This window comes from Neoarius graeffei, chromosome 15 (assembly GCF_027579695.1).
Source record: "Neoarius graeffei isolate fNeoGra1 chromosome 15, fNeoGra1.pri, whole genome shotgun sequence".
Classification (NCBI taxonomy): Eukaryota; Metazoa; Chordata; class Actinopteri; order Siluriformes; family Ariidae; genus Neoarius; species Neoarius graeffei.
The window spans coordinates 43,310,334-43,454,512 of NC_083583.1; the positions used below are offsets into that span (position 1 = coordinate 43,310,334).

A 144,179-nucleotide genomic window follows, 5' to 3' on the forward strand; every position below is an offset into this window, starting at 1 on the left:
TTAAAGCCCTAATAAATTAAAACATAGAGCTGAAGGAGTTGAAGGTATACTTTCCATGACTGTACACAACTTCAAATGAGAGATTAATAACCACACCATGGTCTTTGAATGTTGCACTTGAAGCAACTGAAAGGCCATGCAAGGAGTTACTATATAAATGTGTGTGCTTTGACAGAATTCTACCTCACAAGTACATTTTTACCTATGTTGAAATGTACTCAAAAAGACCTTAAAACCAAATAATTTCATTAACAAGATAATGCATAATGCCCAATGATGCATATGTGAGTGGGAATCATGCATATACGGTGAGAATGACTGCATGTCCTTCCCAGACAAGAGCAAATCTGAATATTCAGAGCATAGTGGGTATAGTGTTAGGTCTCTCATTCACAACCTGGCAGGCTAAACAGCTTGTGGGTTTTTAGAAGGATAGGCATGTTTGTAGTGATACCACACTGGAGATAACCCAACAGTCAGCTTTGTCAGGGCACAGAAAAGCAATCACTTGACACAAGAGAAGGAATGATCTGTTGAAAATCCATTTTCTTTGCCTGGATTTCGTAATCAAGACCAAATGTCTGAACTTATTTCAGGAGTGAAGAACTTGTATAAAATACATCTATTCCAATCTAGTACCATTTGAGGGATTTTTGGTAATGACACTTGAATACAATTTGGAGTCACTTCACTATTTGAAGGCTAATGCAATATATATATATATATATATATATATATATATATATATATATATATATATATATATACAGTGGGGCAAAAAAGTATTTAGTCAGCCACCATTTGTGCAAGTTCTCCCACTTAAAAAGATGAGAGAGGCCTGTAATTTTCATCATAGGTACACTTCAACTATGAGAGACAGAATGGGGGGAAAGAATCCAGGAAATCACATTGTAGGATTTTTAATGAATTAATTGGTAAATTCCTCAGTAAAATAAGCATTTGGTCACCTACAAACAAGCAAGATTTCTGGCTCTTACAGACCTGTAACTTCTTCTTTAAGAGGCTCCTCTGTCCTCCACTTGTTACCTGTATTAATGGCACCTGTTTGAACTCGTTATCAGTATAAAAGACACCTGTCACAACCTCAAACAGTCACACTCCAAACTCCACTATGGTCAAGACCAAAGAGCTGTCAAAGGACACCAGAAACAAAATTGTAGACCTGCACCAGGCTGGGAAGACTGAATCTGCAATAGGTAAGCAGCTTGGTGTGAAGAAATCAACTCTGGGAGCAATTATTAGAAAATGGAAGACATACAAGACCACTGATAATCTCCCTCGATCTGGGGCTCCACGCAAGATCTCACCCCGTGAGGTCAAAATGATCACAAGAACTGTGAGCAAAAATCCCAGAACCACACGGGGGGACCTAGTGAATGACCTGCAGAGAGCTGGGACCAAAGTAACAAAGGCTACCATCAGTAACACACTACGCCGCCAGGGACTCAAATCCTGCAGTGCCAGACGTGTCCCCCTGCTTAAGCCAGTACATGTCCAGGCCCATCTGAAGTTTGCTAGAGAGCATTTGGATGATCCAGAAGAGGATTGGGAGAATGTCATATGGTCAGATGAAACCAAAATAGAACTTTTTGGTAAAAACTCAACTTCTTGTGTTTGGAGGAGAAATAATGCTGAGTTGCATCCAAAGAACACCATACCTACTGTGAAGCATGGGGGTAGAAACATCATGCTTTGGGGCTGTTTTTCTGCAAAGGGACCAGGACAACTGATCTGTGTAAAGGAAAGAATGAATGGGGCCATGTATTGTGAGATTTTGAGTGAAAACCTTCTTCCATCAGCAAGGGCATTGCATGAAATGTGGCTGGGTCTTTCAGCATGACAATGATCCCAAACACACCACCCGGGCAATGAAGGAGTGGCTTCATAAAAAGCATTTCAAGGTCCTGGAGTGGCCTAGCCAGTCTCCAGATCTCAACCCCATATAAAATCTTTGGAGGGAGTTGAAAGTCCATGTTGCCCAGCGACAGCCCCAAAACATCACTGCTCTAGAGGAGATCTGCATGGAGGAATGGGCCAAAATACCAGCAACAGTGTATGAAAACCTTGTGAAGACTTACAGAAAATGCTTGACCTCTGTCATTGCCAACAAAGGGTATATAACAAAGTATTGAGATGAACTTTTGTTATTGACCAAATACTTATTTTCTACCATAATTTGCAAATAAATTCTTTAAAAATCAGACAATGTGATTTTCTGGATTTTTTTTTCTCATTTTGTCTCTCATAGTTGAGGTATACCTATGATGAAAATTACAGGCCTCTCTCATCTTTTTAAGTGGGAGAACTTGCACAATTGGTGACTGACTAAATACTTTTTTGCCCCACTGTGTGTGTGTATATATATATATATATATATATATATATATATATATATATATATATATATATATATATTAACCCGAGATTTTTTGTTTGGAGTACAATTTCACTCTGCAATCAGATTGCAAAACATCAAGAATACTCTCACAGCACAGACAGAAAGAAAATGACTCATTGAACTCATTGACTCATGACTCATTGAACTAAGAGGTGTTAGATGAATAATGAAGCATAATGAAGACAAAAGTGGAAATTACATTAAGATGGATAGTCATTAACAAAAAACAAAACAAAAAAAGTCTATCATGATGGATAGTTGTTGCTGAGAGGTGACCGAAAGCCAGAGGAAGATTTCTGCCTTGTTTTCACTAAAACCCTTCTCTTTACATAAACGTGCCTTGATATGTTAACTACCAAAGGCATGCAGAAATAAGTTCAAGACTATTATTTCAGCATTAATGATAATTGCTGGCTAAAAGCAGTCAAAGCCTGGAAACTAATCTATATAATATGTTGCATGTGATATTAGAAGGAACAACAGCCAAAATAAATCCAGACAAACTGCAATAGTACTGGAAGAAAGCAAACATTTAGTCTAATTTGATTTTTTTTTTGCAATAGTTCCATCTTGACTATAACCAATAAAGCACTTGCAATGTATCCTTATCTTATATATATATATATATATATATATATATATATATATATATATATATATATATATAGAGAGAGAGAGAGAGAGAGAGAGAGAGAGAGAGGCGGCTACAATTATCGACACCTTAACGATCTTTTGGCCATTGCAAAAGTAGAAAAGATTTTCAATATGTAAATTGTGCATGAATAATTACTCAAACTTCCACTGGAAAAAAAAGAGTTGATTCCTGATTACGTACCATATCAGATCACATGACACCATTCCACAATTATCAACACCTTTGTCCACAGTTATCGACACCGCTCCACAATTATCAACATCCAGATGATTATTTATTAAAAAAAAAATCAGTATGTGGCATTAAGTTAACAAAATATAGTTTTTATTTAAAATTTGTTTTACATAGACTTATATTTAGTACAAAATATATTTTATATAAATATGTCTATGTCGGTGATCACATAAATGAAGAAGTAATTCTAATGTTTGTGAACAAATGAACTGACAATGTTTAACCTGTGTCAGAAAATCTTTTTGTTCCACTTTCTAAGTATTTTTGTAGATCACATTCTGTTAATCATTTGTTGCTTTTGTAGTTTTGTAGTTTACCAATAAATGTCAACAGGCAACTGACATTGTAACCACATGAAAATCCAGGTCAAAGGTCGCATGTCATTCCTCGAACCAAAACATTATATTTTTACATCTAAAAATATAAAATGTCTATTGATATTGTAATATGTGGTAGATATTTACAACAAACTGCAAAAACATTTTCTGAATGGAATAGAAAAATCTGAATATTTCAAGCATGTAATTTTTTTATATGCTAGGAATTTAATTCTGCTCTAATTCTATTTATTTCAATAGGATTCCAAATACTCTATAAGCATTCCATTCTGTTATGAATCAGAAAAAAATTATTATAAATCACAGCGCTTTTATTTTTTTTAAAGTACTTCATCTGCTTCAACAATGTTACACAAAGATCGATACATAACAGTTGTAAATGTCACTTAATTCCACAGGGTGTCGATAATGGTGGACACCGGTGAAAGTGATCACTATTATCGACACCTCACGTGACTTCTCAAACGCACGTTTAGATACAAAATGGTGACTGTCAAATGAAAGAGTGAGGAACAAAGTAGGTTTTGACAAGGACATCATTAAATATTGGTGAATTTGATAAGTAAAAACATGTCCATGATCTTTCCACCATGCTTACCTGCGATGATAACGTCCAGGTTTTCCTTAACATGCTGATCGTGCTGAAAAAAATACCATCTCAGGTAACGAGCCGTCATCGGATGACAAGATCAAAGGGTGAGGGGGGTCTTCTGGTTGATTAATTAACTAATAATAACTGTTGTAACTGAAACTCACCTTTGTAAATTTGTTTTTTTATTGGTAAATCTGAAAAGGTGTCGTTAATTATGGACTGTCAATAATTGTAGCCGCCGCTCTCTCGCTATATATTTTTTCATTATAAATTCTCTGTTCACAGAGCAGAAAATTAAACATACTTTTGCTAGCTGGGTGTGTAGTTTTGTTCCTGACTAATCAAAAAGAATTTCCGAGATGAGAGATCACACGGTCTCAGGGGATTTATTTAGCTCTTTAATGGCAGGAAAATGGACACAGCCTTTGCACCTCAGCAGCTTGTGTTTGGTCTAAATTGTGTCTCTCTGAAGGAAAAGACAGTCTGCCATATCAAAAGCCACAGAGTTGGGCCCATCCATTAATTAGAGTCTTGTGCTTGAAGCATATCTCCTTTCTGTGCCTGACCCATTACCCAGAAAGCCATAGTTATCCCTGTCACAAAAAAAAAAGCTCAAATGCATGGCATTTATAGCCCTGACCCCAGCTTAATTTGCACACAGTACACCAAAGAAGCTGAGAGACTGATTTTTTTAAGAGGAGAGCTGAACCAAGGCTTTTTAGAGCAATATGTGGTGATGCAGCTATATCCACCCAACATGAGCATATGAACTACAAAGCATTCATGATACTTGCAAGAATTGGGATTTACATATGCCCATATTGTGCTCCATATAGAGATGATCCAAATCTTCTACAGTGAACATTTATTTCACAAAATAATTTTCAATGAGACAACCTGTTTTGTTAGTGGAAGTGTAAAACCTCTATTTCAAATCATTCTGGAGGTGCTATCTTGCACAGTCAGTCAATGATAGAACTGAAATTAGCAATGACGTATGTAAATAGATTGTGATTGCTTTCCATTTAGGAAAAGCAACAAATGTCTGTCAGTGCAGTGCAGTACTCATCTTTACAGTGAACATTATCGCAGAAAGACCTTTAATCTACTTGGTGGGAAAAGGTAGTTATAGCTGACTCACTGCAGCACACCAGGAGATTATGTGCTTTGATTTGTGTGTGTGTGTGTGTGTGTGTGGGGGGGGGGGGGGGGGGGGGGGGTGTCAACTCATCATAAAATGCATCATTAAACACTTTTTTATTTTCTGAAAAAAATAGTGAACCTACCATTCATATCTGTATTTTTTTAATCAATTTATCTGTTCAATCCAAATAATGTATTTGTATGTAGTTACATCTCTAATGTATTTATAAAACTCATCAAAAGTACAACAATGATCTTTAAAGTATAATTATGTTTCTTAAATGAAATTTAATGGTCCAGTCTTTTCCAGGTGAAAGATAGATAGGGTAGAAATGGCTGACACCTCCTTAGCATCAAGTAATGGTTCAATTTCATACTTTCCCCCCCCAAAGACTATGCAAAAACTGCCTTTAGACAGATGGTAAAGGAGTAAATGTGGAGGGGTAGTACCTTTCCTGGATGGCCTTCTAATGGTGTCCCAGATAGGTCCCCACACATCCAGCACCATGGAATGCGAAAACTATACCCTCTTTATGTTTCAAGTTTCAAGTTTTCAAGTTTATTGTAGCCATATCAACAGTATAAAAATACAGTTGCTAGGAATATACTTTGGTGTGCTCACAAATCCCAACAATACAATCAGACCAAACAAAAAACTAAGGGGGGACAAGACAGAAAGACAAGGGGGCACATAATAACAGGGAATGACAACATACAAAAAAAAAATTTGAAAAGTGCATTGGATATATAGAGTACAGCTGGTGGTACATAGTGCAAAATAAACAAGGGAGGTAGGTAGGCCAGGAAGTTATGTGTGAATGACCGTCCGTGCATGGTGAAGAACCACATCCTACACGAGGTTACCTTGTTAATACTGAACACAGTGGATCTAGGGGAGTAAACTCTGATATAAATTCCCTCTACTCCTCATGGATAGTTGTAGTTCCAGTGGTGTGCATTGAAGGACTGGTGTTGCAGTACTGAGGACAAGGTAGTTTCACGGAAGATCATTCATTTGACAATGGGAAAGTGCACAGCTCCAGTTAGTGGAGAACTGTGAGATAAGAGATGGTGCCTCGACCCAAAACACCAGGAGAAAACCCTCCAGTTACATGGAAAAATCACTTAAGCATATTTTTAATGATGTCAGCAATTGAACTACCATGTTGCATCGTCCGTCACATGGATCAACAAGGGACACATACCCTAGTAGTTTGTCAGGCTGGGTTAAAAAAATATGCTACTGGCTGTAATGGCTTGTTACCGTCCACCACGACATCTGGTTACACGAACCCATTAGTGACTAACCTGAGCAGTGACGATTACATCAGTCAAAAGAGGAATGGTAGAAATAGGAGTTGCATGAATAACATCCGTAATGCAACAATAAATATATGTACACTACAAGATGATATCAAACTAGCAACAGTAATAAAAGCTACCAGTGCCTTAGGTACAGACGTACTTTCCATACAGGAATCGAGAATGGAAAGTTGAATGGAACAGTGACCTTTGAAGATGAATCAATTAAAGGGTGGCAGCTACTTTGGAGTGGCCATAAACATAAGTACGAGCACGGTGTTGCAATACTCTTAGCACCACATGTAAAGCTAGAAGTTCACAAAGTAAACCTAGATGCCAGAATCAACTCAGCAATGATAACCGTAAAAGGTTTGAAACTAGCTATATTGAACGTCTACTCAGCTACAGATGCAACTAAATTATCTCATCTCATCTCATCTCATTACCTCTAGCCGCTTTATCCTGTTCTACAGGGTCGCAGGCAAGCTGGAGCCTGTTCTAGCTGACTACGGGCGAGAGGCGGGGTACACCCTGGACAAGTCGCCAGGTCATCACAGGGCTGACACATAGACACAGACAACCATTCACACTCACACCTATGGTCAATTTAGGGTCACCAGTTAATCTAACCTGCATGTCTTTGGACTGTGGGGGAAACCGGAGCACCCGGAGGAAACCCACGCAGACACGGGGAGAACATGCAAACTCCGCACAGAAAGGTCCTCGCTGGCCACGGGGCTCGAACCCGGACCTTCTTGCTGTGAGGCAACAGCGCTAACCACTACACCACCATGCCGCCCGCAACTAAATCAGAAGCAGCTAAATCTTTATTCTACACAGAATTGAGCAAGGCAAAAAAACAAAACAAAAAAACAACTGGACTTGCACCCTAAGGACAAAGTTATCACCATTGGTGTCTTTAATGCAACAATTTCATCTCACAGCAAAAATTCAGGAGCATGGGATGCAATCCTAGGAAGCAACAATCCAGACAGGATACAAACAAATGGCAATGGTGAAAGTAATGGTGTATGTATCCATATTTAGAACTAAGTGAGTTCACAGAGAAACATGGAGGCATGCCGGCACAGGTGATTAGAAGAGGATTGACTACATTTGCACTACACCATGGTTGGAGAAGTTTGTTTGATCCTGCCAAGTGTATACAAAAGCATCTCTCCCTTATGACACAGATAATCACTTACTAGTTATGAACATATCTTTCCCTTCAATGAAATGAAGTCTGAAACACCAACTGAGTAGATCAAAACCAAGTACACCGAAGCCAACCATCAGTTACCGAGCACTTATCAGAGATGTCCCAACTATCAGACAGCAGTTGACTGAGAAGGTCGAAAATGAGCTCTCCACCATAATTGAGGATGATATTAACCAACTGAATGAACAAATTGTAGAAGCTGTGAGAGGAAGCGTTGAATCTATATGTCCAAAGATTGATCCAGTGAGAAAAAAAATAACCTTGGGAAGATGATGTACTAAAAGAACAAATAAAAGACCTATGCAACTGTTCTGATCAGATACAGATGAGAAAACTACAGAAGAATATCAAAAAAAGAAGGTGCAAATTGAAGAATGAATATTTCAAATGCCGAGCTGACAACCTTAACACAGTTGCAAAGGCGAGAGATACAGAGAAAGAATTTGCCATGACAAAGAAATACACTGCACACAAAACCGGCTCTAAATGTTCCATTTCAAATGAGAAACTTAAAAGACACTTCGAACAACATTTTGCTACACGTGAATTACCAACTCCTCCAGAAATTGAGAATCCTCATCAATTTACATATATGATAGATGAGATCATTACAGTAGATGAAAGTATTCCCACTGCTGAGAAAATGAAAAAGGTTATCAACAACTTCAAGAACAACAAAAATGCAGGAACACATAAGTTAAAAACTGAAGGACTAAAGTATAATGATAGTAACAACTTGATAACTGCAATTCTGACCCATATGATGTTGATATGGACACTTGTCAAAGTTCCTAGCAGCTGGTTGCACTGTAGTATTACATGCCTTTTTAAGGAAGGTCTTATGAGTGTTGCTGCAAACTACCAAGGTATTTCCATTGGTGCCTACATGAGTCAAATCCTGGCAAAGCTTATTATGGACTGATTGAAGCATGCATATGAATTGCATATTGGGAAGGAACAATTCAGTTGCAGAGAGAACAGATCAACATCAGATGCGACTTTCATAATAAAGATGATAATTGAGAAATGCAAGGGAATGTTAATAGCTGTATACATAGACCTAACTGCAGCATATGATCATGTTCCGTGTGATTTCCTTTTCAAGATCCTAACCATGCGTACAGGAGCAAGCCATCTCATTAGCATACTGAAGAAAATGTATGAAGGAACAACAGCCTCAATAAGAGGGATGAATACCACCTTCGATATCCTGACTGGTTGTCGTCAGGGAGGACAGGAATCACCATGCATTTTCAATTACTACTTTGATTATGTTCTCAAAGTTGCTGCACACAAGATTGATAAAGCATTTCCTGAGGGTTGAGGAATTCCATTTCAGTACAATATTCCACACTACTGTACAAATAGAAACCAACGAAGGAATGGGAAAATGTCTGGAACTAAAATTATAATAGCGGGTGGCATGGTGGTGTAGTGGTTAGTGCTGTCGCCTCACAGCAAGAAGGTCCGGGTTCGAGCCCCGTGGCCGGCGAGGGCCTTTCTGTGCGGAGTTTGCATGTTCTCCCTGTGTCCACGTGGGTTTTCTCCGGGTGCTCCGGTTTCCCCCACAGTCCAAAGACATGCAGGTTAGGTTAACTGGTGACTCTAAATTGACCGTAGGTGTGAATGGTTGTGTGTGTCTATGTGTCAGCCCTGTGATGACCTGGCGACTTGTTCAGGGTGTACTCCGCCTTTCGCCCGTAGTCAGCTGGGATAGGCTCCAGCTTGCCTGCGACCCTGTAGAAGGATAAAGCGGCTAGAGATAATGAGATGAGATGTTGTTCTATTTTGAAAAGCAGTCCCAGATGCAGAAGATATGCTTAACATCCTAAATGATATGTGTAAAAGACTCAGACTGAAGTCTCCTTCAAGAAGACCAAGACACATCCATCCATCCATCCATCCATCCATTATCTATAGCCATTTATCCTGTTCTACAGGGTTGCAGGCAAGCTGGAGCCTATCCCAGCTGACTATGGGCGAGAGGCAGGGTACACCCTGGACAAGTCGCCAGGTCATCGCAAGGCTGATACAGAGACAAACAACCATTCACATTCACACCTACGGTCAATTTAGAGGGACCAATTAACCTAACCTGCATGTCTTTGGACTGTGGGAGAAACCGGAGCACCTGGAGAAAACCCACACAGACATGGGAAGAACATGCAAACTCCACACAGAAAGGCTCGCACCAGCCGCTGGGCTTGAACCCAGGACCTTCTGGCTGTGAGGCGAAAGTGCTAACCACTACACCATCGTGCCACCCCGACCAAGACACAAGTGTTCAATAATGAAGACCTGCCAAAGCAGGAGGCTCTGTTTAGCATTGAATCACAAGAAATAGTCAAGTCAAGTTTATTTTTATAGCGCTTTTAACAACAGACATTGTTGCAAAGCAACTTTACAGAATTTTAATGACTTTAAACATGAGCTTATTTTATCCCTAATTTATCCCCAATGAGCAAGCCTGTGGCGACGGTGGCAAGGAAAAACTCCCTCAGACAACATGAAGAAGAAACCTCGAGAGGAACCAGACTCAAAAGGGAACCCATTCTCATTTGGGTGATAACAGACAACATGATAACATTTTTAACAGTTTTAACATGAAGTCTGTTTTGTTGAAGTTATAAACTGTTCATTGATGGAGGTTTGAGGAGAAAACTGTTCATGACAACTGCAGTCCTAAAGTTAGCAAGTCAACTGTAGTCATCAGCCATAAAAGCATTACTGTAAGTGTCCAGAGCATCTTCCAAGTGTGACTTTCAACTGTCCATATGGGGCCGTCCTCCACAGGAGCGATGGGATGAGACTCCAGCCAGATGTAGGGCATCAGGATGGATCAGGCAAGTCCGAGGAGCAGAAGAAGTCAGCATCTTGATCCCAGGATTGACATGTAACTCAGAGGGACAGATGGGGGGAAGAGAGAAAACACAGATTGTTAGGTATGCCCAATGTCACCAGATAAGTAGGAACAGTATACATTTTGCACTGAGCACAAGCAGGGACTCCGGCAAAACTAACTATGACAGCATAACTAAAAGAGGAGAGCCAGAAGGTAACACAGACATGAGGGCACCCCAAGACATAAAGTAGCCGGCCACTACACCATCAACAAACACGAGTAAGCAAGTGAACAGGGGACTGACCGCATCCATACATCCCAGCTTTCCAAAACACTCTATGCCTGAGGACCCTCCAGATCTACTCCTTTACGTAATAAAATTAACAAAAGGCTTGACTAAACAGATATGTTTTCAGCCTATACTTAGCCTAGACTTAAATAGAGAATGTATGATCCTTCATGTATCTTGGACAAGTCATAGCTAATGATGTTAATGAATGCTTTACACAACATAGAATTGAGAGAGCTGTAGTGAAGTTTCATGAGCTTAAAGCTGTACTATGTGACACAAACGTCAATCTACATACAAGGTGCAAGATCTTAGAGGCTTGCATAAGATCCCGGCTAACTTATTGGAACAGATGCTTCACTTCCAAATGAACAAGAGCTTAAGAAGCTGGAAGCACGTTGGAGGCAATGTCTACGAAGTATGGTAAAAGATGGATGGAAATGAAGGCACATCACAGGAAGTGATGATAAAGATGAAGAGAGATTATGCCTTCATTTACACAAATGAGCAGATTGAGAACATTCTCAAAACACCCATACATGACGTTATTTATAGCCAATACCTTAAGTACATTAGCCATGTTTGTCATGCAGAAAACACAGCACTGACTAAAATATTACTGTTTGCGAGACTGGAAAGAAAGGTCTCCCATAACCCCTGGGTGAAGATATCCGAACTCTTTGGAGTTTCCAGTGATCAGGTGAAAAGAATGATCCAGTCACGAAATGGATTCACTGACTTGATAAGAAAACATTTCAAGTTGCCTCTGTAATGGCAGCGTCCGTTTTTGTGGAGGAATTTACAGAAAAGAAAAATAAAAATATTAAAATACTCATAACCTACTCGTTTCATAGTTTCTCTCATTGGTAATTTTGACATCTGAATGACAATTTTGAATGCATTGAGAGTTTAGACTAGAATTATTTTATACTTCTGAAGACATTTCATCACTCAGTCAAGAGGATCCATCATCTCTATAATATAAATCCAGTTGCCTTGACTGCCTACTAAAAGCAATCAAAATTATCTCAATAACCAAAAACCTTTACAGATATACCTTATAAAAGGGCTCGCATTAGTAAAACAATGCAAATAACCCTCTTCTATCATAAAAATGCTATGACGTTGCTTTAAAACTCGTATGTTGAACAGAAAAACAAGGGACTGTCCTCCAGAGATGTAAAGGCACCCTGAGGCAGAGACAGAGAGACTTCTAAAATTAATTACAAAGACAGAGAAAGAGAACAGCATGGCTTCTCTCTCATACACATAGAGAGAGGGAGTGAGCAAGCAAGAGAGAGAGAGAGAGAGAGAGAGAGAGAGAGATTATGAGGTGAACATGCTGATCACACTCTTCCCATCATATGCCAGTTCTCCAGGCAGTGACATTTCCACACCAATGATCCATCCAGTTTATTCCAAATGTCAGCAGCAGTTTAAATGGCTCGGTTAACACAGGGACATGGTCTCAATAGTACACGTTATTAAAGCTCACTCCAACCAATATTCACGCATGTCCTATATCAAGACAGATTTACAAATGGAGAGCAGGTTTACACAAAAGTGGGAGAGCATGCAAGGATGTGTATTTGCGATAAACCCATACATTAAAAAACAAAACAAAACAGGGCATGAGGAGTGGGGGGTGGGGTGGGGTGGGGTGGGGTGGGGGGATGGGAATAGGTACCGTGGCAGACAAACTGTAAAGCTTCTCCTTAAATGACAAGACCATTGCCATTTTAACCATGTGTCCTGATTGTCAGAGTTCAGAGACACAGGCTAATAGGACATGTCTCTGTAGCATGTCAGTACAGTAATAGAGAATGTTAAGCTTTGCATTGTTTGAGAACACACAGCTTTGCAAATGTACTCTGAGTAGCATAGAATGTTTGGATGCTTCATGCTTCATGTTTGGATGAGGAGGTGCTATGAGACCTTGCTAGTTCCCTTTATGTAAGGGTAAGTCAGGAAATTAGACTTAAAGTGAAACTCAGTTTGTATGGTAATTAAACGGTTTATTAGGTGGAATCAGCAGCTATATTAAGAGTGAAATCACTTATGGTGGATAATATTGAGGTTGAGATCAACTGAATGCATTGCAGCTATGATGATATCCATGTCCATGCCCACGCCACTCCACAAACCAACCAACGAACTACACACACACACACACACACACACACACACACACACACACACACACACACACACTTATATCTTTGTGGGGACACTCATTGACGTAATGCAATCCCTAGCCCCTTACCCTAACCTTAACCATCACAACTAAATGCCTAATCCCAACCCTTACCTTAACCCTAACATAACCTAATTCTAACCTGACCCCTAAAACTAATTCTTAACCCACAAACAGCCCTTTGAAGAAGTGAGGACCACCCTAAATGACCTCACTTCCCAAAAATGCCCTAACTCTGTTGGTAAAAAAAAAAAAAATGTATTCCAGCCGTCAATATGTAGCAAGTACCCCCCCCCCACACACACACACACATACATATACACATTACTAGGCTAAGCCCAATTATTGTGGTGTAGGGCTGTAACATCATGGTCTAACCTCTATTTCAGTATTACAAAATGCCCCCGGTGAGGTACACACCCAGAGCACAGCACAGACAGTACCCCTGCTGATGCAGTCAGTGTAAATGAATGCTAATGAGACTCAGGCCTCCTAATTAAGGCTGCTATTTTGTCATAATAGCTGTAAATGCAATTAACAGGGTTAAACTGAGACAGGTATGGAGACAGCTGAAGACTTGAAAATGTTCTAATCTGTCTAATTTATTCAGTAGCCAACCTTGGACAAATAACCTTCCTTTTACTCAGGGAATGAAAAGACAGCTATATAACTGGACAATGGGACAGAGGCCTGGATAGATGGCCGTGAAAACTAAAATGCAAAAAAAAAAAAAAATATATATATATATATATATATATATATATATATATATATATATATATATATATATACACACCGGTATATATATTCAGTATTCTGTGTGTTCAGTTAGGTTTTTAATTACCTCTTTTTGTGCCCACTTTGCAGTGCCAAATCAGGTCACAATCAGCTAGCAGCATTAGACATAAAGCATATCACTGTGTGTCATATCAGTACATTTCATTTCTAGCTAGAAAATTAAGTTACATGCTGTGGTGGTTATCATGGCGTTCAAAGACTTTATACATAGGTATATTGCAACTGACATTTAGATTCTGTACGATACAACCTACAGAGCCATTTGAACACTTTTGAGTGTTGCAATAACTAAGGAATAAAACACAATGGGTTGTGCTGTTACAGGAAAATAATCAACAATGTGGTTGTGTGATACAGGCCAATATGAAGTTGAGTCAGTTACCACCCCAAGTGTGTCCTAAAGTTTTATTCCACTTATACTGTATAACAACAAATTGCTAACATTTACAATTCCTTATCTATCTATCTATCTATCTATCTATCTATCTATCTATCTATCTATCTATCTATCTATCTATCTATCTATCTATCTATCTATCTACAACCCGATTCCAAAAAAGTTGGGACAAAGTACAAATTGTAAATAAAAACGGAATGCAATGATGTGGAAGTTTCAAAATTCCATATCAAATGTTTAAACTGAGAAAATGTATCATTTAAAGAGAAAAATTAGATGATTTTAAATTTCATGACAACAACACATCTCAAAAAAGTTGGGACAAGGCCATGTTTACCACTGTGAGACATCCCCTTTTCTCTTTACAACAGTCTGTAAATGTCTGGGGACTGAGGAGACAAGTTGCTCAAGTTTAGGGATAGGAATGTTAACCCATTCTTGTCTAATGTAGGATTCTAGTTGCTCAACTGTCTTAGGTCTTTTTTGTCGAATCTTTCGTTTTATGATGCGCCAAATATTTTCTATGGGTGAAAGATCTGGACTGCAGGCTGGCCAGTTCAGTACCCGGACCCTTCTTCTACGCAGCCATGATGCTGTAATTGATGCAGTATGTGGTTTGGCATTGTCATGTTGGAAAATGCAAGGTCTTCCCTGAAAGAGACGTTGTCTGGATGGGAGCATATGTTACTCTAGAACCTGAATATACCTTTCAGCACTGATGGTGTCTTTCCAGATGTGTAAGCTGCCCATGCCACACACACTAATGCAACCCCATACCATCAGAGATGCAGGCTTCTGAACTGAGCGCTGATAACAGCTTGGGTCTTCCTTCTCCTCTTTAGTCCGAATGACACGGCGTCCCTGATTTCCATAAAGAACTTCAAATTTTGATTCGTCTGACTGCAGAACAGTTTTCCACTTTGCCACAGTCCATTTTAAATGAGCCTTGGCCCAGAGAAGACGTCTGCGCTTCTGGATCATGTTTAGATACGGCTTCTTCTTTTAACTATAGAGTTTTAGCTGGCAACGGCGGATGGCACGGTGAATTGTGTTCACAGATAATGTTCTCTGAAAATATTCCTGAGCCCATTTTGTGATTTCCAATACAGAAGCATGCCTGTATGTGATGCAGTGCCGTCTAAGGGCCCGAAGATCACGGGCACCCAGTATGGTTTTCCGGCCTTGACCCTTACGCACAGAGATTCTTCCAGATTCTCTGAATCTTTTGATAATATTATGCACTGTAGATGATGATATGTTCAAATTCTTTGCAATTTTACACTGTTGAAGTCCTTTCTGATATTGCTCCACTATTTGTCGGCGCAGAATTAGGGGGGTTGGTGATCCTCTTCCCATCTTTACTTCTGAGGCTACGTTTACATTACGTCGAATCAGCGGATCATCAGATTAACGTTCTTAAAACGATTCGCGTTTACACTAAAACCGTTAGCCGTGCACACAGCAACACCAATACACGGATACGCTCGGCTCCGCAGGCATCCTGCGCTCCAAATCACTCCACCCTGAACAGCGAGTGCCCTCTGGAGGGTGCGCACTCCGGCCCTGCGCAGCTCACACAGCGCGCGAGTGAAGTGCACAAGCCACGATTCGGGACTAAGCCGCTGTGTGTGTGTGATCCCAGCGCACATCACTTACTACTTGCAAGTGGAAGGATGGCAAGCCTAAAGACAATCATAACTACACAATGGGCAGTATTTGCATCAGTATTTGCAGTATTTTCATACTTTTATACTCTTTAATGAAAGGTGATACAAGGCGGAAGTCCGCGCCGTTTTTCAGCAGTCGCGTCACATGACCAACGCCAGCGAATCAGGAAGGTGGATGTCACAGTGACATTGTCCAATGAGGACGCCAGCTAGAGCTCAGCACAGCGTATTCGCGTATCTCAATGTTTACACAGCACCGGACCAGATACGATCTAGATTGAATATGTGGACGCTGGCGGATTCCCGTTTCCCGGCTTTTCCAGGTGGTTTAATGTAAACGGACAGTGCATCCGCGAAGAAAACGAGATAGATACGGTCTAGTGTAAACGTAGCCTGAGAGCCACTGCCACTCCAAGATGCTCTTTTTATACCCAGTCATGTTAATGACCTATTGTCAATTGACCTAATGAGTTGCAATTTGGTCCTCCAGCTGTTCCTTTTTTGTACCTTTAACTTTTCCAGCCTCTTATTGCCCCTGTCCCAACTTTTTTGAGATGTGTTGCTGTCATGAAATTTCAAATGAGCCAATATTTGGCATGAAATTTCAAAATGTCTCATTTTCGACATTTGATATGTTGTCTATGTTCTATTGTGAATACAATATCAGTTTTTGAGATTTGTAAATTATTGCATTCTGTTTTTATTTACAATTTGTACTTTGTCCCAACTTTTTTGGAATCGGGGTTGTATCTATCTATCTATTGTTTATTCATGTATTGTTACATTTAATGTTGTCTGCAAAATAAGTTAGCTCCTGTTAATCCTTCTACTAGCAGCTCCAAACAGTTATTTGCTTACTTTATTTTGAAGTTTCCAAAACAGAAAATTGCAGCTTGTTACAAAGAAATCAATAAACACAAACTCCTATGTCCTTAAACTTTCCAGTAGTGGAAACCTTCACCTTTATAAGACACAGGGAAGAAAAGACAAAGTTACCCAAAAGGTCAAGGAGACAAAGAGGAATGGACAGATGGCCATGAAAACTAAAATACAAAAATACAAAACATAACCCTCCATTCAAGTGTTTTTCCCCCTTCAGTGTTCTGTGAGTTCAGGAATAGTTTTTCTTTATGCAAGATTTCTTAATTAGTCTACTTACCTGACCTATTCATGCAATCACAAGCATTTATTGAAATAATGAAATAAAAACAATAACTCCATTAAAATTAAATCTATGCTTATTTTACAGATACTGTATATGCAATTTTATAGCTGTATAGTTTTGAAGATCTCTGCAAACATCACCCCTTAGTCATATTAGAAATGTAAGTGCCAACAGAATACAAAATGTCTACAAATGTCCTCTCATATGCCAAGGGTTAAGTTTGTTGACATATATCTTCAGGCTTAGAAAGGATATTTTCTTCACTTAACAGATTTTAGTCCAAGCAGATCCTGACACAAGTTGCCTCTTTGGCAGTTTGTAAGTCACACTGGTGCACTTCTAAGTGGGCCCAGTCACACTTCATAAACCCTGCTGATGCATGTACCTTTTACTTTGTAGAACCAATAGCCAGAGGGGTCCATACTCCACAGCACATTCTGATGACAAAGATCCTGTGAAATGGAGACCCATCAACATGATTGAGATGCTCTTGGTCAGCTGTTTACCGTACTGCAGTCTCAACCCCTGAGGCTCATGTTTAAGATACTCCTGGAACAAAAACTGATGGGCTTCCAACATTCAGCAGCAATCATTGGCCTTATACAACCAATATATTAAAAAAAGACCCTCCTTCCAAAAAATATTTTGATAACTATACACCAGACAAGGTTAATGTCTAATTCCAAACAGCACATAATCAGTACCACTAGCAGAAAGACTAAAGGCACCCATGGTACCACTGGAGGCAATTACAGCACCATAGATATGCTTCATCTTCTTGTCAATCTTCTTTCCCCATCCATTGCTCTTGGTAGTAATTTAGTCCACAGGCTAACACATCCACTATTCCATTCAATATAGTAAACAACCTAATGGATGCCTACTCTGCAACCATAAGCTCAGGGAAAAAAAAGAGGCCTCAAATCTGTTTCTTGCTGTTCTAAATGAATAAATTACAACTGATTGTGTTCTGTAATGGAGGCAGCCAAGCATATTGTGCAAATGCTTTGCTTCTTAATGCCTTAATTAGAAAACTCATTCAAAACGAAGCTGAACTTTTCAGTGCCAAGGGCATGCATGACATGCCAGGTTGGTGTGCTTTTGTTAGACAGATCATGAAAACTCTCATCAAACAGCAAAGAACATTGTACACAACGTCAGATCTGCAACAGAATCAGAAAATGTAATAGCAAAAGAAATAGGAGTTCTGTATAAATTTAGCAAAGAAATAATGTAATAAAAGAAGCTATATTGTCCTAGATTATATTGCTGCTCTGCTTTACACAAGCCAGTGTCGTTTTCCAGCTTATCAGTGGTGATGGAAGCTGCTCTGTCAGCATGGTTTATAGGTTGTGCTGGCCAGACAGTTCAATCTTTCTGCACACCAAAACTGGTTAAACACTCACAGATCCAAAACACAAGTTGTCACCAGTAAACCATCTGATGTAGTTCTTTTTTGCTTCAACTTTTTCCACTTTTAAAGTCTTTGGGGAAGGGGGATCTAGAATTTCACTTTCACTTATAGAGTTCCAATATCACAGCTCATATTACATGCAAATAAGACAGCTGAGGCATTGTATTTTCATAATTTTGGAGCATTCAAACTAAATATAGTGTATTGCTTTAGTATTACTGCAGTAAGACAATTTGGCTCACTGGCTATTCCAAGAGGCGGCATGGTGGTGTAGTGGTTAGCACTGTCGCCTCACAGCAAGAAGGTCCTGGGTTTGAGCCCAGTGGCCGGCGAGGGCCTTTCTGTGTGGCGTTTGCATGTTCTCCACATGTCTGTGTGGGTTTCCTCTGGGTGCTCTGGTTTCCCCCAAAGACATGCAGGTTAGGTTAATTGGTGGCTTTAAATTGAATGTGAGTGTGAAAGGTTGTTTGTCTCTCTATCAGCCCTGCGATAACCTGGTGACTTGTCCAGGGTGTACCCTGCCTCTTGCCCATAGTCAGCTGGGATAGGCTCCAGCTTGCCTGCGACCCTTTAGAACAGAATAAGTGGCTACAGGCGATGGATGGGCTATTCCCAAACTACCATTGCACTAACGTGCGGTGTTACATCTTTCACAGACTCTACATTTTATAGGCTTTGATTCTTGTTCAACTGAAAGATGTCCATGTTTGAGTGAAATAGAGTTCAGAAAGTAGTGTTAAATCCACAGCAGTGTTCAAACCAACAGAAGCTCAACCACACATAGGACTCCTTGTTTCCTCCAATCAAGCTACTGCTGCACTCCAGAGCTGAGCTTCTCTAACACACACACACAGACACTCTAAACTTTTGAAAAGTTTGGTAATGAGCTGATAAGTTGAGTACATTGAGCATATTAAAGAAGTGAAGCACACTATAATGTGCAGTCTAGCATTACTTCAATAGCAGTTAGAAACTAATGCTTTGTAAGACTGCAGTCTGAGAGGGATCCAATATTGCAATTACATTTTCCTGCTCAAACAAATCTAAATCAACTAATAAGTTGGATAAAGGATGTTCGTGTAAGGAAGCCTGCTCCAGTGGACCTAACTATAAAATATTTACCTTGTACTGTTAGGGTTTTTAAAAAACACCACTTCACCTAGTCTTTTCAGTGAGACTGTGCCACCTTTAGCTCATTTACCTCAAGCTTTGGCATGTTGTGCCACCTGAGATGCTTCACTGTGGTGAGCAGAAAAGCATCGTTATTTACAGTTTTTCCTCAATCGCTTAAACACATTTAGCTGAATGTGCCCTCATTTTCTCAAAAGTTTAAAACACCATATCATAACATCTCACTCATTTGTTCAAATCCCAGACTTCCTGCCCAAAAGTAAACAGTCAACTCGAAGTCATTCAATAGGTTAATTAAAAGCAAACATTTCACTCAGAAGACACACAAGCAAGCAAAAACTGATCACACACAATGACCACAAGACACAACCCAGATCTATTCAAGACACTACTCCAAAAACTTAAGAGTGCCAAGACCTATATATTGCATACTTGTCAAGCTTTCAATTGATAGTGCTCAACATACAATAATGAAAATGTACAGGTACACCATACACAAGACCAAGTTTCAAACTTTTATTCCCAAATGCACTGCTACTCAAAATGATAATGCAAGAGTAAACTGGTGTGTATAAAAAAAGCAGTTCTGTACATGTTATAAAACTACAAAGTCATAGCAAAATAAAACAAAAGTTGATGACAAAAGAAAGCAACTGCAAGAAAATGAATAATCTGTGACTTTACAGTATTTGACAGAAATCCATTAGCTTCATGTCACACAAGACGTTTGGTCTCTGAAAGCAACGAGGGAAATGTGCCCAGCTGTGTCGGCTTGGATGGACTCAACAATACCCCAACAAGCTTCCTCCATAGCCCTCAGAACATTCCCTCCATTATAGGGATTCCTGTTGTACCTTCCACCAGCATGCCAAGAAGAATTCTTCTATGGGGCTGTGAAATGGGGAATATGCTGGCAAGAACAAATTTGAAAACCTGGGATGATCACTGAACCAATTACATATGACTGAAAACCAATCTGCGATATTACAGTAATAACAGGAAAAGAGGTTGTAATTATGAGAAGAGTCATAATTTTATGGATTGAATTAAAGCAAATGCTTATCTAGCTCACTGTTCAAGATTTACTGTTTAAGCAGTTGAGAAAAACTTTTAAGTTACCATAGACTTCTTGGCAGCTTGAGCCAATTTGGCCATTCTCCTCTGATCTCTCTCATCATCAAGGCATTTCCACCTGCAGAACTGTCATTCACTGGATGACTATGTTTCATCTTCATCAGTGTCAGTTCCTCACCACATGTCTGCTGGAGATTTCTGATTGGTGGACAGTTTCTCAGTGACAGTAAGATGTTTAAATTCCAACAACAATGTACACACTGAATGTGCTGAGAATGGTCCAGCACCTTATAGATATGTACAAACCAAACATTATGTACAACATCAAATACTGTGATTTCCCAGTGCTCCTAATGATAACTCTATGGATATATTCTATACTCCATTGACCAGTAACTGGGTGGCACAATTGGTGCTGTGGTTAGCACTATCACCTCACAGCAAGAAGGTTCTGGGTTCAAGCCCTGCGATGGATTGACAACCCATCCAGGGTGTACCCCACCTCTCACCTGATGTCAGCTGGGATTGGCTCCAGCTTCCACATGACCTGCAATGGATAAGTGGTATAGAAAATGAATGAATGATTATCAACTAATACATACAGTCTCACATCAAGACTGAATAGCACTACTTTGTATAAGATGAAAACAGTTTAGGAACAGGATTTGGGTTCATCCCTAATGGATACCATTCTTAGACAAGAGCACTCCTCCACCATGTCAGCTTGTCACTCTCCACTCCAATTTAAAGTAGCAACCTACAAATATACCCAGAAATAAGCACTAACTGTGACAAATACAAAGTCCATGAAGACTCAGTGATACATACAATATCTTTTTGACTATGTATCGGATTAGATCATTTTAGGAAATATGTATTTTAATAAACCCAAGCATAAAGCGTGGGCTGCACACTAACACCAGCCACACTAGTAGAATTATTTGGCATTTCTGAGAACTTGCTTCTTGCACTGCACGCAGTTTTGTTTAAAAGCAAACCTTCCCAAATATTTTGCAATCAATTCTATGACCAGATGAAACTTCAAAGATAAAAAAAAGAAATAGGGAACATTTTTTGTATACCTTTTAAAGGCTGGAAGTCATCACTATGGTATCAACTTTATGCCAAAAGTTGTAGATTGCTGTCCGTGTGGAGTTTTGCATGGATTCCCTCCAGGTTCTCTCATTTCTTTCTACCTCCTAGAAACATGTCAGTAGGTAGCTTGGCTACACTAAATTGCCTGGTGGTGTTACTGTGTGTGCATGGATATGTGTTCCCATCTCATCTCATTATCTGTAGCCGCTTTATCCTGTTCTACAGGGTCGCAGGCAAGCTGGAGCCTATCCCAGCTGACTATGGGCGAGAGGCGGGGTACACCCTGGACAAGTCGCCAGATCATTGCAGGGCTGACATAGAAACAAACAACCATTCATAGTCACATTCACACCTACGGTCAATTTAGAGCCACAAATTAACCTAACCTGCATGTCTTTGGGGGAAACCGGAGCACCCGGAGGAAACCCATGCAGACACGGGGAGAACATGCAAACTCCACACAGAAAGGCCCTCGCCGGCCGCTGGGCTCAAACCCAGGAACACAAGACCATCTTGATGTGAGGCGACGGTGCTAACCACTACACCACTGCCCTGGATATGTGTCCCATGTGGGGTAAATTTTATCCCAGTATATACATATTGTACATTATTTATACTTATTATTAATTTAATGCAGTGGCGGCTGGTGAAAAAAATTCTTGGTGGGGCTAGTGTGCCAATAGATTTCCCTGCCTAGCCCAGTATAAGCATTCAAATGAACAGTCAGAAAATGACAACAATTCCACAATAATAATTTAATTTCCTTCTCAAAATCAGCAGTTTCACAGATAAAGTAAATTAACAATTTACAGCTATATTAGGCTCCATTTATGCTTTGGAAAGGAACAGCATCAAATACAGTACTCAAATACCTCTTTATTGTGCTTTCTTACACCAATGCGGTGCCCATCGTCTAGCTGCGCCGCTATGTTAATCCTTCCGAGCACAGCTAGCTTTGCGCAGTTTTCCATATGAACTCTTGATCTTTCATGCTTCTTGATGCGTTCGGAGAGCTGCTTTAAGTCAGTTTGTCCAGACTGTGTACACGTCAAATCACACCTGTCACTTTTGAAAAGGATGCAGGAGAAACAAAAAAGTGCATTGGCTGTTCCACAGCCTGTCAGCCATGACTTACGCTGGAACCAACTCCTTCAAAAAGTCCTGTTGTAGGCTGTAACTTTCTCCTTGGTTGGCTGGGTGATGTTTATTTCGGGCATGTTGGGTCGCAGCTCCTTAACACTGATTTTTTCCACCATCGCCCTTCTTGCTAAAGGGTAGTTCAACAAAGATCTCACTGAATTTGGTGGAAGCTGCCCCTCAACTGTTGTCGTCGCCATCATCTCTCTGACTGACTGACCTGAGACCTCAACTTTATCACCATAGCAATCCAAAACTTCCCCACATTTTCTATAGCGGGGCGAAATTTCCAGCGCCCCAAAACCATTAAATTCAGCGATGCTGATTGGCCAAATATTTATTATTTTTTCCCCAGCAACCATACACAATTAGCTATTTCGCTGCACTTCTGGGACGCTTTGACGAGCGCCCAAGAAGAGAAATGATACGAGTTTGTCGGTGGAAATTCACTGTTGAATGACAGTCAGTTGGTGGAAATGTTGTTTAAATAATTCAGATTGCATGTAGGCACACACTATTAAGTAAAACTGACATCTCATCTCATCTCATCTCATCATCTCTAGCCGCTTTATCCTGTTCTACAGGGTCGCAGGCAAGCTGGAGCCTATCCCAGCTGACTACGGGCGAAAGACGGGGTACACCCTGGACAAGTCACCAGGTCATCAGAGGGCTGTAAAACTCATCTCATCTCATTATCTCTAGCCACTTTATCCTGTTCTGCGGGGTCGCAGGCAAGCTGGAGCCTATCCCAGCTGACTACGGGCGAAAGGCGGGGTACACCCTGGACAAGTCGCCAGGTCATCACAGGGCTGACACATAGACACAGACAACCATTCACACTCACATTCACACCTACGGTCAATTTAGAGTCACCAGTTAACCTAACCTGCATGTCTTTGGACTGTGGGGGAAACCGGAGCACCCGGAGGAAACCCACGCGGACACGGGGAGAACATGCAAACTCCGCACAGAAAGGCCCTCGCTGGCCACGGGGCTCGAACCCGGACCTTCTTGCTGTGAGGCGACAGTGCTAACCACTACACCACTGTGCTGCCCCTCCCAGATGTGGACGGGAAAAAATATAAAAAATATATATATATTTTTTTTTCCCCAATTTTATTATCAATGTCAGTTTTACAGCCCTGTGATGACCTGGCGACTTGTCCAGGGTGTACCCCGCCTTTCACCCGTAGTCAGCTGGGATAGGCTCCAGCTTGCCTGCGACCCTGTAGAACAGGATAAAGCGGCTACAGATAATGAGATGAGATGAGATAATGGATGGATCGTCCACTTTGATATTCAGTCGAATTTACGTAAACAAAGGTGCGATACTGCCATCTAGTGGATAGCCGTAAATGTCTTTAATGTCGTAAAAAATACCCACACTGGTTTTCGGCAGTTGGGAGTTGATGACATTATTTCAAAATGGCTGTATCTCTGATATGTAGTAACACACAGAGCAGGTAAAGATGTGTCTCATTCATTATCAAAGTTTCAGTAAGGTAATGTGTGTTTCGAGCACATCTGTGTGGAAGTTCTGTTTAAAATGCGGTGTATTTTGTTTGATAGGGTTAGCTCCGTTTTAAACAGAGATGTCAAGCAGTTTGGCAAAAAGTTCATGTTTGATTGTAGTGAAGAGACCTGCTGGAACTCTGACCAGGTAACGAAGGATTGCTCACAACACTTCATTAATATATTTGTGTTCCAAAATCACGTAAAAAAATAATTATTTCTAGTTTTCAGTAGCACGTCCTGTCGAAGCTTTATACAGTGGTGCTTGAAAGTTTGTGAACCCTTTAGAGTTTTCTATATTTCTGCATAAATATGACCTAAAACATCATCAGATTTTCACACAAGTCCTAAAAGTAGATAAAGAGAACCCAGTTAAACAAATGAGACAAAAAATATTATACTTGATCATTTATTTATTGAGGAAAATGAGCCAATATTACATGTGTGAGTGGCAAAAGTACGTGAACCTCTAGGATTAGCAGTTAATTTGAAGGTGAAATTAGAGTCAGGTGTTTTCAATCAGTGGGATGACAATCAGGTGTGAGTGGGCACCCTGTTTTATTTAAAGAACAGGGATCTATCAAAGTCTGATCTTCACAACACATGTTTGTGGAAGTGTATCATGGCACGAACAAAGGAGATTTCTGAGGACTTCAGAAAAAGCGTTGTTGATGCTCATCAGGCTGGAAAAGGTTACAAAACCATCTCTAAAGAGTTTGGACTCACCAATCCACAGTCAGACAGATTGTGTACAAATAGAGGAAATTCAAGACCATTGTTACCCTCCCCAGGAGTGGTTGACCAACAAAGATCACTCCAAGAGCAAGGCATGTAATAGTCGGCAAGGTCACAAAGGGCCCCAGGGTAACTTCTAAGCAACTGAAGGCCTCTCTCACATTGGCTAATGTTAATGTTTGAGTCCACCATCAGGAGAACACTGAACAACAATGGTGTGCATGGCAGGGTTGTAAGGAGAAAGCCACTGCTCTCCAAAAAGAACATTCCTGCTCGTCTGCAGTTTGCTAAAGATCACGTGGACAAGCCAGAAGGCTATTGGAAAAATGTTTTGTGGACAGATGAGACCAAAATGGAACTTTTGGTTTAAATGAGAAGCATTATATTTGGCGAAAGGAAAACACTGCATTCCAGCATAAGAACCTTATCCCATCTGTGAAACATGGTGGTGGTAGTATCATGGTTTGGGCCTGTCTTGCTGCATCTGGGCCAGGACGGCTTGCCATCATTGATGGAACAATGAAATCTGAATTATACCAGCAAATTCTAAAGGAAAATGTCAGGACATCTGTCCATGAACTGAATCTCAAGAGAAGGTGGGTCATGCAGCAAGACAATGACCCTAAGCACACAAGTCGTTCTACCAAAGAATGGTTAAAGAAGAATAAAGTTAATGTTTTGGAATGGCCAAGTCAAAGTCCTGACCTTAATCCAATCAAAATGTTGTGGAAGGACCTGAAGCGAGCAGTTCATGTGAGGAAACCCACCAACATCCCAGAGTTGAAGCTGTTCTGTACGGAGGAATGGGCTAAAATTCCTCCAAGCCGGTGTGCAGGACTGATCAACAGTTACCGGAAACGTTTAGTTGCAGTTATTGCTGCACAAGGGGGTCACACCAGATACTGAAAGCAAAGGTTCACATACTGTACTTTTGCCACTCACAGATATGGAATATTGGATCATTTTCCTCAATAAATAAATGACCAAGTATAATATTTTTGTCTCATTTGTTTAACTGGGTTCTCTTTATCTACTTTTAGGACTTGTGTGAAAATCTGATGTTTTAGGTCATATCTATGCAGAAATATAGAAAATTTGTGAACCCTTTAGAACTTTCAAGCACCACTGTAGCTTTTCCCCATTATCTACTATTAAGCATGAATTTAAAAATGTATTATTTGCATTGAATGAGCTGTACATTATTTTAGGTTTGTAGATACATTTTGTTTATTAATAATAAAAAAAACACCAAAGTTCACTGTGTCATGACACTTCAGAACTGTTAAATGAAAGCTCCACCCTGAAATGCATTAAATATGTTTATATTGAAACATTTATATGTTTAACAATTCTAATGTGAAGCTGATCTGTTTGAGCAGAGTTTACATATGAAGATGTGAGAGAGATTGACAAACTAAAGGACTATTGTATCGCAGCATCACTCTCTTTAGAGATGAATTTAGAGGTAGAGTTAAATGAATTACCATTGCACCATTATCAACACATAAATGAACAGCATTTTGGGTAATGTAGGGAACTGTGAACCAAAGCGAAAATGGACCAACCTGTTGATAAACCCAAAGTCTATTCATAATCTCATTATAATAAATCTAAAATGCTTCTGCAGATCACATGTTATAAAGATTAATGTGTTCAGTCATTCAGGGTGGATTTTTCCTTAGTCTCCAATCTTTCTATGGACTGGTATGGTTTATTTTCTGAGTGTTCTCTAAAATATTGAGCTGCACATTAGTGTTAAATGTAGTCAATGCTTAGTTACAGTAAGTGCCGTATGTTTTTGTCATGGTGTATAGAGTCGTAAGATGTTTGCTATGGAGCTTGAGACTGTTTCAAAAGGAACAAATAACTATTTCGAAATCTGCTGCTTTTTCTTCTCATTTCTGCTCAAAATAAAAGCACTGAATGAAGATTGTTACGTACAGGATCATTATTCACAACACGGGAAATACTTGCTGATCTTCAGAACACGTCAGCGAAGTGTTTTGATAAGTTGTTCTTCCGTTCCACAGGGAGCGTGTCAGTGGGTGCTCCTGGAGTTTCCTGTGCCTGTCAGAATGTCAGAACTTAAACTGCAGTTCCAAGGAGGATTTTCAGGAAAAACTTGCAAGTTAGAAGGTCTCTGTCAGAACCCCCTAAATTTATAACAAAACACTTAGTCTAAAGCAATCCTAAAGCTTCACAGTCCTCGGTGTTCCAACACACCAGATTTAACTTGTAATGACTTAGTCTCACACATTGTAGTACGATATTACAAGTATGTATTTCTGTATATAGGAGAAATGCTATGACCAAATTGGGCCTGACCACCACACAACCCAGCATCATGGTTTTTGGTACATAATGGTGTGTGTGCTTGTAGTGAAAGTTTTATTTTCCAATGGGACATTACAGTAAAGAATAAAGCATCAACAGGCAGCATGTCCTTAAGAGTCATACTCCTAGTTTGCCAATGAAAGCAGTTTATCTCTTAAAGAGGCAAAAAATGCAGGTTGTCGTGTTACAGAGCTAGCACAAAGTCCTACAAGACTACGCCATGTCAGCTTTACTACAGACTAAAGCACTGGTAACTCCTTTCAAAAATGCTAAAAAAAAAGTCTCCATATAGAAAACTTTTACAACACTCACAACTCGCCAACAAATCCATTTAAATGGTGCATCTGCCATACAAGTACATGTGAATGAGTTGTTGCTATAGAGCTGATAACACATTAGAATAAGTACTGCTATAGCACTGCTGTTATAGACAAAGCAACACCTTCTGACCTATCAGAATCCTGTGCTGCAGTTTAAAATTTATAACCTTCTCTGAAGCATGATCTTGTAACCTAAGGCCCTGTCCACACGGCAATGGATTCAGGTGAATCTGATAAAATTGTTTATCGTTTCGGCCTGGCGTCCACACGGCACCGGCATTTTGGGTGCCCCAAAACGAAATCTTTTGAGAACGGGTTCCAGAGTGGAAAAATCTGGCAACGGCGCCGTTGCGAAGTCGTCTGGATGAGTAGAATGGATTTGTTTACGATGACGTCACAACCACATGACTGTCAGTGCTTCACGCTGGGTAGAAGTGTAACGAACTCGATGCGAGTTGTCAACAAATCCTGTAACTTGGTTCATGAAACACGCTTACAAAATATTTTCACTGTGAATATTTATTGTGTAATGGTGCAAAGTGAGAGAGAGAGTGAGAGAATAGCCCTTAGGGCAGAGTCTTTAGTCTAAACACTGCGGAAGCAGTACCAAACCGTGCACCGCCCGTGCGCTTTCCAAAAACAAAAACAATCCCGCCAGCAAAAATAGGAAAAAAAAAAAAAAAGGAGCGATCTCACCTCTTCAGATGTTGGTTTAAGTCCGACAATACATTCCTCAAAAAGGGCGTAGAAGAACAAAGTCATCAACATGTAGCATTCAATTTATTCCGGACCATTAAAGAATTCTGGAGGATATCAGAATGTTGGCGTACCGGCTTCCATCTACCCCCATTCATTCCTCTTTCCGCGTCTTTTGTTTTACGCTACTGATTATTAATCAAAACTTTATGTGGCTAATGCTACAGAAGAAGGGGTTTATGCGCATGCGTCTACTTCTTCTATTGTTCTGGTGTCTCCGATGGGACCGTCTTACAGCGCACGTAGAGGTGTGGCATGTGTATTGCATCGTTTTCAGCAAGCGTTGCGTTGCCATATGTACCTGATATTTTACTGATCCGTTGCCCATGTGGACGCAATATTTAAAAAAAAAAAAATCTCGTTGCCGTTGTCGTGTGGATGTAGCCTAAGATACAGTTAATACTAACCATTTACTATCATCATCCCTGTACACCAACACAATGTTACGTCTGTATTTTGTGGTATTGTACATCCTAAATCAGGTGTGTATGAAAAGTTAAACTCTGCTGGATTCTATACATACAGATCCACAGCTGGGTTTTCCTGCCATATTCAATGTTGTGCTTTTTTTTTTCTTCTCTCCTCCACTGTCTGTCCAAGGATGTGTAAAAGATGGGAATCTGGAACATATTATGGACTTCTATCCAGAAGACAACAACTCTTTGCAAATATCCTTTTAAAAAAAGTTTTCATGGACACTGTCTTATATTTTTATATACAGACAAGTGCATCTCAAGCATTTAGAATATCGTGAAAAAGTTCAATATTTTCCATCAGTTATTTAAGAAAGTGAAAATTTAATATATTCTAGACTCATGACACATTAAAGTTTCAAGCATTTTTCTATTTTAATTTTGATAATTGTGGCCTACAGCACAAAAAAAAAACATCTCAAATTATTTGGATATTTCATTTTGAGTTTGAGTAAAACAGTATGAATACAGTGTATCTCTCAGTCTAGTTCAGTACATGCAAATACAATCATGGGGAAGACTACTGACTTGACTGTTGTCCAGAAGACGACCATTAACACCCTCCACAAGGAGGGTAAGCCACAGAAAGTCATTGCTGAAAAGGCTAGCTGGAAAAGGTGCACAGGCAACAGGGATGACTACAGCCTTCAGAGGATTGAAGGGAAAAAAAAAGAAAAGTCGATTCAAGAACTTGAGAGAGCTTTACAAGGAGAGGACTGAGACTGGTGTCAGTGCATCAGGAGCCACTAGGCACAGACCTCTTCAGGAAGGGGGCCACAACTGGCACATTCCTAATATCAAGAGACAACATCAGAAGTGTCTTATCTGGGTTAAGGAGAGAAAGAACTGGACTGCTGCTCAGTGATCCAAAGTCCTCTTTTCAGATGAAAGTAAATTTTGCACTTCATTTGGATATCAAGGTCCTAGAGTCTGGAGGAAGAGTGGAGAGGCACAGAATCCAAGGTGTTTGAAGTCCAGTGTGAAGTTTCTTCAGTCTGTGATGATTTGGGGTGCCATGTCATCTGCTGGTGTTGGTTCACTGTGTTTTATCAAGTCCAGAGTCAACGCAGCCATCTACCAGGAGATTTTAGAGCACTTCATGCTTCCATCTGCTGACAAGCTTTATGGAGATGCCGATTTCCTTTGCTAGCAGGACTTGGCATCTGCCCACAGTGCCAAAACTACTACCAAATGGTTTGCTGACCATGATATTACTGTGCTTGATTGGCCAGCCAACTCGCTTGACCTGAAACCCATTGAGAATCTATGGGGTACTGTCCAGAGGAAGCTGAGAAACGCCTGACCCAAAAAGACAGATACACTGAAAGCTGCTGTCAAAGCAACCTGGGCTTCAGTAACACTTCAGCAGTGCCACAGGCTGATCACCTCCATGCCATGCCGCATTGATGCAGTAATTTGTGGTGAAGAAGCCACAACCAAGGATTGAGTGTACAGTGGTGCTTGAAAGTTTGTGAACCCTTTGGAATTTTCTATATTTCTGCATAAATGTGACCTAAAACATCAGATTTTCACACAAGTCCTAAAAGTAGATAAAGAGAACCCAGCTAAACAAATGAGACAAAAATATTATAGCTGGTCATTTATTGAGGAAAATGATCCAATATTACATATGCGTGGCAAAAGTATGTGAACCTCTAGGATTAGCAGTTCATTTGAAGGTGAAATTAGTCAGGTGTTTTCAATCAGTGGGATGACAATCAGGTGTGAGTGGGCACCCTGTTTTATTTAAAGAACAGGGCTCTATCAAAGTCTGATCTTCACAACACATGTTTGTGGAAGTGCATCATGGCACAAACAAAGGAGATTTCTGAGGACCTCAGAAAAAGCATTGTTGATGCTCATCAGGTTGGAAAAAGGTTACAAAACCATCTCTAAAGAGTTTGGACTCCACCAATCCACAGACAGATTGTGTACAAATGGAGGAAATTCAAGACCATTGTTACCCTCCCCAGGAGTGGTCGACCAACAAAGATCACTCCAAGAGCAAGGCGTGTAATAGTCGGCGAGGTCACAAAGGACCCCAGGGTAACTTCTAAGCAACTGAAGGCCTCTCTCACATTGGTTAATGTTAATGTTCATGAGTCCACCATCAGGAGAACACTGAACAACAATGGTGTGCATGGCAGGGTTGCAAGGAGAAAGTCACTGCTCTCCAAAAATAACATTGCTGCTCATCTGCAGTTTGCTAAAGATCACGTGGACAAGCCAGAAGGCTATTGGAAAAATGTTTTATGGACGGATGAGACCAAAATAGAACTTTTTGGTTTAAATGAGAAGGGTTATGTTTGGAGAAAGGAAAATACTGCATTCCAGCATAAGAACCTTATCCCATCTGTGAAACATGGTCGTGATAGTATCATGGCTTGGGTCCGTTTTGCTACATCTGGGCCAGGACAACTTGCCATCATTGATGGAACAATGAATTCTGAATTATACCAGCCAATTCTAAAGGAACATGTCAGGGCATCTGTCCATGTTCTCTCAAGAGAAGGTGTGTCATGCAGCAAGACAACGACCCTAAGCACACAAGTCGTTCTACCAAAGAATGGTTAAAGAAGAATAAAGTTAATGTTTTGGAATGGCCAAGTCAAAGTCCTGACCTTAATCCAATCGAAATGTTGTGGAAGGACCTGAAGTGAGCAGTTCATGTGAGGAAACTCCCCAACATCCCAGAGTTGAAGCTGTTCTGTACGGAGGAATGGGCTAAAATTCCTCCAAGCCGGTGTGCAGGACTGATCAACAGTTACCAGAAACGTTTAGTTGCAGTTATTGCTGCACAAGGGGGTCACACCAGATACTGAAAGCAAAGGTTCACATACTTTTGCCACTCACGTGTAATATTGGATCATTTTCCTCAATAAATAAATGACCAAGGATAATATTTTTGTCTCATTTGTTTAACTGGGTTCTCTTTATCTACTTTTACGACTTGTGTGAGAATCTGATGTTTTAGGTCATATTTATGCAGAAATATAGAAAATTCTAAAGGGTTCACAAACTTTCAAGCACCACTGTATAAATGAACATAGTTTTTAGAAGTTTGACATTTTTGTAAGTCCCTTTTTTTTTTTATTTATCTTAGGAAATATTCTTAAGTAATAATTTGAAATATTGGATTTGATTTTCATGAGCTATAAGCCATAATCATCAAAATTAAAACAAAAAAGGCTTGAAATGTTTCACTTTGTGCCATGAATATAGAATATATGAAAGTTTATCTTTTTGAATTAAATTACGAAAAAGAAAATCAACTTTCATGATATTCTAATTGAGATGCACTAGTATGTACGTATGTACATACAGTACAAGTCAAAAGACACTCATTCATAGTAAGGTATGTAATATGTAACTTGGTCACTTATCACAATTTCAGTTTAGCAATGCTAATGATGAACTGGAAACATGAAGTAGAGATTTGCCCAGTTGCTGATGTTAGTTCAGTGCCAGAAAGTGCACATCTTTCACTTGTCCCATGCTGATATTAGCCTTGATTCCTCACCCACAGCTTTCCCATTCAAAATGCCCCACTGGTGCAGAAGCTTAAAATAGTATTTGAAAACAGTACAGACTTTTTTGGAAGAATAATAGTTTACTTGTTGGATGTCCTGGGAGAAAGTGCTTCTTGATGTTTGGAAAAGAGAACAAATGAGGCAACCAGAATGCAAAAAGGCAACAGCTTGCTGTGATGGACAGACTACCTGAATCTTGTACACACTTTCTTTGAGCACAGACTGATTCCTTCCCCCAACCCGGTATTAATTTTATATATTGGGGATTGAGTGTATTTATCTGCTCGCCAATGAGGAGGTGGTGTGTGTGTGTTTTTTTTTTTTTTTTAATAAATGGCTTTGACTAACCCAGGTTTATAGTGACATTTTATTAGAAAGGTACACAAAGAGAGGCTTTCAAAAAGAGAATTGTGACTTAAATATAGTCATGTGATCATCGAAGCAGGTGCAGTATGTGATCCTCAAGCAGCTTTTGCACTGAAAATGATTTTTCAAAAAGGTGCTGATCAGACAGTAATCAGACAAAAATAATTTAATAGGCAGCAACATTTGCTTTATGAATTATCCTATAGCAAACAGTATATAGATGAATTTCAGATATACCTGTAAAGGATACTTACTTTTTTTGTAGCCAAGCGCAATGGAAAGTGCCACTGGACTGTATCCAGAGTCTGCTTCGAATGTAATATCAGCTCCATGTCCTAAACACACACAGTTGTGCTTATTGTTTTTGTATGAATAAAATAAATGCAATAATTATTATACCTAATTCTTGCTTTTGGTTCATTATTCATCTAATTAGATTTTATATCACTCTAACCAACACTTCAATCTTATTTATATTTCAATACAATCAATACTGATGAAAATGGAAGCCCAAGAGCTCTTCTGTTTGCTGTCCTGATGGCAGATGTGTGTACACTCAGGTGGGAGTGTAAATAAAAGATGTCAGTTAGGCAGTTAAATAACTTTTTTTTTTCTGATTCACAAATACTCATCATTACTTTTTATTTCACATTGTTCTTGGCACAAAATGACATCAGCTCTGTAATATAAACATTATATAAAAATAAAGTGCATGGGTGACTTTGACCTTAACTCTTGTGCTTAGTTAATGTTTAGAAAAATAGAAAGCTGATAGTGTTGGATGAAAAAGTTTATAAAATGTATTCATTTTGTTTTAAAAATAAGCATAATTATAAACTTACTTAACAGAGCTTGCACACATTTTATATGATTGCCACGAACTGCATAAAGAAGAGGAGTACCTCCATTCTGTGTCAAAAATGAAGAAGTAATGTGGTTATACATGTGGAGATTCGATTATACACTTTGATGCCATTTTGTTTTATTTTGTACTCACCCAATCATAGGAATCGATGTCAAGGTCATGTTTTAAAAGCATCTCGACGATGTCTGCATATCCCCCAGCACTGGCTAAGGATAACGCGCACTCTCGCTCCCGTGCGAAGATTTTTGGATCGGCGCCCTGATTTATGGCACAACTAGATTTGTAACACATCCAACACAAGAGATGGTTGGTCTACTCATCGTGTAGCCTTTCCTACCTTCTCTAGTAGAAACTGGACCATTTCAATCTCTCCAAATGCTGCTGCCCACATAAGTGGTGTGAATCCCCGCTCATCCTGACTGTTCAGTAGGGCACGGTCTAAAAGAAGAAAAAAAAGAAAACAAACCAAAACAACTAAGCATGCTTTGTATAGATTACTGTTTGGCATTGTATAAAGCAATTCCACTAATACATAGTACTGCTTACCACTGGCAACATGTGTCTTCACTTTTGAGATTTCCCCATGAGCGGCCAGCTGATGAACGGACAAATCTAATAAATGAAGGAAGTCAAAATATGTAATTCATTTCATACAGTATAGCGAAACAACAACTGATAATGGAAGATGGTCATGGTGGGGTTTAAAATATGGGACCATATGGTGTTCAAATATGGCATTCAGGATGGTGATTTTCTTGCTGTAACACACCTTAAAAATCCTTGAATCACCAAGCTATGCTGCTGTCTGCATATTTCCCGGCACTAGCAGATGTCTCTTTTCAACTTGGTTTTAAAATCAATGACTATGTTCACATTACAAAAAAACTATGCCAGATCAAATATGCGAATCATGATGATCCACTGTGGCAAACCCTAACTGAAGCAGCCAAAAGAAGTAGTTGTTCACATTACAATACTTATTCCACTTTACTGTTCAGATCCTGGGCAGCATGCTGGTGTAATGGTTAGCACTGTTGCCTCATAGTAAGAAGGTCCTGGGTTTGACCCCAGTGGCTGGCTCTGCATGGAGTTTGCATGTTCTCCCCGTGTCTGTGTAGGTTTCCTCCGGGTGCTCCGGTTTCCCCCACAGTCCAAAGACATGCAGGTTAGGTTAACTGGTGACTCTAAATTGACCGTAGGTGTGAATGTGAGTGTGAATGGTTGTCTGTGTGTCAGCCCTGTGATGACCTGGCAACTTGTCCAGGGTGTACCCCGCCTCTCACCCGTAGTCAGCTGGGATAGGCTCCAGCTTGCCTGCAACCCTGTAGAACAGGATAAAGCGGCTAGAGATAATGGATGGATGTTCAGATCCTTCACATTTATATTCCTATGTGATCCTTATCTGTCATTAATGTGAACAGGCCTTTGATGAATCATCCAACCATCCAGTGTCTTTACTGCTTATCCATTGCAGGATAGACAATCACGGGTGAGCTGGACATGGGGCAAGAGGCAAGGTACACCCTGGACAGGTTGCCAGTCTATCACAGGGCTAACATGAAGAGACAGACCGCCGTTCACACTTGTTACTTTAGAGGAGCCAGTTGATCTAATCTGCATGACTGTGGGAGGAAACCCATACAGGCACAAGGAGAACATGCAAACTGCTCACAAAGGGCCCCCAATCGAAAGCAGGTTTGAACTTTGTGAGGTGATAGTGCTAACATTGATGAATCAGCCCTTATGGAAAAATCAAATATGTTCTCATGCAAGAGCATATGTCTTTCACATATGTATAAAAGTATATCAGTAATGTGATCACATGTGGAAAAGATGTGACTAGGCACACTAAATCCTGTGGAAAATAATCATTGATAAAAATAACGTGTAAAATTACTATATGTGTTACAGGTGAAACATTGTCTAAAACAAACGTGGGTGGCATGCTGGTGTAACGGGTAATGGCACTGATGCATTGCAGCTTCATCGCTCCACAGTCTGGTTTGATTCTGAACTCCAGTACTGTGCATATTCAGATTCTCCCCCTGGGTTTTCTGGTTTCCTCCAGCCTCCCCCCACTCAAAAAAAAAAAAAATTGTGGGCTGATAAAATTGCCTCTAGGTTTGTGTGTGGTGTCCTGCAATGGACTGGTGTCCCATCCAGGGTGTGCTGCAATGTACTGGCTTCCCATCCAAGGTGTGCCCATGCTTAGCGCCCAGTGTTCCTGACTGGCTCTGGATCCACTGCCGCCCTGACCAGGGTAAAATGCTTACTGAAGATGGATAAAGGAATGGTTGAATATTGTGAGGCGGTACGGTGGTGTAGTGGTTAGCGCTGTCGCCTCACAGTAAGAAGGTCCGGGTTCGAGCCCCGTGGCCAGCGAGGGCTTTTCTGTGCGGAGTTTGCATGTTCTCCCCGTGTCCGCGTGGGTTTCCTCCGGGTGCTCCGGTTTCCCCCACAGTCCAAAGACATGCAGGTTAGGTTAACTGGTGACTCTAAATTGACCGTAGGTGTGAATGTGTGTGACTGGTTGTCTGTGTCTATGTGTCAGCCCTGTGATGACCTGGCGACTTGTCCAGGGTGTACCCCGCCTTTCGCCCGTAGTCAGCTGGGATAGGCTCCAGCTTGCCTGCGACCCTGTAGAACAGGATAAAGCGGCTACAGATAATGAGATGAGATGAATATTGTGATTGTTCTCTAAGGGGTTTTGTATTGCATGTGGATTTGGGTTGTGAGCTGCTTACGGTCCAGAGTGGCGGGTCGGACTGTGAGCTCGTTCCCGCGCTGTTTGTTAGTGAGGGTGGTGGAGTGGTGAAGCGAGCTCTCCTCACTCATCTTCTCCATCACGGCTTTGTCATTACACCTGCTTCAAATAAAGTAGCCCAAATTAAACCCTGTCCATTTGTTACTCGACTAGTTACATTTTCAAAAACTTATTCAGACATGAATATAATAGAAATTACCGAGTAGTATTATCTTACCAGTATCAGCACTTCTTCAGACAATTCCTGTTTATTTCCTGTTTTACTGCCTCACAAAAGTGAAACTAAAACATACTTCAGTATTTCAAAGCGCGTCGATTTTCAGGGGTTAAAAAAAAAAGTCATACATCACACTTGTAACACGTTTTGTTTAAAAGTAAAAAACATAAACTCGTTTTTTTGTTTGTTTTTTAGATTTGTCGAAGTTTACACTGTTTTCTTTTCATCTTGATGTGAAACCGCTTCCCCCTCAACACCTAGGAACTATTTGTTTGGATTGATGTTGGAGCCCGAGCGAAATTTACGGTGCACACTGCGCAATCGCACATCCCATGACTGAGCTGTAGGGACAGAAGTAAACAATAGTGTTGGGTTTTTTTCCTTCTCTTCTTCTTCTTCTTCTTTTTTTTTTTAAACTGAAGAAAATTCTGCATTTTGTTTAAAAATGGACGACCAGGAAATGCAGTTGAAAGTAAAGCGAGGTAATGTGGCAAAAAATAAAAAAATAAAAGAAACCCCCTCCTATCTCCTGTTTGGCTGCGTGCCATATGATTTATACAGATGGATTTAGTTTGTTCCGGATTAATGAATGTAAACATTATTATGTACCGAACTAGGCAGTGCGAATACAGGTGGCTTATTTTGGTCCAACGTATCTGTTAGAGCTTTTAAAAAAACATCTGGCATGTCTGAAATATCTGAGTTTTGCAGCGTCGTGGGAGTTCTGTACAGAAAATAAAGTATTTGTTTTGTTTTCTCTGTGGCAGTGACGGATAAATTCGCAGAGAGCATGTATGTGTTGGCCAATGAACCGTCCATAGCGCTGTATCGCCTCCAGGAGCATGTGAGGAGGTCACTGCCTGAGCTGGTACAACATAAGGTAAGGGGCTTTTACTTCTGTTTTATTTCTAATTTAAACATCGATGTGAAGTGACTTATGAGCAGGAGGTAAGTAGGAGCATGGGTTAGCAGGTTAAACCTTCTCTGTCTTTTTGAGATAAATAAACATGAATATAGGGTGTCATTTTTGTCATCCACATCAGATTACAGATTACGTTCTGTTATCATATGTCATAAAGTGAGTTATTTTGGACTTTTCTTTTTTGAACCTGGATCCAGGGCGGCGCGGTGGTGTAGTGGTTAGCACTGTCGCCTCACAGCAAGAAGGTCCGGGTTCGAACCCCGTGGCCGGCGAGGGCCTTTCTGTGTGGAGTTTGCATGTTCTCCCCGTGTCCGCGTGGGTTTCCTCTGGGTGCTCCGGTTTCCCCCACAGTCCAAAGACATGCAGGTTAGGTTAACTGGTGACTCTAAATTGACCGTAGGTGTGAATGTGAGTGTGAATGGTTGTTTGTCTCTGTGTCAGCCCTGTGATGAGCTGGCGACTTGTCCAGGGTGTACCCCGCCTTTCGCCCGTAGTCAGCTGGGATAGGCTCCAGCTCGCCTGCGACCCTGTAGGACAGGATAAGCGGCTACAGATAATGGATGGATGGATTAACTGGATCCCTGTCCCTGTTTGTTCCCTCAGTAAAGTCTTCCTCACTTAAGTACACTGGTACCACTGCCTGGAATGAGTTAGCTAGTCACATTCAGTCTATCGAGTCTAAAGCTGCTTTCAAAAATAGGGTTAAAAGTTTTTTATTTGATCAACTTAATCAACAGTCACAAAATCCTTTTATGTCTTGGTCTCATTTGTTTTTTCTACTGTATAAATTAATTTTCTTGGTTTATGTTGTGCTTATATTTACCACGCAACTTTGTTTAGATTTATAATAATAATATTATTATTATTATTATTATTATTATTATTTTGGTATGCTATTGTTTACATAATATTATTATGTATTTACTAATTACCCCCATTTTGCCATTTGATTCTTGCCAGACCACAATGGAAATAAATGTTATACACTTTCTTGTGTTATCCGTGTATCTTAAAGTGCCTATCCTGGACCAATTTCGTTTTTTTTTTATATGAAAGTATGTCCCTTTACACACTCATCCAGAAGGGTAATTTTGCACAAGGCCATCTGTCTACAGCAGAAAAAAATAAAATAAAACATGTCTGGGAAAATCCCAAGGGAGTCTGGAGCCAGATTCGTGACGTCACCTGCAGAAGCGCCAGCAGGCTGCGTGAGCTTGCACGGTTTCAGTGCACAGCCTGTGTAGACCAAGTTTAGCAGCGAGCAATTTTGCATTGAAATATGGAATTGTCACCTGAGCGCAATGTTACTTCACCTTTGGATGAAGAATATAATGAGATGTCAGAATTGGGGCTTCATCTGTTTGGATTTGATGATGATTTCAAGTAGTGAAGACGATGGAGACAACACCGGGGATGTAAATAATACGGTCGTTTTCTCATAAACAAACCAGCGCTGACGTAGGATTCAGAAGGAGGAGTCCTGCACGTGATGTAACGAAAATCAATGTTTGCTGGGAAATCCAAATGCCAATTTTTTTCAGAGGCGGACGAAGTCGCTTTAAATGGCTTGATTTCAACTGATTTTTCTGGTATTGTGCAAGGTAAAAAAAAAAATGGCGCAAAATGTGACAGATATTTGGCCAAAGTTTAATATAAAATAGGAGAATTACATTGATCTTGCTCCTGAATTTACCCATGATATGCAGTTTAATGTACACTATATTTATGTATTTTGTGCATTATTTTACTAAATAAAATAAATCAATCAAAAATCACCTGTCCAATCAATAAAAATGCACAGAATCTTATACAGAAGTGGGACTGATTTATTTCTAGCCCAGACAATTGATTCAGTTGAACCATCCCCTTTTTAGAAATTCTAGGACACGATGTCTGTTTAAAAAAAAAAAAGGGCTGCATGGCTCCATGCCTTTATGTTCTATAGAAATGAAGCCAAAATTCCTCTCCCATGTCAAATTTGGAGCCAAATTTTATGTAGTAGGGACTTTCTGCTGCTATCTTGAGCCAGAGTCTGCGCAGTAGAGATGAGAGTTGAAGTCAGGTACACCTACACATTTGGTAGGCCTGCTCCTTTTCCCAATTCTTTGTTTGCAACCATGTGACCAAAACTGCTTGCATCATTGACCGCCACCATGTTGGAGGATATACAATCAAACAATATAACATCTGTAAACAGTGTTCCAAGCGATAACATAACTTATTCGACTTATTTTAACTCACTGGATGGCCCTTCCGGGAGAGTTACATTTAGAAGCTTGTAGTCATTTCTCAACTCTGTTTTTAAAATGGTCATTTTGACTGCTTCAAAAAATAGGTATCTAACACACTATATAACATATTTAGTTATAAAAGAGCACTCACTGGGCGAGGAGGCTGCAGTATTTGAGATAGTGGATTGACATTAATCTTGTTCGATTGACTCTGTGATCGATTGAGAAGATTCTTCAATAATTTTGCATTTCTTTCTGCACTCTGTAAGCCTAGTATTTCAAGCTACTGCTTTAGTACCATCTTTGATTTTGTTGTGGCCCATATTTTGTGTTGGAGCCCAGTCTGGATCCGTGAAATTGTAGAGATCAGCTAGATTCCCTAATGGAAAGAAAAAGTAAAATAAAAACAGCGTCATCAAAAATTATATACAGCTCTTTTTAAAACTAAATAATTGTAGAAGCCTTTGATTGTCGGCTCACACACTCGATGATCACGACTTTGTCACATTTGACAGCGGCGAGTTTCTGCACGAACAGGCTATTAAACGATCCAATATTTCTTATAGATTGCGATCTTTCATTAATAACTAGTTCGTAGCATTGATAAAATGGTCACTGCAGACTCGTGTGGTTTTTGCTTTCTCATCGCTTAGATCAGCCCAGTTTATGTTGGACAACCATTGGCGTCTACGCTCCGTGGACAACTCTCTTGTTTTTTCTTCTTGATTATTTATAATTGCTGGAATTCTAAAGAACTTATAAGTCCCCTTGTCTTGAATAGAGTCGTTCCCGCATCCAGTTACAGCACAAAGAGTCGGCATAGTGAAGAAACAGAAGGAATTCTTAAGCGTAACAACCTCTTGAGCATATCTTCTATAGTAAATGTGCACTGTGTGAGTTTGTGTATATCTGCCAACATAGCCCACTTTTGGTTCAAAGCCTCATGCATAATTAGCTATGATGTCACGTACAAACGAAGAATACCAAAGAGCATTGCCAAGGCTGTCACTCAATTCTTTCCAAAGTGTACCTACACTTTTTATGATAGAATTACATTTTTAAAACTAATTTCTGGGGAAAAATGTGCCGATATCTGCATAGGGAAAACTAACTGTTGCCATTAGACACTAGATGGAAAGACAGTTTAGATGAGAAAAATGACATGGAAAATAGGCTGTATACTGCAGCCAGCCAGCAGGGGCGCTAAACTTGTGGTGGCTTCACTTTTAGAGATGTTTTGCTGTCCATGTTGTTGACAGTCATTGTTAAGACCACTTTGGAGACTATTTGAGCAGAAGTAAGTGACTGCCCTGTACTTGATACGGCACGCCAACTCGCATCAGGACTGCTCACAATCACAGTATGAGAGCAGGATCAGTCAGTGTGTAAAACCTGACAGAGTTGCACTTACATGAGCCAGCAACCAGTTACTGATCATCACTGTTTCCATCAGTCAATCACTAAAAAACACCATTGTTTTCTGAATCTAAGGCTACATCCACACGACAACGGCAATGAGATTTTTTTTTTTTAATATCGCGTCCACATGGGCAACGGATCAGTAGAATATCAGGTACATATGGCAACGCAACGCTTGCTGAAAACGATGCAATACACATGCCACACCTCTACGTGCGCTGTAAGACGGTCCCATCGGAGACACCAGAACAATAGAAGTAGACGCATCCGCATAAACCCCTTCTTCTGTAGCATCAGCCACATAAAGTTTTGATTATTAATCAGTAGCGTAAAACGAAAGACGCAGAAAGAGGAATGAACGGGGGTAGATGGAAGCCGGTATGCCAACATTCTGATATCCACCAGAATTCTTTAATGGTTCGGAATAAATTGAATGCTACACGTTGATGGATTACTTTGTTGTTCTGCGCCCTTTTTAAGGAATGTATTGTCGGACTTAAACCAACATCTGAAGAGGTGAGATCGCTCCTTTTTTTTCCCCTATTTTTGCTGGCGGGATTGTTTTTGTTTTTGGAAAGCAGTGAAAATATTTTGTAAGCGCGTTTCATGAACCAAGTTATAGGATTTGTTGACAACTTGCATCGAGTTTGTTACACTTCTACCCGGCGTAAAGCACTGACAGTCATGTGGTTGTGACGTCATCGTAAACAAATCTGTTCTACTCATCCAGACGACTTCGCAATGGCGCTGTTGCCAGATTTTTCCACTCTGGAACCCATTCTCAAAAGATTTCGTTTTGGGGCACCCAAAACGCCGATGCCGTGTGGACACCAGGCCGAAACGATAAACAATTTTATCAGATTCACCTGAATCCGTTGCCGTGTGGACAGGGCCTCTATCTAATCACCAGGGAACTCCAGTAACCTGTGCTGTACTCCTGCCATACAAGACCATTACTTCTACACTCTTGGTTTTATGTTATTTAGCAGTTTGTGTCACTTAATTCTTTATAGACAGACATGCAGTGCTGGGAAGAACAGAGCCAAGGAGCAATATACACTGTGGAGTATGCCTGCAGGTAAGAGTTTAATCATCTAAAGATAATATAACTAGGTAAAAACAATGCATTTATGTGTAACATAATTTACCTGTTTTTATACAAGCGCCGTTAAAAGCATGGCCAACAGCAGCCTCTATTTTAAAAATATCGACGGACTGCTGAAGCAGGCAATTGCAACGAAGGAACAGATCAGCGGTGCTCAAGGACGCAGGTAGATTGTGGTTACTGTTGCTTTTTGAAATATCAGTTCACATAACATTTCACCATGACCCACCCCAGACTTAGGTTTCATAAGCATTTGCTTGCTTCTTTTCATCAAAAGTATGCAAGTTAGCTTTTTTTTAAATTAATTAATTTTATTATTATAATTTATTTATTTGTATTCTGTTGTGCCAATTATAGTGTGTGCTATGTTCAGTCCTTCTGTTACAGTATCATTTGATTTCACACTGCTTCTTATGTTTGTCTTTTTTTTTCTTTTTTTTGACAAATAATGAAGCCTTTAGGGTTGCATAATTTTCTTTTTTGATCAATGCATGCTGCTTTAGTAGTGTGAAACCTGTACCTAATCACAGTGACCCTCCACCACACGACTCTTCCACATCATCATGACGCATGGAAATCTATAAACAAGGTTAGTACTGCTGGCTCCTCAAAAATCACTTTAATTACATTAAATGAAAAGTAAGCCTACAGTGTGATCCTGAGTTAGACCAGTGGTGAATTAGTCCCGTTGTTTCTCTTTTGGAAATAAGAGTTTTATAAACGGTGTAGTCCCTTATATATATATATATATATATATATATATATATATATATATATATATATATGGCAATTTATTCATTTATTACCACAATCACAGAGTTTCTGAGCTAAAAGGAAGGGTGGGGTTTGCCACGTTTCTAAAGATAGAGAAGGGTTTCAAGGATTAGTTTTGTCAGTCACTACGTTTACATGCACATAGAGAGAATCGAATTTCTGCTGTTGCTCGACTGAAATCGAAGTTCAAAATGCCATGTATACACCTTAATTCGGCTGAAATTGAACCGAACTTGATTTCTTGGAATCGAGCTACACGACCTAGTTTATGCGATTTCTGCCGAGCTACTTTGTGCATGTATACCCTATCGAGCTAGTTGTCGAGCTACTTCCGGAAGTGACGAGGGACGAGACCACAAGCGGGAAACACAACAGCCTCGGTCGGCATGACAACGAATCATGACAACGGCATGAATCTTTTCTTTTTGTGGCATTGTTTGCACTGTTAAAATTTAGCTCACTTACTGTATCACCAAATACATCTGTACAGCTGTTGCATAGCTGTGAATTGTGTACATAAACAAGTCATTGTATTTGTGTGTGTGTATGTATATATCTCATCTCATCTCATTATCTCTAGCCGCTTTATCCTTCTACAGGGTCGCAGGCAAGCTGGAGCCTATCCCAGCTGACTACGGGCGAAAGGCGGGGTACACCCTGGACAAGTCGCCAGGTCATCACAGGGCTGACACATAGACACAGACAACCATTCACACTCACATTCACACCTACGGTCAATTTAGAGTCACCAGTTAACCTAACCTGCATGTCTTTGGACTGTGGGGGAAACCGGAGCACCCGGAGGAAACCCACGCGGACACGGGGAGAACATGCAAACTCCACACAGAAAGGCCCTCGCCAGCCCCGGGGCTCGAACCCAGGACCTTCTTGCTGTGAGGCGACAGCGCTAACCACTACACCACCGTGCCGCCGTGTGTATATATATATATATATATATATATATATATATATATATAATGTATGTGTGTATGTCCAACATCTGAAGAATGTCAATAAAAACAAAACAATTGAACTTTTTGTGTGTTTATTGACATAAGTTAAATTGTAAGCAAAAAAAAATATTTTTTTGTAAGCAAAAAATGGACTTTAGAAAAATATTATTGTGCAAAATAAGTTGTCTTACAAAACAGTGGTCTGCGCCGGACAGTTTGTAGCCATAGTCTGTTAGAGCAAGCCTAACAGCTTGAACACGGAACTGCTAGTGTTGCCAGATTGGGGGTTTTAAGTGCATTTTAGCGGATTTGAACATGTTTTGGTGTTGCCAACATGGTTTGGTTTTGGCACTATAGTGTTGCCAGATACTGCTGACGTATTCCAGCCCAAAACATGTTCAAATCCGCTAAAATGCACTTAAAACCCCCAATCTGGCAACACTAGCAGTTCCGTGTTCAAGCTGTTAGGCTTGCTCTAACAGACTATGGCTACAAACTGTCCGGCGCAGACCACTGTTTTGTAAGACAACTTATTTTGCACAAATATATTTTTTTTGCTTACAATTTAACTTATGTCTTAATAAACACACAAAAAGTTCAATTGTTTTGTTTTTATTGACATTCTTCAGATGTTGGACATATATACACACACACACACAAATACAATGACTTGTTTATGTACACAATTCACAGCTATGCAACAGCTGTACAGATGTATTTGGTGATACAGTAAGTGAGCTAAATTTTAACAGTGCAAACAATGCCACAAAAAGAAAAGATTCATGCCATTGTCATGATTCGTTGTCATGCCGACCGAGGCTGTTGTGTTTCCCGCTTGTGGTCTCGTCCCTCGTCACTTCCGGAAGTAGCTCGACAACTAGCTCGATAGGGTATACATGCACAAAGTAGCTCGGCAGAAATCGCATAAACTAGGTCGTGTAGCTCGATTCCGAGAAATCAAGTTCGGTTCAATTTCAGCCGAATTAAGGTGTATACATGGCATTTTGAACTTCGATTTCAGTCGAGCAACGGCAGAAATTCGATTCTCTCTATGTGCATGTAAACGTAGTGAGTGTTTGGATGATCCGTTTGGTTTCTGGATGGTAAACTCAAAAACGAACTCGCAACTTTAAGCAGACCTTCCAACATTTACACATTTTGTGTTCGAGATCCGCATTTTAACACTGGGGTACACTCTCCAGTTATTACTCAAAAATATGGCAAGAGCGTTTGCCTTTTTCCCTTCAATAAAATAAGGGTGACTCTGGAATGACTGACAGTTGTACAGGTGCTTTGACCTCTTCAATATTAACTGATGTCCTAGGAGCCCTGCCCCCTTCCTAATCTCATGTTACTAATCTTTTGGCCAGTCTTCTCATCGTAATTTGGTTTTCCCATTTGAAATCTGCACTGATCTAGCACGTTTGCTTTCTGTCACTGTAACTGGAGAATGTTTTGAGTTCATTAATGTGAAATAAAATCTATTAATGTATGTTTGACTTGGCTAACATTAGACAAGTATAAAGTAACAATTATTAGGAATACCACTGAATGTTTTAATCAGAGAATTGTCAAGAGAAAAAGGCTAAAGGGTTTGAATAAAAACATTAATTCGGCCTACAATGAAGTGTCAAATCTAGCACTTTATGAATAGTGTTCAGTGTGGGGAAATAAGGAATTTTAAGCAGACTGTCACAGGATAGACAAGTCTGAAATGTTGTCTGTCTGTCCAAATTTCAGCCTGTCCGAATGACGGGCCAAAGGCCCAGGATAACGCCAGGATAACGGGCCCTGGAAGCTGAAGGGCTTTAGATGCCTGGCTTCTCAGTTATTTCCAGGCACATTTTTGTGATCTTCAAAGGCCAAATTACGCAAGACATTAGTTGCTAATTACACTACAAATTGAATATAATTTACAAGAAAATATCAGAAGATTCAAGAAAAACATGCTTAAAGTTATACCCAAGAAAACATTAGCACACACAGGTCAGTTCCGTGTCTAGAAAAAAGTATGGGGGGCCAAGGATGTTCCAGTTGGTTACAACTGACTGGCACTCATACGTAGGTACTATAATAACACTCATGAAACATTGTCAGCAATGACTATTTTTTATACTGTTTATAATAAGTCTATAAGAAATTTAGTAATTAACAACGTAACTATTCTTACATAAGAGTTTAAATTTTCAGTGCGAGATTCCAAGTAACTTTGTAACAAAATGACTTTTAAAATGACTCAAAACTAGACATGGTAATATCATTTGGCATTCAGACTAAAATCTGCTGGACTAGAACTTAGAAACTAGCAGAAAAAAAATCTCATCTCATTATCTCTAGCCGCTTTATCCTGTTCTACAGGGTCACAGGCAAGCTGGAGCCTATCCCAGCTGACTACGGGCGAAAGGCGGGGTACACCCTGGACAAGTCGCCAGGTCATCACAGGGCTGACACAGACACAGACAACCATTCACACTCACACCTATGGTCAATTTAGAGTCACCAGTTAACCTAACCTGCATGTCTTTGGACTGTGGGGGAAACCGGAGCACCCGGAGGAAACCCACGCGGACACGGGGAGAACATGCAAACTCCACACAAAGGCCCTCGCCGGCCCTGGGGCTCGAACCCAGGACCTTCTTGCTGTGAGGCGACAGCGCTAACCACTACACCACCATGCCGCCCTCGCCGTTATATTTATGACTGCAAAAACAAAATAATTTCATTCAAATGGGTAGGAATTTATTCAGTTCTGATTCAGGATGCCACAATACAAGAATAAATCAATACTTTCTGAATTAAAAATTGTATAGTGTAAATGATTTCTCACTTTGTCCATTTGCTCCATTTAAAACATCATTTTCATTCATTATGAAAAGCACTGAAGGTAATGTATTTCTGTAGTGTTTATATTTCATCAGAAATGTTTGGTACTATTGGCACTTTTTATATAATAAAAAAAATTACAGGTTCTACAAAGCAACGTAAAAAGACCTATTACACTGTAGTCTTTCAAGAGAAAAGCCAAAGCATCTAACAATTATTTTTCCTAAAATAAAACAGTTTAAATCCAGTTACACTTCATCAACAGACTGTGTACGAACTGCTGAATTATTCATCATTTGTTGGTACAGAAAAGGACAGTCCAGAGAGTTAATATTAAAAAAAAAGTGAAAAAACCTACAAGCACAAACTTTATCCATTAACAATATTTACACAATTTTATAACTGTAGGATGAAGCTATACTGTTTTCATACATTAGGTCTCCTTTCTAAGTGCTTGAATAGAACTCGAATAGTGTACTTTCTAATGCATATGGTTCAATTCGCCATAACTGACAAGGATCTTATCATATCTAGTGTATCACGCCAGGCAGAAGCATGAGATCTTGTGGTGAAGCGTACAGTGACAAGTCTGTAGCAAAAATAGTAAAAGGAACAGTTCCATCTGAAAGCCTCTCACAGTAATGCTGCTCACACTAAAGTGGAGTCTTTGCCTGTGGCTTTGCGAGTCAGCATAGTTCTCATCTCGTGGTTAACGCTGTTCCAGGGCTGTATGTGTGTGTGGAGCAGGCTGGATTCAGTAGACAGGGTCCTGTGCATGCGTCCACTCCCACCATAAGCCTCTCTTTCACTGGAATGTTGTTGTTTGGGCTCTGTGTATGAGAACATATGGTTCATGCCGTCTTCACTGCGTTGTCTTGTGGTCTTTTCTCTGAGACTAAGCTCTGATGCTACTGTGCAGATGCCAGCGCTGCCCTCAGGGTCGTTCTGGTACATGGTATTGATGGGTTGGTTGTAAAAGTGTTTGGATGTGCATGCGGCCCGGATCAGCGTATGAGCCACTAAAACCAGCAGCACCAGTACACCAGACGAGAGCACACACAAGCTGGCTATTCCTGTCTCAATCTCAAAGACCAGCAGCATGTAAATGGACAAGGCTGTAAATTTACAGAGGAAATATGATTGACAGAAGAAACAAGGAAACATTTTAAAGATAATATATATTTATCTCCCTTTGACTGCTAATTTATTTGGTTTCTGCAGGAAAAGAACTGTGGATCCTGGGATAATGAGGGACACTTGTGAGAAGCAGAATTCTGGGATATGAAGTACAATTACAAGTCTATTGAATGGATTTCATTCCAAAGGTGAACCTCACTTCGTCTGAGAGGGACAGCCTCTTGAATTGCAGCTTTGGCAACTTGACAGAGCCCTGAGAGGAGTGAATGCGAATGTGAACGCTCTGCTAGGTTCTCCATTACAGTGCTTCATCAAGTGTGTGAAGGAAAGGATTATTCTCAGTCATATGTAAATATATTCAAGTAGCTTTATACTGTACTGTGCTATCGCATTATAATGGGCTACTTTTAAACTGATCTGAAAGGTTACCTAAATATTTTTGTTATTGATTTAACATTTCTTTGTAGGCTATACATGTAATTGTAGAATTAAAATTTGACCAAATGATTTTCAGTGAACGTGACTTGGAATATTATAGTTGCAGAGCTTTAGCTTGAGCACTGATGCCACTTACCACCCAGGTAAAAAGAAATCCCAATGCAAAACAAGCCGACAGCAACATGCCGAATGACCCTGCTGTCTGCCAGGAACCATTCAGCCCTGAGGGAGAAAAGAATAGAGGTTGTGTTCACAGAATACAGTGCAAAAGTTTTCACTCCAGTTGCTTCTCGGTGAAAATGGAAATTTATTACCTGTATTAAACAATTATGCTATTTTAAAAAAAAATCATGAAAGTTAAAAATAAAATGGCAGTCAAAAACATTAGGCGAAGTTAAAAAAAATAAAATCTGACAATGTTGAACCTCATCTAATCTAATCAACTAGTTGACCATTTTGTTGCTTGCAAGTGAAGAAACATTTGTGAACCTCAGTGAATTAAATATGGTTAAAATAAACTTCTCTGTTGTCTTTGAATGATCTATTCTCAGTTATAAAAATACCAAACTGTACTTTTGTTTTTGTCACTGGAGTCGTGCAGCCAAGGATGCATCTTTTGTGTCTTTAGTCTGTATCTTTTAGCTGGGAAGGTGGTGTATCTCTAAATAAAGTACTGCTTAAGGTCCAACTATCTACTGTAAATTACTTTTCAAGATCAGACCTAAAGATACAAAGATGTACGCTCAATGGTACAAATGAAGAGTACTGTTTGTTTTAAGCGTGTGTGTATATATATATATATATATATATATATATATATATATATATATTATATATATTATATATATATATATTTTTTTTTTTTGCTTTACTGTTTGTATTTTTTTTTTCCAGAAATTCATACAGTGGTGCTTGAAAGTTTGTGAACCCTTTAGAATTTTCTGTATTTCTGTATAAATTACCTAAAACATCATCAGATTTTCACACAAGTCCTCGGTAAAAGTGGATAAAGAGAACCTGATCAATCAAATGAGACAAAAAGTATTTTACTTGGTCGTTTTATTTATTGAGGGAAATGATCCAATGTTACAAATCAGTGAGTGTTAAAGGTATGTGAATCTCTAGGATTAGCAGGTCATTTGAAGGTGAAATTAGAGTCGGGTGTTTTCAGTCAGGTGTGAATGTGCACCCTGTTTGATAAAAAGAAAAGGGATCTATCAAAATCCGATCTTCACAACACATATTTATGGAAGCGTATCGTTGCGAGAACAAGAGATTTCTGAGGACCTCAGAAAGAGGACTTGTTGCTTATCAGGCTGGAAAAGGTTACAAAGCGTAACCTTACCAGCTAAATTCCTTATAAAACTGAACAATTGTACCCAAGACTGTGTTTGTTTTTTAAGCAAAAGGTCATCACACCAAATATTGACTTATTTCATTTATTACTGTTTAATATAGTGTAGCACTTTTAAATGTGGAAACAATAATATTCTCAGGTACAATTTGTGCCATAAGGAAGTGAGCTAGTTCGTTTTACTGAGCATCATACAAAACTACAGGTTTTTTTCTGGAGACTTTAACACTTCTTATTTTTTGCAGCAGCCTTAATTATGTGTTTTTTTATGCTGGGAAGCTGTTTGGACATCTAAAATATTTCTTGATAATGTACACTACTGTTCAAAAGTTTGGGGTCACCCAGACAATTTTGTGTTTTCCATGAAAAGTCACCCTTTTATTTACCACCATAAGTTGTAGAATGAATAGAAAATATAGTCAAGACATTTTTCTGGCCATTTTGAGCATTTAATCGACCCCACAAATGTGATGCTCCAGAAACCCAATCTGCTCAAAGGAAGGTCAGTTTTATAGCTTCTCTAAAGAGCTCAACTGTTTTCAGCTGTGCTAACATGATTGTACAAGGGTTTTCTAATCATCCATTAGCCTTCTGAGGCAATGAGCAAACACATTGTACCATTAGAACACTGGAGTGAGAGTTGCTGGAAATGGGCCTCTATACACCTATGGAGATATTGCGCCAAAAACCAGACATTTGCAGCTAGAATAGTCATTTAGCACATTAGCAATGTATAGAGTGGATTTCTGATTAGTTTAAAGTGATCTTCATTGAAAAGAACAGTGCTTTTCTTTCAAAAATAAGGACATTTCAAAGTGACCCCAAACTTTTGAACGGTAGTGTAGAAGTCTTAAAATAATCTATAACAAAGTTTGTACTACTACTACTACTACTACTAATAATAATAATAATAATAATGGGGTGCCTCAGATTTTTGCACAGTACTGCATATTTTTAAAGCTAGTAAATCAGTGGTCTTGTGTGTTTGGCCCCTAGGTGTGAATAGTTGGCTTGGAGGGTTTCCAGGGTGCAAAGTTTAATCCTGCAGTGGAATTTATCAGTGGCTCGTTAGCTTTGTGCTGCGAGAAATGATCTGAAATCAGTGTACTGCAGGCTAGAGTTTAAACATGAGAAAGCTGAGTGAAGGGCGCAGGACACGCGTGTACCTGTGTGTGCGTGTACCTGTGTGTGTGTGTACCTGTGTGTGTGTTCTCTCCACATCTCGGTGCTGAAGTGTGCGTGCAGCAGGCAGGTAATGGCCGAGCTGGAGTTGAGGGTGAGAGAGAGCGCAGAAAGCACGGCGGAGAGCAGCTTTAAGACGCTCCACATCTCCCCCGGCACGGCCGATCCAGACTCCTTCACCACGACATTCAGCTGGAAAATCAAACTCACCGACATCAGCGACATGATCGCGGACAAAACCCCCAACAGCGCCAGGACGAGGAGAGCACGAGCTGGGCTGGAGCTCATCACCCTGTGGTCTGGAACACAGTGGGATGGAAGTGAGCTGGTTATCAGTGCAACTTTTTCGCCCTGTGTTTTACCCTGTTCAGGAATAAACCCCCTTCTCTCTCTCCGAGTACTCACACCGAGTATGCGATGTCTCATAAATACCCGGATTTTAAAAAAAAATGCTGAAAGAATGAACTTTTCGGTCGCATCCCCCCCTCCCCCCAACAGCGCAACTAATCTTCGGCTCGAACAAAACGAACACACAAGTCCACACCACTACTAACCCCTTCACCACCTACTGGACCCAAACACTGTATCACACACGACACAAACTACTTTATTTCGGTTACTAAGTTTAGTTTCAGATGTAGCAGGAAACCAACATGGCACTCAGGCGGGATTATTACCCCAGCAGGTGCAGACTGAAGTAACCCCTAAACCCGAGCCAGGACAAGAACAAAAAGTCAATTCATGCTGTGTTTCAGTGGTGTAAAGTGCAAGATACCAGTTTTCCTTCTTGAAGATGCCACTCGAACACATCCCCTGCAGCCTTCCAGCCCGCGAGCTCCTGCATGGGTCCGAGTTCGGGTTTCGTCAGTGCACCGTGGGGTGTGTTCAAGAGGTTTGGGTTTAAAAAAAAAAAAAAGATGGCGTGAGAAAACTTTTTTTTTGTATCATCAAGGATAAAAAGTGTATTTTGCTTTACTGAAGAAAAAAAAATGTGCGGAGCCCCGAAAGTCCTGAGAAGTGATATATATTTTTCTCTCTTGTGCACACTTGAAATCAAACCCTACTGTTTGCTGTATGAGTTTACTCTGGAAAAGAAAGAGAACTCTGAAAGTCGGGCTCGTAGAAAAACTCGAGATTACGTCATTACGACATTGTGGTGACATTCCATCTCATCTCATTATCTCTCATTATCTGTAGCCGCTTTATCCTGTTCTACAGGGTCGCAGGCAAGCTGGAGCCTATCCCAGCTGACTACGGGCGAAAGGCGGGGTACACCCTGGACAAGTCGCCAGGTCATCACAGGGCTGACACATAGACACAGACAACCATTCACACTCACATTCACACCTACGGTCAATTTAGAGTCACCAGTTAACCTAACCTGCATGTCTTTGGACTGTGGGGGAAACCGGAGCACCCGGAGGAAACCCACGCGGACACGGGGAGAACATGCAAACTCCGCACAGAAAGGCCCTCGCCGGCTCGAACCCGGACCTTCTTGCTGTGAGGCGACGGCGCTAACCACTACATCACCGTAAAGGCGGCTTTACAAATGCGACATTTGTGTTTCTGGATGATACTACTTTATGAGTAGTGATGAAGTGTATATATTTCCTTTTCTTTCCTTTTCTGGCAGTGAAGTTTGGGGAATTTTTACACTATATGGCCAAAAGTTTGTGGACACCTGACCATCACACCAATAAAAGAAAAAGAAAGCACAACTTTATTCATCACACACTTGTGAAATTTCCTTTCTGCATTTAACTCATCTGAAGCAGTGAACACACACAAGCAATGAGTTCGGTGCCTCACTCAAGGGCACCTCAGCCCAAGACCGTCCCATATTAACCTAACCTGCATGTCTTTAGACTGTGGGGGAAACTGGAGCACCCGGAGGAAACCCACGCAGACATGGGGAGAACATGCAAACTCCACACAGAAAGGCCCTCGCCAGCCACTGGGTTCGAACCCAGAACCTTCTTGCTGTGAGGCGACCGTGCTAACCACTACACCACCGTGCCACCTGCTTGTACGTTTCTGAACATGCCATTCCAGATTTAGCGCCTTTGCCATTATACTAACCTCGACTCTTCTTGGAAGGCTTTCCACTACATTTTGGAGTGTAACTGACTGTGAAGCCATGGCCTAATGGTTAGAGAAGCAGTGTTGGGCCCAAAGGTCATTGGCTCAATTTCCTGGACCAGCAGGAATGGCTGAAGTACCCTTGAGCAAGGCATCTAACCTAACTGCTCCCCAGGCTGCTGTGGGTATGTTATACATTGCTCTGGATAACAGCATTTGCCAAATGCAATGTAATGTAAGGAAATGTCCATTCAGCCACAAGAGCATTATTGAGGTCAGGCACTGATGTTGAGTGAGGAGGCCTGGTGCACAGTCAGTTCAGGCCAGAGCTCTATAGAGCTCTAGAGCAGTCTCTATAGAGACCACACAGGTTCTTCCACACCAAACTTGGCAAACCATCTCTCCATAGAGTTTGCTTTGTGCACAGGGGCATTGTCATGCTTGTAACAGTTTGGGGAAAAAGTACATATACGGTAGGTGTGATGGTCGGGTGTCCACGTACTTTTGGCCATATGGCGAACTTTAAAAAAAAAAAACTCGTATCATAAGCATTTCTGAATAAGTATGTCAGAAGGTTTTTCTTTTTCTTCACTCATCCATTGTGTCCTGGGTTGGGTCCCTTTCCTAAGGTTTCTTGGCGAAATAAGTACAGCCGGCTAGCCACTCCTCTGCTGCACTATTTTTGGTCACTGACAATTTAGTGTAGCCAGTTAGCCTAACTACATGTCTTTGGACTGTGGGGGAAACCGGAGCACCCAGAGGAAACCCATGCAGACACAGGGAGAATTTGCAAACTCCACATAGAAAGGCCCTTGACGACCACTGGGCTCGAAGACAGAACCTTCAGAAGATTACAGTGTCGTGATATAGGTAAGATACATATATATTACATTTTATAACATGCTACCATATGCTTGAGCATCTGTATTATTATTACTATATGCTATATAATCTAATGAAAAGTCATGGTTACTTTAACAACAAACTATACAGAGAAAATGCATATGACATTGCAGTGCAAATTTTGCAAAGACTACACTGTATTTTTTAAATACAAGCGCATTCCAAAACCTAAAGTATATTTCTGGATATATGGTCTGCAGTTATGTATTTGATATACACATTACATACAGTATGCACTATGCAAAAGCCTTTTTTCCACAGCAAGTCAGCCAAGCCAAAAACTAAGTCTTCATTATTTCTGACAAACATAGCTTGCAGAATCAGTCAGACAGTGGGTTTTAATGCTTCACCTTGATGGTGGGAACTTGCAGACTACCTTTGCACTATTCGGAGAAAGACAGACCTGATACTAAAAAAAAGTATATACAATGAAGAATCGCTCGAACATATGCATACTGGCCAGAGAAGCTATTTCTGAATTCAACAGGCCTACCACATGCGCAAAAACTTCAAAGCCACTGATGTTGTCAAAAGCAGAAGTGAGAAGTTTCAGGAAAACAAAAAAAAGTGCATTTTCCAAAGGTTCCCTCACTCTGTGTGAGGCCTCATGCAACTGTAATTTCTTTATGTAGTGCCAAACAAACGGTTGCAAAGAGTCACTGCAGAAGTCTAATCCATCAGTAGGCCATCATGGAGGAGCAGTTACAGTTCATATACTAGTGCATCTCAAAAAATTAGAATACCATGAAAAAGTTCCTTTTTTCATAATTTAATTCAAAAAGGTAAACTTTCAAATATTCTATATTCATTACATGTAAAGTGAAATATTTAAAGCCTTTTTTGTTTTAATTTTGATGATTATGGCTTATAGCTCATGAAAATCAGAAATCTAGTATCTCAAATTATTAGAATATTCCCTAAGATCAATCAAAAAAAGGATTTACAATACAGAAATGTCCAACTTCTGAAAAGTATATTCATTTATACACTCAATACTTGGTTGGGGCTCCTTTACCATGAATTACTGTCTCAATGCGGTGTGGCATGGAGGTGATCAGTCTGTGGCACTGCTGAGGTGTTATTGAAGCCCAGGTTGCTTTGATAGCGGCCTTCAGCGCATCGGTATTTTTGAGTCGAGTGTTTCTCATCTTCCTCTTGACAATATCCCATAGATTCTCTATGGGGTTCAGGTCAGGCAAGTTGGCTGGCCAATCAAACACAGTAATATCATGGTCAGCAAACCATTTGGTAGTAGTTTTGGCACTGTGGGCAGGTGCTAAGTCCTGCTGGAAAAGGAAATCAGCATCTCCAAAAAGCTCGTCAGCAGATGGAAGCATGAAGTGCTCTAAAATCTCCTGGTAGATGGCTGTGTTGACTTTGGACTTGATAAAATACAGTAGACCAACACCAGCAGATGGCATGGCACCCCTAATCATCACAGACTGTGGAAACTTCACACTGGGCTTCAAACACCTTCGATTCTGTGCCTCTCCACTCTTCCTCCAGACTCTAGAACTGTGATTTCCAAATTAAATGCAAAATGTACTTTCATATGAAAAGAGGACTTTGGACCACTGAGCAACAGTCCATTTCTTTCTCTCCTTAGCCCAGATAAGACACTTCTGACATTGTCTCTGGCTCAGGAATAGCCTGATATTAGGAATGCGAAAGTTGTATCCCCTTTCTTGAAGATGTCTGTTCGTGATGGGTCTTGATACACTGACACCAGCCTCAGTCCACTCCTTGTGAAGCTCTCCCAAGTTCTTGAATCAACTTTTCTTGACAATCCTCTCAAGACTGCGGCCATCCCTGTTGCTTGTGCACCTTTTCCAGCCACCCTTTTCAGCAATGACCTTTTGTGGCTTACCCTCCTTGTGGAGGGCATCAGTGATCATCTTCTGGACAACAGTCAAGTCAGCAGTCTTCCTCATGATTGTGGTTGTGTGTACTGAACTAGACCGAGAAATACACTGTGTTCATACTGTTTTACTCAAACTCGAAATGAAATATTCTAATATTTTGAGATGTTTTTTTATATGTTTTTGTACTGTATGCCATACTGATTAAAATTAAAATAGAAAAATGCTTGAAACATTTTAGTTTATGTGTAATGAATCTGTAATATATAACATTTTCACTTTCTTAAATAACTGATGGAAAATATTGAACTTTTTCACAATATTCTAATTTTTTGAGATGCACTAGTAGTATATGACCTATTGGCTTTTATGGGCCCAGGGCATTTTGCTGACTTAAATGATTTCATAGTTGATGTGCTTTACACTTTCTAGGGCATGCAAAAAAAAATAAAAAAAATACTGAGTCAATCTTTGTGCAATGCTGTTTTGTCTTCTCTTCCAGCCACACAGCTTTTTCCCCCATGAAGCCATTTTCATGTAAGGATCCTCTAGTGTTGATTCAGTACTGGACTGAAGGGAATCCAGATGTGTGCAGTACGGGCCTGTTGCTCTGGGACTTTTAGCAGGAGGTTGCTTCTTCTTGCATCAGAAGACATGTAACCCCATTTCCCCAGAGAAAACTCTCAACACTACTATGTGCATGTACGAGTGAAAGAGTAGAGCTCAATGTACAATATCCTTGTCACCTTTTCAAATAAAATAATGAAATAGGGATGTCATTTATTTGCTATATTGTCTATATAACTGTCTATTTCAATTATACTGATTACATTGAAAATAAAAACTCATTCATATACATGGTCCAGCAACATTTCACTTTCAGCTTCTCCTCATCCATTTTAGTTGAGTTTATAGAATCAGGGCGAATTAATTCAGTAACCAACCATGGTTTTGGTCTTCTCAGACAAAAGAATGCATCAGAGGAAATGAAGTGGTGCATAAGTGAAGTTGCTTTCAACCAATAGTGTGGTCAGTGGGCGGAGCTATGCTAATTTCTCTTCAAAGCAGATGCTAGTGTATGAACAGCTGGAGGATGAAGTGTAGTAAAGCATTGGAAGACACAGAGCTGCTGATTGTCCTGTCTTGTTCAACATTTCATCATCAGGTGAGGTTTAAATCTTAATTACAGGGTTTTAAAAAAAATTACTGATTATGTGTTTGTAAAGTAGCAGCATAGTCAGCAAACGCTTGTGACTTTATAGCTCAGTCTTAATGTGGATACAGTTTATTCAAAATGGAATTATGCATAATAAATGTGTCTTATAGTATTCATGGCCAAACTACGTTTCATACTCAGAGTTCTGCCCATATGAATGGAGCTTGGTTTTTGTAATGTCTTAGTCTTGACATGCTTTAAAGCTACTTATTTTAGATCCATGATTGTGAAAGGAATGTTGCCACCTTCCAGACTGGAAAAAATCTTGATGCAGAGTTTCTCTTTTTTTTAGGCAGCATTCCTGTCCACCAGTTAGAAACTGGTATTCAGGCTGTTATGGTAATGGACATAGTATTGACCAATAGTTGAAATAAGTCACCAAGTATTAATATATTTGCTGGAAAAACATTCAGGATAGAAGAAGGCTGAGGACATGAAAGAAACCATATATATATATATATATATATATATATATATATATATATATATATATATATATGGTTTCTATAAAGCCTGAATCCATAGGCAATTATTTATTTAGATATTACAACAGTGCTCAAATTGATGGCCTTGGACTTTGCGACACTTGTGTATATGCTGAATACAAGAACGTTGAATGTTTCTTAATGTATCTGAACTGATGTTGTTCCATCAGATAAGTAATAAAAGCAAATTAATAATTGCCTGTGGATCTGGACTTTTGGGACACCTTGTATATATACTCTTGTGCTTTGTCTAATTTTTACTGCATTCACTATATATATTTTTAACTGGTGCATATTTGTCTCTGTTAATCTGTTGGTCATATGTAATTGTAGGAAAAGGGCATATGACAAATAATGTAATATTCTTGTTAATTATTTTAAGAGTTTCTCTTTCACTCGGTTTTATTTAAAATGGCTTTATTGTGCTTCACAAGGCTTTATAAAGTGCTGATGATGATGCAAAATGTCTCTTCATTCACATCATCTTCTCATGTAAAGTTGATGTAAATCATCTCAATAACTGCAGACCACAGCCACTTGTGTAAATTGTCTTACTTTGGTCTTTATTGTATAACTAAACATCATGAATACCAGTGCACTTTTTATTTGTTGATCATTTCTTCGACTGGGTGAGGTTCTCTCCAGCATTATATTGTTAATCTGAAGAAGATCTCAAAGAGAGTTGGGGAAATCACATTTAACCCCGAATTAAAACATATTTTTCAGTAACTACTTTGAGCTAAAATGAAACTAATAGAAAAGGTACAATATATGGCCAAAAGTATGTGGACACCTGACCATACTTGTACGTGCCCATCCCAAAACTCCATGGGCATTAACACAGAGTTGGTCCCCTTTGCTCCACTCCACTCTCCTGGGAAGGCTTTTCACTAGATTTTGGAACATGGCTGTAGGGATTTGCCCATTCATCCACAAGAGTATGAGTGAGGTCAGGTACTGATGTTGGGTGAGGAAGCCTGGGGTGCAGTCAAAGTTCCAGTTCATCCCAAAGTGGGGTTGAGGTCAGGATTCAGGCCACTCGAAAGCTTCCATGTTATCCCTGGCAAACGATATTTACATGGCGCTTGCTTTGTGCACAGGGGCTTTGTCATGCTGAAACAGGTTTGGGCCGCTTGGTTCCAGTAAAGGGAAATCTCAATTCTACAGCATTCAAAGACATTCTATATATTTAAGCGCTTGTATCTTTGTGGCAACTGGTTGGGAAAGACCCACAGGGGTGTGATGGTCAGGTGTCCACATACTTTTGGTCACATAGTGTTTATATTTGCAAAAGCGAGTAATGTTAATCTAGACACTGACAGCTTCTAGGTGTTTAAGGGATGATGTGTAGAAATAAGCATTATTTCTGTACCAAGAACATACAAATCATTAAAGAAACATGTACCAGTCAAAATTAAGACACCTTAGGGAACAGGTACCGTAAAGGCCCCGTTCTGTTTATTTCCTCTATCAGACCAAGCATTTATGTATGTTTGCCAAAAAACATAATGGTTTACTGCTCCATGGTTCTCATAAACATTATGAGGTACTTATCTCCTCTCTGTCTCAGTCATATTTCTGTACCAGCATTGTAGATGTATGTATTTCATATGCAAATGGAAGTCTAGGTTGCTATTTCTGGCCAAGTTTAGTTTCTCATCTCATCTGTGTCTCTAAGGAGCTGAACGTTTGATACCTGAAATTAATGTTCTGTCTGCTGATTTCAAATGACAGACATAAGTAATCTATAATTAATATTTTTATGCTATAAAATCAACATTTTTTTTTCAAAATTAGCCAAATTGATCCACTGATATCCAATTATTAATTCTGACATCATGCCTTTCAGGTCTTTCAAACTATACACAAGAACATACCAAAACAATCGCTAATATTATTCAGGATAAACCCTTCCACTATGTAGTCCATTAGATTATATTAATTTATTACTGATGAGTCACTATGGCCTGGCCAATACTTTTACTGTTTATGTAAAATGCTTTCACCACTAGTTTAGTTTATGCACTACAGGAGATGCAGGAGAGGCAATGATGAAACTGTTTTTTTTTTTTCTTTTTTTGGTGGTACTAAGGCAATGATATTCCTATGACAGTCCTAGTAATTAGCCTCCTCCTGCCCCACGGGAGAGAAACACTGTAGTGCTGAAGCGCCTGCATGTTTGCGCATCTCCTTTTCCACTCTGACCTTTGGGAAGTCTTCAGAAAAAGCAGTGCTGCTAAAGGCTATGAAATGGAGTTGAACAAAAAAAGTGCAAGGGTTAAATAACTGAGTGATAAAACCTCAAATATAGCTTGAGAGATGTAGGGAGATTGTTCAGATTACTGCATTGGTGCTACCAAGGCTTTCATTAAAACGAGTCATTAAAGAAGTTTATGCAACTTCTGTTAAAAAGGTTTCATTTTAATTCAAACTGAAGCTGTGCTTGTTGATATAGACTTTTGGAAAAAAAAACCTTACGTAAGGTGCTTGGGATATTTAAAGGTTCTTCGTTTTTGAAAGGGGTTTGACTTTCACCCATTTCTCATAGACAACACTGCTCTGTATAGCACCATGAATTATTTTTGCTGAGGAACAAGCTAAAGGACCTAAATAAGTGTACCTGTAGTATTACCAAATACTCATTTCAATATTATCATGTTGCAGTATACAAAAAAAAAGTAGGATTTTTAAATGAAATTTTCATTCAGTCAAACTATCATTTTTAAATTTTAATGCATTTATTTCCTTTCAAAATTACATGTTAAACTGTTTGAAAAGGAAAAAAACTATTTACCTTTGCTGAGACAGCACTATATTAAGATTTTAAAATATATTATAAGATTTTAAGCCGAGCCCAATGTATAACCTGTTTATGAATGTACTCTTTTGCTGATGCATTAGCAAATATGAGGAACTAAGATTTAAAGTGACAGATGTGGAGGTTTGTGATAGAGATCGCTTGTCAGAAAGACCACTTCCCTGAAGTTCTATTCATATCTGTATATTCTAACTGTTCCGTGTGAACATGCAGTCACCTGTGAAATAAATAGGCGCAAACATTTAGGCTCTACGCAGTGTAGGCCAGCATCTGCTTTATAAGGTAAGAGTGGTGCAAAATATGGATTCTTCTGGATTCCTCGAGCTCCTGGGTGCCAGGAGTGGGCGAGAGGGAAGCGGGCATTGCTGGGTCATGGGAACCGCAGCACTGTATCCGCTCACCATTGGGTTAGATTTACTAAAAATAGGCAAGGTCAAACATGTTTAATATGAGAGGCTGGAGGGAATCAGTGGTGGATGGCTCAGAGACTTTCTGCATCAGCAGATAAATTCTTTCAACGACATAATAGCCTCAGTGCAGAGAGGAACAAGTATAAATATAGGCATATACGTACATGCATGTGTGTGTGTGCGCACATATATATATATATATATATATATATATATATATATATATATATATATATATATATAAACACATACACCACATACACAACCAGTGAACCAGCATAATGGGTGTTGAAGGCTCATTGATTTACATGGCGCACAAAGGCTGGCCCAAATGGTTCAATCCCACAAAGTGCTGAAAAAGTTACTGCTGACACCTTTCTGTTTTAACCAGTATTAACTTTTTCAGCAGTTTGTGTTTCAGTAGCTTTTCTGTGGGATTGGACCATATGGGCTAGCCTTTGTGCCCCATGCGAATCAATGAGTTTTCGACACCCATGACCCTGTTGCCGGTTCACCGGTTGTCCTTCCTTGGAACACTTTTGGTAGGTACTAACCACTGCATACCGGGAACACCCCTCGAGATGTGTATTTTGGAGATGCTCAGACCCAGTCATGTAGCCATCACAATTTGGCCTCTGTCAAAGTCACTCAAATCCTTATGCTTACCCATTTTTCCTGCTTCCAACACATCAACTTCAAGAACTGACTGTTCTCTTGCTGGTTAATATATCCCACCCCTTGACAGGTGCCAGTGTAATGAGATTATCAAATGTCGTTTACTTCACCTGTTAGTGATCAGAATGTTATGGCTGATTCGTGTGTGTTAGATATGATGTTGCACGGTTCCGTGAAGATATGAAATTTATCTTCGAATGGTAAATGGATATATCACAAGTGAGTGAAGCAAACAAGTGAAAATATTTTCAACATGAGAAGTTAAACTTCATATCTTCATGCAACCATGTAATGTTCTTTATATTATATAGACACATCCACAAAAAAACCCTCAAGTTAAGCAAAATAATTTTAATTTTAAATCAGTTCGCCATTTTGGGCGGCACGGTGGTGTAGTGGTTAGCGCTGTCGCCTCACAGCAAGAAGGTCCGGGTTCGAGCCCCGTGGCCGGCGAGGGCCTTTCTGTGCGGAGTTTGCATGTTCTCCCCGTGTCCGCGTGGGTTTCCTCTGGGTGCTTTGGTTTCCCCCACAGTCCAAAGACATGCAGGTTAGGTTAACTGGTGACTCTAAATTGACCGTAGGTGTGAATGTGAGTGTGAATGGTTGTCTGCGTCTATGTGTCAGCCCTGTGATGACCTGGCGACTTGTCCAGGGTATTCCCTGCCTTTCGCCCGTAGTCAGCTGGGATAGGCTCCAGCTTGCCTGCGACCCTGTAACAGGATAAAGCGGCTAGAGATAATGAGATGAGATGAGACGTCAAGTCAGTGGGAAAACACTGGGAGTGACATCACTGGAGTGAAATATCGAAAATTATTATACATACAGGACACTTTTTAGATGGAATAAAAACATGTATTCAATTCCCTTCTAGCGGGTTTCATTCATTTGTTTTCATAGCATTCAATATTGTTAGCATATCGCTTATACTATGTGTATTACATCGCTCTACCCAATGGAGAATGAGCGTTGAATATGATTTATGATACTGCATGGTTGTCGAGACAACATGATGTCACACCTTGGAGACGTAAAACTTCCGCACTAGCGAGCGACTGACAATTTGTAAACAAACATGGCCGCCAGGTTTGCTTTGTGTTAAATACGGAAGATTTTGAGAGAATTTTGGAAGAGAAAGACGTGTTGAACACCCAAAAGGAATGTATAATAATAATAATAATAATAATGGCGGCACGGTGGTGTAGTGGTTAGCGCTGTCGCCTCACAGCAAGAAGGTCCGGGTTCGAGCCCCGTGGCTGGTGAGGGCCTTTCTGTGCGGAGTTTGCATGTTCTCCCCGTGTCCGTGTGGGTTTCCTCCGGGTGCTCCGGTTTCCCCCACAGTCCAAAGACATGCAGGTTAGGTTAACTGGTGACTCTAAATTGAGCGTAGGTGTGAATGTGAGTGTGAATGGTTGTCTGTGTCTATGTGTCAGCCCTGTGATGACCTGGCGACTTGTCCAGGGTGTACCCCGCCTTTCGCCCGTAGTCAGCTGGGATAGGCTCCAGCTAGCCTGCGACCCTGTAGAAGGATAAAGCGGCTAGAGATAATGAGATGAGATGAGATGAATAATATCGGCTGGCTTTTTTTCATGGTATATCAGATATACCACTCATCTTTGACTCGTTCAGTATCATGCTAGGTGAATGGAATATATCTGATATACCACTCAATGCTAGCCAACATTATTTAAATGTCACTCAGATCTGTGATGTATTTTGTATGAAAAATGCAAGTTTTTCAACATGAGAAGATAAACTTCATATCTTCAAGTCAACGTGTGATTTTTCTTTTTATCATATGGACAAATTCACAAAAAAAGTACCCAAATTTATCAAAACAATTAATCGATATCCTCACTAGTGACATATAGAGATTTATGTCACAGTTTTGGCTCATGTCCTGGATGTAGCTGGTACATATATACATATATAATGTGCACATGAATCCACTCATTTTCAATGGATGTCCACATAATAATTTAATTTTATGATGTTTGTACTCTGAACCCTTTCTGATGGACATGGTCCTATGTATTGTATGGTTCCACAGTACTGAAAAGCTTTAAAGGTTGTAAGGTTCTCAACTGAAGAATCCAGGTTTCAGATTTTAATGTGTTTTAGATTTAAGTACAGTACACTGAGAGATATTTAGTTCAGAAATATTAGATAATTGGGCAGCACGGTGCTGTAGTGGTTAGCGCTGTTGCCTCACAGCAAGAAGGTCTGGGTTCGAGCCCCATGACCGGCGAGGGCCTTTCTGTGCGGAGTTTGCATGTTCTCCCCATGTCCGCGTGGGTTTCCTCCGGGTGCTCCGGTTTCCCCCACAGTCCAAAGACATGCAGGTTAGGTTAACTGGTGACTCTAAATTGAGCGTAGGTGTGAATGTGAGTGTGAATGGTTGCCTGTGTCTATGTGTCAGCCCTGTGATGACCTGGCGACTTGTCCAGGGTGTACCCCGCCTTTCGCCCGTAGTCAGCTGGGATAGGCTCTAGCTTGCCTGCGACCCTGTAGAGCAGGATAAAGCGGCTACAGATAATGAGATGAGATGAGATGAGATGAGATGAGATATTAGATAATTCATCCATCTATCTCTCCCTCCCTTATACCACTTATCTGTCAGGGTCGTGAGGGAAGCTGGAGCCAATCCCAGCTGACTTCGGGTGATAGGCAGAGTACACTCTGGGCATGTTGTTAATCTATCGCAGGGCTAACACAGAGACAGACAGCCATTCACACTCACATTCACACCTACGGGCAATTTAGAGTGGTCAGTTAACCTAATGTGCATGTCTGAAGACTGTGCAAGGAAACCCATGCAGCCATGAGGAGGACATGCAAACTCCACACAGAAAGGCCCCAGTCGATCGGCAGGTTCGAACCCAGAACCTCCCTCCTGTGATGCGACAGTACTAACTGCATCACTGTGCCACCTTTATTAGGTCAACCATGAACTATAATTATGGATGTACTATTTTAGAAAAAAATGGGATGGTTAATGGTACTATCTTTCTAAAAGCATAACTTTTTTTCACTCTCTGACAGAGAAATTGTCTGCTGTAGGTTCTACATACAGCCCTTACACCCTTAAGGGATCGATATATGTATACTGTATGAATCACTGTGTATTTGTACAAATAGGTGCATAATAATTGCAAATAAACTATATAATTGCACTATTACAGTTCTTAACTAGGCTTCAAACATTAATTCAGTCATCTTCAGTCATGTGCTGTATTCCACACTGATGGTAACCTGAGCTCAGGATCAAACTGGGGACTCTAGACCTGTGTGGTAGCAGTCAGGGTGTGATTTGTCAAAAAAACAGAAGGGGGGATGGGTTTTTTTTTAATCATGAAACGTCACAAAATTAAGGTAACAATAGGCTAACAGCTTAATAACATCCGATGATATCAAATGAATAACACTAAATGAAAACGAACACTAAACCAGAGATAGTAAATTCATCTTCCTATCTCTCTGACTAAATACACAAACACTAACACAACAAAGTTCGCATTGCTTGTCGCGTTGCTGTGATGTTTCTCTCCCTCCGGATTAAATGGACAGTGACTCGAAAATCACTAAAATACATGAATACTAAATGAACAGTTTGCTCTGATGGCGCAGTTCACATTGTGCGCAGCTTTCCGATTTAAACTGTTTTTTTCTCATCCTTATACTTCCTGTTTCATGGACTGTAATGGATTTGCTTATTTAGTAATTTTAATACAGAATTTACTTTAAAATTATAATCAGACACTCCAACGCCCCCCCCCCCCCCCCAAAAAAAAAAAAAAAAAATCGGCCGTGAAAAAGGCGGCATCCGCCAAAAGGCGCGCTGTCACACACACTCACTTTCAAAATGACCCGAAGTGGCAGCTTTGATGTTCACGAATGTCCCCAGCAAATAGATACATTGTAGATAATAATAATATCTTTGCGTTCTGAGAATGCAAAGATATTGTTATTACAATGTATCTATTTGCTGGGGACGTTCGTGAACATCAAAGCTGCCACTTCGGGTCATTTTGAGTGCAATGTAGACCATAGAAAACTGTGTCACAACATGCCTGTCATGTCAACTTTTTTTTTGGTTTGTTTGTTTTATTGATGGGGTTGTCCCCGAGGATTTTTTTTCAGCAGAGATAAAAACCAGAGGGGGGGGGATGATCCCCCCCAGCAAATCGCACCCAGGTAGCAGTGATACCTGCTGCACCACCATGTCCCCTGAGGGTTCAAACACCAACTTATAAATTGCTGAAGTTAACTACAGTGGAGTTTCTATATTATTAAGCACTGAGTTTTACCACCCAACACTAATCCATCACTTAGTACCCTCTTAGAGAAAAAAGTTAATTCTGCAAGGGATTCTGTGTTTGTTCCTCTGAGGAAACCTTTAAAGATTTTATGTCGAACCCTATATTTGAGGGTTCCCTATCAGAGTGTGGGTTTCAAATGGAATTTGTTCTTAGAAAGCTAAGAATTGAAGCCTGTGTAGATTAACTGTGTGTGTATAATTTCTGCCTGATACAGTTTCCAAGAGACACATCTCTCTCTCTCTCGCGCTCTCTCTCTCTCTCTCTCTTTCTTTGCTGGCTGCAGTCTCTCAGTGTGCATACTTACTCTCGAACCCTTTCAGATCCATTGTTTATGTACAGTTTGCTCATGGGAGAACAGGGGGCGGACAGGAACTAAACCCAAACTGAGACATGCTGTTATTTTAATGGTGGCTGCAGCCCCGTCTGCTGAACTCCTTTAAATGGAGATCACATATATTTAACCTAAGCCCAGTGGAAATGTGAACACACACTTGGATAGCTCAGACTTTGGGGGTGTTAGTTTGCACTAACTTTAGTCCCCTTTGTCTCTCAGGGGGCTACATAAACACCCGCCTATCCTGGGCAGGGGGGCACTGGGACCAGTTGCATCATGACCAAACACCATTTCCCATCCAGTTAGTTACAAAACATACAAACAGTATAGTACTATGTGCCTGTGTGTCAAGATAAGACATATAGGACTGAGTAATATTGAATTTTCCATGTGTATTAAATAATATTTCTGTTATACTCAAGTAAAAGATTACTGGAAATGTTCAGGTTCAGTTTTTCCAAAAGCATCACAATATAGATGGAATGTGATGGTTGCGTTATCATTGAATAATGATTTTGGGAAACTCAGCCCAACTTTAATAACTTATTGAATTTACTCGACATCAAACAGGACACCAAAAAAAATCTGAGCTAAGCTGTGATATTTTTTTCAGAACCATTCTCTGGAAAAGAACATCATGGGGCGAAAGAAAATACAAATCTCACGGATTCTTGACCAACGTAACCGTCAGGTATGTCTGTATGTATTACTGATTCTCATGGTTGATGGCCCTTGTGCCATCTTTCCTTTCACTGAGATCTTACACACATAAATAGTCCAAGGCAAAAGTTTTCACCCTCGTAGTATACATATTTATTCTACTCTTAATATTTTGAACATACTGTACATATTTTGAACTGATGATAATGAAGGAACATTTGTGTAATCTGGTAAACACACAAAATGTCTTGGTATAAATTACGTTTCTTTGTCTTTATTTTGTTCTAAATGTATGTAAACATTTGCACTAGACTGAAGAGCCTCTTAAGTGTAATCTAGTTTCTATTTTGGCATGAATTCAAATGTAATTTAAGAGTTTGTACTGTAACTTCTAGGGAACTTTAGATTCCCTACATAACTCACTTAAAGTTGGAAGTTGAGCCCTGAGAGCTGTTAGAGATTCTCCTCAGCAGCAGTATTATGTGAGCCAGGCCTTCATAAAACCGAAAAGCTCTGTGACCCCCTGTCTGTGATTTCTTTAGGTGACATTCACCAAGCGAAAGTTTGGCCTGATGAAAAAGGCCTATGAGCTGAGTGTGCTGTGTGACTGTGAAATTGCTCTCATCATCTTCAACAGCACCAATCGTCTCTTCCAATATGCCAGCACTGACATGGACAAAGTGCTCCTCAAATACACTGAGTACAGCGAGCCTCATGAGAGCCGCACCAACACTGACATACTGGAGGTATACACACAGCCTGTCCTGAACATTTCCCTTTGCAAATATATGCAGTAGTGTATAAAAGTCTTAGGCACATGTAAAAAAAAAAAAATGCTGTAGACCAAAAATGGCTTAAAAATAATAAAATGAAATGTTTCAACATGAAAAAATACTATAAACAGCAGTAAGCCATAATCAATGAAACAATTTCAATATTTGGTGTGAGACGACCCTTTGCTTTAAAAAAAAAAATAGTATTCTCAGGTACAGTGAGTGCAGTTTTATAAGGAAATGAGCTGTAGGTTTTACTGAGCATCTTGCAGAACCAGCCACAGTTCTTCTGGACACTTTGTCACACTTGCTTCTTAATTTTGCAGTAAAACCCAACAGCCTTCATTATGTTTTCTTTTTAATCTGAAAAGTGCTCTCATGTAATATACTGCTCAGATCCAACCTTTTTTCTGTAACTTTTAATTTTGTGCTGGAAAGTGAACGTTTGGACTCTAAAATGTTTTTGTACTGATTCGATAATGTAGAAGTCATAAAATAGAAATCTATAACAAAGTTTGTATGAAAAAAAAGTGTGCCTAAGACTTTTGCATAGTACTCTGTGTGTGTGTGTGTGTGTGTGTGTGTGTGTGTGTGTGTGTGTGTGTGTGTGTGTGTGTGTGTAAACATAATATTACATCGACGCAAGTGTTTTATTGGGAAATACAACACTCATATTTTCGATACGAGCTACATCTGGGGCATGGAGATCCAAAACTGTGACATAAATCTCTATATGTCACTTGTGAGGAAATCGATGAATTGTTTTGATAAATTTGGGTACTTTTTGTTCGTGAATGTGTCTATATAATAAAAAGAAAATCACAAGTTGGCTTGAAGATATTATGTTTATCTTCTCATGTTGAAAAATTCATATTTTTCATACAAAATACATCGTAGATCTGAGTGACATATTTCCTAATATTTCACTTCAATGATGTCACTCCCAGTGTTCTGTTGATTTGGCGCGCATTGTCAAAATGGCAACCCAGTTCAAAATTAAAATTATTTTGATTAACTTGCATATTTTTTGTGGATGTGTCCATGTAATATAAAGAACTTTACACAGTGGTGCAAAGATATGAAGTTAATCTTCTCGTATTGAAAAATATTTCACTCAATCGCTTCGCTCACTTGTGATATATCGTCGGCTGTCCATTGCTAGCGATGATGACTGCTTCATAAGGATGCACAGAAATGCAGATCGGCCATGAGGCCCTCACCAGAGAGGCAGAGCCGTCTGCAGTGGTGGCATGAACAGCCTGGCCAAGCTGCCACGGAACATCTGGGCTTGTGAGCTCTCGCATACTATTCTCCTCTCCTAACAAAGCGCCTTGCACAGTAAGGTAAGACAAACGATGTCGTGCCCCCATGGTGTTGTCTCTCTGGACCTCCAGACCTGATGCCAAGTGGTGCACAAAAGTGCCACAGACCTGATGGGTATGGAAGTTGCCCCGCAGTGACAAGTGATTTGCCGATTGATGCCATCCATTGGCCATTTGAGTGGCTCTTCCACATGCCATCTGGTGGTGTGCTATTGACCCTGTTGGGTTCATCTACCACACTGCACCATAAAGAACCCTGCTGCCAGCACCTTATTGGTGATGTACTCTTTAACCCCATACAGTGCCTTGAAAAAGTATTCATACCCCTTGAACTTTTTCACATTTTTCCACCTTACAACCATGAACTTAAAAGTTTTTTATTGAGATTTTATGTGATAGACCAACACAGAGTAGCACATAATTGTGAAGTGAAATGAAAATGATAAATGGTCTTCAAAATTTTAAACAAATAAAAATCTGAAAAATGTGGTGTGCATTAGTATTCAGCCCCCCTGCGTCAATACTTTGTAGAGCCACCTTTTGCTGCAATTACAGCTGCAAGTCTTTTGTGGTATGTCTCTACCAGCTTTGCACATCTAGACACTGAAATTTTTGCCCATTCTTCTTTGCAAAATAGCTCAAGCTCAGCCAGATTGGATGGAGAGCGTCTGTGAACAGCAATTTTCAAGTCTTGCCACAGATGCTCAATGGGATTTTGGTTTGGACTTTGACTGGGCCATTCTAACACATGAATATTCTTTGATCTAAACCATTCCATTGTAGCTCTGGCTGTATGTTTAGGGTCATTGTCTTGCTGGAAGGTGAATCTCCTTCCCAGTCTCAAGTCTTTTGCAGCCTCCAACAGGTTTTCTTCCAGGATTGCCCTGTATTTGGCTCCATCCATCTTCCCATCAACTCTGACCAGCTTCCCTGTCCCTGCTGAAGAAAAGCATCCCCATAGCATGATGCTGCCGCCACCATGTTTCACAGTGGGGATGGTGTGTGCAGGGTGATGAGCAGTGTTAGTTTTCCGCCACACATAGCGCTTTGCATTTAGGCCAAAAAGTTCAACTTTGGTCTCATCTGACCAAAGCACCTTCTTCCACATGTTTGCTGTGTCCCCTACATGGCTTCTGGCAAACTGCAAATGGGACTTCTTATGCCTGTCTTTCAACAATGGCTTTCTTCTTGCCACTCTTCCAAAAAGGCCAGATTTGTGGAGTGTACGACTTATAGTTGTCCTATGCACAGATTCTCCCACCTGAGCTGTGGATTTCTGCAGCTCCTCCAGAGTGATCATGGGCCTCTTGGCTGCTTCTCTGACCAGTGCTCTCCTTGCTCGCTCTGTCAGTTTAGGTGGACGGCCATGTCTTGGTAGGTTTGCAGTTGTGCCATACTTTTTCCATTTTTGAATGATGGATTGAACAGTGCTTCTTGAGATGTTCAGAGCTTGGGATATTTTTTTATAACCTAACCCTGCTTTAAACTTCTCCAGAACTTTATCCCTGACCTGTCTGGTGAGTTCTTTGGTCTTCATGATGCTGTTTGTTCTTCAGTGTTCTCTAACAAACCACTGAGGCCTTCACAGAACAAGTGTATTTATGCTGAGAGTAAGTTACACACAGTAGGACTCTATTAACTAATTAGATGACTTCTGAAGGCAATTGATTGCACTGGATTGTATTTAGAGGTATCAGAGTACAGGGGGACAGCACGGTGGTGTAGTGGTTAGCACTGTCGCTTCACAGCAAGAAGGTCCGGGTTTGATCCCCGTGGCCGGCGAGGGCCTTTCTGTGCGGAGTTTGCATGTTCTCCCTGTGTCCGCGTGGGTTTCCTCCGGGTGCTCCGGTTTCCCCCACAGTCCAAAGACATGCAGGTTAGGTTAACTGCTGACTCTAAATTGACCGTAGGTGTGAATGTGAGTGTGAATGGTTGTCTGTGTCTATGTGTCAGCCCTGTGATGACCTGGCGACTTGTCCAGGGTGTACCCCGCCTTTCGCCCGTAGTCAGCTGGGATAGGCTCCAGCTTGCCTGCGATCCTGTAGAAGGATAAAGCGGCTAGAGATAATGAGATGAGATGAGAGTACAGGGGGCTGAACACTAATGCACACCACATTTTTCAGATTTTTATTTATTTAAAATTTTGAAGACCATTTATCATTTTCATTTCACTTCACAATTATGTGCTACTCTGTGTTGGTCTATCACATAAAATCTCAATAAAAAACTTTTAAGTTCATGGTTGTAAGGTGGAAAAATGTGAAAAAGTTCAAGGGGTATGAATACTTTTTCAAGGCACTGTAGCTGGAACCCAGGCAGGTGCTACCACTCTGGGTCAGAGCAGACCTGGGAGCAATGGTGATTAAGGGGTAGCTCCACTTTCCCCAATACTCAAGTCTTCCCAGACCTGAGACTCACCACCGGTTTCAGTTTAAAGTCATACCCAGGACTAACTCGTGATATATATTCACCACTCAAAGATAAACTTCATATCTTTGTGCCACCGTTTAATATATAAGGTGTGTTGTTATAGGAAAATAGTCAACTCCAAAGTTGATAAATTTCCTATACTAGCACATTCCAGAATGTTTCATTCCACTTACACCTCAGAAATTTGGATGTGTTAACAAGTACTAAAGTTCATTAAACAATGACGTACTTATTTTTATAGTTACATGTAATGCTGTGGAGTGTCTGTGAAACAAGTTAATTCCTATTATCACTTATGATACAATAGCTATAAACAATTGTTTTCTGACCTGACTCGTTTTTTTTCCTGTCGACAATTTTAGCCATTGAGATAAATATAATAATAGAACGAGTGCATTTATATAAGCCTTGCTGCCAGAACTACTGTCAGAGCTGTGATTATAGAAACAGATTAGTATCAAGAGTTCAACACCACTGTGGTATGACACATTCAAAAACTAAATGAGATCTAAAATGAAATCTAACCACTAATGAATTTGCTATATATCATGAAAATTACTATGAATCATGTCTTTTTAATATTTTATGTAACTTTCAAGACTAGATTCCAAGAGTGTGCCAGTTTCAATAGATATTTAGTCTGGATTTAAGGTATATAATTTATGATTATCACTATCACCCAGATTACATGCATTGGCTGCTATACATGACTCATGGTTGTACTCATAGTAGTAGGTGCATTTGTTATTAAATTATTCACAGTGAACAAAAAATCCAGTCACCTGGATGCACTACTACAGGATGTTTCACATGGCCTGGGAGACTGAAAACCTTCACAGATACACAGTACACATGAGCTTACACACATGACAGCTGTGTGTCTGTTATGGCAATTCATGAATGTTTTTTTTTAATTAAATGTTATTGGAGAACTTAAAATCACAATACAACACTGAGATACTTGTTGTTGTGTATGTGTAATCTGTAATTTAAACATTTTTTTTCCTTTTTTTTTTCCTGTCTTCGATTCACTGATGGCGGAAGACCTTACGTAGGAAAGGGTTGGGCCTGGAGGGAGCTGAACTTGACCAAGAGGACAGCATGCAGACCGGCCAGGAGAAATACCTGCTGAATGAGGGCATGGATCTCTCCATCTCCAGGCAACGTTTCTATGTCAGTATGGTCAAAAACAAAATTTTAATTCCGAAACCTGCTATATTTTTCATGCCTTGTTGTTGCTTATAAAACATCTCACTGATAAGTTTCTCTGTGGATGGAGAGCTTCAAAGAACATTTGTTCAACTTAAGATGATATTACAGTGGTGCTTGAAAGTTTGTGAACCCTTTAGAATTTTCTATATTTCTGCATAAATATGACCTAAAACATCATCAGATTTTCACACAAGTCCTAAAAGTAGATAAAGAGAACCCAGTTAAACAAATGAGACAAAAAAATATTATACTTTGTCATTTATTTACTGAGGAAAATGATCCAATATTACATATTATGTGAGTGGCAAAAGTATGTGAACTTTTGCTTTCAGTATCTGGTGTGACCCCCTTGTGCAGCAATAACTGCAAATCAACATTTCCGGTAACTGTTGATCAGTTCTGCACACCGGCTTGGAGGAACTTTAGCCCATTCCTGCGTACAGAACAGCTTCAAATCTGGAATGTTGGTGGCTTTCCTCACATGAACTGCTCACTTCAGGTTTTTCCACAACATTTCTATTGGATTAAGGTTAGGACATTGATTGGCCATTCCAAAACATTAACTTTATTCTTCATTAACCATTCTTTGGTAGAACGACTTGTGTGCTTAGGGTCGTTGTCTTGCTGCATGACCCACCTTCTCTTGAGATTCAGTTCATGGACAGATGTCCTGACATTTTCCTTTAGAATTCACTGGTAAAATTCAGAATTCATTGTTCCATCAATGATGGCAAGCCATCCTGGCCAAGATGCAGCAAAACAGGCCCAAATCATGACACTATCACCACCATGTTTCACAGATGGGATAAGGTTCTTATGCTGGAATGCAGTGTTTTCCTTTCTCCAAACATAACACTTCTCATTTAAACCAAAAAGTTCTATTTTGGTCTCATCCATCCACAAAACATTTTTCCAATAGCCTTCTGGCTTGTCCACATGATCTTGAGCAAACTGCAGACGTGCAGCAATGTTCTTTTTGGAGAGCAGTGGCTTTCTCCTTGCAACCCTGCCATGCACATCATTGTTGTTCAGTGTTCTCCTGATGGTGGACTCATGAACATTAACATTAGCCAATGTGAGAGAGACCTTCGGTTGCTTAGAAGTTACCCTGGGGTCCTTTGTGACCTTGCCGACTATTACACTCCTTGCTCTTGGAGTGATCTTTGCTGGTCGACCACTCCTGGGGAGGGTAACAATGGTCTTGAATTTCCTCCATTTGTACACAGTCTGTCTGACTGTGGATTGGTGGAGTCCAAACTCTTTAGAGATGGTTTTGTAACCTTTTCCAACCTGATGAGCATCAACAACGCTTTTTCTGAGGTCCTCAGAAATCTCCTTTTTTTGTGCCACGATACACTTCCACAAACATATGTTGTGAAGATCAGACTTTGATAGATCCCTGTTCTTTAAATAAAACAGGGTGTCCACTCACACCTGATTGTCATCCCACTGATTGAAAACACCTACTCTAATTTCACCTTCAAATTAACTGCTAATCCTAGAGGTTCACATACTTTTGCCACTCACAGATATGTAATATTGGATCATTTTCCTCAATAAATAAATGACAAAGTATAATATTTTTGTTTCATTTGTTTAACTGGGTTCTCTTTATCTACTTTTAGGACTTGTTTGAAAATCTGACGATGTTTTAGATCATATTTATGCAGAAATATAGAAAATTCTAAAGGGTTCACAAACTTTCAAGCACCACTGTATATCTTCAGTGAGTGTTAGACACGCTGTTCTCCCTTCACAGGCTCCCTCTATCCTTCCTTCAGAAGCTCAGATGCTAATGGGCATTGGCTGTGAGAATGGTTATCCATCAAACACAAATCTGGGCGCAAACCGACCTTCATCCTTCAAACCTCTGAGCTCTAGGCCTGGATCTGCTGGTCCTGCCGGAACTAACACACACTCCGCACTCATGGGCACACATGCAGGTGAAGAGAGAATGTTTATTAAATACCAACCTCTCACAAGTGCAATTTCATTTCCTGGAATTACAAGATTCAATACTAGAAATTAGCTGATAGCAAGTGTCTTTGACAAGCGGAGCTGGGAAAAAACCTCATACACCCTCATGCTGAGAAGCACTATTGTGATATTAGGTCACAAATAACTACTTACAGAACCTGTAAATGAATTTAAATGAATTTGTCAGATGATGCTCTGGGGCATCCCTGCTTTCTGTCCTTTACTTTACTGATGACTCTATTCATTGTCCCTCTTATAGTTTCATAATTTGTAAAATATCAACCCTAATATCATTTTTTGTCTCTATGTTCACCTGATAATTATAACTATCTGTGGAGCTCGTATGGATACTGGCATGCTTGCATCAACACTATGTACATAATAGTGAAGTATTAGGGTTTATAAACTCCAACACGTTTGCACTTTTCACACAGGAAGTATAGCTATGAAACAGCACCTCTTCACACTCACGCACACACACTCAAGAAATCACATGTGAAACAGTAGTTGAAGGCAGAGGTTGTGGTTTTGATGCAGACATTTGCACCTGCTGGACATCTTGAAGCAGCCTCCACATAACCCCCTCCACTGCTATTAGTAGTAAAGTACACTCATCCATGTGGTCATAGTTCACCTTTCAGTGCTGACTGAGGTGCTAAGTTTGGAAGATGGTTAGCTTGGACTTGAGTTTAACCTTTGAGATATTAAACCCATACACCGAGTTCTAAATGCAAGTTTAAATTCGTAAACATTGTTGTTGTTTTTTTATTCTGTAGTGCAAGTTGAATATGTCTAGGGTGCATTTGACACTTCTTGCTGGTACAACCATTTATACAGATGTGACTGAACAAGAAAGGTCAGCTGTTACAATGACTTCTCCTTTCGACAAGAGAGAGTGTGAGAGGTTTAGATGGTGGGTGGATAGGGGTGAGAAAGAAATTCACCCACATCTTGTTTTCACTTCCCATATGTTTGCGTGTGGGCGAAGGCTTTGGCTACTCGATGTTTTCCCATGGCAACCTGAGCCGAGCACTGGATATGAAGACCCCACCTCCGCTGAGTTTGAGTAACGATGGGCGGCGTGGGGAAGTCCACCCGGGAGTGGGTGTAACCCGTGGCAACCTGACCAATGCGGTAAGAGGTTGTGCTAAAGATGTTACACGCATAAAACATTCAGACATTTTATATATTTTTCCTGTGTGACTTTAGGGTTGCTGTCATGTAGCCATTTATTACTATTTATACCACAGTGCTTATTCGAATACATTATTGTTTCTATAGTAACAGCTCAGTCACATGGTGGACACACCACATAATCTAAGCCTAATAATAAACAGATTTGTAATTTAATAAAGATGTGATTATTAAGGGGCAGCACGGTGGTGTAGTGGTTAGCACTGTCGCCTCACAGCAAGAAGGTCCTGGGTTCGAGCCACGTGGCCAGCGAGGGCCTTTCTGTGTGGAGTTTGCATGTTCTCCCCGTGTCCGCGTGGGTTTCCTCCGGGTGCTCCGTTTTCCCCCCACAGTCCAAAGACATGCACGTTAGGCTAATTGGTAGCTCTAAATTGACCGTAGGTGTGAATGTGAGTATAAATGGTTGTCTGTGTCTATGTGTCAGCCCTGTGATGACCTGGCGACTTGTCCAGGGTGTACCCCGCCTCTCGCCCGTAGTCAGCTGGGATAGGCTCCAGCTTGCCTGCGACCCTGTAGAACAGGATAAAGCGGCTAGAGATAATGGATGTGATTATTAATATGGCAAAGTTTTCTGCAAAGAGATATTTATTAACATTTATGGAAGGAGATTCAGAGTCTTACAATGATAAGCTACAGTTGACTCTTCAAGACAGAGGGTCCTCCCTTATATGTTCCTATAAATCTATAAATGTAAGCCACATTTAGTTTCTTCACTTTGGTGCTTTAGTTTGCCCTATAGAGCTACAAGCCAAATTTTGCTAACAAGTTTGGAAACTCATCTCATCTCATTATCTCTAGCCGCTTTATCCTGTTCTACAGGGTCGCAGGCAAGCTGGAGCCTATCCCAGCCGACTACGGGCGAAAGGCGGGGTACACCCTGGACAAGTCGCCAGGTCATCACAGGGCTGACACATAGACACAGACAACCATTCACACTCACACCTACGGTCAATTTAGAGTCACCAGTTAACCTAACCTGCATGTCTTTGGACTGTGGGGGAAACCGGAGCACCCAGAGGAAACCCATGCGGACACGGGGAGAACATGCAAACTCCGCACAGAAAGGCCCTCGCCGGCCCCGGGGCTCGAACCTGGACCTTCTTGCTGTGAGGCGACAGCGCTAACCACTACACCACCGTGCCGCCAAGTTTGGAAACTTACAGCTGATAATTACATCTGATAAACTGTCTAAATCTGTGATGTGTCCTTTGCTCGTTGAGCCATGTCTATACATGAGAGCCATTTTTTTTTAATTGATGTAAGCAGTGGTATTACCTTTGCAGAGTAATTTACATTACATTACATTACATTACAATTTAATCAAAACACTTTCACTAAGACCTCTTTTTAACATTTGGAGTGGTGTGTGTATGATGAGTGAATTTGTCAAGTGAATTAATGGACTTGAGTAGTGCCTTACTGATTTTACATATATTTATATCATATATTTATATCATATATTTATAAAATGTTGCAAAGTAATGTTATTTTGTTAACTGCATAGTAGAGTAAGAGTTCATAAAACACCCATGGTTAGGTCAAAATATTGTGAACTGTCCAAAAAAAAAAAGTTGACTCCAGGGTTCTCATGGGTTATGGAATTTCTGGAATATCATGGAATCTTTTTTTTTTTTTTTTTTAAAGTCTATTTCAGACAGTCATAGGATTTGATGATTGTTTGGGCCAAGTCATGGAAGATCAGGGAATTTTGTTTATTGTATGTATAAATTTTAGCTGCCATTTATCAAAATGCAATATTTTCCATGCGCTATTTTTCTTTATTTCAGGTTATTTCACTATGTTTAAGCAGTGAAAACCTAAAGTTTTCTACTGAAAATGGCTGTGAACAACTAAAGCTTGCAGATTGATAGGGTTAAAATACTGGGGCTGGTTTTTGTCCGCTCAGCACAAAGGTGGCCTGTTTTTCTGTTCATTATAGGCCATGGAAATGAAGGCTGTGTCCGAAATCACTCACTCATTCACTACACCCTACTCACTATTTAGGGAATTCTATATAGAGGACTATATAGTGAGCTCATTGGTAAAATGGGGGGAAAAAAAACCCACTTTCGGACACTACTTCACCGTGCTGTTATTTATGTCATTACTGTCGCACAATTAAAACGTGCCAGATCAGTCGGCTGGTGGGTTTTCAAAATAACAAATACAGTACATGCATGTATTTTTGTGATAAATCCATATTATCCTGAGCGTATTTCCCACATTAATAAATACAAAGTACTTTGTGTCTGCTGCATCTTTCAGTTCTTTTAAATCAAGGCTGAATACTTTCTTCTTTGCCGCTGCCTTTTATTAAATCAAATTTGAGGCTTTTGATGAATTCTTCACTCTGCACTCTAACTTTTATTCTTGTATTTTATCTGTCTTATTCTATTTTAGCTTATTTTCTATTCACTTACTATTTTTAATTGTACTTGAATGTCCGTTTATAATGTGTTTCTTTCTCCGTCCATTCACGCCAACACACTTCTTTCAGTGTGACCGCAATGCATAATGGTATATATATTGCTTGGTTAGTGACCATCGGTTGTACACTACTTTTCACGATGCATTGTGAGATACTATGAGTCCACTAATAGGGTGTAATAATTCTCACTATACATTCGGACAGCACTACAAAATGGTGAACTCACTATATAGTCCACTATATAGTGAGTAGTGAGTGATTTCGGACACAGGGTAAGCTTTTTATTCAGTGAAAGTCAGGGAAAATCAGGGAATTTGACATTTGAGGGAATTGTACAGGATTGTACAAATATATTACTGACTAATACTGAGGCAAGAATTGCTTTCTGATTCTAGTGTGTAATAATTTAGACATGCAGACTGTATGATGCTACACTGCTTCCCTTACTTGTTAGCTGCATTAACCTCATATCTCCACTGCAAAACTAAAGTAGCTTTGGACCCTAAACGTCAGCTCTAGTAGATCGATCCTTTTAGTCCTTTAGGACATTAGCAGGCATTAAAAGATTGACACTCAAGCTTAGCCTTATTAGTGTTACTAAATACACTTGACATATCATTCTTCATCCCTAAAGTACTCTATTTGTTTTCTTTGTGTATCAGAGAGCGCTGTATCAGAGCATGCACTCTGGAGGCCACATGGTGGCCATGGGGAAGCCCTGGAATTATGGGACTTCAGGTAAACACTCAGCTCTCTTCAAATTAATCTTCACACCTTCTAAATTCTGCTCATCTTAACAGTAACGGTGTACTGTCTCTCTGTAAAGAGTTTTGCCACCCGGGATACGCAATGGGATTTCAGCGCGGCTCTGCAAACACCTGGCAGACTCTTACACAGCAGGAGCCTCAGCCATCTGCGATCCACACCGGGTGAGAGAGTGAGATTTTCACAGGAGTGCCGAGCAGAAAATACGTTGAATGTTTGAGTTAAGCCTGTGATAAGTGTTCATGTTGTATTTGTGTCTCCATGTACAGGATGTCTACAGGTGGAGGCTGTTCTTACTCTTCCCAAGGCTCCTCCCCCTCATCCCCACCTCTTTCCTCCCTCAACCTGAACATCAAATCAGAGCGCACCTCTCCTGAACACACAATCTCCCCGACCTCACCTTCTTCCCATCATTCACCAGTAGGTGGTCCTGACAGGATGAGCCGGCCGCCTCCAGGGCCGTACATGGCTGTGGACAGGCGGGAGAGTGAGTCAGATTTGAAGCACATGGAGGTTGGTGATGGCTGGCAGAGATAACGGCAAACGCATTGCTGTGTACACAGCAGGCCTTTTATTAGTTGGAATGTCAAACTGTGCAAAACTAGCTTTGATAAGAAAATACATGTCATAACAATCCCATTTCCAAAAGAAAAAAAGTTGGGACGCTGTATAAACTGTAAATAAAACCATAATTTGCAAAAAATAGAAACCCTATATTTTATTGAAAATAGTACAAAGACAACATATCAAATGTTGAAACTGAGAAATTTTATTGCTTTTTGAAGAATACATGCTCATTTTTATTTAATGCAAGCAACATGTTCCAAGGGGTAGTATGGTGGTGTAGTGGTTAGCACTGTCGCCTCACGGCAAGAAGGTTCTGGGTTCAAACCTCATAGTCGACGAGGGGCCTTTCTGTGTGGAGTTTGCATGTTCTCCCCGTGTCTGTGCGGGTTTCCTCCGGGTGCTCCGGTTTCCCCCACAGTCCAAAGACATGCAGGTAGGCTGCTAAATTGTCCCTTGATCAAGCTTGGAGAGGAATGGGCTCTGCCAAGTTTAAATGCCTTAGACAGACTTAGATAGACTGTTAAAATGTCATCAGTGGTGTCCCTACAGTCCTTGCTGGCTATGGGATGAAGAAGAGAACATTTTTCAAAAAAGTTGGGACGGGGCAACAAAAGACTGGAAAAGTTGTGTAATATTAAAAAAACAAACAACTAAATATGTTAATTGGCAACAGGTCAATGACATGATTGGGTATAAAAAGAGCATCCCAGAGAGGTGGAGTCTCTCAGAAATATAGATGAAAGAGACTGCATGGAGTTAGCGCTGTTGCCTCACAGCAAGAAGGTCCAGGTTCAAGCCCTGTGGCCGGCGAGGGTCTTTCTGTGCAGAGTTTGCATGTTCTCCCTGTGTCCACGTGGGTTTCCTCCGGGTGCTCCGGTTTCCCCCACAGTCCAAAGACATGCAGGTTAGGTTAACTGGTGACTCTAAATTGACCGTAGGTGTGAATGTGAGTGTGAATGGTTGTCTGTGCCTATGTATCAGCCCTGTGATGACCTGGCGACTTGTCCAGGGTGTACCCCACCTTTTGCCCGTAGTCAGCTGGGATAGGCTCCAGCTTGCCTGCGACCCTGTAGAACAGGATAAAGCGGCTAGAGATAATGAGATGAGATGAGATTCCTCAGTGTAAAATTGCAAAGAATGTGAGGATCACATCATTAAGGACAATGAGGACACTACATTAAAAACAGATATGATTTTGTAGTGGAAATGACTGCATGGGCTCAGGAACACTTCAGAAACCATTGTCTATGAACACAGTTCATCACTGCATCCACAAATGCTAAAACACTGCTGCCTTCTCTGGGCCTGAGCTCATTTACAATGGACCTGAGGCGAAGTGGAAAACTGTCCTGTGATCTGACAAATCCATTATCTGTAGCCACTTATCCTGTCTTATAGGGTCACAGGCAAGCTGGAGCCTATCCCAGCTGACTATGAGTGAGAGGCAGGCAACACCCTGGACAAGTCACCAGGTCATCACAGGGCTAACACAGACAACCATTCCCACCTACGGTCAATTTAGAGCCACCAATTAACCTAACCTGCATGTCTTTGGACTGTGGGGGAAAGTGGAGCACACCCGGGCGGACAGCATGCAAACTCCACACAGAAAGGCCTTCGTCGGCCGCTGGGCTTGAACCCAGGACCTTCTTGCTGTGAGGCAACAGTGCTAACCACTACACCATCGTGCCGCCGATCTAACAAATTGAAATTTTTAAATTCTTATTAAAAATCATGGACACCACGTCCTCCAGTCTAAAGAGGAGAGGGACCATCCAGTTTATCAGTGCACAGTCCAAAAGCCAGTATCTGTGATGGTATAAGGGTGCATTAGTGCACATGACATGGGTAGCTTGTACATCTGGGAAGGCATCATTAATGCTGAATGATATATACATGTCTCGGAGCAATATGCTGCCATCCAGACAAAATCTCTTTAAGGGAAGGCCTTCCTTCTTTCAGCAAAACAATGCCAAACTGCATGGCTCTGTAGTAAAAGAGTCCGGGTGCTAAACTGGCCTGCCTGCAGTCCAGACCTGTGTACAATTTAAAACATTTGGTGCATTATGAAGCGCAAAATATAAGAAAGGAGACCCCAAACTGCTGAGCAGCTGAAATCCTACATCAGGCAAGAATGGGACAACATTTCACTTTCAAAACTACAGCAATTGGTCTCGTCAGTTCCCAAACATTTACAGAGTGTTGTTAAAAGTAGAGGTGATGCAACACAGTAGTAAACATGCCCCTGTCCCAACTTTTTTGAAACATATTGCTGACATAAAATTCAAAATAAGCATATATTTTAAAAATAAATAAAATTTCTTAGTTTTAGGATTTGATATGTTGCCTTTTGTTCTATTTTCAATGAATATAGGGTTTCCATGGTTTGCAAATCATCACATTCTGTTGTTATTTACATTTTACAGTGTCCCAACTATTTTTTTTTAAAGAAATGAGGTTGTACAATGCTAATGTAACCGTGTTTCCAGTTCCCATTCAGAAAGGCAACTTGAATCTGATTGTTCTAAACATGTTTCCTTTTGATATGAAAAATTGTTCCAGACCAGTGGACCATTCACCAATTTTTTTTTCACTGATTTATAAGAAATCCCTCTAAAATGGTGAGAGTTGCTTCATAACAAAGCCCTAAAATATTACAGCATCTTATGGCAAATGCTCTTAGTAGCCATGCTGTTTTCCCCCCATCTATTTCTGATTGAGGTTGAATTATTTGAAAAGGATGTTCTAGACTTTCTAAAGCCGCTCTTGCCTGATGTACCAAAACCTTGCTGGGGCTCCTGTAAACATATTATCAATCTGTACTGCAGCTTATATACTGCAGCATGTTATATGATATTTAGTTGTTTTGGGTTGGATTTCTGTTTCTTTTAATGGATGGCCAAGAAAATAATATAATCAGTAGAAATATGACATCCATAACACACTGCTGTCTACACAGCTTTCTGATAAAATACAGAGCACAATGTTAACATGATTGTAGTCCAGAAATGTCTCTTAAATCTATTTTCATATAAGTTTTTTAAAAGCACTGTATATATATTTTGCAAAAATGAACATTAATTGACTGAAATTCAATATCCAGCTGTTTTATAACTGCATTGAGCAAGGCTATTTTATTTTAGCATGAGATTCTGTTTCTCCTGTTTTAAGAAGTTATACTTTGCATAATATTAGTAGTTATAATATTTTCCCCTTATGGCTGATTTTGTACCATTTATATGGATTTACAGTATATGGAATTGTTTCTGCCTATGAAATCTTAAGACTGTTCAGGCTGTTCACTGTATTTTCCACAAGAGGGCAGCACATATCAGCCACTGAGCACGTGGCTCAGTTTTGGGCTCGTGCTTGTATGGATTGTTTCCATTTTGTGGAAAAAATAAAAAGTACGTCTGATGTGTGATCAACTTCAGTATTTACACGAGTGTGGGCAGGATGTGTGTGTTCATTAGCATTAATAATGTTGTGAAATTCTGGATCCATTCATTTGATTCTGATAGACTATAACTAACATGTCTGAGGCACCTGGTTTAAAGCAGCCAAAAATGAAATGTGACACAATTTCCACATGTTTGCTGTCTGAAATTTGATTCTTCACTTTTGCTGTGGAGCTATGAAGCTAATGTAGTGGACATGAGGAACCTTTTTGGGATCATGCGTCAAACCTCATGCGTCAAACCACGTGGAGATACTCAGTATCTCAGATTCACTAAAGTGGTTTCTTGCATTCTGTGAGTGGTTTCACAAATTCTTATTTCTTGCTTTTATTTTTCAACATTAAACCTAGAAAATGTGCATTTTACCTTTCAAAAATCTTCACCATCTCAAGCAACAACCTCTAATTTTTGTTGCATTTTGCTCTTAAATGAGTAACGTTGAGTTTTTGGCACAGAATTAACAAATGCATAAACTATGTTCAACTAGAATTGAACTTAATGAAATGATATTAAGGACATTTTAATGATTTACATACTTTTTTTTTTTTTTTGCTTCACTAATTAATACGGTATAATTTCTGGGCGGCACAGTGGTGTAATGGTTAGCACTGTCGTCTCACAGCAAGAAGGTCCGGGTTCGAGCCCCGTGGCCGGCGAAGGCCTTTCTGTGCAGAGTTTGCATGTTCTCCCCGTGTCCGCGTGGGTTTCCTCCGGGTGCTCCGGTTTCCCCCACAGTCCAAAGACATGCAGGTTAGGTTAACTGGTGACTCTAAATTGACCGTAGGTGTGAATGAGAGTGTGAATGGTTGTCTGTGTCTATGTGTCAGCCCTGTGATGACCTGGTGACTTGTCCAGGGTGTACCCCGCCTTTCGCCCGTAGTCAGCTGGGATAGGCTCCAGCTTGCCTGCGACCCTGTAGAACAGGATAAAGCGGCTACAGATAATGAGATGAGATGAGAATTTAGGTATAATTTCTGGGCAGCATGGTGGTGTAGTGATTAGCACTGTCGTCTCACAGCAAGAAAGTCATGGGTTCGAGCCCCGTGGCTGGCGAGGGCCTTTCTGTGCGGAGTTTGCATGTTCTCCCCGTGTCCGCGTGGGTTTCCTCCGGGTGCTCCAGTTTCCCCCACAGTCCAAAGACATGCAGGTTAGGCTAATTGGTGGCTCTAAATTGACCGTAGGTGTGAATGTGAGTGTGAATGGTTGTCTGTGTCTGTGTGTCAGCCCTGTGATGACCTAGTGACTTGTCCAGGGTGTACCCCGCCTCTCGCCCATAGTCAGCTGGGATAGGCTCCAGCTTGCCTGCGACCCTGTAGGACAGGATAAGCGGCTACAGATAATGGGTGGGTGGATGGATGGATGGGTGGTATAATTTCTGTAAGTGTTCACCTCATCAGTTCATATCATAATATCACATATTTCAGATATGCAGTACCGTGCAAAAGTCTTAGACACATGTAAAGAAATGCTGTAGACCAAAAACGGCTTAAAATAATAAAACGAAATGTTTCAACATAAAAAAAAATACTATAAACAGCAGTAAGCCATAATCAGTGAAACAAAATCAGTATTTGGTGTGAGACGATCCTTTGCTTTAAAAAAAATAGTAGTCTCAAGTACAATGAATGCAGTTTTATGAGGAAGTGATCTGTAGGTTTTACTGAGCATCTTGCAGAACCAGCCACAGTCCTTCTGGACACTTTGACTGTCACACTCGCTTCTTCATTTTGCACCAAAACCCAGTAACCTTCATTATGTTTTCTTTTTTCATCTGAAAAGCCATCTCTTATGTAATATGCTGCTCAGATACAAAAAAAAAATTCTCTGTAACATTTAATTTTGTGCTGGAAAATTCTGAACCTTTGGAACTCTAAAATAGTTTTGTACTGACTCGATAAATGTAGAAGTCATAAAATAGAAATCTATAATAAAGTTTATATGAAAAAAAATAGGGTGCCTAAGACTTTTGCACAGTACTGTTTCTTGGATGATGTGATGTCCTTTTGAACATGTGACTTGTGGACTATTCCAAATATTTCCGTATGTATGAGTGTGATCAGTGTTGAATGAATGTTGTGGTTGCATTTTTGGATGATTCATGGAAAAGGATGTTTCAAGCATGAGATGTTAAACAGATTCACACATTAACTAAAAAATAAGTATTTACTGCTTATATTTGTAAAGTGTAGTTATAGGTTTTTTTTTGGAGATATATTTTATTAATGTTTTAAATTATTCACCTAAAAGATGTACATACATTACTACGAAGGAAATTTTTTACCCATGTTTAAAATGCCTTTTATGTTTACTTTACACATCTCATCTCATTATCTCTAGCCGCTTTATCCTTCTACAGGGTCGCAGGCAAGCTGGAGCCTATCCCAGCTGACTACGGGCGAAAGGCGGGGTACACCCTGGACAAGTCGCCAGGTCATCACAGGGCTGACACATAGACACAGACAACCATTCACACTCACATTCACACCTACGGTCAATTTAGAGTCACCAGTTAACCTAACCTGCATGTCTTTGGACTGTGGGGGAAACCGGAGCACCCGGAGGAAACCCACGCAGACACGGGGAGAACATGCAAACTCCACACAGAAAGGCCCTCGCCAGCCACGGGGCTTGAACCTGGACCTTCTTGCTGTGAGGCGACAGCGCTAACCACTACACCACCGTGCCGCCTCTTACTTTACACATGTATATGTAAACAAAATATCAGAGACCCAAATGGCACCCAGTCATGGAATCACCCCAATGGCAAACTGTCCATCCATCCATTATCTGTAGCCGCTTGTCCTGTTCCAATGGCAAACTGGATTTACACAATCATGTTGGAGTTGGGATGCTCGTATAAGGATTACATACTAATACTCTAATACTCATTGTCATTATTCTCACTTATTCTCTAATTGCATGTTAATAGACATTCAGTAGTAATACTGCAACATGGCAGTGTAGCCGTCTGTTTTGTCTGTCTCATCCAGGTTTGCAGTGTGTTTGTCTGAACAATGATTTATGTGTGATGTTTGAAATCCATACACAATCCAACCAGAATGACGTACACAGTGGTGGGTCAGATGAATGGGATGTTCATTAGCTGGTTGTATCTTATATCCTGGGCGGCACGGTGGTGTAGTGGTTAGCACGGTCGCCTCACAGCAAGAAGGTTCTGGGTTCGAACCCAGCGGCCGGTGAGGGCCTTTCTGTGTGGAGTTTGTGTGTTCTCCCTGTGTCTGCGTGGGGGTGCTCTGGTTTCCCCCACAATCCAAAGACATGCAGTTAGGTTAATATGGGACGGCCTTGGGCTGAGGTGCTCTTGAACGAGGCACCTAACTCCCAACTGCTCCCCAGGTGCTGTTAGCATGGCTGCCCACTGCTCTGGGTATGTGTGTGTGCTCACGTGTGTGTTCACTGCTTCAGATGGGTTAAATGCAGAGAGGAAATTTCACAAGTGTGTGATGAATAAAGTTGTGCTTTCTTTCTTTCTCTTTCTTTTGCTTGTTGGGAATCATTTACGCCTGTTTAACACTGTAAGAGAACGAGTTATTAATTAGCGCAACCATTTTTGGTTCACAACAGAGCAAGCCAATGTCTGTCACTGTATACACACACGCGCACACACAGATTTGCATATCCCATGACAAATTTAAAAAACAATGTAATTTATTAAGGTTTTACAGATGCTTCTTATCTTATTACAAATAACAAATAGGTTGATCAATGTTAAGATTTTAAAGTGGAAAATATATAGTAGATTTTACTTGACACAATGGCCAGTGGATGTGTAAAGATGAGCTGAGCTAATTACCTTGATGTAATCTCTTATTGAAATTATTAGCAAAGATTTTGTAAAAGTGACTCCATGCTTTGGATGCCATTTCTGTCCCAGTGATATTACATGTATGAAAATTAAATGTAAAAACCCATTTTAAACACGTGTCCTTCACAGCATGTGCATGATTCAGATAAATAATATTAATAAATTAAAACATTAATAAAATCCTAACTAAGGTAATCACAGTGATTTTGCCTCTCCCAAGTCACTATAACTGCAATGTACCTAAAACCTGCACTAAAAATTGTATTACTTTTGCATTAATGCGTAAAACATTAACATTTCGTAAATGTCCTTTTTCATGAGGTGTCCATTACAGATTATGAAAAATGTACATTTTAATAGAATATTCTCAAAATCATAAGTTTAACAGGAAGTTGTAACCAGAGGTGGACAGTAACGAAGTACATTTACTTGAGTACTGTACTTAAGTAAACTTTTTGAGTATCTGTACTTTACTTGATTATTTTTTTTTGGAAACTTCTGACTTTAACTTCACTACATTTGAAAGCAAATATCGTACTTTTTACTCCACTACATTTCTGTCAAGGTCCTCGTTACTATGAATCAGCTTTGAAAGTGGATGTTTTTTTCTAAAACGTGATTGTTTTTTCTGCAGGTGACACTGAGACAGCCAGTCAGTAATCACTAGAGTCCCGTCCATAGACTGGATAAAATCAAGTTCAGTGATTTCTCCACAGCATTATTTGAACACGATCAGTTGATGGCAGAATGGAAGGAAACGGTTCTTCCGGAGAATGCACGCACTCATAGCTTTACCTAGAACCCATGTTTCAGTTTTCTGAAAGGATTAAAGATTTGTTTCGTTTTAAATATGTTTGCTGAAAACTAACCACATCACGGCCTACAAAAACTAGCCATCCAATCTGCGGAAGCATACTGAGGTCTGTAAATGTTTTATTCCAAGAGAAAGCTTGCAACGAAGTTGTCTGTGCTTTTAGAGCTAGCGATAATGTTGCAATAGCTATACAGTCTGGTTAGTCAAATAACTTTCTATGGATTTGCCCGCAAAGTTGCTACAGCCTTGTCCACAGCTAACGTTAACACATTGCTAGTTAACTTGGACACAGCATGTAAAAACAGTTATGCTAACATGAATAACGTTAACTTATCTGAAGTCCTTCCAGAAATGTGTTTTAGCATAATCTTGCCAAATAAACAGAATGTAGAAATCTTTTTTTAGTAGCATTAGCTACCCAATATGATTTCAAGTTTGCTAGCATGCCAGGTGGAGTTTCACTGGCTAGCTAGCTTAACGTTAAACCACCATGATGGCACAGCATGCGTTCATTTTGTGAATTCACATTTCTGTCTTTGGTAACGGCGTTAGGTTTTGTAAGCGTTGTGGCAATAATACAATGATGTGTTGACAGAAAATGTACTTTTAATACTTAAGTATTTTTAAAAGCAAGTACTTCAGCACTTTAACTTAAGTAAAAAATTGACTGGACAACTTTCACTTGTATCGGAGTAACATTTGACCAGTGGGATCTGTACTTTGACTTAAGTAATGAAGTTGGGTACTTTGTCCACCTCTGGTTGTTGCATCTGAAATTCCTAACAATCATAGGAAGAAGAAAATTAAGTTCTCCACTTATTTATTTTTAGATGATATTCTAATATTGACTGACTAGATCACTTAGTATGGATGCGATTTAACCAGATTTTGTGTATGCCCTATTCTACACTACTGGGGGGGGGACCTCAGCCTTGTTACTTTCAATACCGTTACTCATTTAAGCACAAAACTTTTAATAGGTAGAATCACCCTTAAAAGGGCACTGTCCTATACACCCCAACCAGAATTTGCATACCTCCATGTTTTCATCATCAATAAGCATCCTAACAGACCCCTAGCACCCAGTCAGGACAAATATCTTTCCCACATCAGGGCGGCTGTTGACACGTCTAGGAAGAGTGAATGGTGTGATGAAGCGGAAGGGGATAGGGTTGACATATCTGTATAATCACATTCATTATGAGCATCTGCGAGGAGGGCATGGCTGTTGCTATAGGGACCAGACTGAAGCCTATTGAACTGACAGGCCATGCAGACGAGCCCTTGACCCCTAGGGAGGAGCCCAGACATGACCCCTGAAGCCCCCTGAGCTGCTGAACGAGCACGGGGTGGAGATGCTGGTGAGTTACAACAGCCTTACTCCTGGCCGTTACCCTGCTTCTGATACCGTGGGAGGCTGAGCAGTGGTCAGACGTGTGAGAAGTGTAACCGCATAGAGTCTCTGTGGGGTTCACCTGTGCAGGATGTGTTACATATTGTGTTTGTGCTTATGTGGATTAAAATATTTGTTTAGTATGGGGTAAGACTAAAGCAATAGATTTGTAATGCTCAAGTACAGTACCAGTCGAAGGTCTGAACACACCTGCTCCTAGAAGGGTTTTCTTTGGTTTTACTATTTTAATTATTCTTAGACTTTCATTAAGTGTTTTGAGTGATTTTATTTCTTAGTATAAATCACGCACACAAAATTAGGTTAAAATGCTGGACTAATCTTTAAAGAACACTGAAATAATCCTTCGTGCTGCTCTCCTGCTTGTGGCACAGCAGCGCTATTAGGAACATGTTAGAACCATAAAGCTTTTGTCACATCTGCTTCATTTCACAGAGCTTATGTTCTGCATGAATGGGGAGTTTTAGTTTTCTAGTATAGTTCTCATAAAAGCCTACAGGAAATAAAACCTTACAGGAACTTCCCAAACAGTATTATGCACTGTAGGATATAAGCAGTGCATCAAAGCAATATCTCTCTCATTTTAAAATTGTTAACAGAGAAATAAAAAAAAACAAAACAAAAACAAAGCTAAACTGCAAGCACTTTTGAGCCATTCTGAATTTTAATAAAAAACACAAAAAACAGTTATCACACCATGCGTTTCATTTTAAAAACCGTTCAAATTTTGACAAAAATCACCTTATACTAAATTGTGTGATCAGTCAGGGGGACTAGAATAAATAAATAAATTAGAACTACCAAAGGGGGGGATTAAAGTAGACCTTGATCGGACTTATTTTAGCATGATTCAGGACCTTATCAGCAAAACTGGATAAAATACTGTGCAAGTACCAAAACCTTTAATACATCAGCAAGTGATTTGAAGGAAATAGGAGTGTTGCAAGAAACTGCACCCATTTTCTGCCTCGGTGTTTAAAACTACAGTATCAAAGTAAGCAGTTTATGATTACAGTGCTGGGTAGAGGAAATATTGTGATTTCAAATCCCTGAGTTACCAGGCACTTAGTATTACATCACATGAACGTTAACTAACTGCTGCATAACAGCGCAAGTTCCTCAAAATTAAGTGACTTGATTTGTTGTAACAGCATATTCAATAAAACTTTTTTTTTTTTGTCATACATCTGCGCACGTTCTAATTGATTTAAGGTCTTGCGTAGCAAACAAATTCAACAGTTTCAATAAAAATGCTTCAAAATCAATTCTTCAGCATTCTCTTAGTCTTAGACCAAACACATCATGGTCTCCAGTCAAGATCAAACCCTCCGAGGCATAAACATGCCTGGTGTGTGTTGGTGAAGCTCAAGTTGCTTGCTGCAGTGCACAGCGCCTGCACACAGGGGGCGTTCATCAGCTCACCTCAGCTCTGCATGAGATACTGGTGAAAGTAGATGCCGAACAGGCTGCTGATGAGCTGGCAGGCCGCCACCCACCAGGTAAGAAAAGCAAAGATTCCTCTGAAGAAGACCGGGGTGAGAACGGAACGTAGTGCAGAAAAAACCTCAGCCAGATGGGCTACGGTGACTTGGATGTCCTCCATGTCCTCTATTTCGTCCTCATCTTCTGACCTGGGTAAAGGGGGAGGAGCGGTGGGAAGAACTGGTGCCAGGGTCACACCTGGAGTCTCAGCGCCCAGCCCCCATGAGTAGTCCCCTAGACAGATGTAACCAATCAGAGACAAGGAGTCAAGAGCCTACCTCGCAATGTGCATTTAGTACAGTCAGTGTAATCATATTTAATATTTATTGATTACCCACGCACATAAAAACCACCATGTGTACATGATCTGAGCGCACAGAACAGAAGTGCAAAAGCATCTTGGCTCCACGTGCACAAATGTGGACTCATGAGAAAGACGCTTTTAACCACTTGCGGATATTATCCTGTGCACAGAGAAGAAATGCTCCCTTGCAAGGATGCTTTTCCACTTGTTTCTTTAAGATTATGTGGAACCAAGATGCTCGCTCATGAGGATGCTTTTCCACTCGCATTCTGTTCTGTTCCCTCGCATCATGTGTTCAGAAAACCGTTTTTTTTTTTCTTCAATTTTTTGGTAGATTGGAAGTGGCCTTTAGTAGTCAGGACACTATAGAGAAATGCCGCCCCCCCCCAAAAAAAAAAAAACCCAAACACCACACCAAACCCCACCCACATTCTTTTTCTGAAAGGTTATAATGCAACTGTAGCGGTACATACATTTTGTGCTTAGTAGGAAATTCAATTATCAACAGACTTGTGTTTTCCTATTGCCAGGTTACCCATGTACAGTTAGGTCCATAAATATTTGGACAGAGACAACATTTTTCTAATTCTGGTTCTGTACATTACCACAATGAATTTTGAACAAAACAATTCAGATGCAGTTGAAGTTCAGACTTTCAGCTTTAATTCAGTGAGTTGGACAAAATGATTGCATAAAAATGTGAGGAACTAAAGCATTTTTTTTTTTAAACACAATCCCTTCATTTCAGGGGCTCAAAAGTAATTGGACAAATTAAATAATTGTAAATAAAATGTTCATTTCTAATACTTGGTTGAAAACCCTTTGTTGGCAATGACTGCCTGAAGTCTTGAACTCATGGACATCACCAGACGCTGTGTTTCCTCCTTTTTAATGCTCTGCCAGGCCTTTACTGCAGCGGTTTTCAGTTGATGTTTGTTTGTGGGCCTTTCTGTCTGAAGTTTAGTCTTTAACAAGTGAAATGCATGCTCAGTTGGGTTGAGATCAGGTGACTGACTTGGCCATTCAAGAATATTCCACTTCTTTGCTTTAATAAACTCCTGGGTTGCTTTGGCTTTATGTTTTGGGTCATTGTCCATCTGTATTATGAAATGCCGACCAATCAGTTTGGCTGCATTTGAGCACACAGTACGTCTCTGAATACCTCAGAATTCATCCAGCTGCTTCCGTCTTGTGTCACATCATCAATAAACACTAGTGACCCAGTGCCACTGGCAGCCATGCATGCCCAAGCCATCACACTGCCTCCGCCGTGTTTTACAGATGATGTGGTATGCTTTGGATCATGAGCTGTACCACGCCTTCGCCATACTTTTTTCTTTCCATCATTCTGGTAGAGGTTGATCTTGGTTTCATCTGTGCAAAGAATGTTCTTCCAGAACTGTGCTGGCTTTTTTTTTTTTTTTTAGATGTTTTTTAGCAAAGTCCAATCTAGCCTTTTTATTCTTGAGGCTTATGAGTGGCTTGCACCGTACAGTGAACCCTCTGTATTTACTTTCATGCAGTCTTCTCTTTATGGTAGATTTGGATATTGATATGCCTACCTCCTGGAGAGTGTTGTTCACTTGGTTGGCTGTTGTGAAGGGGTTTCTCTTCACCATGGAAATTATTCTGCGATCATCCACCACTGTTGTCTTCTGTGGGCATCCAGGTCTTTTTGCATTGATGAGTTCACCAGTGCTTTTTCTTTCTTTCTCAGGATGTAACAAACCATAGATTTTGCCACTCCTAATATTGTAGCAATTTCTCAGATGGGTTTTTTCTGTTTTCGCAGCTTAAGGATGGCTTGTTTCACCTGCATGGAGAGCTCCTTTGACCGCATGTTTTCTTCACAGCAAAATCTTGCAAATGCAAGCACCACACCTCAAATCAACTCCAGGCCTTTTATCTGCTTAATTGAGAATGATATAACAAAGGAATTGCCCACACCTGCCCATGAAATAGCCTTTGAGTCAATTGTCCAATTACTTTTGGTCCCTTTAAAAACAGGGTGGCACATGTTAAGGAGCTGAAACTCCTAAACCCTTCATCCAATTTTAATGTGGATACCCTCAAATGAAAGCTGAAAGTCTGGACTTTATGTCCATTATATAACTATAACTTGAATATGTTTCAGTAAACAGGTAAAAAAAAACAAAAAACAAAATTTGTGTCAGTGTCCAAATATATATGGACCTAACTGTACATATAAATTTGTATAAAATCACTGCTAAAATCTGCATCTTCATATTTTCTGATTGTCAGATTGTTTTCTACATGTAAACACAATGTTGCACTGACGTGGAACTGAGTGCGCTGGACCTAAACCAGCTAAACTGAGGACACACTGAATACATTTACACAGAACTCACATGTAGGTGAATGGCTCAGTTTTTCATGAGCTGAAGCAGAAGAGTAACAAGTTTCCTTTAATGTTTAAACGGCCCAAGTGAATAAAAAGCTCAATCATGTGACAATCTGAACCATCACTGATTACACTGGTCCAATACATTCCTGCCTGCATGTCAGATATTGTCATCGCACACAAATGGTCATGATGCTTAAGCGAGCAAGGACTTGGGTGACTTTTAAAGTCTCCGGAGGCTATTTTCTGACCTATAGAAGAGAGAGACGAGGCCTGGTCTGAAGCAGTTGCTGGGCAAAGTACACGCTCATGTGCGCGCACGCGTGTTGACAACAGACATTTACCCAGGATTGTAATATAAAAAAAAAAAAAAAAAAAAAAGTCTTTAATAGCACTTCAGAGGCAAATTATAGTTGAAATAGGCCCACCTCATATCCTCAATTTTAAGCAGCTGCTCTTTGTTTACAGAAAAACAGCTGGCTGTTTAAGTTTTCCCTTTTCTTGCTTAACACTACTGCACACTTCAGCAATGTACTCATTGCTGCATCCTGTTAAAATCTTATATTAAAATACTGTTAAGTGTCACCATTGAAATGTAAACAACTGCAATCGCATCAACATACTTGCATCCAATTATTTATTTTAATGGACCAAATGGTGAAAAGATTATACCGCAATATTCCAAAATCATGATATTCAGTTTTGCTTATTTGAGGTCACACACAATGTTGTCGTTCTTACCATCACCATTTAAATCCTAAACACGTTCATTTATCCAACATTTTAATGTTATGCATCTAACCACACTGATAAGGCAAGTTAATTTCACTCCAACTTGCTTCTGTTCGTGCCTTATTTAAAAAGATGAGAATCATTTAAGTTACAGCAAATCACTTCCTTGATATCATTATTTATTACTGTCGTATAAAATGTTATTAGTAGGACATCGCTGGTTATTTTAATCGGTGCAAAGGTCTCCATTTTAATGAGACAGATGGTCACACTTATGAAGTCGACAGGACTTCTGACAACTCTTGGACAACTGTACTACAATGCAATTTATTTATCGCTACACTGACATCATATCACCCAGACCTAAGAGTGAGGCACCATTTTGAGAGCAAATCCATCCATCAGATTACCCTTCTCCCCAAAACACATTAGGTCAGGCTCAACCTTTAATCTGACAGAAATAATACGTCCTATAGGGACAACTCCTGATAAAGAAACTAACGCCTGTAAACAAGTGAAACTCTACCTAGAGCTTTGAGAGCCAGGGTTGAGAACAGCACAAGCAGAACAGGGAGGAGGTACTGTAGCGTTACTACAGTCAGGTAGCAGTACACACGGGTCACCTGGGAAACAGAAGCAGATGGAAAATATATGAATAAATGACTTAAAGCACTTACAAAAAACAGACCTGTGCATTTTTTTTCTTGAAAAACTGCCTGATTAGCCCTTTGTAAAATTTGATTTAGGCTACCATACATTCACACACTTCAATAAACACTCAAGTACTTAAAATAGAAATATTAAACCTGTAGAGCCGCTGGTCTAACACGAAAAGTAGAAAAATACTAAATTCCAGAGTATTCCTACATTGTCTTGTTCATGAAGGGCCTCAGCCATAACGTGTAACCAAAGACAGCGTATACAAGCAAGGAAAATAATATCAAGCAAAAACCTCTACAGAGACAAAAACTACGAAGATACTGATATTCAGTAAGGAGATGTCCTTCTGGCATTCAGGGTATTTGATATTCAAACTAGAAGACAAGTACAGTATTGTGCAAATGTCTTAGGTACATGAAAAGAAATGCTTTTAAATGGCTTTTAAAATTGTCAAATGAAATGTTAACAAGGGCGGCACGGTGGTGTAGTGGTTAGCGCTGTCGCCTCACAGCAAGAAGGTCCTGGGTTCGAGCCCCGGGGCCGGCGAGGGCCTTTCTGTGTGGAGTTTGCATGTTCTCCGCGTGGGTTTCCTCCGGGTGCTCCGGTTTCCCCCACAGTCCAAAGACATGCAGGTTAGGTTAACTGGTGACTCTAAATTGACCGTAGGTGTGAATGTGAGTGTGAATGGTTGTCTGTGTCTCTGTGTCAGCCCTGTGATGACCTGGCGACTTGTCCAGGGTGTACCCCGCCTTTCGCCCGTAGTCAGCTGGGATAGGCTCCAGCTTGCCTGCGACCCTGTAGAAGGATAAAGCGGCTAGAGATAATGAGATGAGAATATATAATTTTTTGACGGCACCCCTAATGAAGCCAGACGGCACCTCGGTTGAGAAAGGCTGAATTCAACAGTCAATATTTGATGTGAGATGACCCTTTGCTTAATTGAAGGGGAGGGGGACCAAAAAAAAAAAAAAAGCCCCACCACTAGCAGTCTCAGGTACAATGAGTGCAGTTTTATAAGGAAGTGAAGTGAGCTGTAGGTTTTACTGAGCATCTTGCAGAACCAGCCACAGTTCTTCTGGACACTGTCACACTTCTTAATTTTGCACCAAAACCCAGCAGCCTTCATTGTGTTTTCTTTTTTAATCTGAAAAGTCATCTCTTATGTAATATCCTGCTCATATACAAACTTTCTTCCTGTAACATTTAATTTTGTGCTAGAAAGTGAACGTTTGGAACTCAAATATTTTTGTACTGACTCGATAATGTAGAAATCATAAAATAGAAATCTATAAGTTTGTATGAGAAAAAAAAAAAAAAAAGGTGTCTTTTAGACTTTTGCACAGTACTGAAACCACAGAAGAGAAGAGTCACTCTTGTCTGTCAGTGTATCTATCAGATTTCCTGACCAATATGCAGAGTAAATGTTTAGTACAGCTGCTTCATGCCTTTCTCTGGATGTCAACAGCAGCAATACGACCCGCCTCCTTCTTCATTTGTTCCACCCATTTGGGGGCAAGGTTCAGGTAAGCCTGCAGGTGGTGCCGGGTGAGCAGCAGCCTCAGCGCACACAACCCCACGATCGTCCACAGACGCACCGAGTCGAAGGCTGAGCTAGAAAGCCTGAGGAACAAATACACACGCATGGATTAAAGCACCGAGGTGGGTGTAATACTGCATCAACACCAGTTACACAACAGTGCATGGCTTTAAGACGACATCATCTTGGTACAGAGTGGGTGGATCAGACCTGTGTGGTGCAGAGCATCTGAAGCAAAAGCATCAGACATCTGTTTTATGGCTGACATTGGTTTAATTTTATGCTGAAGAGCCAATACAAATCTGACGACAAAAAAAGGAAAATTAAATGAGACTTCCTGAAATGAGGATTTGATTTTGCATGACGCGGCAGGTCACAATGACATTAGCATAATTGGGTAAAATATTTGCAAAATTTAGGACTGCATCCATTTCATCGTCACATAAAAAGAAAACACTTGTGGGCTTGATTTTATCGGAAAATAAACAATGGCGGCGTGGTGTGATGTGACCCAACATGAAGAGGAGTTACTGTTGCCACCTTTCTGCAGTTTTCTTAACTAAAGAATGCCCTCATACTTCTTACCCATTTATATCGTTGTAGAATATCCACTAAACAAGCAAGTTCCTGTTGTCCACAAAACCTGATGGTATTTATCTTTACGCCAATCTTAAGTGCCAACTGAATGCCAAAATGTTACTGCCGAATTGGGATCAGTTCCAAGTACAGTGGACAAGACGGCAAACTCTGTACCAACAAGTAAGTAATTCGTTCGAACACCATCTGTTTAATTACTTCAGGTAATATGCAGTTAATCCTTGTGTTTATACTTTGATGATTTGTTAGTTAATTCCAGTCAATGTACCAGTAATGGTGAAATATACAACGCTAACAAAGACTGATAAACTCTCCCTTTTGTAGCATTCATTTAGTCTCGTGGTTGGCGATGTTCAGCCTTGTCTTGGAGTGAGATTTGTACATTTGATGTGTTGGTTGGTAGTCGTATTTCATTGAAATTATTTGCCACCAAGACATGAGCAGATGTCATTATTTATTACTTTCCAGTGTAGGTACTAAAAAACCCACATTGCCGGTATAGTGTACCGTACTTATAAAATACAAGGAAAGTGTGCAATTCATATATCGTAACTTTTCTGTGCTTATCTCTCTATATCAAACACACATGCAATAATGAAGAGCGTGTGTGTGGTGGTGGTGGGTGTTTTTTCAAAATAAAAAAAAATAAAAATAAATGAGAGAATAAACGATAACACCCCACCCCTAACTGCGTTGCTCAGATACAAATTCAGGCATGTTTTCCGATTTATCTATATTCTAAACATCATGTGATGTTACCCCAAACAAACACTTACAATGTGACTGAAGTCTTTCCCATAGGAGCATTTCCTAAGAAGTCACGAGCAAGAGGCTTGATCCACAAAACAAGAATAAACAACGGGGACAAAAAACTGGTGTGTAGAAGGATTCTGTGAAAAGAAAGCAACCAATTTATTTATACACTTCACTCCTGGTTTTTTTTTTTTTTTACACACACACACACACACACACACACACCACTTTTTAGGAACACTATAGTAATACTGGGTAGGGCCTCCCTTTTCTCCCAGAACAGCCCACTGAAGCCTCAGCTTTCTATTCTTGCTGACAGAAGTGGAAATAGATGTGGTCTTCTGCTGTTGTAGCCCAGCCACCTCAAGGTTCGAGGTGTTATGTGTTCCGAGATGCTTTTCTGCTCACCACAGTTGGACAGAGGAGTTATCGGAGTTATCAGAGTCTGACTTTGTCAGCTCAAACCAGTCTGACCAGTCTCCATTGATGTCTCATCAACAAGGTGTTTCTGTCCAAAGAACTATTGCTCACTCACTGGATGTTTTTTTCCTTTATTGCATCATTCTGATAGCCTGGCAAGCCAGACTAAATGTGAATATTTATGCTACGTTCACACTGCAAGGCTTAATGCTCAATTCCGATTTTTTTGTGAAATCCGATTTTTTTGTGAGGTCGTTCACATTAACAAATATATGCGACTTGTATGTGATCCTCAGTATGAACGAAAAGCGACCTAAAAGTGTTCCGCATGCGCACTGCAGGATACGACGACGTCACACGCAGTGAGCATGGCCAGTGTTTACGGAAGTAAAACCGCCCGGTTGCGGTATGACTTCATCCAATCTAGCTTGAATAGCTGCATCCCCCCAAATGGAAATCAGCTCCCTAACCTCTGCGTCCTTCCATTGAGAAGATTCAGAACCTTCACAGCCCGAAGCGTCCCTCGCATTGATGTCATGCGCAGGGGCGCAGATACGGTTTTTGAACTGGGGGGGACAAAAAACTGGGGGGGGGGACAAAGCTGCCAGCAAACCAACCCCAATCCCGATATGCCTGTCAAACTTGTGGGTTACCATAGCAACCAAGCTCGAGCTCGCAACCTGTGCAGTCTGCGCAGCTCAACCAACCGAATATCAGTCTTTGTTTTGTTTTATGCGAGTTGTTGCAACTATGTATACACTGCTGTGCACCTCAATAAACCGAATGGTAATTAGTCTTTTGATTTTTCCGTGAGGTTTGCCTTATGCAAAGAAAGACAGCATAGACGTTTTTTCCTCCCTATAAGTGGAGGGGACCGAACGAGGTGAATTTAAATATGATTCGTCCCACCCTCTATCTGCGCCCATGATTATGCGCCATGTTGTTGTAACTTTTTTGAGAGACCCGCCGCCTACTTCAGCGCAGAATAGTGACGTTTGTGGCTTGTTGATGACGTGTAAGTCGGATGAATGCGACCTGGCGGTTCAGACTGAAGTCGCATATGAAAAGAGCGGATAGGAATCGGAATTAGCACCACATATCCAAACGGCCTGGGTCGGATTTGAAAAAAATCGGATCTGTGTCGTTCAAATTGTCAATAAAAGATCGGATACAGGTCACATATGGGCGAAAAGATCGGATTTGAGTCACTTCAGCCTGCAGTGTGAACGCAGATGCGTATTAATTAATAAACAGGTTTTAGATATTAAGAAGTTTGGAGATAATGACCACAAGTTTGCAGTCTGTACCACATACACTTTTTTTTCCAAGGGTTTGCTTAAACTGTTTTTGAGAGTTTTTATTTAGTGGTGTTTGGTGAAATAATTTTCCTTAAATTTAAAATAACGGGAAAATAAGAAACAATCAAAAAGTAATGTTTCAAAGCTGTTTATTAATTCTTCGTACTGCACAAACTAGCCCCATCCTTTTGGCTACGAGCGGAGCCAGCTGGTAGATCAGACTTTTGCCACAGCCGGTCGGCAAAACAGTGAAAACGTCCTTCTTGAAAAGGAATGAGCGGAGAGCCTCTTCCTGCTCATGTTTCAACGAAAACTCCAAGTCTAATTCTTCTAAAACTGATTCCAAAGCGGAGTCAAACGCACGCTGTTCACTAGCCGTAGCCATCTTTCCTGTTGCGCTTTCTCCAGCGTAGCGCAGCTTTGTCGTCACTCCTGCAAAAGCCCGCCCAAAGAATCCAAACAAAAACCTTGCGTTGTGATTGGCGGGCATGATTTGATGCCCGAGATGCTTTTGTTTATATGGTGCGAGGCTAGACCCACTCGCTAGGCAAAAATATTTTTGGCCGCTAGGCGGTTGGGTCTAGTTTACTAGGCTATCATTCTGAGTAAACTCAAAAGACCCAGGAGATCCATTATAACAGTATTCAAACCAGCCCATCTGGCACCAACAATTATGCCACAGTCCAAAAAAAAAAAAAAAAACCCCACAAAGATCACATTTAAGCTAACTGCATGAATGTGTATAGGTGTTCCTAATAAATTGCTCAGTGAATGTGTACACAAATGCTCTAAACCATGATTTGGTCATACTGCTTGCTTTAAGGTGTATTGCAGATGTTCTTACTGAATGATGGGCCTATCAGCATTCATGTGTACTGCGTCTAAGTGAGTTTGGGCCAGACGAAGTCCAGGGAAAGCGAGCAGAGAGCCAAAGAAGGCACAAATGAAAGCCAAGCCCAACTTCACTCCCAGTTTGGTGAAAGGAATGCTGAAACAAATTCCAAAGGATGCAACTTTAGATACAGTACATACTGTTATCACGTGCATTACACAGACATTAAAAAGTAAGCGAACAACTTACGACCACTCAAATCCTTGTTGTCTGGCAAAGATTTCAAAGTTATCGAAGACGCTGGTGAAACCTAGAATGTCAGAAATTGATTTAAGGCTGATGGCAAAGTAAAGGCCTGTTTAATTCTGAATAAATAAAACTGATGCTGTACCAGACTCAAGGCCAAACTCCAGATAGTCCTCTCTCACCACTAGAACCAACATGGCTACAAGCAAAGAGAGGAAGCCAAATGCCAAGCACACAGAGCGCTCTCCACCCTCGTCTGAGCGGAAGTAGTGGCTCATCAGCACATGCAGAGTCCTCCTGGGACCCTGAGTCAAGGATTATAAGAGAGACAAGAAAGTAACAGTACCCAGAGTGAGAAACAGCCCGGAGTCAAAAGTAGAAGATAGATTTTAACAAGTATATAAATTTCCAAACTCATTATAGTTATCTGAACATCATGACTTTCCACACATCACACCATCACCCTTCTTATATTTTATCAGTCATCTAAGTGGAACTTTCGATGAAGTGTTTTCCTCTCATCGCATGGTTATCAGGAAAAGGTTTAAGGATACAGGCAGAAGAACACCATCAGGACACACCAGATGGCCCCGATGTTGACCTCTTTACTGGCATCCACTACAAAGTAGTAGCCTTCAGTAAAGAGGTAGATGCCCACTGCATAGACGGCAAAGTCAATCAACCACTGGTACTCCACGAAGAACCGCAGAACTGTACACACAAAACCACAGTGATGGATGTGGGAAGAAAAAGAAGGGATTAGGCTCAGCAATATGACACCGATATCAGAATAATCCACGTTGACCTCAATAGTACTTCTACCACATTGTCTAACTCTACTGTCACTCACCAAAACAGATTGTAGCTGACTTGATAAACACTAGCAATTATTTAATTTATTGTGAATAAAGTGTTCAGGGGCGGCACGGTAGTGTAGTGGTTAGCGCTGTCGCCTCACAGCAAGAAGGTCCTGGGTTCGAGCCCCAGGGCCGGCGAGGGCCTTTCTGTGTGGAGTTTGCATGTTCTCCCCGTGTCCGCGTGGGTTTCCTCCGGGTGCTCCGGTTTCCCCCACAGTCCAAAGACATGCAGGTTAGGTTAACTGGTGACTCTAAATTGACCGTAGGTGTGAATGTGAGTGTGAATGGTTGTCTGTGTCTATGTGTCAGCCCTGTGATGACCTGGCAACTTGTCCAGGGTGTACCCCGCCTTTCGCCCGTAGTCAGCTGGGATAGGCTCCAGCTTGCCTGCGACCCTGTAGAAGGATAAAGCGGCTACAGATAATGAGATGAGATGAGATAAAGTGTTCAAAATTTACTGATTCATGTTCTATAACAGCAGCTCATACAGTAGTTACAGGTTCAAGGTGTATATTAACATGCTTGTTCTAATAGGTTATCTCTGTTTTGTAACAATGTGGAGGGAAGACTTCACATAAATGGATTTAAAAACAGGAGTATTCATTGATATTGAAGTTTTCTGTGAGGAGTGAGCCATTTATTTGGCATTTTTAGAAGGAGTCTCCAGTGTCAATTCTTTGTAACACTCAGACAAAGCTAGAACCAAATTTGTACCTTGGAAAGGTCTTCATATAGAGGGATTTGCATTTTCTGGTTTCTTAGTAACATAAGCTGAACTGTTTTTTTTTTGTCTTATTAATTTCAAAAGACAGAACACAAAAGATGCTGATGAGGGAAAAACCGGTTATAGTTGTTCAAGTAAAGTGATACCAGGAGTGAATCTCGTTCAAACATTTCATAATATTAATGTAACCATAAAAGAATAAAAAGAAGCCTCATTTTTAACTAATAAAATAATCATTAGTGTTGGGAGATTGCTGTAGCATAAGAGGAATAAAATACTGTCATCTAAATCTCTGAATTTGATACGTTCCCCTATCAGAAACATTGCATACATTCTGCTCATCTGTTTTTGATTCCAGATGCATTTCAGGAACAAAAACCTGATTTTTTTTTTTTTTTTTTTTGTGTGCACGCGTGTGTGTTTTTTTTAAATTACTGTGACCAACAGACATTTCTAAGCAGACTCACTAGGGACATACATTTCTTGCTTTGCTCTTTTGTTTTTTACATAACTGATTTAAAACATGCAACAGAAAAACATAGCCAATTTGTTGAACTAACAGAAGCTACATGTCATGCTCTCAAACAAATAAAGAGAGTCTTATTATAATATTGTTGATACCAAATGACACTGGTTCACATTTGACTGTGCACGTAAACAGAAATCTGAAACAGAGTGCTGAGCTAACAGCTTATTCTGAAGTAATTAATTTGGATTAAAAGAAATCATTGCAAGCAGACATGATTACTGATGCTTATTCTTGAAGCTAGACGGCTATGGAATCAATTTTGTGCCAAAATGTTCATACAATACTTTTGAAATATCAAACAAAAACGACAAATCAAAATACAAAAAAAAGTCAATTTTTTTAGACTGGCAAACAAATTATTCATGTAATCGTGCAAAATATCAGTCTATTACTCTTCACAAACCTTTTATTTTTGTTCCGTGTCTTTCTCAGTTTTGTTTGACGTAATTTATTTTGGTTGCGATTCCAGCTTTCTCGTTTGCGCTCCCTGACTTTTTGCTTGCAGTTTTGGCACAAACTTCACGTGTGGGCGGGCTGTCCAGGAATGCATTCCCATTGGCTAACTTGTGTTTGACTGACAGCTACGCTCAGCCATTCCCTACTCGGATTCTGGCGGACTGTTTGACGAGTGACCGATCCATTGACGGTAAACAAGGATCGAGTGGACTTCAGTGCCGACTATGATATTGAATTTACACTTTGTTGAATTAATTCAATATCATAGTCGCCACTGAAGTCCACTCCATCCTTGTTTACCGTCAATGGATCGGTCACTCGTCAAACAGTCCGCCAGAATCCGAGTAGGGAATGGCTGAGCGTAGCTGTCAGTCAAACACAAGTTAGCCAATGGGAATGCATTCCTGGACAGCCCGCCCACACGTGAAGTTTGTGCCAAAACTGCAAGCAAAAAGTCAGGGAGCGCAAACGAGAAAGCTGGAATCGCAACCAAAATAAATTACGTCAAACAAAACTGAGAAAGACACGGAACAAAAATAAAAGGTTTGTGAAGAGTAATAGGCTGATATTTTGCACGATTACACGAATAATTTGTTTGCCAGTCTAAAAAAAATTGACTTTTTTTGTATTTTGAGTTGTCGTTTTTGTTTGATATTTCAAAAGTATTGTATGAACATTTTGGCACAAAATTGATTCCATAGACGGCCTTTCGATTTCATAAAATCAGTAAAATTTAGTTCCCTCTGAAATTTGGTCGTTGTGATAGGTTTATTTCTGTAATATCTTAAAAATATAAAGGCTGGGAAGTTATTTAATTTGAAGGGATTCCCAAGCAAATAATGTGCATGAAATCGCTCGCTTTCGCAGTCAAACAGACAGAGGAAATCCATACACACAGGTTTACCTTCTTTTAGGTTTTACGGCAGCTGGCATCCACAGTGTTGCATTACTGCCATCTACAGGTTTACTTTGACCGTGCACTGACAGTTCCATCATTCTGTCGCTAAACGAACAGCTGATCACACCGAGGTGCTCGCTGACCGCCGATATTTATTAGTTTGGTCCTGCGTTTCCTTTCCTTCGCAACATAACGTCTTTTCTTCTCACTTTTCGTTACTGTAGTCAGTCTTTCATGTTTCATTCGCACACTCAAGTCCTCGATTTTTCTCTCCTGTTTCAAATTTGTATCCCACAATGCCTTACACAAACGGGGAAAGCCCACCACGTGATGCATGACGTAGTATCTTGTATTGCGTCACGGTGAAGCAAGAAAAAAAAAATAGCAGTGAATTTAGGGCCACGTGGCCTTAAGTTCATTAATTCCTCTATTTAAAAAAAACTAATAAAAAGTCTGTGATTCGAACTCAGTAACTTTCAGTCCACTAAACAAAAATAATTGGGTGTCAGGGAAAATTCTTTTTATGACCTACACTTGAAAAATCTGAAAGGCAGTCTACCTTTAAAATATCTAATACAACCTTACCCAGAGCATCTATAACGTTCACAGGAGTGCTCTCCAGGTGTAAATCGATGTCCTTCGGAACCGTGAGTGGCTTGGGTTCCCCATGCCCATTCTGTCTCCTGAAAACAGGCCAGGTTAGAGAGAGAAAGATTGACAGGCAGAAAGGACTGCACAAACATAATTAAGCTAGCTCATACCTGTCTCTCCTGCCCGTCTTGTTGGACATCTGCTTGCCTGCTAGTGCACAAAGTTCTCCCTCTGAAGGATGCTTGAACCTCAAGAGACTGAAACAAACAACTGTCAGCAAGTGTTGACTTTGATGACAGGAACACAGTGAATGATGATCATCCGTAAAGCTGCAACACTCACCTGCCATTGCATAGAAGCCAGCGTGCAAAGGAGTAATGTGGGGCCATTTTCTGCATTATGCTTACAGCCAGCAAGCTGACCACCAGCTGAATGCCCATCAGTGCCTACCCGAGAGGAAATAAATGTTAAAAACAAAATTAGATTGTTTTTGTATACTGACAGTAAAGCTGATTTGACTTGAGACAGGTGTTCATTAGGTCTTGATAAATCTATATTGCCAGTAACAGAAAAGCCAATAACAATTATTATTAGGTAAAAAGATTAAATAAATGTCAACTATGGTCTGGATGCTTTTAAACTGTTGATTTAATCTTTTTGTCCCCATGTGAGAACCATCTCTTAGACAACAATCCATGGCAGGTATGACAGGGCATACAGAGCATTACCAACTACAAAGGCCAAGTAGTGACACCCAGAGGTTCAGATGCATCACTGGCAGAGGAGCTGAACTGCTTTTTTGCACGCTTTGAGATACAACAGCACATAGCCATACCACCGCTGCTTGCACCAGCCCCTAGCCCCACCTCACTGACTGTTGAGGAGCATGACGTGAGGCGGGTGCTCAGGGCAGTGAACCCCAGGAAAGCTGCTGGTCCAGATGGAGTGCCGGAGAAGGTGCTCAAGGCATGTGCTGACCAGCTCTCAAGAATTTTCACTTCCATCTTCAACCTCACCCTGTCACAAGTGTCAGCCCATCCTGCCTGAAATCATCCACAATCATCCCTGTTCCAAAGAAACCTACCACAGACAGCCTCAAGGACTATCGCCCAGTCGCTCTCACACCCGTCATCACAAAGTGCTTTGAAAGGCTGGTTCAACATAATATCAAAGCATGTCTCCCTCCCAGCTTTGACCTACATCAGTATGCCTACTGTGCAAACAGATCTACTGAAGACGCCATAGTCACAGCTCTACACACTGCCCTATGCCACCTGGAGCAGCAGGGGAGCTATGGGAGAATGCTCTTTGTAGACTACAACTCTGCTTTGAACACCATCATCCCAGACCTACTAGTTATCAAGCTGTTGGACTTGGGCTTTCTCTCTCACCCCTGTTCCTGGATAAAGAACTTTCTGACAAATCGCCCCCAAACAGTAAAACTTGGCCTTCACTTTTCTTCCTCCCGCACACTCAGCACCGGCTCTCCCCAGGGCTGTGTGTTGAGCCCACTACTCTATTCTCTTTACACACATGACTGCATTCCTGCCTACCCTGGAAACACAATCATTAAATTTGCCAACGACACCACTGTGGTTGTGATCTCAGGAGGTGATCTACAGGACTGAGGCCCTGAGGTTGACGATCTGCTACTGAACACCTCAAAAAAGACAGAAAATCATTGCTGACTTCAGGAAGAACAGGGCTGACCTCACCCCCCTCTACATCAACGGTGACTGTGTAGAGAGGGTCAACATCTTCAGGTATCTCAGCACCTTTATCTCTGCACCCCTCTCCTGGTCTGCAAACACCACAGCAGTCATCAAGAAGGCCCAACAGTGACTACACTTCCTGAGGGTGCTCAGGAAGAACAACCTGGATAGTAAGCTGCAGGATCTTTAGAAGAGCTCCAGCATCGACAGCCTGCTGACGTACTGCATCTCTGTGTGGTATGCCAGCGGCACTGAAGCAGACAGGAAGAGGCTGCAGAGTGTGGTTAAGACAGAGCAGAAAATCATCGGCCACCCTCTCCCCACCTTGGACGACATGTACAACTCTCACTGCCTCACCAGAGCAAGAAATATTGTTAAGGACAGTTCTCACCTGAGCCATCAGTTGTTTGACCTGCTGCCCTCTGGGAGGCGCTACAGGTGCATCAGGTCCAGGACTAACAAACTCAAGAACAGTTTTATCCCTAGAGCCATAACCCTACTGAATGCTAACATGCAATAAACCCACTCCCTGTTGACTGTTCCATATTATTTATTATCCATCATTAGTATCTACCTCAAGGGCAGCACGGTGGTGTAGTGGTTAGCGCTGTCGCCTCACAGCAAGAAGGTCTGGGTTCAAGCCCCGTGGCCGGTGAGGGCCTTTCTGTGCGGAGTTTCCATGTTCTCCCCGTGTCCGTGTGGGTTTCCTCCGGGTGCTCCGGTTTCCCCCACAGTCCAAAGACATGCAGGTTAGGTTAACTGGTGACTCTAAATTGACCGTAGGTGTGAAGGTGAGTGTGAATGGTTGTCGGTGTCTATGTGTCGGCCCTGTGATGACCTGGCGACTTGTCCAGAGTGTACCCCGCCTTTCACCCGTAGTCAGCTGGGATAGGCTCCAGCTTGCCTGCGACTCTGTAGAACAGGATAAAGCGGCTAGAGATAAAGAGATGAGTATCTACACTACCGTTCAAAAGTTTGGGGACACTTTGAAATGTCCTTATTTTTGAAAGAAAAGCACTGTTCTTTTCAATGAAGATCACTTTAAACTCATCAGAAATCCACTCTATACATTGCTAATGTGCTAAATGACTATTCTAGCTGCAAATGTCTGGTTTTTGGTGCAATATCTCCATAGGTGTATAGAGGCCCATTTCCAGCAACTCTCACTCCAGTGTTCTAATGGTACAATGTGTTTGCTCATTGCCTCAGAAGGCTAATGGATGATTAGAAAACCCTTGTACAATCATGTTAGCACAGCTGAAAACAGTTGAGCTCTTTAGAGAAGCTATAAAACTGACCTTCCTTTGAGCAGATTGACTTTCTGGAGCATCACATTTGTGGGGTCGATTAAATGCTCAAAATGGCCAGAAAAATGTCTTGACTATATTTTCTATTCATTCTACAACTTATGGTGGTAAATAAAAGGGTGACTTTTCATGGAAAACACAAAATTGTGTGGGTGACCCCAAAGTTTTGAACGGTAGTGTACCTCAATAGTGCAATAATAACCAATGCAATATGCATTTATGTTTTCCCCCCCTCTCTTCGTAGATGTCTGTTGTGTGTTGTATGTTTTGGGTACTGTTCCATGTTGTGGTCTAGTGGGTCCCCCCCCATTTATAATCATCTTGCACCTTAAGGTTAGCTTTTAAATTTCGTTATACTTATACAATGATAAATTCTGATAATCTGACACAACGTTCTTAAAAGCATATGAGAACAAAACTATCAGATCTGATAACTGTCAGCACTGATAATTGAAACAGCAGCGTTCACATCCCGAATGGCTCGATAATCGAAACGTAGTGCACTACCTAGTGTGGATCAGTCATTATTTTAATAGCCTCAATAGTGTGCTTATGTAGGACGCAATGAAGATTTAGCATTAGCTCCTGCTGCGTTCTTCTAGCTAGTCTAAATGTGCTAACTTACAATGCTACTGTTGGTCCAAAAGTGATTTTTGCGAAAAATAACCAAAAGGTTTAATTCCATATTATGAATAATTGTGTTAATATTGTTCATTTTCTTCTTATTTGAACAGGCTAGCTAGCTAGCAGCTAAACGTCTGCTAGATAGCATAGCATCTGTGCAGCTAACACAGACTAAAGTAGCTATATTTCAAAAGCGTAAAAGGAGAAAAATCGCACCAGATAAATAGGTTTGTTATAAACACACTCACCATTTTGAATTAATGGATTTAATTAGCGTGCGTGGTCCCATACAGCTCTCAGGAGCGACAGCACTGCTGGCACTTGAGTACTAGAAACAGCTGAATGAGTTTTGAATGACATTTGTGACCTATGGTACCCTGCATACTTAAGGGCGGGATTTGTACGAGATATGAAATCCCATTGGTCAAAATTGAGCTGAAATCTGATTGGTCCAAAGATATACATCAACGATTTGATTGGCTCACTTTGCTGAGGGACGAAAATAGGCACCTACTGTTCAGGTAATTATCCATCCATCCATCCATTATCTGTAGCTGCTTTATCCTGTCCTACAGGGTCGCAGGCAAGCTGGAACCTATCCCAGCTGACTACAGGCGAAAGGCGGGGTACACCCTGGACAAGTCGCCAGGTCATCACAGGGCTGACACATAGACACAGACAACCATTCACACTCACATTCACACCTATGGTCAATTTAGAGTCACCAGTTAACCTAACCTGCATGTCTTTGGACTGTGGGGGAAACCGGAGCACCCGGAGGAAACCCACGCGGACACGGGGAGAACATGCAAACTCCGCACAGAAAGGCCCTCGCCGGCCCCGGGGCTCGAACCCAGGGCCTTCTTGCTGTGAGGCGACAGTGCTAACCACTACACCACCGTGCCACCCTCAAGTAACTACTAATGTCTTATTTTTTTCCGAAAGGAGTTGCTTGTCTTCATTTATATCGCTGGGTGTTTTAAAATGTCTTAAAGTATTATTAAAATCTCATTATCTCTAGCCGCTTTATCCTGTCCTACAGGGTCACAGGCAAGCTGGAGCCTATCCCAGCTGACTGTGGGCGAGAGGCGGGATACACCCTGGACAAGTCGCCAGATCATCACAGGGCTGACACATAGACAACCATTCACACTCACACCTACGGTCAATTTAGAGTCACCAATTAGCCTAACCTGCATGTCTTTGGACTATGGGGGAAACCGGAGCACCCAGAGGAAACCCACGCAGACACGGGGAGAACATGCAAACTCCACACAGAAAGGCCCTCACCGGCCACTGGGCTCAAACCCAGGGCCTTCTTGCTGTGAGGCGACAGTGCTAACCACTACACCACCGTGCCACCCTCAAGTAACTACTAACGTCTTATTTTTTTCCAAAAGGAGTTGCTTGTCTTCATTTATATCGCTGGGTGTTTTTAAATGTCTTAAAGTATTATTAAAATGTAATTCTTAAAAACGACTTTCAGAAGAGCGTTGGTTTTCCCTCTGCTCTTAGCTACCTGTCTGTACAGGTGATCCAGGTAATCTCACGCTTACACTGGTTATTTCTACAGTTCTGCATGACTTTTATTTTGGATTTAATTTGTAAAAGTACCTTTAGAATGACCGAAATTATGATCATACTAGAGCGGCGGCTACAATTATCGACACCTTAACAATCTTTTGGCCGTTGCAAAAATAGAAAATACTTTCAATAAGTAAATTGTGCATGAATAATTACTCAAACATCAACTGGAAAAAAAAAGAGTTGATTCCTGATTACTTAGCGTATCAGATCACGTGACACCGTTCCACAATTATCGACACTTTTGTCCACAGTTATCGACCCCATTCCACAATTATCGACATCCAGATGATTTTATATATATGGGGCGGCACGGTGGTGTAGTGGTTAGCGCTGTCGCCTCACAGCAAGAAGGTCCGGGTTCGAGCCCCGTGGCCGGCGAGGGCCTTTCTGTGCAGAGTTTGCATGTTCTCCCCGTGTCCGCGTGGGTTTCCTCCGGGTGCTCCGGTTTTCCCCACAGTCCAAAGACATGCAGGTTAGGTTAACTGGTGACTCTAAATTGACCATAGGTGTGAATGTGAGTGTGAATGGTTGTCTGTGTCTATGTGTCAGCCCTGTGATGACCTGGCGACTTGTCCAGGGTGTACCCCGCCTCTCACCCATAGTTAGCTGGGATAGGCTCCAGCTTGCCTGTGACCCTGTAGGATAGAATAAATGGCTACAGATCATGGATGATGGATGTCAGTGCTTATGTAAAAGAGGAAGTAATTCTCATGTTTGTAAACAAATGAACTGATAATATTTAATCTGTGTCAGAAAATCTTTTTATTCCACTTTCTACCCACTTTCTAAGTATTTTCGTAGATGACATTTTGTTAATCATTTATTGTTGTTTGTATTAATTTCTACTTTTTGTAGTTTACCAGTAAATGTCAACAGGCAATTGACACTGTAACCACATGAAAATCCAGGTCAAAGATCGCATGTCATTCCTCGAACCAAAATATAAAATGCCTCCTGATGTTGTAATATGTGGTAGATATTTACAACAAACTGCAAAAAAAAAATTCTGAATGGAATAGAAAAATCTGAATATTTCAAGTATGTAATTTTTTATATGCTAGGAATTTAATTCTTGTCTAATTTGATTTATTGCAGTAGGATTCCAAATACTCTATAAGCATTCCATTCTGCTATGAATCAGAAAAAAATTATAAATCACAGCACTTTTATTTTTTCAAAGTACTTAATCTACTTCAACAAGATCAATCCATAACAGTTGTAAATGTCACTTAATTCCCTAGGGTGTTGATAATGGTGGACACCAGTGAAAGTGATCACTATTATCGACACCTCATTTTTAGATACAAAATGGCGACTGTCAAATGAAAGAATAAGAAGCAAAGTGGGTTTTGATAAGGATATCATGAAATATTGGTGAATTTGCTAAGTAAAAACATGTCCATGATCTTTCCACCATGCTTACCTGCGATGATAACGTCCGGGTTTTCCTCAAATTGCTGATCATGCTAAAAAAAAATTCCATCTGAGGTAATGAGCTGTCACTGGACAACAAGATCAAAGGGCGAGGGGGGTCTTCTGGTTGATTAATTAACCTATAATAACTGTTGTAACTGAAATTCACCTTTGTAAATTTGTTTTTTATTGGTAAATCCAAAAAGGGGTCGATAATTATGGACTGTCGATAATTGCAGCCACTGCTCTACTTCACTGAAAAGTAAAATCCACCCTGAATGACTTGAATATCAATATTTATAAATCAGTAGGCTGTGTGAGCTCCAGTTGTGTAAAAGATTAACATAACTTTTTTTTTTTTTTTGGGGGGGGGCATAAATATCTTTCACTGACAAGTTGGTCACTATTTTTACTTTGGCTTCTTACATTTCCCACAATTCCATTTGACTACCTGCTGATAGTGTTGTCGAATTTGGAGCTAGAATCTGCACAGTAGAGACGGGAGTTGAAGTTGGGTCCACCCACTCATTTGGTCAGTCCAGCATGTCACAGAAACTTAACAATTAGAAATTACAAAACAGTGCTTGGTCAGATTAGGTTGTCTGACAAACCCAACTACTCATGTAATAAACAGATAGGATGTGATACAGGTTCTGCAGCTATATAAACTTTAAATTAGACACTGCACATGGAAAGATGGCATGGTGGTGTAGTGGTCACCACTGTGGCCTCACAGCAAGAAGGTTCCGGGTTTGAACCTTATGGCCAATGGTAGCCTTTCTGTGTGGAATTTGTATGTTGCCCTCGTGTCTGTGTGAGTTTCTTCTGGGTGCTCCGATTTCCTCCCACTTTTCAAACACGTAAAAATACCCAGTGCATACTTGGTACTGATCCCAAGCCTGCATATATTGGGGAGAATTGTATCAGGAAGGGCATCCAGTATAAAAACCTATCCCAAGTCAAATATGTGGATACAGATATTCTGCTGTGGCAACCCCTAACGGGAGCATCCGAAAGAAAAAAAAGGGAAAGACAGTTGAGAGAAAAGTGATGTCACTTTTTTGTTATGAAAATACATGGGAATTGGCAGTGCTACATATTATACTGCAGCTAGTATAACCAACAAATTAACACCAGTATTTCTAAGTTCATGTAACGTGGCTGTGACAAACCAGATGCTTGCGGATTATAAATTAACTCAAGATTTTAATGAGATAAGGGTAATCCAAAATCAGAGTACAAAAGCCAGGCCAGGTCAAAACCGGGAAATCCAAAACAGTAACAAGGGCTAGACAAATCGTAGTCAGTAAACAGGCAATAATCGAAAAACCGGGAATCAAGAGAGACGGGCAATCAAAACACAAGGGCTAGGCAAAATGGAAAAAAAACGGAAGTCAAAAAGGGTCATACACAGAGAAACAATCGATACAATAATGCTCAGTAGGCTTACAAGAAGTGAAGACAATATTGTGCAAAGGACAAGACAGACAAAGGGATATAAATACAAACAAAAACAAAAGGATACAAGTGATTGTGATCAGAACTCAGGTGAACCACTCCTATGAAGTGGTTCCAGATTGGTTGACAGACTGCACATGGTAGTAACTGGTGTGTGAGGGGTACACTCCCCTTCTCTGGTTCCACTCTTACCTCACTGGCCGCACTCAGTTCATTCAGCTCAAGTCCTTTACTTCACAGCCCTCCCCCATTACTTCAGGTGTGCCTCAGGGCTCTGTCCTGGGGCCCCTCCTTTTCATCATATACCTCTTCCCCCTTGGCAATATTTCCCATAAATATGGTATCCACTTTCATTACTTCATGGATGACACCCAGCTCTATCTTTCTAGTAAACCGAACTCCACTCTTCCTCCCTCCTCCCTTACCCATTGCCTTTCTGAAATCAAATCCTGGTTCACCGCAAACTTCCTCAAATTAAACAGTGATAAAACTGAACTTCTTATTATCGGTACTAAATCCTCCCTTTCCAAAGTTGACAGTTTTTCCCTCACCATAGATAGTTCCACAGTGTCCCCTTCCCCACAGGTTAAGAGTCTGGGTGTCATCCTCGATAGCTCACTTTCTTTCCACTCCCACATTAATAACATCACTCGGTCTGCATATTTCCGTCTACGCAACATTAATCGTCTCTGCCCCTCTCTCACCCCTTACACCACTGCCATTCTAGTTCACACCCTTGTCACCTCGCGTATTGATTACTGTAATTCACTCCTCTTCGGTGTCCCCCACAAATCCCTCCATAAGCTCCAACTGGTACAAAACTCTGCAGCCCGTATCGTTACCCGAACCCCCTCCTTTCACCACATCACCCCCGTCCTCCAGCAGCTCCACTGGCTCCCAGTCAAATTTCGTATCATGTTCAAAATCCTTCTTTATACATTCAAAGCTATCCACAACCTCGTCCCCCCCATCTCGTTGATCTCCTCCGTATTACCACCCCCTCTCGTTCCCTCCGGTCTTCCTCCTCCCTTCACCTCTTTATGCCATCCGCCCGCCTCAGTACCATGGGGAGCAGAGCTTTCAGACGCTCTGCTCCCCAACTCTGGAACTCCCTTCCACCAGACATCCGTAACATTGTTTCTTTATCCCAGTTTAAATCAAGACTCAAAACTCATCTGTTTAAATCTGCATATTTGTTGTTTTCTTTTTAATTGTCTGTTGTTGTTTTTATTTTTATTATGTTTTTTATCTGTAAAGTGTCCTTGAGTGCTGTGAAAGGCACTACCAAATAAAATGTATTATTATTATTATTATTATTATTATGGGAACTGGAGTCCTGAGGGTTGAGGCAGATGGAGGATGAGCCCAGAAGTGTGACAGTACCCCCCCCCCCCCAAAAGGAGTCTAAGGAGGCCGAGGGACGAGGACGACTATGACGATTGCCACCCACGCTGCCAGGAACACTCCTGAGCGAGCCATCAGAACTGCCACGGTACTGGACAGAGGGCCATCGCCATGGATGACCTCTGGAACCACCATTGCACAGACTGCTGGGATGGCTGGACACGTGGCACCTGGGACGGCCCCTAGGCCGAGGCGCGGGCTTCTCTGGATGACGCTGAAGGAACTTCTCCACCAGCCCCGGATCCAGGACATCTCGTGCGGGAACCCAGCTACACTCCTCGGGCCCATAGCCATCCCAGTCCACAAGGTACTGCAGAGTCCCTCCTCTCCTTCTGGAGTCCAGGAACCAGCGGACAGCATACACCGGGGCACCTTCCACATACACTGGAGGTGGGGGTGCGACGTCGGGTGTGGCGTTGTCCAACAGACCTGAGACAACAGGTTTCAGGAAAGATACATGAAATGAGTTGGAAACACGGTAATGCACAGACAGATTTAGTTTGTAAGTAACCTCATTGATTCTCTGGAGAATCTTAAACGGACCAATGTATTTGGGCAATAATTTTCTACTTCGCTCAGGAAACCTGAAGGCCAGGTCGACAGCCACACTCGGTCCCCAGGGAAGTAGGTAGGGGTGCCACCTCTATGGTGATCCGCCAGCCTCTTGTGTCAGCGGAGGATGTTCTCGATCCACTGGTGTGTCTGTTCCTAGACCTGCTCACTCTGTTGCATCCAACTGTCAATGGCAGGGTTGTCAGAGGGCATGGCAGACCATGGCATTAAGGGGGGTTGGTAACCCAGCATACATTGAAAAGGTGTTAACCCCGTAGCAGAGCTAGTTAACGAGTTTTGCACCATTTCTGCCCAGGGAAAATATTTTGACAAGTCGGCTTGATTATCATGACAATAAATTCTCAAAAACTTTCCTAGTTCTTGGTTAACTCTTTCGTATTGACCATTAGACTGGGGATGGTAGCCAGAAGTGACACTTACGTTAACTCCCAGTCCCTCAAAGAATGCTGACCACACATGAGAGGTGAATTGAGGCCCTCGATCTGATACTATATCCTCAGGAACACCAAATATATGGAACACATAGTTGCTGTAGCGTAGTTTGGGGGGGGGGCATCGGCGCCAAAAACCCAGGGCCTCACCACTAGGGGGGGCCCCTGCCAATCACCGGACGTGCTGGTCAAACTTTATTTACACTATGTGCCTGCGCCGGTGGCGTCTACACATAACGTGGAATATGGTTATATAATTATTCTATTTTCTGTGACGAGACAGCTTATATCAAGGTAAGACACACTAGGCCTACTGGCACTGACATAGGCTTATGGCTTGTTTATGCGTACCCTCCAGATTCTGAAGTTGCCCCTGCGCAGTGGTCCATGCTGCTCAGGATTCTAATGCTATGGTTACTCAAACAAAGAATTAATCTGCTAGCTGAGTTGTGGTGTGGTGATGGTACGGTTTTCTTAGTGTTAAAACAAGTATGAGGCGGTTTAAATCCGGCGCACGTAAAAGGAGAGAAAGATTAGAGGAGCAACAGAGGAGAGATGCTGTGACTTCTAGCTGTGCTCCACTGACGAGATATTTTCGCCAGGCTACGGTTGATGTTACACCTGAGGTGAACGAGACAGGCGGATGTGCTGGTACTAGCACTGTGGAAAATGATATTTTGCCACTGGTTTGTACTTGTTTGCAATGCGCAGTTCCAGTGCGCTACGCAGTGCTGCAGAGTTCGAATGATATAATCACCCAGAGCGAGCTGTATGATTTATAATTGATGTGAAATAAAATTAAAGCCTGTTAGTTTGCACTTATTGTCATGCGTGAGTCTGTTGCTGAAGATTATGGTCGCATTTTCGAAATTGTAAAAATGCCTTTATCGCCGGTATTTTATTAGGCTATAGCCTAGGATATGGGTAGGGGGGCCTCTGAAACATCTACCGCCCCCCCGTCACAATACCCAAGCTACGCCCCTGCATAGTTGAAAAGGGCTTCAGCTGTCTGAAAGGCTGTAGGTAAGGTCAGGGCTGCTGACAGCTTTGGCTGGGCCCGGGACAAAATGCTCTGAATCCCCCCCCCCCCCCCCCCCCCGGGCCAACCCACACACACCCACCTCTCTTATCCCCAGTGTTGGGCACGTAACTTTCAAAAAGTAATTAGTTATAGTTACTAGTTACTTTTCCCAAAAAGTAACTGAGTTAGTAACGGAGTTACTTTGTCATAAAAGTAACTAATTACCAGAGAAAGTAATTATTCCGTTACATTTTGTTCCCCCTCAAAAAAAATCTAATTCAATTAGTGTAATCATAATAAAAATGAATGTTAAATGTGTTTAATGACTGAAATGGACACTTAACAGAACCAATTAGTAACGTTATCTACACTATATTAATATTTTTGTGGGACAATGTGAGATAAGACATCTATCAAATTTAATATATTTTTGTAGTTATTAAAATTATGTTACTAATTACTGGCCACTGACGAGGACAAACGCTTTGTTCCTCGACATAATGTGCATTGCACGTAGACATTTTTGCCTTTTATTTCAAGTAATGAAAAGTAATGGCTGTATTTCCAGTGTGAAAGCGCAGTGCTGGGCTGACCGCTCGCCATCGCTGTGTCTTCCGATTGAAAGAGTGCGCAGTGCAGTAGGCGTGGCCTACCCACGTATGTTGTCCAAATCTACTCTGATTGGCTTACTGTGCCGTTGTCTCGTGTCTCCCCGCCCCACAGGAAAGCAGAGGAAAGAAAGGCTGAACGAGCAGCGTGCCAGATGAGAACAGCTTTAATAAAGTAACGCATAGTATTTTATTGTAAGTAACGGGAACGGCGTTATAACGATGTAAAAAGTAATTAGTTAAATTACTCGTTACTAAAAAAAGTAACGCCGTTAGTAACGCCGTTTATTTCTAATGCCGTTATTCCCATCACTCACTCCAACCCTTAAATGACAGGTATTCAAAAACCATTCAACCGGTCAACAACCATTTCATTTTAGCATTTCAACATTTTTACAGTTTTAACATTTTAACATTTCCTTAGTCTGCAACTATTCAGGTGCGAAATGCAATGCGCCGGACTTTTGTTGTGCGTGTGTGCGTGCTGTCCAGTGTGAAAGAACACACCGCTCGAGAAACGGCGGGATATGATTGCGGGCTAATGTGAATATTCTTAGCTTCAATCAGATATATGAAACACAATGTAATTAAGCCGTTGTGGTTATGAAATTATTCAATGCCCTGTGCGTTTGATATGGTGTTCAGTGTGTTCACTCTCCCCTCGTTTGTAACATGAATTGCGTGCCGCGTGTGCCTTGGTTGGGGTTACTTTACGCGGCTGGAAAAAGTTGGCTGTGTCTTACCTGGCTCAGCTGCCCCACTGCCACTAGTACCTGCTGCATCATCCCAATCTTTTTTAAAATATTTATGCAGTGAGCCCCTGAGTCTCTTGGTTTCTTCCTCTCTTTTTCTCTTTTCTTTTCTGTGCTCCTGACTTGTGCATGTTGGCAAATGACATGCACGCTGATTGTCGAAGCGCTATGATCGAACGATGTCGTTTTTTTCCCCTTAATCAAAGAGTCAGACCAAACCATTTTTGCATTAGGGGTGGTAGGGGGTTCTTGACGCCTTTTTCAAAGACAATAAAGGCAAAAGATCTAGAAATCATTTATTGAATGCAAATATAGCACATTTCTCCCCCAAATCAACACATTTTGAAATGAAATAAAATAATCGCAACTTCATGAGAGCCCAGTTCTGGCCCCCCCATTCCTGGGCCCGGGACAACATACCCGTTTGTCCCCCCCTGTCGGCGGGCCTGGGTAAGGTAACGAAGGGGATAAATCTAACTCCTCGTGAAAACCTATCAACTATGGTCAGAATGATCATGTAGGTCTGTGAGGGGGGCAAATCGGTGACAAAGTCTACAGCTACAGGTGACCATGGATGAGAAGGGACAGGCAAGGGCATGAGTTTACCGGCAGGGAGAGTTCTGGGTGTTTTGCACTTGGAACAGGTGGTGCATGAGGAGACAAACCTATGGATATCTGACAGCATATGGAGACAAACCTATGGATATCTGACAGCATATCTGTGAGACAATAACTGGTGAGTACGTGTGTCCCCCGGGTGGCCAGAAGTTAAAGAGGAGTGGGCCCACGTAATTAATTTGTCCCTGCATTGAATTGGCACATACTTCCTTCCCACGGGGCAAGATTCAGGGGCAGGAATGACAGTTAATTCCTGATCTACCTCCTTGTCTAGCTCCCAACTAATAGCGGTGACCACAACTGATGGGGGTAGTACATTGACAACCTCAGTAGAGGACTCAGGACTGGGATATATATGTGAAAGGGCGTCTGCCTTAGTATTACGGGAACTGGGACGATATGTAATGGAAAAGTTAAATCATGAGAAAAATAAGGACCACTGAGCCTGATGGGGGTTGAGCCATTTAGCTGACCGTAAATATTTGAGGTTTTTATGATCTGTTAAAACTAGGAATGGATGCGTAGCTCCCTCTAGCCAGTGGTGTCATTGTTCAAAAGCTAGTTTCATGGCCAGCAATGCTCTATCTTCTATACCATAATTGCATTCGGCAGGGGTCAATTTATGGGAATAGAAGGCTATCAGATGTAGTTTACAGGGATCACCTACGCGCTGGGACAGCACAGCTCCAGTGCCTACCTCAGAGGCGTCCACCTCTACCATGAAAGGCTGAGTGGGATCAGGATGCTTCAGAACGCGGGCTGAGGTGAAGGCTACTTTGAGATTTTCGAATGCCTCCTGTGCCCTGGGGTTCCATGTTAGTTTTTTGGTGTTTCCCTTCAATAAGGTGGTAAGAGGGGCTGCTATGCTACTGAAATTATGGATAAATCAGCGATAGAAGTTAGCAAACCCAAGAAATCGCTGGAGTTCGTTTATGGACATGGGGATGGGCCAGTTCGCTACAGCCTCCACCTTCCTGTCATCCATAACAACAACCTCCAGACTGATGACATAACCTAGGAAAGAAGTGGAAGGGAGATGAAACTCACAATTCTCTCCTTTGACATATAACTGATTATCAAGCAGATGTGTCAGGACAGAACGAACATGTCGAACGTGAGTTTCGAGATTGGGGGAATAAATCAGAATATCATCAACGTAGGCAATAACATAATGACCAAGCATATCCCTTAGAACATCATTTATGAATGCTTGGAATAGAGATGGAGCATTACGCAACCCGAAGGGCATTACTAAGTACTCATAGTGCCCCCTAGTGGTAAGGAATGCAGTTTTCCACTTGTCACCTTCCTTTATGCAGACTAAATTACTATATGCGCTTCTTAAGTCGAGTTTTGTGAAAATGGATGCTCCACAAAGTTGTTCTAGCACTACGGGGACCAAAGGCAAAGGGTAAGAATAGGGTTTGGTGATTTGATTAAGGCCACGATAATCAATGCAGGGCCTAAGCCCCCCATCCTTCTTATTAACAAAAAAGAACCCTGCAGCTGCGGGAGATGTAGAAGGACGGATGAAACCCTGTTCTAAAGCTTCCTGAATGTACTCCTCCATCGCCTTCTCCTCTGCTTGAGTGAGTGGATAAATTCTAAATTTAGGTGGAATAGCATCATCAATCAACTCAATGGAACAGTCATTTTCTCTGTGAGGAGGAAGTTTGGTTGCACTTTTCTTGTTAAACACTTCTAACAGGTCATTGTATTCAGGGGGAACGGAGACTACAACATTAGCATTGGGGCTTTCTATAGTAGTTGACGATACCATAACTGTGGGGAATGCTAGACAGGTGTCGTGACAGTAACTAGACCAAGAGAGTATTTCTTTATCAGACCAAGATATGACTGGGTTATGTTTTCTAAGCCAGGGCAAACCTTAAATGATAGCATACTCAAGAATTTAAAAAAAAAAACGGATCTCTTCAGAATGTAAAGCATTGACAGTCATACTGATGGGTTTCGTGACCCAGTTAACAAGTCCCTCTCCAACAGGATCCCCATCGACAGCAGTCAGTCTCAGTGGTGGTTCCAGTGGCTCCACAGGAATCTGGAGCTGCTTCACCAGCTTGGCATGAATAAAGTCCCCTTCAGGTCCAGAGTCAATTAACGCTGAGAAAACAGAGACAGACTGCGGGCAGTTAACTGTCACGGGTAGGAGAAAGGACTTAGAGACCAACCCCTTAGTGGATGTACTCACCACATTAGCACGTGGAGTAGACTCCACGCGCTTTCCTGGGGTTGACACCGGAGTTCTGTGGCGATGGATTTGACAGTCACGTAGAACATGACCGGCAGTTCCGCAATAGAGACACAAACCACTTTGGAGACATCGGTGCCTTTCTTCCACAGACAAGCAAAATGCGTCACACTGCATAGGTTCCATGGGTTCTGGATCCTCACGAGTCCAGGTCGTAGGTGGATATGAGCAGCAAGGGGTCAGTGCAGTAGATGGAGCCATAGGAGATTTACGTGGACCTCTCCTGTGTTTCAGTTGGTCTAGGCAAATGGCCTATGAAATCAGCTTCTCTAGCGAAAGACCATCATCCTTACAAGCCATTTCAGCCAAGATGTCAGAGTTCAATCCGTTGCGAAATGTCACTAATAATGCAGACTCATTCCAACCACTCCCAGCTGCTAGACTGCAAAATTCCAAAGCGTATTCAGAAACTGAGTGATTACCCTGATGTAGTCAGGTGAGTAATTCCCCTTGAGAGCGACCCTCATTGGCATGATCGAAAAGTGCTTTAAATTCTCTAATGAAGTGATCATAAGTGTTGGATTGGACTGTGGGCCAAACTGCGGTAGCCCAATCTAATGCCTTGCCCATAAGACGAGATATCACAAAAGAAATACGAGCCTTGTCTGAGCTCGGAGGGGAATTAGCAAAAAATATAGAACATTGTAGCAAAAACACTTTACACTGATTAGGCGTGCCACTAAACTTATCCGGTTTGCTGACAACAAATGAACTGGTAACAGCTGTGGAGGGAGCAGCTTGGTTGGAAATCACAGAAGAGCCGGAGGAGCTGAGTAGTTGGAGTTGTGTGGCGATTTCCCTCATGCTTTCAACAATTTGGGCTAACTGTTTCTGTTGCTCACCTTGCTGTTGCGTGAGAGTATAGATGGACTGAGTCATGGAGTCAAAACACTGGTGATGTTGTCCAAGCATCTGACCTTGGCCGCTAATCGCTATCTGTAGCTCCATGTAATCCGCCGTCTGCATGTGGGCACAGTATTCTGTAATGCGGCTGTGACAAACCAGATGCTCGCGGATTATAAATGAACTCAAGGTTTTAATGAAAGAAGGGTAATCCAAAATCAGAGTACAAAAGCCAGGCTAGGTCAAAACCAGGAAATCCAAAACAGTTACAAGGGCTAGACAAATCGTAGCCAGTAAACAGGCAATAGTCGAAAAACCGGGAATCAAGAGATACGGGCAATCAAAACACAAGGGCTAGGCAAATTGTAGTCAGAAAAACAGGCAATAATCGAGAAACCGGGAATCAGGAGAGACGGTCAATCAAAACACAAGAGCTAGGCAAAATGGGAAAAAAAACGAAAGTCAGAAAGGGTCAAACACAGAGAAACAATCGATACAATAACGCTCGGTAGGCTTATGAGAAGTGAAGACAATACTGTGCAAAGGACAAGACAGACAAAGGGGTATAAATACAAACAAAAACAAAAGGGTACAGGTGATTGTGATCAGAACTCAGGTGAACCACTCCTACGAAGTGGTTCCGGATTGGTTGACGGAGTGCACGTGGTAGTAACTGGTGTGTGAGGGGAATTATGGCAACTGGAGTCCTGAAGGTTGAGGCAGATGGAAGGTGAGCCTGGAAGCGTGACAGTTCATCACAAATGTTTCAATAAAAACAACTGAATTTTTTCAGTGCAGAGTTTTCTTTAACATAAGAAGTTCCAAATATGTCTTAGTAATATAAACATACTGTATGTACACGATGCAAAGTCGACATCACTGCTGACTTATTTCCATACAACATGGACATATACACACACAGTGGACATAAAAAGACTACACTTTCCTGTCAAAATGACTGTTTCTTTGTTATAAAAATGAAACCAAGATAAATCATATCAGGTCTTTTTTCCAACAAAATTCAAGTGAAAAACAAATAGAAACGTGCAAATAAAAAACTTATAATACGCTGATGGTTGAATAAGTGTTAACATCCCTTTAACTAATACTTTCATACAGCCTTCTTCAAGTCATTCCAAAAGGCTATCCATGCATCTTCTGCCACTTATCCAGGTCTGGGTCATGGAGGTAGCAGCCTAAGCAGAGCTGTCCAGACTTCCCTTTCCCCAGCCACCTCCACCAGCTCTTCCGGGAGAATACCAAGGCGTTCCCAGGCCAGCCGAGAGATATAATCTCTCCAGCGTGTCCTGGATCTGCCCCAGGGTCTCCTCCCAGTGGGGCATGCCCAGAGAGCCTCCCCTGGGAGGTGTCCGGGGGGCATCCTAACAAGGTGCCCGAACCACCTCAGCTGACTGCTTCCGATGTGGAGGAGACCCTTATGAGAAGAAAACAAGGATTCAAGTGCCCTCGCCCAGACCAGGGATACCAAGGCCCCACCCTGGAGCCAGGCCTGGGGGAGGGGCTCGTCGGCGAGTGCCTGGTGGCCGTGCCTATGTCCGTGGGGCCCAGCCTGAATGAGTGACATGGAACCACCTTCTTGTGGACCCACCACCCGCAGGAGGTGCCATAAGGGTCCTGTGCATTGTGGATCGGGTGGCAGCCAAAGGTGGAGGCCCTGGCATACCGATCTCCGACTGACAAAACTGGTTTTTGGGACATTCCAAAAGTTTTTGATAGAATTTACAGTAGATCTGGGCTCTGACTGGGCCAGCATAAAACGGTGATCTTCTTCTGAAGCCATTCCTTTGTTGACCTCAATTAGTGCTTTGGGTCATTATCATGCTGGAGGTGAAGTTTTTCTTCACACTCATCTGTCTAACAGAAGCCTACAGGTTTTGTGCCATAGTATAGTTGGTATTTGGAGTTATCCATGATTTCCTCTATCTTGACTAGAGCCCCAGTCCTGGATGAAGACAAACAGTACCATTTGTGGGCCATGGCTTCAGTAATAATTTGAAACCAAGAAGATGTCAAGACAATCCTACAGAAACAGCTGCTCTTTATTTGGCTTAATCACAACCATTTCACTGAGGGCATGTGCATGATAATTACTGTTGAACATAAGTTGGAATGTGATTGGTTCATTCTGAGCACAATCACATGCCCCATTATGATCAGTAACAGGGTGGTGCAGTGGTGCAGTGGTTAGCACTGTCACCTTGTAATAAGGTTCTAGTGTTGAACCTCATGGCCAACTGGCGCTTTTCTGTGCAGAGTTTTTAAGTTTTCTGTGCCAATATGAATTGTTGTGTGTGGGACAGCTGAGGAAGTTGTCCCAGCCCTGTAGATGGTGGTGGAGAGAATTTTCGAACACATTTCTCCAAAATCTACCAATTGGGTTGTGATTTGGTGACTTTGAAGGCCATAGCATATGATTTACATTCACTGAGCCCTCATGCTCTGTGGATGTGGGCGGAGTCATTCTGGAAGAAATCACGCCCATCAGGACTGAAATATTTCATCACAGGGTAAAGGTGATCAGTCAGAAAAACTTTGTATTGATTTGCAGTGATGCTTCCCTCTAAAGAGACAAGTGGAGCCAAACCATGACAGGAAACTAAATAAATGCCCCCTGCCTATCTTGAGATCGCCAAAATGAGGAAGGTTTAAAGCTCAGCTATTACAGAACTCGATTTCTAAATGCATTTTATTTGCTGTTATGTTGTTGCTTCTTTAATTTTGCAGTAGGGAGATGATGTTTGCACATTCTATGCTGCATCACTGCTTTATCTGCACTCCTCAACATAGACAGCAGCAGTTCACAGTCATCACTAGGTTACACTTCTACATCTTTTCTATGTCAAGTAGGTATGGGTGTAAAAATGCATATGGACGGTATGGACGCGTCCATACCAATATTCAGCTGAGTTTAAAATGCCAATACCATTTTTGAATGGAGAAGCCGCGATGCGGGAAATGCTGAATAAAAACACCAAACGCGGTATCGCTTCCAGCTGATTTTCAGTTGTGAACAGACCTCTCAAAGACGGCTGACTATTGGTGGGGACAGGTAAAAAAGCTTTATGAAACTTTGATTGGCCCACCTCCTGTTGCCTTGACGTTGCTATGGTTTTTTGTTGTCACTGGCTGTAAGCAGTAGCAAGCGGTAAAATCAGCATCCAGCTCGCTGCTACAGCAAAACAGCACACAGGCAGTGATGTCGGGCAATAAAAGAAAACGTAAGGAGGACATAAGACATTATTTTACCCAGTCAACGGTAAGCTATTCAAAACAAAATAGCCTAAGAGAACCTCTTCAGACAGTGATGTTTTCTTCTGCCAAGCGCTCGACTCCAATTGTTTAGCTTCTGCCTCAGAAGGCAAAAACACCTTAACATCTAGCAATTGTATACACCGTAGTTAGGCCTATATCACAATTTAATCGAACAACTTTCATAGTAAACACTTTTAACGCTGTGTAGTCCACAACAAAGCAACCCCGTAGAACAGTCTTCATTACAGGTAAATTGAAGCATATACTGTAGACTTATATGTAGACTAAATGTGCCCTTTACTGATTACATGTACATTGTGCAATGCATCATGTGCCATTTAAAGCCAAAACAGACATTATGTTATTTGAATAGGATGCAACAACAGAAAGCCTGCCAAGTTGTAGTTCAGGGAGAGGACAGTGTGAGTCGCAGGTGAGCTATCAGCATAAGCTTGACCTTCTACAATGCTATGTGGTCTTATGAATGTTTTCATTAAAAACATACACATTGCCTGTTTCATATTTTCAAGAAGAAACCATTGGTTAATTGAGTGTGGCCTTTTTCTTAGGAAACTGTTCCAGGCAGCATCAGAGAGTGTGGAAGTGAGGGAGACGGCAGTGGAGAACAGAGTAGCGTAGGAGACAGCCTGGATATCCAGTCCAAGCCAAATCAGCCTCATCCAAAAACCATTCCTGTTCAAAAACTGTCTGATAAGGTCCTACATTTTCAGGAACATTGGTACAGACAATACCCACGGCTTCATTATAGCCAAACAGTAACAGGAATTCTTTGCTTCCACTGTGTAAAAACATACACAATAAATAAGAGTGCACTGTCCAAAAAGGCAGACCCAGCCTTCTCCTCCAGAGAATTCTCTAATTGGAAAAATGCTCTCCTTAGGTTTGAATGTCATCAGAATAGCAAAGCTCACCATCATGCAATCACTGTGTGTAGTCAGGAAGGTACCCCAGTAGATGCACAACTTTCAAGTGCATTAGCAAGACAGCAAGAAAATGGCAGATACTGCCTACAAAGCATTGTAGGTTCCATAAAATTCCTTGCTAGACAGGGCTTGGCATTACGTGGACACAGTGATGATGAAGGTAATTTTTACCAACATTTGAAACACAAAGCCAAAGAGGAAGCCCGCCTCTCTGACTGGCTAACCCGGTCTTGTGATTACACATCTCCACTAGTGCAAAATGAAATAATGCAGTTGTTGGGAAAAAGCATTGTCAGAGATAGTGCAAAATCGATACAAGCTTTACCTGTCTTTCAGTACTCCATCATTATTGATGGTACTCAAGATATCTCTGGTGTAGAGCAGGAGTCTATATGCATCAGATACGTGGACCAAGACCTAGTACCACATGAAGCTTTTATAGGTTTATATGAGGTCTCAGGTACTGGTACTACAGGAGAGGCAATTGCTTGAGTGGCCAGGGATGTTCTGTTAAGGCTGAACATTCCCATTTCTGGTTTAAGGGGACAAACCTATGATGGCGCTGCCAATATGTCAGGTGTACACTCAGGAGTGCAAGCTGAAATGAAGAGGCAGCAGCTATTGGCACTCTACATGCACTGTGCGGCACACTGCGTTAATTTAATCACACAGTCAGCATGTCAGTCAAGCCCTTTAATTCGGGATGCTTTGCAGTGGGTCCATGAATTGGGCACATTAAGTAAGCTGTCAGGAAAATTTAAAGGTATGTTTTCTGCAGCAGTCGCATCCTCAGAGGGACCATCGGCATCACTGAGACCTCTCTGCCCAACCAGGTGGACAGTGAGGGGGCCTGCAATCAGAGCTGTGCTCTCGCAGTACAAGAGTGTATTATCCAGTTTAGAGGAGATGGGTGCCAACAATTCCGCAAGCTCAGGGGCAAAGGCCAATGGGCTGAGAGAGAGATTTGAAAAAGGGGAAGACAGTGCTTGGCCTTCTTTTGGCAGTTGAGATTTTTGAGGTCCTGGAAGTTCTAAATAAGTCCCTACAAAAGCGAACTGAGACAGTTTCTGGCATGATGGATGCAGTTGGTCATGTGAGGTCCACTGTTAGAGTTTACAGGAGTGAGACAAGGTTTCAGGACATTTTTAATAAAGCAGTGGAAATGATTGACTCCCTTGAGATCGAACCAATTCAGGTACCCCACCAAAGGCAACCTCCAAAGCGCTATACTGGAGGGGCAAGCCACCATGTTGCAAAAACACCAGAGGAATGGTACAGGGCAGAATACTACAAAATGTTGGATTGTGTGGATACCCAGTTTGAAGTAAGATTTAGCCAGCCTGATTTGAAAATCTTACAGGAACTTGAGAATGTCTTAATGACAGGGGAAGTGAGTTCTGTTGTAAGTGAGTATCCAGAGCTTAACAGTGTCACTCTTAAAGTACAGCTGACAATGTTTCACACAAAGTACCAAATACAGTCCATCTCAGATGCAGCCGGTCTCTTTATAAGCATGGGACCTGAGGTCAGGGGCCTATTTGATCAGGTAGAAACCCTTTTAAGGCTGTTATTGGTCATGCCTGTGTCTTCATCAGAGTCCGAGCGAAGTTTCAGTGCTCTGAGGAGACTGAAAACGTGGCTCAGGTCAACTATGACACAGGCACGGTTGAACCATGCTGCTGTGTGTCATATCCACCAGGAGAGGTTGGATGATCTTAACATTAAAGAAATATGCCAGCAGTTTATCTGTAGAAATGACCGCCGCCACCATGCATTTGGCTCTTTTGTCCAAGAGTTGGGTAGTAAATAGGCCACATTTTTGTCATATGATCCTGTAACAGCAAGGAGTTTCTGTTTGCAATCTCTCTCTCTCTCTCTATGTCTGTCTCTCTGTCTCTGTCTCTCTCTCTCTCTCTCTCTCTCTCTCTCTCTCTCACACACACACACACACACACACACACACACACACACACACACACACACACACTAATAAATGCTTGTAGGTAATGCTAAATGTTTACTTATATTTACTTTTTTCTTGTTCATTGTTTGCATGTATATGCATATGTATATATGCATGTGTATATGCGTATGTATGTAACCTCTGCAATAAAATGTGAAAATGTAAAAACGTGGCGGCACGGTGGTGTAGTGGTTAGCGCTGTCGCCTCACAGCAAGAAGGTCCTGGGTTCGAGCCCCGGGGCCGGCGAGGGCCTTTCTGTGTGGAGTTTGCATGTTCTCCCCGTGTCCGCGTGGGTTTCCTCCGGGTGCTCCGGTTTCCCCCACAGTCCAAAGACATGCAGGTTAGGTTAACTGGTGACTCTAAATTGACCGTAGGTGTGAATGTGAGTGTGAATGGTTGTCTGTGTCTATGTGTCAGCCCTGTGATGACCTGGCGACTTGTCCAGGGTGTACCCCGCCTTTCGCCTGTAGTCAGCTGGGATAGGCTCCAGCTTGCCTGCGACCCTGTAGAAGGATAAAGCGGCTAGAGATAATGAGATGAGATGAGATGAGAATGTAAAAATGTGAAACAATTGTCACTTAACCCTTTCAACTTAATGAATAAACATTTTTGCAAAATGCACTACAACTACCAAAACTCTTCACACTTCTACCACCCATACCTACATTACTTCCAGATTCTGAAATTGCAGTAACTCAAAAGGAAGCACATGATGTTTCAAATGTGTGAAAATAGTAAAAGTTGTGTGAAAATGAAGCAGCAGCACATAATTTTGATTGATTGTGTTGTTGTATTTTGGGTAGGTCATCCACTACAGCGAAATTCACAGCAACTTCAATGTCCACTTTCTCTGTGTGATAATGTATTGCCCGTATACATGCAGATGTTAGCCTAAGTCTAAGACTAAGTGTACCTGATGCTAAAAATCAAAATAACACAAAGGAATGGACAACCAATCATTTGTACAGTGTAGGCCACATTTCGTGCGACAACCATGGCGCACTGGGGCGCTTGGCCAAATTATGTCCCCACCAATATCAACACCGTTTTTACGCCCTTGCAAGTAGGAGTTTGGAAATTATATTGTAGCCCCTGCTTTCACCGTTTGCACCTATGGACTTTTCATGCACTTTCTTGTTTCTTGTCTCTCTCACATGATTAAAAAAAAAAATTAAAGCTTGAATGTGAATTATATAAGCTCATATAATTTGTAGTTTGACTCACAGCCACATGACTAGAGCTTGTAGCACTCCTGAAAGCTAGCACTTACAACTGTTGTATTTAATTGTGGCTTTCTCTGTCCTTCTTACACCTACTGTACATACATACTGTACCGTATATTGCACTTGTTTCTTGTCAGATGGTAGAAACTTAACCTTGCATCACTCATATTGCTAACATATTCGTTGGACATTGCTTTGAAGTAAAACATCTGACCACTGGATAAATTTAATAGAACCAACTTGAGAGAGAAACACAGTACAGGGCTCTGACATAAATATATACAGTTTGTATATCAGAGCAATGGCGTAATGTTGATGTTATCTGGTTTCTGAGTAGAACTGGTAATTTTACACCAATAATCTTCTATTTTGAACGTTGATAATTTTGTTAACAATGTTGCATTATCTCCACACCCTCATCTTCTAATGGTAGACTGAAATCACTGAAAAATTACACAGAATGATGTCGGAAGTCCCCATCTAAAGCTTTTTTGACATTGTGGGAAGTGGTTTTAAACCACTATTTCTAATTCTCAAACAAATTATGAACACAATCAAAATGTAATACTGAAATGTACAGAAATGAGGTGCCCTTTATTCCACCCTGAATAGGAAATAGCCTACTTGGCTGCATAAAAGAAAACAGCAGCTTTGCAGTGAGCTCTTTGTTTCCGTGCATTTATGTGCTAGCTCAAACCAGGGCTGTTTTCCTTCACTGATGCGCAGAAAAGTAACCCCCGCTGTAAGTCTGCCAGCATGCACAGCTTTATTGAAATCGAAATCTCGCATGTGCCTGCATTTGTTTGGGGGATATGGCTTGGGTTTGAAAGGATGATGCATCTTTGTTATAATTTAATTTTTCGCTTTTGTCACATTGCTGAGTTTATTATTATTATTATTATTATTATTATTATTATTATTATTATTATTATGAGCAAGGTAAACCAGACCTTGTAAATCTATAACAAAAATCACAGAAACATACACAAGCTACACTGTATTCACACACAATATGGTTATTGCTAATGAATTAATATTATGAATTTATATTGACTAATGAATTTAATATGATCAGTACCATACTTGTGCTACACTGTATATGTTTAAAATACACTGCATGCATGAAAAGGTGTGCTATAAAACATGACAATGATACTGTATTTCAGCTGATATAGAGCTATGAATACGTCTTCATATCAAGTTGTCATTTAATTTTTGAAATTATGGATTAAACACCCTTATAGAAAATGAATAATCATATAAATCACATGTAAATTACACGTTATGTTTCCCATGTCAGGGATGTGATTGTAGTTTTCATATGTCACTTTCTCACATGCATTTATTTTAACATGACGATGTTTCACATGTAGTATTTTTAATTTATTTTTGTAAATCTTTGTATTTCCCAATGGAACCTAGTCTTTCTCATGGTATAATGTGGTAAAATGCACCTTTTTTGCAATATGCTTCGTCTCACCATCAGCTTTTCGCCAGACAAGATTGCTTTCTATACTCTACATTATATATTCTGATGCATCTTCCCAGCTTTAAAATTCAGCTTATTCTGATACACAAGGCTCTTGAGCAGAAAACTAGAAGTAAACCCTGCTGTCTTCACCTCCATGCTTTGCACTTTGATTTTCTCTGTAGAAGGTTTTCGGTTTGCATAATGATCCCCAGTGTAGCCACACACATCCATTTCTGATTTATCTGTCAAAGCTTTGTTTCGGTGGGTTTTTCCCCCCTCCACATGCTTTTGAACGATATCCAGATGTTACCTGGTTTTTTTTAGAAAGATGCCTTCCTCCCAGCCCAGATCCATCTCTTTCAGCTGACTCATGAACATAGAAATGAACTACAGTACTGCATGATGCCAAATCATTGTTTATGGTCATAAATTTTATCATCAGGACACTATAAAGGTGGAAACTGGATCTGCGACACAATTTCATGTTTTAAACTTTAACAGATGTTACTACGTTTCCTTTAATGCACTTACTCCCTGAAATGTCCTGTTTTTGCAATCACTTCAAATCCAAACCTCTTTAGATAATAACGTTTTGCCAGCCACATTCACGGCCACCCGCGAGCAACGAGAACAAAACACATTATACAGTGTACAAATGAAACCTCACACGGGCCTCACTTTTCTCACAGCCCTTTCTTTCATAGCTGGAAGCTTGGCCTCTCAGGAGAAACATTCAGTCTGAGGCGCTGGTGGGAGTCAGCATCTATTGTTCAATGGTTATGCATATTAGACACGCATTATTTGAATATATGCAAATGAGGACACGCCCACACGTTCCCACACATCCAGGATCCCTCTCTTGGTGGAAAGCTGCCTTAGTTTATTCATGGGATTTAAAGATAATGAGGTTCGTGGTTGCCAAATCAGCTAATTACAGACTTGTGAACACTTGAGATGGATTTTCGTTCCAGCTGTTGTAAAAGCATATGACTTGATTTGCATGATTTGGGGCTTTTTGAATTTGATCACATCATGAGGACAAATACAAGATGGTTAAACTGGCTTTAGTGTATTTTAGGGGGGAAAGTGTATTACACATTGAAATATATTATAGCAAGAGTCTAATAATCTATCATTTATACAACAATTGATATTATATAGCATTTATACAGATTATACTTAGGAAGACTTTTCTTGAAGGGTTATTGAAAAGTTGTGTGTGTGTGTGTGTGTGTGTGTGTGTGTGTGTGTGTGTGTGTGTGTGTGTGTGTGTGTGTGTGATGACAGGCTTTTAGCTATATCTAAAAGGTACTTTGTTTGGAACCCTTACTTATAAGGAAACACTGTGGTATAGGGTTTTACAGAACCTTTAAAGATTTCACAAGAGGTACAACCAAAGCAATCTTACAAGTTCTAGATCTGACATTTTTTTCCTATGAGTCCATTATAAAATCTTATTATGAAGTCTCAAAATCACCCCACGTTTTTATTAATTATTCTTGGAATACTTTTAACAAATGATAAACATTTTATTAAAGAAAAGCTTCCTGTTTTAAACACGTCTAATTCTTAAATTCATTGAATCAATAAAGCTTGTTGTTTTGTGAAATATAAAAAAAACCCTGCAATATTCTAGACCGACTTCAGAATCAGAAGTTTATTCATGATAACTAAAAGTGCTGATGACTCCATTTTCATGAATCATGCCCGCTTGTTTGCTTGCTTATTTATTTGTTTGTTTGTAAGCAAGCAATAGCCAAATTTGTAATATGATCCTTACTTTAATTGTTTATGTACTTTTTTTAAATTACAAGCTAATAGTAATGACCTTCTGACGTGAGGCTATAAATACAGATAGGCTAATGTTGAAAACACTGACTGAGAAATGGGGATTTAAAATGTTTGATTTGAACAGTTTCATAGTGCAGTTGAATAGCATTATAAATGTATACATTTATAATGTTATTCAACTGCACTATATTCAACTGCACTATATATTGTATGCATGTGTAAAGGGCCCACCAGCGCCGAGTTTCAAACAAAAATCGTGCAGTCGGGTTGAAATTCTCCCAATATGGCAACCATGGGACTAAGCGACTGCAGCGATGCGCTTGAACTTGACCGAGAGGAGCTTCAGGGGTAAATAGATGGAATTTATTTGCCCCTTGTCTCCTCTTTTATTCGGTATAAGTCTTTAAGACATGATGTGAGTGCTCATTTCCATAACCTGTTCCCCAGTGAAAGCGCGTCTGTTCTCCCGGAGCTCCAGCCGCATGATGCTGAAAGCGCACTGAGGGTGAGTTTATATCCAAATGTCCAAACCTCTGTCAGTCTGCTCACTGCTACTCAAATAGTTTGTGATAATGGACTATTTACCACGAGGTGAAAATTTTTTCCTTGCTGTTTCTGAATATCAATGTCTTATCCAAGCTTTAACCCTATTAAAAGAAAGAAAGAAAGAAAGAAAGAAAGAAAGAAAGAAAGAAAGAAAGAAAGAAAGAAAGAAATTATTCAAATTGGAATGAGAAATATTTCAAGACTAATCTAATGCAATATTTATTATTGATTCACCTTTTTATTTGTTTGCTTGTTTGTTTGTTCATATTCATTCGTTTATTTATGCATTTGTTTGTTTATGTATGTATTTATAGGCCCACTGCAGATATCTGTCATTTCCTTCATTTCAGTTCTTCAGCTGTCAAAAAAAGCACCATTTTAAATGCTGAAAATATAATAAAATCTTTATAATTAAGAAGCAAATTGGACAAAAAAAAGTAGATCAGAATTTGTTTTCTCAAGAATTCTAAAAAGAAAAATCTTTGTGTTTTCATTTGCCTGGTTCTTCGAGAGAGGAAGTAAAGTGCATGTTGGCCAGTTCTCAATCTTTATTGCTCATTAGAGCTTGAGTGCATGTTGATGTTCAGCAGCAGTGTCTTTAACTGGAGAGAGGCTCAGTTCTGCAACAGAACCACACAGTGTCAGAAAGTTTCAAATAGTCACTATGAGCCCTTTATATATATATATATATATATATATATATATATATATATATATATATATATATATATATATATATATATATATATATATATATATGGTCTGTGTAGAGTTTAACCAGCGCTTTAACAGTTCCACCTGTTGCACTGCACTATGTGCTGTTCCATACTGCACCTGTCAAGTCACACTAAGGACTTTGGTGTCTTAATTTGGTACTAATTCTGGTCATATTTGCTGGTCTCCTAATATATCTCCAAGGACAAACTGAAAATATTTTGCAAATGCTCTATTTTGATGCTTATTTTCAGTTCATTTGTATAATAATGCTATTAGTAGTACTTAATTTAATTATAGAGAAGGCTGAGTGTTTTATATCAGCTAGAAATTTCTTATAAATAACTGATGGGTTATTGATGAATAACCAGAATAATCAAACAGAAAAAGATGCAGGGTTGTATTAAAGCTCAAAGTGTAGGCTATATATAAAGTCACCGTTATACACTGTTGCAGAGGTTCTTGAAACATGAATGGTTAAAAAAAATCAATAAGGGTATTAGTGGAAGTTTCATTTTTAGAGTGGTGCTGATCTGCTGTAACGAATTAACTCTGCCTGTATTCATTGGTTCCCAGTTGGACTGTAAGTGTGAATTCAGGACTGTTGCTTTTACTGTGGACACTAAGATTTGTATGATTACTAAAATTTAGAAGAAAACGCTACGTTATTTTGCATAGATATAGGACAACAATGCAGTCCTTTGGTGCAGCTAAAAGTTCAAAATTTGATCCATTTCATTTAATAGATGTATACAGAAAAAAAAAATGGACATCACCGCTGCACTAAAAAAAGATGATAGGATAGTTACGATCAGGTGATGGGATAAAGGTGTCCTGTTTCTGTACATAACAAAGAATTCATATGAATTGTAAACGCGGGAGTTGTTCAAGAAAACTGACGTCCTACAAGACCAAGTTTCTGACCAACTGACCATAAGACAGTAATATAAGAACCATGAGCTGTCAGAGCATGAAAAGTGGATGAGGCTTTTAATGGTTGGAAGTCTGAGCAGCTCACCGTTTGTGACAATATGTCAGTAATGACACGCCATCTTTCTTACATACATTTCCAATAAAGCATGTGTCATCATTATCATTTCACTATGGCAGCATTCACTACATGATACACTTCATAATCAACGGAATTATAGGCTCCTTTCTGTTATAGGGTCAGTATGGAGTATTGCTGTCATAATTACTGTTATGCCCACTATAGCAATGGCATGTGAACAGTTATTAGTGTTATAAATACTGTGTGTATATGCCTCAAAATGATTCAAATACATGAACTGACACTGCACTTTATTATACGGATTTATCTTTTCACCTATTTTCTAAGCGTCAGAGATTTCACGAGATTTATTTTGATAAGTAACATTAAAGGTTTTGCACATCTCTTCTCGGATCTCTTTTATTTTTGCATATCAACTTTACTTAATCTTTTAAAACATAGCTATTTTCGTGTGCTATTTTATTCCTTTTTTTTTTTTTTTGCTTCGGGTAGGAATCTATTTATTTGTTTATTTGAGATTATTCTAGTTTTACTTCCAAAGTTTCCAAATAAGCAATGTGTATCAATTTTGTTTGTTTGTTTGTTTGTTTGTTTGTTTGTTTGTTTGTTTGTTTGTTTGTTTGAATAACTCGATTTGACCCCAGAGGTGTGAAATGTCCAGGAACACAACGATGACAATTATTCATTCATTTTTTTGTGTTCATGTCAAACATTCATTTCAATACTCTGGCCATCTTATCTTTTCTCCTTCTCCTTCTTCTTCTTCTTTTAATTGCTCCACATTGGTCTAACTGTCTGCACAACATCCACCCAAACAGAAGAACTGGAAAATGGGAAGATTCCCACAAACATGATTCACATGGTTGCCAGATAGGTCGGTTTTACTCCATTACATTACATGGTATTTAGCAGACGCTCTTATCCAGAGCAACGTACAAGTGTAAAAGTCACTAACTGCTAATTTTGCTTAAATTGTGAGGAAACATTAATGTCATATTGTGATTTACATATTTTCCTCCTCATTTTGGAATTTAATATGGCTTGTAAATTGCTCATCTTATATCTGCTTAATATGTACAAGCTATAGGATGTGCGATATTTTATGAGGTTTTTCATACATTTTCATGGATTTTAACTGATTGATTGAATAGTTCCATTCCATCAATCTTCTAATTGTCTATATTATGGGACCTAAATGCGACAAAACTCAGTCAAAATGTTCTGCATGTCTTCCTGAATGAACATAAGAGGGTTGTAATGTAACAGCTACAGTCATGGTCATGGAGTGTAAATCACTGCTATGACGCCGTTTTGCCGATGAGTGTCGCTGTGTCTGTTTCAGTCCCCTTACAGCCGGGATGTAGATTTCATACTGTTAAAATCTACAAAGCCTGTTATCACCCAAATGTAAGAGTAAAAAGTCGATGAAATGAAAGATCTTTTACAAAGTGGGATGAAAAACATCAGGACTAAGAAAATGGAACTGGTTGAAATATTGAGCTAAACACCTTCAGGCTTGAATTCCAGAGGTGCTGTTAATTCAACACTGGGCATTTCTCTGTGCAGTTTCAGAATAACCACATAACATTTCATTGTTTTGAAATAAAACCACGCAATTTACAACATATGCAGGATGCAATTAAAAACCAAACACACAGGAATTATGTAATTTACTCAACACAACTCTCTCCTACTCTCTTAAAAGAAGTAGGAATCAAGTCAAGTAAACTTTGTCAATTCTGCCACATGTACAGGACATAGACAGGATTGAAATATCGTTTCTCCCAGATCCCTTGTGTGAACTTAAATACACAAACAAAATTATTTAGAAGAGGGGGAGAAAAAATCCACATAGAGATATGATTATATAAAAAAGCACACATACAAAAATCACACAAGCAGAAACAGTGCAAATGAAAATAGTGCAAACGGCTTTACGCATATGGGAGTATCCACAATGTGCAAACTAATGTTCCGTTTCCAGGTTGAGTAGTGAGCAGAGCAGTGAGACTCAAACAGCATCCTACAGTCACTTCACAACACATGACAGGCGGTTTCCCAAAACTCAATCCACTGCTTTGTTGTAGCTCGCCTGATATGATTAAGGCTCAGGTTCCATAATTAATCTTTGTTGGTTTCTAAAAACGTTTATATAACACACACACACACACACACACACACACACACACACACACACACACACACACACACACACACACACACACACACACACACACACACAAAACATGCGCGTTGTGTTGGCAGTTTTTAAAGCTATAGTTTCCACTCCGTTTATCCCTCGTAAACGTATCAGCTAACTAGAATCATTTTCTAACTTGGTTTTCTAAAATCGAAAATACAACGAGATATTTAAAGAATTAGGAAGGATTTTTTTTTCATTTGGCAAAAAAAGAAAAGGATACTAGAAAACTGGCAAGACACTGTTGTCAAAAGAACAAGTACTTAAAACGATTGAACCTTTTTTTCATTATTATTATTATTATTATTATTATTATTATTATTATTATTATTATTATTATTATTATTATTATTATTATTATGTTCCAGTTAATCAGTAAAACCTAGCAATAAATACGACGATACTAATAATACTAATACTAATAATACTACTACTACTACTACTACTACTACTAATAATAATAATAATAATAATAATAATAATAATAAGTATTATTATTATTATTTTATTTTTTACATTGCTTGATTTTTTTTTTTTTTTTTTTTTGCATCAAAGGCAGCAGTGGGCTCGTTTCTTATTTTTTTGTTTTTTTCCAGAAACAAACCTAAAACGAGAAGTTTCGTTCACTTTCATTCAGCATCAAGGACATCAACTACCTGTTCTACAACAACCAATAAATAAAACGACCAACCTAGTCAATATCTTAGACATTATGACTATTTAATATGATTATTTACTGGAGCATTATGTGCGAGCTTTGAGAGAAAAACTTGGACCTTAAGATAAGACAATTATAACAGCTGAGATGAAGGTGTAATTAATGCATTACTGAAAATTCATTTTAATATGTACAATAACATTGAAAAATTGTTTGTTTGTTTGTTTGTTTGTATTTTTAAAATCCGTTTAAAACAACAAGCCACGCAATTACAAAACATGGGCAAACCAAAGCATGAAAAGAAAAAAAAAATCAGTCTCGTGAAATTATAACGTAAATGAGCACGCAGAGGTCAGTGACGTCAAGACGCACGCGTACGTACGGCTGAGCGGAGGCAGTCAGCCAATCAGAGCTTTCCTCGCGCCGTGCTTTGACGTCTTGACAATGTGCAACATAGCAACGGTTTCTGAGCGCGCGCGCCTTGTGGATGCGGAACTGAGAGCCCGTGTTTCCGAGGCAACGTGTAACTTATACCGGTTCAATATTTCACAAAGCTGCGGGTTCAGTTAAAGATGTGGCGCTTGTTTTGGTTTCTAATCCTGCCTTCAGTCCACTTTCACTTAATATCGGACAGTTTATCTGTATCAGGGATAATCTTTCTTCACTCAGCTCGCCTGTGACTCAGAGAAAAGCAGCAGTGAGGTGGGAGAAAAGGTGATCAGTAAGTTATTTAAAGTATTATGATGATTTTTTTCCCCCCGAGAGAAAAGATTAACTGTCATCAAGGAGGAATGTGTGTGTGTGTGTGTGTGTGTGTGTGTGTGTGTGTGTGTGTGTGTGTGTGTGTGTGTGTGTGTTAACTAGCTAACTGTTGGTTAATGCTATAAAGGAGCTCCAGTTGTCGGATTAAAAGTTGTTTGGTAGTTGTGAGCTCTAGGGGGAAAAAGCAACTCTGGGTCGATACTTCATTAATGCATCTGCCTGCATCCTTACAGTCTGCTCACTTTGACACGCCGTGGTGCTTTTTTTAATTAAATTAAATTTTATTTTATTTTACTTACTCCAGTGCCTAGACTATGTGTCAAATGAACACTAGTCATCAGTTGACAATGCTGGGATTGTTTGAGTTTCTGCACCCAGATTAACATGCTGTAAGAGACACAAACAAACTGCTCTCTAGTCCATAAACCGAGGTTAATGCAGAAAACAGAAAAGATTACTATTTTAAACAAATTCGGTTCGTTTTTAAAAGGGATTTTAGAAACACCAAAAATTGCATAATGACAGACGATGTAGATTAGTTTAAGGTTATTAGAGTCTGTGAGTATTACTTTGATACTGTACCAACTGTTTCTTCTTGTAATGAAGTCATTTTGCAGCTATTTAAAAGCTGGTGAACTGTTCCCTGTCATGGCCTGTACATTACATCAGCTTTTATTTAGTAGTCTTTTGCACACACACAAAAAGCATCTGCTGATCATCAATTTATAATCAGCATTTTTGTAGCCCAAGAAAGTCTTTTGCTCAGAGTTAATGTGCCGCATTTTAACGAAATTGTCCTCGTGATTTCATCTCCATGGGTGCTCAGAGATGAAATATTGAGCCATAGGGTTGTGGAGGTAATCCCCGCTCCTCCAGAAAAAGCAAACAGTTGTGCGATTGTTGCAGGAGCCTGGGAAAATGTCCCGGAGCGCATTGACGCCCGAGTCTGTTGTTCAGAAAGACTTTGTGTGCTCTCAGACGCCATTGTCATGTTAATGAGCGCCTGCACGCTGTTGAACTTGATGTTGACTTCTTTCTTTTGGGCCTACATGTTTTTTTTTCCTTCTCTATCACTTGTTTGTGGGAATGAAAGAAATGTTCTGCAGAACTAGTGTGAAATTCATTATTTTTTCATTCATTCATTCATTCATTCATTCATTCATTTTTTATTTGGGAAGGGCCAACAATGGTGAGGACACAAAAAGTCTTATTTTATCGTTTCTTAAAACAGGACAGGTAGAACAGATAAACGATTTAAGGACTTGGTAAATTGCATTCAGATTTTTATACGCTAACAGAATGTTATTACTGTTCACTTTTGTAATTTGGGTTACACTTTAAGAATCTCTCTTTCTCTCTCTCTCTCTCTCTCTCTCTCTCTCTCTCTCTCTCTCTCTCTCGCTCTATCTATCTATCTATCTATCTATCTATCTATCTATCTATCTATCTATCTATCTATCTATCTATCTATCTATCTATCTATCTATCTATCTATCTATCTGTGTTTCTCTCTTTTGCGTGCGTGCGCGCACGTGTAACTTCCCAATCTCGTGGTCCTACTTCTTAATAAATTTTAACAATGCTTAATAAACTCTACACCTGGTGAATGTCTATAACTAAACACGAGAAGTACCAAGTAGCCTGGGCTGCAATATCTTACAGCCTTTATAGCATATGATTCACATCTCTCTCTCTCTCTCTCTCTCTCTCTCTCTCTCTCTCTCTGTGTGTGTGTGTGTGTGTGTGTGTGTGTGTGTGTGTGTGTGTGTGTGTGTGTGTGTGTGTGTGTGTGTGTGAAGAATTAGGTGGCATTTTCATTAATTTCTGTACGGCAACAATGCCATTAAAAGGATTAACTGATATATTAAAATATATATTTTATTGTTTTTTCCAAATACAGTTAGTATTAAAAGAATATAATGTATTATTATTATTATTATTATTATTATTATTATTATTATTATTATTATTATTAAAACGTCTCCAGAAAACTATTGCGTGTTACACTAGCTGGACTCAAGGACACACTCATTTCATTTCAATCATTTAATAATCACATTCCTTGTTATTGTTTTTGCTGTGCTTTCTTTACACACATACCGTAGAAAGAAATGAAATGTTCATTGTGAATTTAAATTTTGCACTCAACATTTGCACATCAACTATTTGGTTTCTCATTGCTATAGAGTTTTATCATAAAATATTTTATTTTAAAAAAAGGTATTTTTTAGAATTCATGAAGAAGAAAACAAGTTCACATAATTTCCGAAGAATTCGTATACAGTAAAGATAATATTCGTAGTGAACTTATAGTGAAATTGATCAGACCAAAAATGAAACTGAGCGGAAGTGATTTCAGCACCACGGACAGGGGCCGCACTTTAATGTCCTGACGACTGTAACGAGAGAGAGAGAGAGAGAGAGAGAGAGAGAGATCACGTGACCAAGATTTTACCCTGAAGCTCAATTATTCCTAGGTAGTTGTTAATGCTGAAATGCCATCGCGAAAAGTTGGCATAAGCAGCCATTACAAATATTATATTCTAAAAATGTAGAAATGTCTCCGATAATGACAGTTTTTAATATTAGTACAAATATACATGTTTGTATTTATGAAGTAGCTTAGCCATTTTGTCGTACTGTTATTTGCACAGAACGTGACGTAAGGAAAGGATGCTGCAAATCTTGCGGTGTGTGTGTGTGTGTGTGTGTGTGTGTGTGTGTGTGTGTGTGTGTGTGTGTGTGTGTGTGTGTGAGAGAGAGAGAGAGAGAGAGAGAGAGAGAGACTGTTCTTTCTACATTATGCAGGAATAAATTTATTTGCCTCATTTTGTTGCACTTAAAATATTTTAAGGTTATTGTAGCTCCTCATGTATTTGTATAGTGTACGAACTAAAACAGGCCTGTGAAATCGAGGAAAGTGAATTACCGGAAATGCATCAAAAACACAAATATAAAATAAAATAGGCGAGTAATGTTATAAATCTTCCTGTTTAATGCCTGGCGTGGTTTAATAATGCAAGGGCAGGAATTTATTCTTTTTTAAAATCTATAATAATAATAATAATAATAATAATAATAATAGACGTTCTAGACAAGATTTCATATGGCCGTCGTGATTTTTTGGGTTGAATACAGTGCTATTGTACGCAGTTCAGAGGCCTCCTGCCTAGTTTTATTTACAACTGCAGGATTTATTTCTGCATAATTTTGTTATACCAGACACAGACTCTCATCAGCATGTTTTTGAGGCGCTGTTTGCCCTTCCACTCAGTAAATCTCCCCACTCAAGCAGGTGACTGAATCTAACCGACTGCATACATCTTCAAGGAATCTACACTTAATGAACAATTAACATATTCACAGCATTTTACCTTTTATTGGAGATTTAATTCACGACAACATTCTCTCTCTCTCTCTCTCTCTCTCTCTCTCTCTCTCTCTCTCTCTCTCTCTCTCTCTCTCTCATGGATCATGATCATAATCATGTGCATCATGCAGACTATAGACTTGAACCCATTATACTACAACATCATAGATGCACTATAGTCATATAGTAATTCTCAGATTTGCACATTAGACTATAACAATAGGGTGTAGCTGTAGTGCAAACTTGAACTTTCTGGGTCCTCATTTTGAATTTACGTGTTTAAGTTTAATAATAGAAGCAACGTTATCTTCTTACTATCATAATTAGGGACATTTAGCATATAGTCAGCCTATCCTAGCCTAAAGGTTATACCTATAAGCTATAATATTTCAGTGCTTTCGGTAGGTAACATAGGCAAAATCAGTCCCACATCTGAAAAAGTCTTTGTTGAAATCATTGTTAAAAGCGGAACGTTGATGAATATATAGCATAGTCTGTTTGAGTTTGCTCAGCCGAGTGTTATCAATAAGCATGTCCAAATCGTGATGACATCACAGCGTGTTGACCCCCAGTGGCCCAGTCCTGCCCCCCGGTGATGGCAGTTCCAGCTCGTGTCTCTTTCCCTTCACGTCGTTCTTCAAACTACCTAAAGATGCTCAAAGCTCGGTTTGTGCTACCCTGATGGAGAAAACAAAAGGGAAAAAAAAAACGCTGTAGAGAAATGGAGCGAGAGGCTGAGGCTGTGGTCTAGAAGCACGCATTTCTGTGCTAAATTTAGGATAAACAGGACCTCACCAGAGTGGTAATGTTCATATCCGGGTTCCGTTTTAGTACATTCTGGTCGCTTATTGTTTTTACACCATGTTGAAAGCATATGATCTGGGACGTAGCCTGTTTTTTGTTTTGTTTTTTTCTTTCGTCGGAAACGAATCGTGGATCTGTAGATTCGTGTAACTTCTCTTGGGCTTCTCTATAGCCTGTTCTTCCATGTGGACATGTGGAGTAGGACACACGTGGAAAAAAAGGAATAAAACATTATGCAAGAAGTCGTAAGTAATTATGATGTTTATTATGATTATTATTACTTTTTGTTAAACAATCATTTTTAACATTAGGCTGGCTATCCAATGACCAAAGAGACGGTTCTTTTTATGCCTTAGCTTTCAAATTTAATCGGTAGCCAAGTTCTTCTTCCTTTTTTTTTTTTTTTTACTGTTTTGGACTGAAATATTGATTTTGCAGGTTATGCGTTAGGACTGATATTTTCCTTTAAAGCTTTACGAATAGGTTTGAGGTGTGCCTGTATTTAGCCCACATGTGTTGGCTAATTCGTTGTGAATTCATTGCGTTGGCAGTTTTGTCGTCTTAGCAAGAAGCTGCTTGTGAGTGTACTGGCCTGAGTTTCCCAAAAGCATCGCAGCACAAAGATAATTGTAAAATGGCAGAGCGAGCAGCACAATGAACTCTAACTCTCTCTCTCTCTCTCTCTCTCTCTCTCTCTCTCTCTCTCTCTCTCTCTCTCTCTCTCTCTCTCCTAGTTAAGATGCTCTTAGCGTTAAGAGGCTTTTGGGAAACCCAACCCTGTATGTTTATGCCTATAGTGTGAGTTAAATATTATAGCCTCCATTGTTGTAACCTGTAGTGAAAAGGTTTGACCCGAGCCAAATTAGTAAATTCCCATCTATTCATTGGTTGGCTGTGTGGAATATTTATTGATAGGAGTCTACACACCGCAAATACACACCACATCTCCCACATGCACAGCGTATCTGTGGTGTTTTTTTCTTCTGTAATAATTTGCATTATTTTAACAGAATGCCATCATAGCTATACAAAAACCCAGAATGTAACACGATAGATTGGTGAACTGAAAACCTGAGGTCATTTATTAGGGAGATAAATTATGAAGCTCTTTTTATTTAGTTACGAATAGGGAGTAAAACGTTTTAAGGCCTACTGTATGGGACACACACACACACACACACACACACACACACCTGGTCGTACTGCATTAAGGTCGGTGTTTAAGCTAAAACGTGTGTGTGTGTGTGTGTGTGTGTGTGAGAGAGAGAGAGAGAGAGAGAGAGAGAGAGAGAGAGAGAGAGAGAGAGAGAGATGTAATAACTGACGGCGTCGTGAAGAGCGTTTTATTTTAAGCTCATGTGCGCATATGCTGTGTGAGAGCGCGCTGTGTGTGTGTGTGTGTGTGTTGGCGCTGCACGCGAACGAACGCGACAGCTCCATGTGACCACAACAGAAGCTGCATATCCGGCACGCGGCGGTGCCTTTAAGAGCCATGGATTAGTTTTTCTCTTTGGTTATCTAGCTGTATGAGTTTTATGCGATATCATAAAGCTAGAGAACCGAATGTAGAAACTAATTCCCACCACTTCGGGCCGAATCGACGATTCGGATGCTCTTGGAATCGGGAGGAAAAGAAGGTGGAAGGAAAGCGGAGGACGAGGCGCTGCTGAGCTCCGTGGATGGATGCGCACAGGGAGAAAGCAGCATCGCCGAGGAAACGGTAGGCGACACCGGGACACTCGGTTCACTTTTACCCCGTCCCTGAGTCATCATCGGAGGCGATCCATGTGAGGGAAATGTGCGTTTTGTATTGCACGGTGCGTAAATGCAGGTGCCTGTCTCCTATAGCCCCTGTGTTAGAAGCTCGGCATTCGCAGTAGATGGTTGCGCTTGAAGATCCGTGTTGCCAGATTGATCAATTTCCTACCACATGTGAGATATTTTCCATGACATTGGACTGGAATTAGAGACACTTTAATATCCATGCACAGTGGCTGATTGCCGATGTGTTGAATGAATTACACTCCTATGAAACTGGTTTTACACCTCAGTTGCATTGGACATAGACACTCTGGCAACCCTGGAGATATCTACTCGGTAAAACATGAGTAGGACGTTTTGGTCATGAAGAAGCACAGTCTTGTCCTGCAGGGTGTGTGTGGCACACATTCCACCATAGAGCACGCTCATGTGGATTTTACACGATGGCCAAAGGGTTAAACGAGTTCTTTTAGACGATTGGTCCGCTCGTGGGTCACGTGGTCTGGCGTGCACTCTCTCTCTCTCTCTCTCTCTCTCT

General features: G+C 40.5%; 6 protein-coding genes across 10 annotated transcripts; 3 read left to right on the top strand and 3 right to left on the bottom strand.

Annotated features, from left to right (window-relative positions):
- The first annotated feature begins 24,498 nt into the window (after window positions 1-24,498).
- nr2c2ap (nuclear receptor 2C2-associated protein) lies at window positions 24,499-33,534 on the top strand. Its single transcript, XM_060941372.1, has 5 exons — window positions 24,499-24,568; window positions 24,675-24,765; window positions 27,383-27,488; window positions 29,363-29,430; window positions 32,760-33,534. The coding sequence occupies exons 1-5, from the start codon at window positions 24,531-24,533 to the stop codon at window positions 32,880-32,882; spliced, it is 426 nt and encodes a 141-aa protein (XP_060797355.1). The 5' UTR covers window positions 24,499-24,530; the 3' UTR covers window positions 32,883-33,534.
- On the bottom strand, window positions 33,114-37,264 carry rfxank (regulatory factor X-associated ankyrin-containing protein). Of its 2 annotated transcripts, none has more exons than XM_060941371.1 (8): window positions 36,978-37,264; window positions 36,741-36,859; window positions 34,543-34,608; window positions 34,334-34,434; window positions 34,129-34,254; window positions 33,974-34,040; window positions 33,386-33,466; window positions 33,114-33,242 (listed from the first exon to the last, which is right to left on the bottom strand). In XM_060941371.1, the coding sequence occupies exons 2-8, from the start codon at window positions 36,838-36,840 to the stop codon at window positions 33,199-33,201; spliced, it is 585 nt and encodes a 194-aa protein (XP_060797354.1). In that variant the 5' UTR covers window positions 36,841-36,859; window positions 36,978-37,264; the 3' UTR covers window positions 33,114-33,198. The 2 variants fall into 2 exon arrangements, with proteins under 2 accessions (XP_060797354.1, XP_060797353.1); XM_060941370.1 differs by having other exon boundaries at window positions 36,741-36,862.
- Window positions 37,265-37,274: 10 nt separating this feature from the next.
- On the top strand, window positions 37,275-49,467 carry borcs8 (BLOC-1 related complex subunit 8). 4 transcript variants are annotated; one of them, XM_060941374.1, is made up of 6 exons: window positions 37,275-37,459; window positions 37,745-37,857; window positions 42,563-42,627; window positions 42,713-42,820; window positions 43,185-43,243; window positions 48,426-49,467. In XM_060941374.1, exons 1-5 carry the CDS (start codon window positions 37,423-37,425, stop codon window positions 43,219-43,221), a joined length of 360 nt encoding a protein of 119 aa, XP_060797357.1. In that variant the 5' UTR covers window positions 37,275-37,422; the 3' UTR covers window positions 43,222-43,243; window positions 48,426-49,467. The 4 variants fall into 4 exon arrangements, with proteins under 4 accessions (XP_060797357.1, XP_060797359.1, XP_060797358.1 ...); XM_060941373.1 differs by having other exon boundaries at window positions 37,277-37,459; window positions 43,158-43,243; XM_060941376.1 differs by lacking the exon at window positions 43,185-43,243.
- On the bottom strand, window positions 47,123-51,733 carry tmem221 (transmembrane protein 221). Its single transcript, XM_060941377.1, has 3 exons — window positions 51,332-51,733; window positions 48,916-49,001; window positions 47,123-48,319 (listed from the first exon to the last, which is right to left on the bottom strand). Exons 1-3 carry the CDS (start codon window positions 51,601-51,603, stop codon window positions 47,853-47,855), a joined length of 825 nt encoding a protein of 274 aa, XP_060797360.1. The 5' UTR covers window positions 51,604-51,733; the 3' UTR covers window positions 47,123-47,852.
- A 5,549-nt stretch (window positions 51,734-57,282) lies between these two features.
- mef2b (myocyte enhancer factor 2b) lies at window positions 57,283-79,878 on the top strand. Its single transcript, XM_060940535.1, has 9 exons — window positions 57,283-57,324; window positions 67,027-67,104; window positions 67,616-67,819; window positions 72,643-72,771; window positions 74,570-74,753; window positions 75,776-75,921; window positions 79,072-79,147; window positions 79,236-79,338; window positions 79,444-79,878. Exons 2-9 carry the CDS (start codon window positions 67,051-67,053, stop codon window positions 79,709-79,711), a joined length of 1,164 nt encoding a protein of 387 aa, XP_060796518.1. The 5' UTR covers window positions 57,283-57,324; window positions 67,027-67,050; the 3' UTR covers window positions 79,712-79,878.
- A 10,017-nt stretch (window positions 79,879-89,895) lies between these two features.
- On the bottom strand, window positions 89,896-108,533 carry tmem161a (transmembrane protein 161A). The gene is made up of 12 exons (XM_060941378.1): window positions 108,420-108,533; window positions 104,871-104,974; window positions 104,699-104,785; window positions 104,523-104,620; window positions 101,028-101,184; window positions 100,619-100,770; window positions 100,477-100,537; window positions 100,240-100,383; window positions 97,701-97,814; window positions 96,236-96,410; window positions 94,657-94,753; window positions 89,896-90,966 (listed from the first exon to the last, which is right to left on the bottom strand). The coding sequence occupies exons 1-12, from the start codon at window positions 108,420-108,422 to the stop codon at window positions 90,674-90,676; spliced, it is 1,485 nt and encodes a 494-aa protein (XP_060797361.1). The 5' UTR covers window positions 108,423-108,533; the 3' UTR covers window positions 89,896-90,673.
- Window positions 108,534-144,179: the final 35,646 nt, after the last annotated feature.

Bases quoted from the DNA above. Each gene is read 5' to 3' on its own strand.
- borcs8 (XM_060941376.1), top strand. From the start codon at position 37,423: ATGGACGACCAGGAAATGCAGTTGAAAGTAAAGCGAG. The intron at 37,460-37,744 runs GTAATGTGGCAA...TCTCTGTGGCAG, and splicing joins GCAGTTGAAAGTAAAGCGAG to TGACGGATAAATTCGCAGAG. The intron at 37,858-42,562 runs GTAAGGGGCTTT...AATTCTTTATAG, and splicing joins CTGAGCTGGTACAACATAAG to ACAGACATGCAGTGCTGGGA.
- rfxank (XM_060941371.1), bottom strand. From the start codon at position 36,840: ATGGAGAAGATGAGTGAGGAGAGCTCGCTTCACCACTCCACCACCCTC. The intron at 34,041-34,128 runs GTGAGTACAAAA...TTTTTGACACAG, and splicing joins ACATCGATTCCTATGATTGG to AATGGAGGTACTCCTCTTCT. The intron at 33,467-33,973 runs GTAAGTTTATAA...GTGTGTGTTTAG, and splicing joins ATGTGTGCAAGCTCTGTTAA to GACATGGAGCTGATATTACA.
- tmem221 (XM_060941377.1), bottom strand. From the start codon at position 51,603: ATGAGCTCCAGCCCAGCTCGTGCTCTCCTCGTCCTGGCGCTGTTGGGG. The intron at 49,002-51,331 runs GTACACACACAC...TTTCTCCCTCAG, and splicing joins TGGAGAGAACACACACACAG to GGCTGAATGGTTCCTGGCAG. The intron at 48,320-48,915 runs GTAAGTGGCATC...GTAAATTTACAG, and splicing joins GATTTCTTTTTACCTGGGTG to CCTTGTCCATTTACATGCTG.
- mef2b (XM_060940535.1), top strand. From the start codon at position 67,051: ATGGGGCGAAAGAAAATACAAATCTCACGGATTCTTGACCAACGTAAC. The intron at 67,105-67,615 runs GTATGTCTGTAT...TGATTTCTTTAG, and splicing joins TTGACCAACGTAACCGTCAG to GTGACATTCACCAAGCGAAA. The intron at 72,772-74,569 runs GTCAGTATGGTC...CTCCCTTCACAG, and splicing joins TCTCCAGGCAACGTTTCTAT to GCTCCCTCTATCCTTCCTTC.
- nr2c2ap (XM_060941372.1), top strand. From the start codon at position 24,531: ATGGCTGTATCTCTGATATGTAGTAACACACAGAGCAG. The intron at 24,766-27,382 runs GTAACGAAGGAT...TCCGTTCCACAG, and splicing joins CCTGCTGGAACTCTGACCAG to GGAGCGTGTCAGTGGGTGCT. The intron at 29,431-32,759 runs ATATCCTTTTAA...TTCCTCACCCAC, and splicing joins AAGACAACAACTCTTTGCAA to AGCTTTCCCATTCAAAATGC.
- tmem161a (XM_060941378.1), bottom strand. The intron at 100,771-101,027 runs GTATCCTTAAAC...TCAGGGTCCCAG, and splicing joins CTGATGGTGTTCTTCTGCCT to GAGGACTCTGCATGTGCTGA. The intron at 97,815-100,239 runs GTAAGAACATCT...TTCTTTTCACAG, and splicing joins GCTGATAGGCCCATCATTCA to AATCCTTCTACACACCAGTT.